We start from the raw sequence: 144,179 nt of genomic DNA on the forward strand, positions 1-144,179 counted from the left end.
CAATTATACTTCAAGTTTAATTAAAATTGCCTATATAATACTCCTTAAAAATTGTCACTGACTCGATATTTTAAATATTATGAGCGGACTACAATGAATGTATTGGATTTACAATGTTTTTTAATTATTTTATTGTGTCAATAACCACTTTTAGGAACAATAAAAATACTTCAAACTTCAACTTTTAACGTGGTTTCTGGTACCTAATCGGATCAAGTTACGTACGTTGGGTAATAAATTCCTAAAACTTTTCAAAATAATCGAGAAAAAACGGTGTGCAATGTTAATCATTCTACTGTACATTAGGGTTCGTGTGAGTCACTGTTGTGAATGTGTTAAATATGAATTCAATGATATAAAATCATTGTAAAGGCAGGTACGAAAAACGATTCTGAGCGAAGACTGGTCTGTAGCCTACAATTATACTACTTTAGTTATGATATTATTTCTATAAAAGTAATTAAAGTAATTAATTTTACTATTAGGAGGTACCTAATAAGGTAGGTTGAATTAATTTTTAAAACGTTTTATTTAAAAATGTCATTGTGTGTATATGTTAAGGTGAATGACGACATTTGGTGAATGTTGACATTCACCGGTGAATGTTGACATTCACTGCTGTTTTTGGTGAATGTCAACATTTTGAATGAATATTAAAAATTTGCCAACAGTCACCGGTGAATGTCAACATTCGCAACGATTATCGGTGAGTGTTGACATTCACAATTGAGTTTTGGTGAATGTTAGACATTTTTAGTTAAAATTGGAGTATAGACGTTATCGTGTCATACGTTAAGATAGTAAATGTTTATATATAGATATGATATTGTTCACACAATATTTAATCGAACGGTGTTTAATGATCTATATAATATTATCATAGACATTTAGGCATTTAACGTTACGGTATCTGTCTGTCTGCCTGTACCCACTACCTATCTCTCTCTCTCACACACACTAAGCTTTTGCTTAATCGCATAATTGGCGATACGTCAGTCATCGTACCTAATTTAGTAGTGATGGAAAATACGTTTATATCGACCAGTGTCGACGTATTTCATTTACCTTGCTTACACGAACGAAAAGGTAGACTGTTGTGACTGATTGCATTTGTGATACGTTCGAGTTACCTACTAATTGTTCACGTGTATAATGGAGAACATACGAGAAGTTTTTTACGAAAAATTTAACGCTATATTAAGTACAAAAAGAGAAGACAACAATTTTTATTTGAGTACTGAAAAATATAACAAATGTGTTGAAGACGTTCTCAAGTTTAAGGGGAAAGAAAGTAAGCAACGCGCCGTGTGCAAGTTATTGAAAAGATATGATGTTGTTAAAATAATGTCTCTCAACCAACTTATTGTTCCATTGAAACCTGGTGAAACAAAAATAATTTACTTCGTGAAAAATGAAGATTTATTCGATATTATCCATGATGCCCATATCAAAACAGGCCACGGAGGACGAACCCGTGTAATTAGTGAATTACAAACAAAATATAAAAATATAACATATGAATCAGTTACATTATTTTTGAGCTTGTGTGTTCAATGTCAAAGGAAACAAAAAGTCCCGAGAAAAGGGATCGTCGTAAAGCCCATTATAAGTCGTGAACTCAACTCTCGATGTCAAGTTGATTTAGTCGATATGCAAACGTGTAAAGATGGTGAGTACAAATTTATTCTCAATTTCTCAAAAGACCATCTCACTAAATTTATACAGCTTAGACCATTAAAGAGCAAGACAGCAGAGGAAGTAGCCCTCACGTTGCTGCCAATTTTCCTCACTTTTGGTGCACCAAATATTCTGCATTCCGATAATGGGAGAGAGTTTTCCAATAAAATTATTATTATTATTATTATTAGTTTATCTTGTTGCAACAAATAATTTTTATAATATAAAATAAAATAACTTATGGTTAATTAATTTGTAAAAATTATTTTATCACTAGGTATTCATCTTTTTTTACAACATGTTAACATTCACCAAAAACAGATGGTGCATGTCAACATTCACCAGTGAATGTCTACATCTAAGAAGAAATTGACATTCACCAGAAATTTCGGTGAATGTGACATTCACCGGTGAATGTCAACATTCACCAAATGTCGTCATTCACCTTAACATATATACAATATAATGATATACTTTTTAACACTGTAATGTTATTTATACTGTACACAATACATTTTCAAAGTTATTTATACCAAGAACCTAATCACACCGTTTTAGTGTACGTTAGTATTTACTTACAGGTTTAAAGCTGTTATAATATTATTATTATTTTTTTTTTTTTGGGCTGAGGCTTCGACAATAACTGAGGTCATTAGCCTGTGGAACTGTGGTGGAGAGTACTGTAGGAATATTATAATATTATATGAAATAATTTTACAATTATTACTGATTAGGTACTATTTAATATATGATTTTGACATAAACAAGTTTAACCTACTGTATTATTAATAAGGGGGAGGGGGGGGGGGGGGTTCTGAAAGCAAAATGAATCTAGTTGGTATATTTAAAATGTAAAAATTGAAAATCCATAGTATTTTTTAAAATTTTTGGGATAAACATAAATAAATCAAGGAAAAATGAGAATTTTTACGCAAAACCAGTTTTTTAAATCACGAAAATTTTCAAACTATTCTGAGTTAGAAATGTATAAAAAATATATCTTTTTAAATCAAAGATTTAAAAATTTAATACAATATTCTCGATATAGTGATATGTTTTCTACCGTTCACAAAAAAAAAATTAATTTTTGGTACTGGTAAATCACGTCATTTTTTTTATGAGCGTTTGAAGTTCAAATTTTACGGCATTGAATATTCCGTAAATTAATGATTTCTCATCCATCGGTTATTACAGTACTTGGTTCAAAAATGAATAATAGGTATTTGCGTTTTACCATTATAGTATTACTATTTTTATCAATATTATGCCTACCTGCACGTATATTTGAGATTTTTGTTATTACATTATTAACCATCAGCTGATATTCAGGGCTATGAACTTGCAATAACTTTTAACCCTTTATTATATTAGGCTTTTTTAATAATAATATTAACTATAGTACTAGAAACTGCAGTTGTAGGTGCTGTATAACAAAAATATATACATTATATTAATATTTATAGTATTATAATGGTAATTTGAGAACTTGGATAATTCCTACCTACTATTTGCTGCTAACTGTCTTTCAGAAGTTGTTATAATTCGTGTTTGAAAATTTCGGTATTTTAATAAATTTTGTTTTATTTTTAAATAAGTTTTATATTTACATATAATTGTCATAAATCACCTTCATAATTGTATGGTACCTAAATATTTATACCTAACCTTTGGTATTCAAAATTTTTAAATATTTTAATGTTAAAATGATACAAGTAGGTATACAATAGTATACCTACATGTATATTGTATACCTACTGAATTCTTAAATTAGAATTTAGAACACTGAACACTGTGTTAAAAAAAATTTCAATGTTTCACGTTTTTGTGAAATATTTCATACATCAAACACTAGTTATAATGTTATATATCATAATATTATCATATCTATAACTAAAAAAAATTCTATTGTATTGATGTGGTTGTTTATGGAAGTTTCACTGTTCTACTATTGAATTATGGTGTTACTATAGCGTAGTAGCGTATACATATAACTAAAAAACACAACTATACTACAAGTTATATTTTTTTAACACATCATTTTTGAACAAACAATTTTCGAAAACAAAGTTTTCAAACACATGACTTTTTGAACAAAGATTTTAAAATAATATGTAACTTTTGAACACGCGACCTTCAAAAAAGTGACTGGCCCTTTATTTTGTTATTTCCTCAAATACATAAGGGAAAGTTTGAAAACTAATAAGTTTGAGTGTAGTTAATATAGTTGTATAGTAGGTAGCTACATTGTTACAAATAAAAGGGATATACAAAGTAGCTCATTTAATGCTATAAAAACATAGTTGACTTGACTGGTAAGTACTATTATTATTACACTAATTAAATTAGTTTATGTCTACATTCGTCAAAAATAAAGTCGAACACAATGCAAGCCTAAATTAGTTGATATATATAGGTAAGTACCTACATAGTTAGACGTTTTCATTTGTTTCTGTAATATTTTTGTTATGAACGTTTTTATATTCTTTTCTGGTAGTTCACTGAAGCAGACCGAACTGTCTTGGCACGTCGTCAAAAAACCAATGGAAGTAGAAAAAAAATAAGAAAACCGTCTATTTATACGTGGCAAAATGTATTAATAACCTACCACCGCCATAGCCCTGCCTTTCCTCCCCGGAGTGTCACATCACGGCTCATTGATAGTAAAAGTGAATATTGACGCTCTTTGAATATTGTCCACTTGCGTCCTCCGAGAGGGTATTTTTTCTCGATTTTTTTACTTGTTTAATCTTTAATAATCTGTTTTTTATTTCTCATTGAAATGCACGTAACATTTTTGCCCGGGGATTCAGTTTACACATACGACATTTGAAAATTATAATTGCGAATTCATAGCTAAAAATACGTATAGTTGTATTGAATTACATGGATTGGGACGTGGAATGTTGCCAATTTTCGGTGAGTTAGCCATATTTGTGTAACATATAGTAACATTTATGTTATCGGTTAGTGACATTATTCTATGGATTTGTTAAAAAAAAATTTGAACAATATTTCAGTCAGCTTGTTATACACATTGGAATTTATAACGATCGTTTATTATTGCGGAGCGGTTAGGTATTGTAATTTTTCTACTCAGTACTCGAGCCAATTACTTTGTACATTTTCATCTTACAATTAATTGAAACATTGATATCAATCGTAATTTGCAGCTTACCTACTTATCTACTTTCATTCATAGCGTTTTTCTCTTCCTAAAGTTGTTTTTTTATGTTAATAAATATATGAAATAATATAGAAAATTCTACGAAAAATAATATAATTATGATAGTATACCTACCTACATACCATCTAATTATTAGTTATATAATATACACACACATCTTATATTTAAAAAGTAATTTTTAACATTCACAAGTACTTATATCGTATTCTAACCATAATTTATTTAATATTTTATAGTTTAATCATTATTATAATTATAGAGCGTAATATATAACTTGATTGAATTTGTACGTAAATGGTAAATGTATTTTAGAATACATTTTATTTTATTATAACATTATCCGATCCTGAGGCAGAAAATAATGTGTTAGAATTATTAATAGTTATTGAAGTGCACTGTAGTGTAGAGAGAGTAATAGTGATTTTATTCTAGTTTAAAGTACCTACCACAGCTCGGTAGATACTATGTTATATATTGTCTATATATACATCTCAGAGAGAGGAATAGAGAGCGAGAGGGAGTGAGAAAAAGAGAGACTGCGTGTGCGCGTGAGAGAGAACACGAATTCGAATGAATAATACTTCAAAACACTGTATTTAAATTTAAAAAAACTATTTAAAGTATAATATTGTTTTAAAATTAATAACGTATTGAATAATTACCAACAAATAATTGACAAAAATTAACCAAACAACTTTTAACAAATCGAAAAATAATTGGACTCCATGCTCCATATTGTCACGTTTTATGTTATCCAACAGTATTATTAATATACACAAGATATCAAATTTTAATCCATGACAAAATAAATTAATAATATGGACGTGCCGTTTTATAATATTGTGTTTTTTTCTTTTCGTGTATTTTTAGATCTTCAGAAATACTACTTATTTTTGTCACCGTACATATATGTTACGTATATATGTATAATACAAAAGTATTTGATAAATGTGTAAATAAAAAGTTAAAAGAGTGAATAAAATATATTACAATTTTATAAACTGTGTAAGCTGTAAGTAATAAAAGCAAACAGTTTTTTTCTTACGATTATTGCTTAGGATTTTAATTAGATTTTTTTTATGTACCAACATGTCAATTAAAATTTAAAATAGAATAGTAATATTGCATGGTAGTTAAAAATGTGAGAATATCTAGGTTGCTAATATATAGTTAAACAATAATTTTAATAATAACTTCAGACAGTTATTTATTTGATAGTCATCTTATAAAACAGATATTATAAACATTTATAATCTATTGGTAGATACTTATTTAGTTACCTAATTATATTACAATATTTCATACATTGTATTGTGATTAACTGCATATATTTTATGAGGAGGAAACAAATTTATACGTTACACAAACTACAAAGCTATAAATGCATTCTATAAAAATCGTTAAAGTATTAAGTTAAAATAATAATATATTATGCATGCGTCTGTATTATATTCATATGAACATCTATGTGATTCATTTAATGAAAGCTAGTACGACACTGATTGTATATTATCTTGATTATCTTGTATTTTATGTATAAGAATCACTGTGTTATGTATATAGGTACCGGTTTTGTATATTTTTACATTTTTAATTATTAAAAGAAATGATTAAATATAGGTACGTAAATATATTATCTTTAAATTAACTTTAGTTTTTTTATTTATTGATTTAATTTTAAAATATCTTATGACTGGTTTTATACAACAATTGAATTGGATGCTAAAATAGTTTTAGGAATCACCGTCCTAAAAATAAAAAAGCCAGACTGTAGACCGATACCTAGCTGGTGGCACAGAGTAGTGGGCACTCATCTCATCTCGGCGCAACAGAATTTGTCGCGGTATTAAATTTGAAAGCAATAATACAATCATCGTATTTGAAAAACGATTCCTAGTGCTAAAACCATACTTGCTGACATTTTCGTTGCCATTTTTTTAGCACTTTGGACACTAGTGATAAAATAAAAAAAACTACTGCTTATTTTAACAACTTTGAATAGGTACCTAATAGATTCGATTTATAAGTGAAATATTATGTAATATTACTACATATTATAAGAATATAATATGTTCAGTTGAACTTTAGTAACACATCTTATTTTAATCTCAATATAACAATTCAATTCTCAAAATCTAAAAAAAAATTTCGATAAACTACTATTTTATGCATAATACCTATCTATAGGTACGTCAAAAATTTAAAATTCTAAGGTTAATTTTAGAATTTTTATAACCTTACTATTGTATGATGAGGTATCATAGAGGCTTATATTTAATCGAACTCATATTTTAATTTTAGCTTCATTTTCAACGGTCAACTCTTCGCGTATATTAATAGATGGGATTAATTTAAAAATTCTATAAGGTTGCCGTTCAATAATACCCACTATTTCAGGTATATTATACGTTTTAAGGCATCGAGTAAGTTCTGGTTCGAAATTTGAATCCCTGTAATGTATTTATACCACGAATCGTTATCATAAATTTCAACGAATATAATATATAGATTATAATAATATAATATGGTATTATTTTTTAGATGTATTTCAATAAAATTCAAAATTTAGATAGATGTTAGAATAAAAGCTAGCTCAATCAAATTTGATTTTTTAAGCAATATTCATTTTGTACAAATTTTAAAATGTAATTCATTTTTAACAAATATAGTTAGAGCGAAGTGGATTGACTTAATGCATATTTTTTTTAAATATATGCAAGTAATAATAAAATATTTTTCAGTTATAACAATAATTAATTTACTTACTTAAAAAAAAAAATGTAATGAATATAAATAAGAATAATATACTTTATTATATCCGACCTCGTCCCACCAATAAAATATAATTTGGTGTACATATATCGATGTACCTACATATTTAGAGGTATGACATAATATTGCGTAAGTTATATATTGTATGTAATGCAAATATAATCACAAATTCACATCTCACTATAATATTAAGTTGTAGTGATACCTTGGTGGCTAGGTATCATATTTCTTGAAAATTTTACTTTAACACTTCATCTTTTATACGCCCACGCCGCCTGTCTTAATATGTCATGTCAACACGTCTATCTGAATCAGTTATTAGTAGGATGACCGCTCTTTTATAATATCATATAATATTATGATTCAGGTTTTTAAGTTTATACCGTTTGTAAATATTTCAAAAAATATAAAAATAAGGAAAACTTTAAATTTTATTTTAATATTAAAATTAAACCTTTAATTATATTCTTGATATTCTTTTAAATATTTTCAAATATTTTTCAGTTTAACGAACATTTCACCACGATGTACAATATACTAATTTATATAGTTATCTATTTTAGTTTATCCTATATATGAGGTAATTGAACAAATATAAAAACGAATGCCTAGTTGTATTCAAATAATCAAATACCTTTGTTGTCTCAAATTAAAATATATGATACGAAGATTCTCATTAAAAACTATATAGTCTATATACATTGCTTTAATGTACTTAGAACTATAACCCATGCAATTTTAATTGGCCAACTTTAAGACTTGCAGTTATATTTATAGTTGATTCTAGTATGAAGACGGCAAAGTTTTTTTTAAATGCCATTTTGATTGTATTTAAATAACTTAAAATGTAAGCTTTTGATTAATGTAGTTACAATTTTTCTGTTTATACCATATTTTTCTAATACGAATAAATATATAATATGAATGAAATAAAAACTAAAATTATATAATATAAATAATTTGGAGGTAATTAATGTATTATATAGTTATTATTTTACCGTATTAGCTTTGCACCTTAACATAGGTACGCTTATAGATACTGGCACATCCGCAGTTAACCGCATACTGTTTATAATACAAGCCGAGAAATGATTGATCTTCTTTTACGTAGGTACATATTTATCTGTCCTATTAATTATGTCATTTAATTTATGACTATACTAATTTATGAGATTAATTAGTAAACAAAGCATATAGGTATTATACTATTATGTATAATACATAATATATAAACAATGGTATATTACATATTTTTATATAGTTAAAATATTTATTTAAATTCTGGAATTCATTGTAATATAATTTTTAATTAAAATTTATAATGTGGATTTGTTGACTACCTGTTACTAAGCCGAAGTTTTAAGACATATAAGCTGTTTGGCTACCTTAAAGCAAGCCATTAATATTATTGCATTATTATTTTTAAATTTAATTTTAAATATAATTTGTCATTATTGCATTGAAATAACGAATTTGTTAAAATATTTCCCTAATGTTCAAGAATAATTATTTCTTCAATTGAAGAAGGGTTCAGTGCAACAACTAGACAAGTCCACTTTTATCAATTGTTCAGGAGAAGCAAAACAAAATTCTTAATCTCATTCACCTTTATGGGCGGGAAATAATTCTTTTTGGAAATAATAAAGCGATTTGTCTGATTGTTCTACCAAAATATAAATATTTCTTCCATGAATAATATTCCATGACAAACTCATTTTTGTTAAAAATGGACTTGTCTGGTTGTTGCACTGAACCCATCTTTATTTTTCTTAATTTTAGATTCTGAGAGGGGAAATGAGTGTATTGATTTTATAATGTGTTTTTTTTATTATTTATATTTTATTTTGTGTGTCTGTGCACACGATAAGTATAGTCGAATAAATGTTTCGTTTGGCTTCGAATTTCAACTTCAGTATCTTTTCTGCTGGGAAAGTGAATCTAATTGGTACATTTACGAGGTAAAAACAGAAAATTCCCTTAAGTTGTCAAAGGGGCTAAGAAAAAAATACAGTACATTTGACGCATACCTAACACTATATTTAATAAAATCCATTATTATGTTTTTTTGACACTACTCAAAAATTAAAAAACGTAGGATTTAGGTAGGTACTTGATATGTTTGCATTAGCATTATCTGTAAGTACTATGATTTTGTGTTTATTCAATTATTTTATTTTATTATTACCTACTATTTATTTTTTGCTTGTTTGAAAAACTTGAAAATTTAATACAAGATTTCTCATAAATAGTTCATATTGTAGTCAAAAAATCTAAAAAAAATATATTAATACAATTTTTTTTTAATAGTTAGGTACATATAAATAGATTTTAAGTTTAAATTATTTAAGCATTAAAAATTAGATATTTAATCGAAGAATATTAGTTTAAGATATTTTTCTATAGTTAAAAAATATTATTTATTAGTACCTATATTGTATTTTATACGCACAATGATATTTTCAAATGCAATGTTTTCCGTAAAAATTAATTCAATATACTATATTACTAATATTAAAATAAATTAGTTCAATATCAATAATATATTAATAAAATAAAATATATACTTAGTGATTTAGCCGTCTTCCCTCAGAATCGTTTTTCGTATACATTGATTGAGTTAAAATTTAACACATTCATTGCTGAATAACACCTAATGTTGGTAATTCGTTTGTTTACCAACTTTTACAAATCTTAAAGATCTTTTCTAAATCTTTATCGTTAAAATATAAATTTTTTTGAACTGCTCAGAAGCCAAAACAAAATTTATTCATTTGGAATATACATAATACCCATATAAGAAAAGTTAAATCGTGATAATATGATACACTATATTACCAGTATACCGTATGTTAAAAATTTTAATAAAAGTTCGATTACGTACTAATATCTAAAAGTAAAAATAATTGTTTTGAATCATATTATGGATATTGGAAATACCTTTAACATTTCTAAGAAATACTCAAAAATGACTTCTTAAGTGTTTAGAGTAGGTTTCGCTTTTATAAAAGGACTGATCATTAAGTTTCATTATAGGTTACATTTTTTAGGTTCCCAGTTATTCTCGAGACAATTTTGAAAGACTATACTGAATGCGACAGTAATTTTGATGTTAGAATCTAAAACTAATTTTTTTTAATGGACTTTTAAACGTTGACTAATAGTATTTTTTTAAATTTACAACGATAATAATTTATTTTAATAAAATGTATTCTTTTAAATGTTGAGCCCTGAAATTATAATAATACAAGGTTAGTTTTAACGTTACTCTCACTACAGTCACTAATCTTTATTTAATTTATTTTGAAATTTTAAAATTAAAATTTGTTTTTGAGTCAGGATAATATACTTACATTAAATTAAAAGAAGACATATAGAACCTACACAATAGAAAAATGGGTAAGTGGGTTCGCTCTGTTGTACATTAGATGTCTAGAGTGCCATTGTAATTAATATGTTAAATTTAAATTCAATTATATAATAATATCATTGTATACGAAAAACGATTCTGAGCGAAGACGGTCTGTCAGCCTATCATATTACTAGGTACCTATTAATTTAATGATATTATTGCGTGATTAATGTTATTAATTTAATTTAATATCAAGTTTTAGTACTACAGTAGTATATATTAATTTTTGTTGAAAAAATTGCTTTTGAAAATATCATCGTGTGTATAAAATACACAAAAATAAGTAAAATCGTTATTCTTAATTTTAATAATATGTAATTTCGTTCACATATGAACTTAAAATAAATATTTTAAAAAACTGTGTTTATATATTATATTTTAGATTAATTGGTTACAGAATGAACTACTTACGTGAAACCTTGTTTTAAATTTTCAATCTTAAGCTATACAAATTGTTTATTTTACAAATGTTTAACTACAAAATATTTTCAAATTGACAAATTTTGTCACACTTTTAACTTTAAATGCTTATAAAAAATCTTGCCAATAATATATTTTTAATATTTTTAAATCGATATTGTAACAACGTGTGAAGAGCCTTGAGTTAAATTGTAAAGTATTTTTGACACAACAAATAAAATTGTTCTGACATTTAAAAAAAAAATTAAAAATTGAAAATGTCTATAAACAGCTCAAACTGAGTCAAAATATTTTGGACATGTTATCAAGTATAGAAAATGATAAAATAAACATTTGGAGTAGATTTAAAATTATCTTTGGTTATTCGTTGAATTAAGTACAACAAAATAAGAAAACCGTTCCTAAGAAATCGAGTGAATATCAAAAGTTTGTAAAAAATTAAAATTCAAACGCTCATAAAAATTTGACTTTCCGGTAGAATTTTTTTTTGATAAAGGTTAGATAAAGGCACAATATGAGGAATCTTTTATTACATTTTCAAATCTTAGTTACAAAACGAAAAATATTTATATATTTCTAACTCAATATAATTTGCAAATTTTCGTGATTTTTACGAATTTTGTCATTTGCACCTCCCAAAAGAACCAACTAGATTCACTTTCCCATCGAAAAAGATACTGATGTTTAAAATCGATGCATTATTTCTACTAGTTATCATTTACACAGACACGTGTGTACACATAAGACACACATCGTGGTAAATCAATACACTCAGAATCTAAAACCTAAAATGTTTAAAAATAGGTAGCTTAAAAAAAAGTCAAACTATGTATAGGTTTAAGCCATAGGCGCAAATAGGGTGGGGCTTTGGGGGGCTAAGCCCCACTAATGGTTCATTGCATATTATAAAGTTATATATACCTAACTAGCCATTAAAAGATAAATATCTCCCTAATTTGATATAGTTATGTCTAGAAGTCTAGACCATAACATGTCCACTATTAAGAGGTTTCGTTAATCGTTATTGTATTTCACGTTTGTTTGATAAGAAAAAAAGAAAGTTATCTATAGGATATTCAATTTACCAGTATGGTTACTATTGTGTTTTTGGCTCGCCGTTATCATTCATTGATGGAAAATTGCCGATTAATTATTTCTTGTTCTCAATCCAAAAGCTGTCTATCAAATCCTATTGTTTACGTTAGTTGGTCATTGCGCCTATGTAAATTTGGCTCATCTGATTTATATATAATTTTATATATAATTATATTTACAAATATATATAAGCCAATCAACATATGATTGAAAAAATACTATTATTGTGTACGGGTTGTCAAATCCAAAATGCTGTCGTCTTAACTATTTAGTTAATACTTCTGACGTCAGAAATATGTGTTCTATTCTTTTTTTTCTTTTAATATTTGTGGCCGCATCACGTTTCTCTCGATAGATTCACATGCTAAAAATATCTCTCGAGGAAGAACTAAGGAATGGACGTTGTTAGTGCTCGCTGAGTTGTGGTCATGTGCTGTGTTAAGTGATTTTTTTTTATAATGGAGCAACTTATTCGTAGGTGAGTTTATACTATTTTATATTTATTTAAGTATTGATTAAAACATTATTAGTTTGTTATATTATTTAAAACGCTGGTTATTATTTACATTTATTAAAATATAATTTTAATTAAAACAATATAACTTATGTAAGTAATAATAAGTTTGAAAATAAATCATATTTTATTAATGAGAAGACTTGTAGTCTATGGTATATTTTTTATACTAGAAATAAAATCACATTTTCTTTTTTAATTAATATTTTATAATTTAAATTGTTTTACCTAAGCATGCAGTTTGAAGAATAGAATGAATTATTTATTTTACACTTATTTGATTGCGAATATTGACTACCTACCTAATTTTATTTTGTTAGTACCTTCCTATACTATACAAATTATTTTTTTTCGTGGACAAAATATCGGAATTTAAAAATCAAAAATTGGCTTTATTAGTTATTAAATATTTGTATGCCTAGTTTTTTAAAATTAATTTTTAGATACGCGATTAAGGGGTTTATTAAATAATTTACCCAATGTATTTTCCGATTGCTTACCTACCTATATAAGAATGTTATACTGTAAGTCTATAACATTCAATATTTAAAAATAATAAATTTAGACAAAAACAATATTAAATTACCATGATAAATGTTTGAATAAGTTACCCATAATACATTTATTTTTTCAATACCACATGATAAATAACCACAGTAATTAAATGATAACTATTGTATTTTGTGACACATACATTTAAACCAAAACCAAAAGCAAGATGTTCATTGATTATTTTTTATTATGTTATAATACTTTTCTTATAAGTAGCAATTCTTATTTTAGAATTTTTTTTAAAAATGATATAGGTAATACAATTAAAAGCAAGTATAATATCAAACAAATTTCTTTAAATGTTGAAGTGAGCTTTCGCAAGTAGGTACCTATTCAGTTTATTAGTGATGGAGTCCGATCCAATCATAAAATATGTTTGGGATTTTAATGGCGATATGATCAATTTTAATTAATAGCGTAATCACATTGAGTATACGATTGCATAAAATAAGATATTTTGGACAGTGTCCACGCCCTAAATTAGTGTAAATATTATTAGTCATCTTTATTTTTATGTCCACTCGCGCCATATTGGTTTTGGTCCAATTCCCACAAGTAGACGTTCTATTTTAAATAAATCTAGTGACACTCAACAAATTCAAATATTTTATTTCAAAAATCCACACCAGTGCTTAAAATATTATGTATTAAATAGTCTGATTACCATCATGATTTTCCAAGGACCTTGTTAAATAGGTAAAAATCCATTACTAAAATCAATGTTATATTTATTTTTCTAATGTTAAATGATTATTTTTGTGTATTTCAAGTATTTTCATTAGACTTGATTTGCATTTGAAATGCATGAAAAAACATAATATATTGATAATATTCTGATAAGATAGTTTTATTTAATTATTATATAATTGACATACATTTATTAGATACATACTGCACACATGAACACACATAACAATATGTAATACTTGTGTAGGTATAAGTAAAACGTATTATCAATATTACACTGTACTTATACATAATTAGTTGCCTATATATTTTTATAAAACAAATATTTTGGAAACTTCAAAAACAACATTTATTAAATTTGTTACAGTTTACATAATTTTTGATTACTTATAATTTTTCTTCTGTAACTATAAGCTTTCTCGCAGTTGCTTATGTATTAATTATTAATTATTTTGTTATCCATCTAACCTATTGAAGATAATAAATATTAATTTTTTAATAACAGTTTGAATACATGGTATAGGTAATATAGATTTCAAAAATTGAATTGTTCATGCATAAGAACATCGAGAAACTCAAAATAGAATAAACAGTGTTTTATTTTATATAAAATATATAAATAAAAATATAGGTTTTTTTAATTTGATAGAAATTTAGGTAAAATGTTATGTAAATAGTACCTACCTAAAAATTGAATATAATTTGCGAAGATTCTATAAATGTTTCAAAAGAATATATTTTTTGTTACATTTTTTTGACATAAATAAATCGAATCTACAAAAATGATTTAAGTTGTTCCTTTTTTAAAAATAATATTATTTAATAGGCACTTATCTATTTTAAAAAATATAACATTATAATTCATTAGTTAGCTTTAAAATCATTGTTTTATTAGTTCATGTAAAACTTATGTTAGTCTAACTTTTCATTAGTAAACAATCATTATTATAATATTATTATGTTGAATAATATTATATATTATACACATTTTATACAATATATTTAGGTACAAATGCGCACCAAATAATGCACAGCCATAATCGTAAAAAATAATTTCAAAAACCGTTCGATGTATTTAGTCCGAATATTTATTCAAAATTACGGTATTCTTAACAATATTATTTTGTTTTAAATTATCCAAACATAGATTATATTTTACTTATTTTAATAGGTTTTGAAAATAAAACTGTATGATTATTTTTAAATTATATTGCCTAACATATTTTTAACGCGACCATAATTGTTTATAGATATAATTTATAATTTATAATCAATAAACAATAAACTTATTATTTGAGTTTTATTTTATGCAATTTTAATTATTGTGTATAATGAAAAAACTATGGAACAAAATAATTTATGCATTTCATGCGTTAAGTAATTTTAAATTCTTAAATTTATTTTACTTATAAGATAATTATAATAAAAATTTAAAAATCATCATTACGTATTTCTATTAATAGAATATAGAAAACAAATATTTATATTAAATAATTAAATTTTTATTTCATACAAAAAAAGATAATATACAATTTTTTTTTTAATATAATAAACATTACCTAGTTAATATTTTTAAATTCAGTAAAGAGTAGGTAGGTTATGATTGTAATGATAAGGTTCTCATTTCATTATTAATAAACCCGTGATTGTATTCATTATGAATATAGATCTGCAGTGGGTAGGTACTTACTAAATCTTAAACAACGCTAAAAATATCTTATTATTTATTCATATTTAATTTCTACATTTATGTGTATTCATGAATACATTAGATACCACATGTATCTGTAATTTTAAATCTTCAGATAATTATTTTGTTAAAATGTTTCTAAATAGTTGTACAAAAACATTGGTATAGCTAGGTGCTTAACAAGTTTCAGCAAGTACCCAGACGTATAGTATTGTATTTTGGTGTTTAAGTTTAACTGACCTGATACTTACGTTAAATTAATTAGTCACGCTCATATACACACCGACTTAAACTAGTATATAATAATAATGCCACATTTTTTTTTAACATTACGTTTAGAATTTATTCGATGTGTATTTTAAATGAAAGACTTTGTACAAGCACCACTCAGAATAAATTATACTACAAATATTTATTGACATTTGTTATACTGTTCAGTATATTGTATATTGTAGTATTGTACAGCTTGTCCGAAATGCTAATTATAGTGTACATATTTTCTAATATTAACCTTTACTCTGAGCCAGCTTAAATGAATGCTAGAGTGAATGGTATACATAAAATATTTGAAGCTCTTCTATATTGTTCTTCATAGTCTAGTATCGACCAATAAAACAAAATACATTTCGAAACCCACTGAATTATTATAATATACCTATGTAATTTAACTATTTAAGCTTGAAACCATAATGATATGTTGATACCATTTCCAACGTACAAATTATATCAATGTATTTCTAATAAAACTATTCTTAGTTTTGACTATAGGTAGGTATTTTCAAACACGATTTGTATCTTTGAATACTATTTTGAGACTAAGTTTTGTTTTTCAAACAAATAGGTCCTAAGTCGATGTGTAATAAGTTATAGAGTTCAATCAAAAGTTACAGAAAATCGTAAAATATAGTCTTATTCTATAAAATTAATCAATCAGCCATGTGATTTTACATGTTATGAATTTTTTACGAGTATATTAGTTTTAATCACCTTTTGTAGCAATGTTTATAATAGGTATTTGATTACATAGGAAATATAGGAAACACGTATGAATAGGATAAAATATACCATTAGTATTATTTTAATATATTATATTATAATCCACATTTTTAATGAAGGTAAGAAACTGTATATTTACCAGCATAATAAATAATAATGATTATGGTCTACGGCTAACGAGCCAGATAATTTTTGGAATGAAATCGAAATATAGGTACCTACATATTTTAACAAATATAAATTTCACCTATTTGTTAAAATAAAATCTTCGTAAATGTATTTATTAAATAGGTTAGTATAGTTATATTTGGACAGTGTTCTATTTAATGTACTGGTACACCTATCTAAAATTCATGTTTTTGCTGTGTTATACTTACACATTTATATTAATTTCTTTTAAACATACAAACGAGTTATTTATCTTCCCCATTGGCCATTTTCCCACTTTATTTACTAGTTTTCGCTAATTATTATCGTTAGATGTTTTATCTAAATAAAACATACTTTTTACAAGCCATGTAGATTGTAGGTATCGTGTATATTGTATATGTTACACATAAACATAACAAAATCTGATAAATATCATTCCAAACTAAAATTTATTTTAATTTAGAACTACGGTTGTCATAAATATATTAGAATGTACTAACCTATTGCGCCAATAATAGCTTCGCATTCAAAAATATTAAGTTTGTGACGGGGCAAGCCGAATAAAAAGAGTAGTTTTGTAGAGGTATTTGGTACTCAAAACTATTTTTTTTAAGCACTAGAAATAAATATTTCAGTATATTAATTAAGTGTGAACATTTTTATTTTTAGAAACTTAAAATGTTATAGTTTTTTTATACATCAGTTAGGTACCCCTCCTACTCGTCTTTCTTCGATCAAATTTCGATTGTTGTACCGTAATCAACTATATCATTATGTTCGAGAACAAAATATATTTCTCAATAGTAAATACCTATGAGACTATGTGATTCCCAAACATAAAGTTGTGCAAAAATAGTTAACTAGCCATATTTATTTTACGTTTAAAAAGAGAAATATATAATATATACACGTAAAGAAAAATAAACATTTGTATATGTTAAAAGATTGTATATAATATTATACTATATATTATAGTAGACGGTATCAAACATCATTGCACCATAATGTTATACACTGTACACTGTGCAACATGTTAACTTCCATCGAAGTATATACGGAGATGTATGAGTTACGAGTAAAATTATTACGCAATACTGCGAGTAGGTACCTATATAAATATTTTATTTAACACAATTTTGTGTAAACTTCACCGGTTGTACATTCGTAATAACAATTTCTGATTGAATCGTGTGTATGTTTTTGGTTTCACGCATAAATTAATTTTAGATTGAAATCAAGGATTACATTTCCATATACTTTATTTTCTGGCACAAAATTTAATAATTAAAATTTTTTCTCATTAAACTATACATAAAATTTATAATATGTCTTAATGTTGTGTAACATAATTTTTCACTTGCAGTGTTGATATTTCATACAACTAAATATTTCAGACTTACAAAATTACAATACAATATCATACGTGACTTATTTAATGGTACCAATATAGTGTATATTTTATACCTTCTACACACATATTATACATGATAGATTATAATAATTATTAATTTAAATATTATATTCCTATATAAATAAATAAATTAAAAATTATATTATGTTTTTTACTTTACTGTACTATTAACTAAAGCAATTTATTTGTGTTTAATCAATACGTTTTTAAAGACTATTATACTATATAAGGAATGCTTTTATTTTTTACGAACATTGAGAATCATTCCAGAAAAAAAAGTTATTTTACCTATATAATCAGTACCTATGTTATTGACTTTTTAAAATTGTTTAAATATATGACCGATTTAACCTTAAAAGTTATGAAAACTTTAATTCCATCAATGAATCGTACAGAACTCTGAACTTGCATTTGTGTTTGAAATACTTGATAATATTATATAAATACTAAATACACACCTCCTATTAGGTTAACCATGTGTTAGCTATTCCAACTGTGTTTAGTATAATAATGGATTAGAACACCATAATATAATATTTTGTAGTTTTCAGTTCAAATGTCTTATAATGATAAGTTATAGTTAAATTATGCGTAGGCATATAATGTACATTATAATGTCTATACACATTTACACGACATGATGCAATATACAATTTACACATTCACTTCTAATTATAAATAACAGTAGGTACCTACTAAGTAGGTACCTATTAGGTAATTATTTTATTTATAATTAACGATGATACTTAATAAAAATAAAAATATTTCATTACGGTTTATAATTATATATTATCTACTAAGCTTTTAATTTAAAAATAATTTCGTTACCTACAAGATGTGCGAGTATCAATTGCCAATTTATGCAAATTCTTCATGAGTTTATTATAATGAAATACCTGCACATAACATTACCTATAAAAAATATCGATTTATCTGTTGCATTTTTTCAGAATGATATTATGCAGAATTCCTTATAAAGGACGAAGGATGTTATTGAATTGTTAAATTGGCAAGTAAAGTCCCTCCACACTAGAGCACACAGGACTACAGTATTATTTTTCGCCATTGAGCACCAATCGGCTTGCACATTATAACGATGGGTGTAGCCGAAGACTTCGCTCCTAGCTTCACGCAGAAGCCACAATTGCGACAGGAAGACGAAGGCAACCGATTGATATTTGAATGCCGACTGTTGGGATGTCCCAAACCAGAAATCACATGGTTCCGGGGCGAGACTCAGCTGTCCGAAGACCACAGGACCGTAATGAAAATCCAGGCAGTGGCTACCAACACGTATGTTGTTATCCTCGAGCTGGATGATGTGGTCGAAATGGATGCTGGCCTTTATAAGGTTAAAGCAAAAAATAAAATGGGAGAAGTGGCAGCATCGATCAATTTGAATTTCAGCCGTGAGTAACGAAACAATGTTGTTATAATTTGTTTTTTTAATATTGACTTAAGTAGGTACCTTTTTAGTATTTGAGCATAAAAACATACAATTTTAATTACGATATACTTAGGAGTTTGTATTTTCTCGTGTAAAAGGATAAGTCATTATGGTTAAATCAGTGGAGTAGGAACATTTTGGCATGAACTCATTTTTTTTCTAAATGTGTGAAATTTTCACACGGGTCCTCTTATATTATAAATAAGTATTATTTTTAATTTGATAAAGAAAATTAAATGCCTAAGTAATTTATGTATTTAAACTAGAAATAAAAGTTTTTTTTTAATATTATAGACATTTCGTATTTTACTATTTTATTTTAAGATTTTCATAGTTCTTATTTAGATTCTATTTTATTATAAAATAGTAATAATACAACTAAAATAATGTATAATAATTATATTTTTAAAAGTAGATATACACATTTACATTATACATATCTAGGTACTAAGTCCTATCTCATATTTATAATAATATATAAATGTATGTAATATGTAGGTAACCATATAAATTAATAGAAGGTATTATAGTTATATTATTTATCATATTTGGTAGAATGTATACAATAATTAATAATATGACAGTTATATCATACTCAAGCTCGAAAAACAATAAACTATTCAATATGATTTATGTTTATGTGGTGGTTACTCTAGGGTTTGAAAAAATAACTACGTAAGTGTAGATATTTCAAGTTTATATTCATACTGTTTTTAGATTATAGACATTTCAAATTTGGGTTTATTTTAAAAAGGTATTGAGTAATACTTTTAAAAATTCGTAAGTCTGTATAATAATATAAAATATTATAGTAGGGATATAATTTTTAATACTATGTGTTACGAACACAGTTGTTTTTTATTAAAATTTTAACTATTGTAATAAATTTCTCTAATACTTATACGTAGTTATAACAAATCTCTTTTTAAAAAAAAATATTTAAGTATTTAAATTTTTTTAATATTTTTGATTGGGTAAATTTTTTTTTAAATATTTTCTTAGCATTTTATTTAAAAATTGATTTTTAAAATCAATTCTTATAATTATCTCAATTTATATTAAATTGTATAATGAAAATAATAACTCATGTCTGTACACTTTTTTTTTTTGGGGGGGGGGGGGGTGGGGTGATGTTAAAAGTTCTACAAATACTTTATAAAATAACAATTAAACAAAAAAAATAAAATATATTCTGATATTATAAATGTTTAAATGAGTCACTTGTGGTACATAATTAATAAATAATATATAAATTCCCAAAGTCAATTTGCGTCATTATAGTTAATACGCAAACATAACAATTGATTATATTTTATAAAAAAAATTGCCTTTCTATCTTCTCGAGTTCGTTAACATTTATGATGTTGGCACTATGTCTATGTAAAAATACACAGTGATCCAGTGAGAACAGTTGAGTGGGTTAAATTTGGCAATAAACTCGCATTCCCCTAAATATAGATAAAGAGTTCTGTCACCAAATGTTTCTACTAATGAGACTTGCATTTAAAATTACATTGCTAAAAAATATGTATAGAAACACCTAACAATACGAATACTTTAGTTTCAATGCTTTATGAATAGGTACGTTAACAATTTACGGAATACCTACCAAATTAAATTATTTATTTATAATATCATGGTTATGCATAGTATGAAAAATACCATGATTTAACCATGGTAATTGGTAATAAATAATTTTTAGATGTTTTCATTTAATTTGTAAGTTGTAAAAATAATTGTTTAAAATCGTCTTCATTTAGGTACATATACAAAATTAAAAGACTTAATTTTGGCATATTATCATAAAATATCTATTTGACATTGTATGGTTTTATCATCCGACAAAAGAGGATATTATGAATTGAAAAAAATTAAATTTGAAACCGTGAACATTCTTATTCATATTACTACAATATTACCGATAAGGCATTGAGATAATCCCTCCAGAATATTTATGCCATAGGGTTATGTTTAATAATTAATCGGTTGGTCTACCTACCTAATATAACGTATCTACATTGAAAAGAACATTTTATCGGGTTTTAAATTTTCAATTGGTTCCTATGACGTATTGAATAAGTAACTAACCTATACCTGCCACTATGCCTATTATTTATATATTATGTGCATTCTATTTTAATAATTATATTCATTATTTAACGTTCAATATAATATTTGTAATGCACGGTAAATTCAAAGTCATAGGTAAAACAACATTATTAAAATAAAATTAATTTATACTATGTACGATATACGATGGGTAGTTAAGATTTGACGAAATTGGAGACTGAAGAATGAATTATAAAAATGTCTTTCAGTATTATACATTGATGCAAATATTAATTGATTATTTTTGAAAAATATTTGGCTCGATAAAATATAAAAGTTTCATAAAATGTTCTGTGATAAAATAATTATATAAACAGAAAAAGTCGTAATATATTATTTGATGGTAATTTCTCCCGTTGTTGACAATATTTTTAGGTAATATTAAGCAATATATAAAATTATTTTAATTCAACGACATTGGCTCTGCTGGGGGGTTGTACCACCCCCCTCTTTGAATATTTTTGAGGGAGTCCTTCTTCAACGAGATTCTCCGAAAACTAATGATATTCTATTTGAGAATCAATGCATAATAAAAAGTAGATAGGTATCTAAGTACCTACGCGTGCAGTTATTTATTTATTTGAATTTTAAAATAATGAATTAGGCACTCAATAATAAAATAGGAACTTAGGTTTGATTTATATTCATATAATCATAATAATATGTCAATTTTGTAAAATTTTTTTTACTTATTATAGTTAATTGTTAATAAAATTAATTTTTTTTTTTTTTTGTAGCGGTTGACGAACCGCATGAAAAGTAAGTTATCTTTTTATTATAACCTATAAATTATACAATAAATATAAAAATGAATATTTTTACCTTAGACAAATTGATGGATTGGCCCCAACATTTTCAAAAAAGCCATCTATCAAACAAGAAGATGATGGTAAGAGACTTTTATTCGAGTGCATTATTCAAGCTGATCCAAAACCAACAATTGCATGGATTCACGCTGGAAAACCAGTGATTGATTCTCCTAGACATAAGGTGTGAATAATAATTATTGTTTGAAAAAATATTTATTTTTTAAGATATCTAAGTACATTGGAAATAAAATGAACCATTTTCGCTAGAAAATATTTCTATTTATAATATTAATTTACGAATGTGTTACTAATTACTATAATATTAGGTATTTATGGAGAAATTATTAATGGCCAATTTAGGTATCCTTTGTGAAAATTGTACATTAGAATATTCAATAAATAACAATAGAAAAAAAGAGTAGGTACTTCCAATAATTTAGCTTTATAATTACTAACTCCAAAGCAATAGCTCATAAATCATAATGCATTAATTCCAATTTATCAGGGTCACATTTTCATCTTTGTAGGTACATATATAATTTTATTTATATTTAAATTGAAAGTCGTGACTTCTAAACCACTTGAATCTTCATGATTTATATAATAAGAAAAATGTCTATCTCTTTTAACTAATGAGAAAAATAACAATTTTGGTTTACCGAAATTACAGTTTTTAATTTAACACACAATTATAAGCTTCTAAGAGCCGTTTTTCATTTTTCTTTATTCATTTTTTACAGCAATATGTAGATAAAGATGGACATTCCTATTTAGCAACTCTAGAAATAAGAAACGTCACTGTTGAAGATGCTGGAAAATATAAAGTTACAGCGAAAAATGAATTGGGTGAAAGTAATGCAACAATTAGTCTTAATTTTGACAGTAAGTATCAACAATGTTTAACTATGTATTACTCGTATTATAATATATTATGTACCTAAACTTATACTTATATATTAAGTATTTTGATTGACCATAATTACACTTTAAAGGATTTGGCTTTATTGCTTGTTTATTGTAGAGCTAATCATATTTATAAAAATTAAATTCAAACAATAAATTTTAAATTAAATTAACTTAACTTAACCATTAAAATACAGACTTTAATTTGTAGTAATAAAAATATTTTGTATGGGCGATGCAATAAAGAACTAGATTATCCAAATGTAATTGGGCCAATAGTCTATTGCAAAACTGTGTGGTATGAATGAATTTTTCAGTGACTTTAGTTGAAACTTGTAAATATATTGTACTATACAACTATTAAGATTGGTTTTTGTGCGTCTGTTTGTGTGATATACATATTGCTATGTGAAAGGAATTGTTCTTTTTTAAAATATGAAATCATGAATTATGTATACAAATATGATAATTTTGCATTTTGATGGGTTCATTTCAAAACTCAAACAAGGTATTTTTGTTTTTAATTTATTTAAAACTTTTAGGACAAGCTAAATAATTAGGCATATATACTTTTTACTTAGTTAGACAAATTAATAATTGTCATGAAGTTAATTTTATAGGTACCTAACTACCTAAGTACCTACTACAATAAAATTATACATTAAGTAGGTATATGAGTATTTGTAGGCACAAAAATTTATGTTTATTGAGTATACTTAACTAATAAATATGATAATACACGATGAATATCACAATGAATCGTCTTTTTATTAAGTGAACTTTCATGTGATGTTCAAACTTGCTGGATGCGAGTTAAATCATAATAAAGGTAGGTAGGTAGATTTTTAAAATGTATTATTTGCACACAACATTTTATAACATCTTGCTACGAGAGGTATTTGATATAAAGGTTATGAAAAGTTATTTATCTTTTGATACTTCGGGAATCAGTAGTTAAGAAGATAATTTTTGCTATTGTTTTTGGATTTAATGAACTTAATAACTATTAAATGAATGTATTGAATATTGATTACATACCTATGAAATACAGATATGATAAGAATAATATTTAACGTCATAGACAAATTTCTAGCCGTGTAGGTTACAATTTAAAAATTTAAGTTCATAAGGTTAACTTCAATTAGCAGGTACCTGAAAAGCTTCTAAATCGAAAATATTATTACAATATTATGTTTTCTTCTCAAGTAGTCATATACCTACATGTTGTTATACTTCTAAATCTAGTTTTGCCTTTATTTCTCGTGTCTTAAATGATTAAAATTGTTGTTCCCTTATTGAATCTCAAATTATTTAGAATCCACTCTGACATTATAGCGATACTTAAAGTTTTAATTATAAAATAATTTATTAAAACAAAAAAAAAATGTACGTTTAATATCAAAAATACGGTAGGTATTTCAAATTTTAAAACAATAGCAATTTACAGTTTAAGTGTGTAAAAAAAACAAATACAAACAAACAATTTGCAGTAAGTACCTACTTAAAAAAATATTTCTTGGTGTTTTATTTTTTGGGTTTTGAATTGAATGCTTATCAAAATGAGAACTGTAATTAAATTATATTATTACTCTAATACATTAGCTTTGTAACATACGCAGTAGTATTTAATAACGTGTGAGTTCACTATTTTCAACAATCTAAAATTAATAATATGTAAATTACGTATGAAAATATACATAAGTATAAAATATATTTATTGGTAAATAGTTTATTTTTTTTTTGAAAAAATGCGCGGTTAATGATCCCAAACATCACCCACATACAATTATATAAATATTTATAAGCTAAATAGGTAATCAATTTTAAGGTGGTCTCATACAGTATAGTGTAAGTGCAATTATGTATACCATAAGATTATTATTGTGTAAATGTTATGGTTGTGTGTTATACATATAAAATATGACATACAGTTATTATGAATACCTACACTGTGGTAAACGGTGGTGAACTGTAGGTTTTCAGTAAGTTTTCACTTTAGGTGACGAAGCACCTGTACCTGAAGATGGGATAAAGCCCACATTTACCGAAAGGCCCATAATTACACAGACTGAAGATAGTAGAAACATTATTATAGAATGTCGTCTAGTGGGAGATCCAAAACCAACGGTCCAGTGGTAAGTACAAATACATTTTTGTTTTTGTTCACTACCGCATTAATAATAATTATATTATTTGATTTGTCGTATTTCTACTATAGGTACCATGGTAAAAATATTGTGAAGGGTAGTAAGTATTCCTCGTCATTAAATATAGATCAAAAACTGTATTACTTGGCAAAACTGGAAATAGCCAATACAGAAGAAGCGGATAGTGGAGAATACAGAGCCGAGGCAATGAATGTCCACGGCAAATGTGTCGCTAATGTAAATTTGAATTTGAATGATGACCATAAGGGCCACCTTAAGTAAGTAAAATATCTTAAGAAATATAATTATTTGATAGAAATAAGTTTAAGAAATTTTAAATAAAAATAACAAATTATAAATTATAACCACAGAATTATGCATTTATAATCATATCATGTACTACTTTAATTTTTAGAAAGCATTAAATATTCCTTTAGGATAAATGTTTGATCAATATTTTTTTGCCATTGATTATTTTATTTTTATGACAATTTCAGTAATACCCATTATCCATATTACATTACAATACAATTCCATAAGAAGACATTTTTGTTTTTTATTTTTATATGAAATATAAAATCTATGCTTAAGGACGTACCTAATAAATATATTTTTATGGGCAAGGTATTATAGTAAAACAATTCGTATTAGAATAAATAAAATAAAATATATTTTTTACTATAAATTTAATTCCATCAATAAATGTTTAGTATAATATAAGTGGCAAAAACTATTTTAAGCTAAAACTATTTTTTATAAAATATTTTAAGTCGTAATTATACTTATTTATTTTAGATATAATTATCATTAAAAGTTATAAAAACATATTTTTTGCGAAAACTTTAAAATCCACATTACTTCACTCGGATGTTTTTTTAACCGATCTAACTTTGAAATAACTGAACTTTCATATTTATACTATAGTATTATTTAACTATAAGTATTAAGTAATTGTTTAGTAATGTATGACGCCTGACCTCAGTATTTCTATGAACCTATATAATATATCTACGTCCTACATAATACAAGTAAAATGTAGGGTAAATAATTGTATTTAAATTACGTACAAAATTCGATTTAAAAATGATAAAATGTTTGTTTTATAGATGTATAGTGTATCATTGTCTATAGTCATTAAATTACCTGTATATATTTTACAAATCAAGATTTCAACTGTATTGTAGGTAATCAGGAATGTTGGAAATATCTGACAAAAACATAAAATGTCATTCGAATGATCTTAAATATAATATACATATTCAAAATTTATTTACGATTAAAAATAAAAATAACAACATAATATTGGTTTATGTTTCAAAACAAAATCATATTATTAGCTTATTTAAGGTACTCATTTTTAGTTCATATCAAATGCCTGATCGTAAATTAATTATCATCAGTATGATTTGTGCATATATTTGTCTTCAGTCAGCCTTAAAATCTCATGTTGTTTTCAAAATCATCCGTTGCCTACGAAAATTATTGTCCTTGCAAAATAATAATAATGCAAAATGTATGCATATGATGGAGTATCAATTATTCCCAATTTATGAATCCTGTTCACATCTTCTTGTTATTGTTTTATATTTAAACATTCCAAAAGATTGGTATTAGGGTATTAAGTTTAAATTGTATTAGGTACTCAATATGACAAAAAAATATTTTTTCATTTTGGTAGTAGGTATCTGCATTCCGAATATAAACTCCTAATTGTCAAACTTTAAGACCACAGTCGAAGGGCTTAAACAGTTACTATAACGCTCAAAAAAATATTATGTCCAATTGAATAGGTAATAAATAACCGCTGGAATAAGTATTAATTGTGTTTGAATTTTTCATATATTCCAATGTGGTGCAAAATGATATTTTAGGGGGGGGGGTATAATAGAACAGTTAGGGGGCTTAGCTCTCAGTCCCACGCTATTTGTGCCTATGACTGTTGGCAAAATAAATATGTTTAAAATATTAGTGTTTTGGCAACACTTGATGATATTTTATTTTATATTCAATTTTCCGTTTTTAATCAAATAAGTAAGAAATTATTTCCACCATTATGTTTATTAAACAATTTCCTTTATTATATACAAACGTATAATGCTTATTAAATAAATATTTAACATTATTTTCATCGGTTTTATATTTTTAGAATACCAGAAGGAAAGCAACCCAGGTTTCCTAAGAAGCCAGTGATACACCAAGAAGGGGATGTTTTGGTTATGGAGTGTGAGCTGGAAGCTAATCCTATGCCAGAAATAAACTGGTATCAAGCATCTAAACTCATATTAGATACAGGACGGATTAGAATGTCCAAAAAGACAACTGGAAAAGACATGTATTTACTTAGATTAGAAATCACAAATCCCACCAAAGAAGATGGTGGAAATTATCGTTGTAATGCTTGTAATATATTTGGTGAAAGCAATGCAAACATATCATTGAATTTCCAAGGTATACCCAAACAAAAATATTAATATAATACAACCTTGTACACAATTGTACCCTATACTTCCATTACAACCGCGCATGTTAAATACCAGTAATAAATTAATGTGAATAATAATAATTTTGTAACATATAAAATTAAGGTGTGGGTATTAATATTAATAAATATATTTATATACATACATATGTATATTTTTAATTTTTAAAATACGTGAATATTGTGAAATATTTAAATGAAAAAATCCTATTTTGATTTCAGGTGGTGATAGTAGTTCTGGATTTGCACCATCGTTTATCGAGAAACCTCGAATAATTCCAAACGAATCCGGCACACTAATTACACTCCGGTGCAATTGCACAGCTAATCCTAAGCCAGAAGTCACGTGGTATAAAGGTACGAAGCTTGTCACGGAGACATCAAAAATTTCTATGAAAGTTACCGGACAAGAAAATACGTACGAAATACTGTTATTGATACAGGTAATATTTATGTTTTTTTCAGTTGGTATAATACTATCAATATAAAGATTATGCGATTAGGAGGAATAATAATAATAATAATAATAATATTTAATTATAGGACCCAATTGGTCCGGACAGTGGCACATATAGATGTCACGTGCAAAACGAACACGGTGAGAGCAATGCGAACTTAAATCTAAACATCGAAACTGATCCTGAACCAGAAGGCGAGCCTCCTACATTCTTAATTAAACCAAGAATACAGTCCAAAAATAACGGTAAACTAGTTGTAATGGATTGCACTGTGAAGGCAAGTCCCAAACCAGAAGTGGTCTGGTACCTTGATGGTAAGATATTGGCCCAAACTTCCAAACTTTCTTGGAGAGTCGAGGAAAAAGGCGATTCTTACTATATATGCCTGGAATTGAAGGTATTATTTATAATTAATTGTAAATCTCAAAGTAATTGTAAATACATTTCTGTATTATCATAATACAATATACGGTATGACCAGTTACTAATTTATTTTAAATATAACATCATTAGAACCCAGGTAAAGATGACACGGGGTTGTATAAATGCAGTATAAAAAACGGGAATGGTGAACTGAATGCAAATCTGACACTCAATATTGAAAGTAAATATAAAAAACACATCCCCATTAAATATAAATTATCAACTTTTATATTTATCCGTGATTACAGTAATACCGGTGATCAAAGAAGTCCCACGTGTTGTCACGATATCAAGAACTAAAAACGTTGTCATTGAGTGTCGCATCCAGTCCATTTTCGAACCCCAGTGCATATGGAAAAAAGACAACACTGTGATCAAAGACAACGTTACAAGACAAACAAAAATCGAACGCGTTAATGATGTAACAATTTAATTATAATAATAATATTATTAGTAATTCCAAACATGTACCAAGCTAACTGTATTGTTCTTTAAGGGAGAGTATGTGATAAAATTAGAAGTGAAAAATGCAACTTCCAACGATAAGGGTATTTACAATTTAATTGCTAAAAACGAAAAAGGTGAAGTAGTATCAAGTCCTATTGAAGTAAAAGAAGTTGCAGAAGAAAAAGTAGAAAAACCATCTATTGATGAGAAACTAAAATCAATCGTGAGTACTAAGGACAAACGTAGTGTTCGTGTGATTTTTTTTCATTTTCCATACTAATTAAACTAACAAATGAAACTTATAAAGTATTATCATGTATAGGTACATACTCTTAAAATATTTACATTTTTTTATTAAAACGATTCCATAGAGATGAAAATATGAATATTTATTCGAAATGATCAGGTAAACATTGTGTTATAAATTAATTTTATAAAGATATGCATGTTTTAGACTGAGGTATATACCAGGTATTCCGTGTGTCCGCGAAAACAGGGTAGACTGTAATATTGTATAATTAAATTACCCATAATCCTCAGTACCCTATAGTCTAAACATATTTTTGAATTCTGTTTGTGGGACATGGAACTAGACTATTGTGTCATCAATCTCCCGCAGACAGAATCTTAAAACTGAATTATTGAGTGTACCTATCCAGTTTTCACGGACACACGGTATATACCTAATATTTTTTTTTACTATTAAGTAAATAGTCAATATGATAATTATTAAAGTATAACATTCTATCAAGTAGTTACACAAAATTGCATACCATGTGCAAGTGTTTTATTGTTACTATTTGATTTGATTAAATATATTATTATGTTTTGTCAGTCATATCTTCATTTGATGGGTCTTTTTTTTTATTATTATTGTTAAATATTATTGGTCCCAATCGAGGATACTGACCATCATGCATTGACCAATCATTGACTTCTAGGTTTTTATTTTGTTCCTTCTCTAGCTCATCTTCCCACATTTTCATTTTAAATTCATTATCTTTGTTGGGGACTTGCCTGATATACTGCACATCTTTGCGTACCTTTTCCTTAAATTCGGCAGGAGTAGAATATCTATGACTATCAAAGTCATCTTTTTCCATGCTTTTTCAATCAATTATTATTTTGTATTTTCTAGTGAAATTAAACTTCAGTTTATTTGTACAGCTCAATTTTGATTATTATTACCACGTGACATTTTTAAAATAAAAACAAATTATTGTATCTAATTAAAATATGTTTAATTGCAGCCAAAATATAATAAAATGGTTCGATGATATTGTGCAAAAATTAAAACACATTTAGTTAATATTTATAATATTTTTATGAATGAACATAAATAACTATATGTTTATATGTTTATTATAGAATATTATATCACATCCATATCCAAAACAACTACTATTCATTTGATGCAATCCACAACCCACATTGCCAAAAAAACCCCCCGAGAAGTCACTTTCATATTATACCTATTATTAATTTTTATAATATTAAGTATATTATATATTACTCCTATTAACTTATAAATCAAACCGCATACCGTAAACTAGTATAAAACGGTCCGTGGTATAAATGGCTTGAAATTGATCTAAACACTTTTTAAAATCAATTATAAATCAATGTAAAATTACATACTGCATTACTACATACGACTATCGACATAGAAAATGAAAAAATTCAATTTTTTTTCTTATAAAATTCAATTTGAATTTTGACAAAAATGTGATCAAAATATTATACCAAATGGATGTGATGTACAATGTACATAGTTGTATTATATTATGTTTTATTTGTTGTTAATAATTTGCTTTTTGTAGGTGGTTATTTAATTAATCATGTTACAATGCAAATAATGCAAATAATTCTAATTTATTATGCTTTATTTTATTTTACAATTTGCAAGTTTAAAAAATGTATTAATGCTTCATGTGCCAGTTTTTTTATGCAATTCAAAATATACGCAAATTTATAATATAACATCATCCTCGAAAAGATGTTAAGAATTGGTGATTAATAAAACTTAGTGAGTATTTTTCAAGCAACATAATATTTTTAGAGCTATATCTTTTAAGTAACATAATATATAAAATAAATGTTTATATATTACCTATCTTTATTGGGTAAGGTTAATAACATATTTAAATGTAATATTTTATTATTATAGCGTGCTAATGAAGGTGAACAAATAGAGTTCGTTTCTAGTTTATCCAAAATTGATAAGCAAGTCACAGTCATATGGTACAGGTAAGGAATTAAATATTAAGTAAAAATGTTAAATCTTTATGAACAATTACGAATCATTCATAAAATACATTATTTAGAAATACAACACAAATTACGGAAACATCAGAAACAATTATTAAATTTGATGGAAAACGTGCAAGTTTAATAATCACAAAAACTAAAACATCACACAGTGGTACCTATAAAATTGTGTTTAAAAATTCTGCTGGCAGCGATGAATCATCTGCAGAACTTAACATCCTTGGTGAGTGTACTAACATGCATTAGTAGATATCTAAATAAAAGTACTAAATATAATAATAATTTTGTTTGTCTTTAAAATAGAAAAAATGGAAGTTGATGAGAAACAAGAGGTAAGATATAAGATAAGATTAGGAAAATAATATTTTTTTTAAAAGTGTTTAAAGTTGTTAGTATAAGAAATTGTACTCGACCACCGGGCGGCATTTTTCTCCGTGCAAGTCACGGTGTCCGGAGAACAAGTGCCGCCATCTCCCACCCAGGCATGGCAGATACCTACGGGTGCTCAATCAAAAATTCTGCCAAACCCAACACACACGTGTTCCTTCCCCTACCAACACTAACAACCCACAAACAAACCACTACAGCTAATGGCCATAGTTGCCGAAGCTTAAGATCAATAAAAAAAAAGAAATTGTAAACAAAATATAATACATTTCAGGAGGAAGTTAAAGAAACGAAAGAAAAAACTGTAAAACGAAAATCTTCTATAACAACAAAGGTATAAATTAAATAACAAAACATTTTATTTACTATCGTGTATCATGAAATTTATGATCTATCTAAATTTTACGTTTTATTTAAATTAGAAGACTACGGAGAACGAAACTAACGAGAATGCTCCACCAGAAGTAAAACGAAAATCTTCAATACTTAAGGTAAGATATTAACATTTTATTGGACAATTATAGAGTAGGTATATTATAATATTAAATTGTAACCCCACTCTTCGTTGAAACTGTCAAACTATTAATATAATCAAATATGAAATAGAACCATAAAACAACATATTTTTTAAAAAAATGGAGCACTTATTATATAATTTTTTTTCATAATACTGTCAAATGGTGGGCTATACCCCTGGCTATACCACAGCTGCTCACTATAATGGTTTTTATATTTCAAGTTCAAAGCTTACAATTGTAGTATAAATAAATAAGTGATTCACATTTAACGTTTTTATATTTAGATCTGAATAAATAAATTGTTGATCTTACAACAATGTGTTAATTGTATTCATATTTTTTTATACCATAATGTTTTCAAACTAAAACATCGTTTATAAGTTTAGAATAACCGTTTAACAAAAATATTGAACAGAATTCTCACAGTTAGAATATAAAAAATGATAACTGTGTTCATTTGGAATAATTTACTCTGTATTTTTCAATCTGTTATTTATATAAAAGCAATGTATAGACAAAATCCCTTTTTAAAAAATTGCGTTAGTAAGATATCTGAAACAAATTGTTTTTTTTATTCAATACATTTTTTGAAATACGTGCATACATTTAACATTTTTATTCCAGGTCATTCAATTTTTAATTATAGCTACCGTTGTAGTTTATATTCCGTAAAAATGTAATAATCAAACAATAAATAATTGAAATCATAATTGATTATAATATCCTATTATATTTGCACATTAAATCTCACATTATAATGATCGTTCAGTGTTCTATATACATCTGAAACACTAGTTAGTTAAATTTTTTATCGTATAAATTGTACTTATAATATTTATATTTAGAATAGTGTTGGTTAATATTGTGCAATATGTTTCAAATATTTTTAAATAATAATATTATGATTTAATAAATGTACTTTGTATAGACCACTAATGAAAGTGAGCAAAAGGAAGATGGACAACCTGAAGTAAAGAGGAGATCATCTATATTAAAAGTAATCAATTTAAAATTATATGATACAATTAATAGAGTAAAATTCTATTAAATGGTTCAATATTTTAGAAATCATCAGAGAGCACTACAACTACTAAAGTAGAAGAGCAGAAAGATCAAGAAAAAAGAAGATCTTCAATATTGAAGGTAATAATTTTTAAACTGAGAATACTAAGTTGGTCAATAAATTCCATTATAATATACAAAATCAAATTTTCACTGATACAATGAATCAAAATATATCGATTTTTATTAAAACGGATGGCACAATATAAATTGTATAAATTTATCACAATTAATAAAAAAAAAAAACTGAAATAAGAATTAAAATTATATATTTTATATACCTTTGTACCTATTTTACCTAATGTCCAAAATTAAATTGTTATTATAATTGGAATTAATTCATAATAATAATAGTTGAGGTATAGGTTAATCTGAGAAAGAGCTATAAATATTTTTTTTCTTCTGAACAATTTAAGATTTCATAATAAAGCCTGACATTGTTTTGCCTAGATACCAACCTATTATCCTTGATAACTGATAACTAAATACAATCTTACATTTAAAATCATTTTTTCTTCAATTGTTAATATATATTATCAAATATATTATACAATACCTACCATGCTTGCATTGTTATGTGAAAAATATCGAAAATATTCGAGGTTCCAATCACTATTTTGCTTCACAGTGTAGTGTCTGGTTTTTTAAACCTTTAAAGTTTAATGTGATGTATTATCAAAATATACGAATAAAATAATTTTTTTTAGAATTCTTCTAATGAAAAAACTGAAGTTAAAGATGAGGAAATTAAGAAACCATTGATAAAAGTATGCATAAATTATTAAAAATAATGTACGATCAATATTTAACCTAGTTATAAAATGTATATCTTGAGTATAAAAATAATTATTAAATATTAATGTCTTTTGTAATTGTGATTGAAGCAAAAAGTGTGTCCCATTGCTTAATCTATCCGTATTGTCCATGTGTATTTAATTTGATGTTAAAAATTTGAATATAATATAATTTAAAAAAATGTAATAAAACTGTTTAAATTGTATAGAAAACTTCAGACGAAAAAGTAGAAGTTAAAGATGAAGTCAAAGAAGAAAAAATTAAGAAACCATCGGTAAAAGTATGTATAAATTATTAAAAAATGTAAAATTACGTGTTTAGTTATTTTCGAAATAATAACGAATTTTGTTCAATATCATGATTACATTCTATATGATACGGCAACGATGTTTGATAAAGTAATTAAAGTATAATGGACGGATGTCCTATTATCCAATCCCTTCATCGTGTTCTTTTTTTTTTTTAAATCAAACATTTGAAAATATTATCAACATATTTTATAAATCTTGTTATTATTTGTATAGAAGTTGTCCAATGAGAAAACCGAAGTTAAAAATGAGGAAACTAAGAAAACATTGACAAAAGTATGTATTTTCATAAATAATAAATAAATAAATATTGTTACATACTTAGTAGATACCTATACATTTAATAATATGTGTAATTTATTTATCTTAATAATATGATGTAAGGTTATTATTTATATTTATATTACTTACATCATATATTTAATTTCAAATTTCCTCAGTTGTTCTATATTTTATGTTTTTTAAATTTAAATTTGTATACCTATTCAAAACTTAAATATGTTATTTTAATTTGAATAGAAAACTTCTGAAGTTAAAGATGAGGAAATCAAGAAACCATTGATTAAAGTATGTATACCTAATAAATATTTATTGATACATAATAAAAACCACATTTTGTTGAAAAGTTAGCAGTAAAACATTAGACTATTCACCATTCCTGCTCGACTTTTTTTTTAGTTTTTAGTTGAAAATATTTTTAAAATGCGTTAATCATAATTTAATTTTTTTAGAAATCAACTATTGAAAAAACAGAAGTTACAGATGAGGAAATTAAGAAACCATTGTTAAAAGTATGCAATTATAAAAATATTAATTTAATATTATAGTGTAGAATGAAATGGTTTTTACTTAAGTAGGTAATAGTTTCGTCTTTGTTGCATCATTAAATCTACACACATCTAAATATCGTATGGTCGGTAAATGCCAAACCTTTTGAAAAAAAAAATATAAATAAATAATTAACATTTTTATTAGGTTCTATAAGAACCTTTTTAATACCTATATAGTTATTTTTCAAATTTAATACTGAACTTAGGCACTGTCACGATCAAAATAAATTGGTGAAATTCGAGTATCTAATTCTCAGGTCGTTCTGTCCACTTTTTATGACTTTTATACTTATACAAATCGGCAAAATGTATTGTTTTTTAATTTTTTTAGAAAATTCCAATCGAAAAAATAGAAGTTAAAACTGAAGAATTTAAGAAACCATTATTAAAAGTATGTATGCATGTAGGTTTTTGGACAAATAATGTAGAGTTATTTTGTTCATTGTGTAATAACTAAGTATTTAAGTAATTTGTTTAGTTGTATACCAATATTAGATGTATATACTTAGTATATACTTATGTATATATTTTATTTACTGTTTAGAGTGATAGAGTTTTATTTTTTTTTGTGCTTTGCGTGTTTTATTTAGACAACGACTGAAAATGATAATTTGTTACCGACAGAAGAAGAAAAAGTAATTGAATCCCCTCGATCAATTAAAGTAATTATTACTTAGATGTTACAAGTATTATTTTTAGTTTTTCTATTTACTTTTATGAAATAACTTCAATGAACAAAGTACATGCTGTAGTATTCCAAAAAAAAACATTTCTTGCCGTGTTTTTAGTCAATATTATGTACCTTATTTAAATAAAAAGAAATATTAACGTACAGTTGGATACTTGTGTATTAATCAGGAACAGGAGATAATAAATTAAAATAACATGTAACATCGCATTGGAAATTTTTTAACTTAATATAATATGATAAATAATAATTAATTATCGATTATTGTACTTAAAAAGTCATCATAAAAATATATACAGATTATAAATTTTTTAACGTAATCGTTATAATAATATCATGAGTTGAACTTGTTTAATATAATTTTTATTTTAAACTTGAAGTTTGACAGTTTTGTTGGTAAATTATATGTAATGAAAATTCAAATGCTATAACTAAAGTAAATATTAAAAAAAAATCTAGCGTTTATTCGATTTTTTATTATCAACCGTCACTAAATAATTAAATTTAAAATTTAAAAATTTAAAATATGTAAAAAGAAGATAGAATAAAATGTTAGGTACTTTTATCATATATAAATATAAATTCTAAATTCCTGTTATTATTCAGAAAACCACTGATGAAAATAAAATTAATAATCATATTGAAACTCAAGTGGTTCAAGAAATTGTCGAAGAAAAACAAAAGCCACCAACGTTAAAAGTAAGGATACATTATTATGATATAATTTATAGTAGATTGTACATACAAATCGCATGCCTGTAATATACAATACCTATTTGTTAAAAGATGGAAACTGAAGATAATAACGGTTATACATCCCCACCTGAAAAAACTATTCAGGATAGTCCCATAAAAAGGAGAGGTTCTTCGATAAAAGTATGTTTTGTAAATAAATGTTATTCAGTAGTCAATAGTTTTTATATGTATTTAGAAAACCAGCGATTCGTTGGAAACAGTTGAAGACAACAAAACTGAGGTTAAACGACGACCATCAGTAAAAGTAAGTTGATTCTGCGACTTAAAGTATTATAAATACTATATTTGATTACAATTTTAAATACCTGCAATTTCGGTATCATTATGCGAATGGTCAAATAAATTAACGCCAGAGAGTTTCACTAAATTTTGATTCGTTCATATATGTACTGAATATTATACACTAGAATGATTGGTAGAAAATTGAGACGTATACGTTTTCCGAGCAATTGTGAACTTGTGAACAGAGTTAGGGGAAGTTTAACTTACCTACTATAAATGTTCTTACGTTAACATAGCTCTTTCATTGCGACGGGGAATATTAGTGAATGTTCATGATTTAAATTAACTTATTTAGAATCTTTCGGTTTATCTTCATTATTCACATTCCGTTTTATTATTTACCATATTTATTTCTTACTGCCATACGTTTCACATTAAAATCTGAAATAGTTTAAATTTAATTTAAATTAAAGTAATTCATAGCTCGCTATGAAATTCTTCAATTTTGCCACGGTTATAATACGGCCATTAGACATTTATTTTGTAACTCGATGATTGGTTTATACAATAAATTGATTAAATTCATAAATTTGCTCATTTAAAATCTGTGGAACGTATTCCTTTATTTTTTCTAATAATACACATATTTAAATAAAATATATAGTTAGGTACCTAGTTTGAATTTCCTAAGTTCGGCATAATATTAGAGACGTGAGCAAAATCAAAGTTGATAAATTTATCATTTATTTTAATCAGTATAAAAACTATAAACACGTTGATACCCAAATTATAGTTTATCGTTACGTGAATTCCATTTTATTTTTCTGAGATCACTTAAAACGTACAAGGTTATAATCGTATGAATATATATATTTAGAAAACTGTTGAAAATAAAATAGCAGTAGAAGAAGAAAAATTAGAAGTGAGACGCCGCCCTTCAGTAAAAGTAAGTGTCGAACGTGTATATACATATAGAAACTATATACTTACTAACTTGTATATAAAGCGTAGTTATACTATAGAATTGTTTTTTAAAAAGTAGCATATTTTTATGAAGATAACTATAGTTTGAATTGTACATATGTATTTAGAAAAATGACGACGACAGTGCTCCTATGGAAGATAATAAAATTGATGACAGTCGACAACCGTCGATGTTGAGTGTAAGTGTGAGTGTACAGTGTATATATTTTATTATTAATATAAATATGTTTTAATGTATATAAGAAAAAACTTCATAATTCATTTCTCTCCTTAATAATAATACAAAATAAAAATATGTTCATATTCATAATATGCATGTTTGCAGTGTACCTACCTAAAATATTAAACTTAAGTTATTATTTTTATAATATAGCCCATACCGTCAGAAAGTAAAACACTTATGCCGGAAGAAAAGCCAGCTACGAAAAAACGGCTTTCTGTGAAAGTAATAAAAAAAAATTACAATAAATAAATATTTTATAAATACTCTACTTAACACATTTACTTGGTTATGTTATGTACTTTAGAAGAAAAAAGACACCATTGAGCCAGAACAGCCAGAGAAAAAAATGCGACCAACCATATCGAATGTACGTTAATTTCCCAATTATTGGTTATAACTTATACTAAGCAACTATAAAATATCGTTGATACTTGATATGATCATAAAACATTTTTTTTTCAATTTTACCTAAATATTATTTTTACAGGGAACTAAAGTTGATAATTCACAAGATTCATTTGACGATAAATCAATTGATGAACGGACACCGGTACGAGAAAAAAAAATCAAAATAATAAATAATTTGAATGAATATATAACTGACTTTTATGCATTTACTTATTATTCAGGAAACAAGTGTAGATTATTCTATGATGTCAGAAGATGAAAACTCTATACAAGAACCAAGTATAAAGATGGACTCTTCTGATGAGAAAGCGCCGACAGGCAGGGTGAGCATAAGGGATATTTGTTGTACTAAATCATTATAATAATAATAATAATGTTGAAATAGTTTTTATGACAATTATGTAAGATTTTTATTCTTTTATAATGTTGTTATTTTAATTATGTACCTATATTATATTAATATCTACGCCTCAGGAAAAATATGAAAGTTGTGTATGAAATATGATAAAAAAAAAATATTAGACCTAATCTTATACTTAATTTGATCAAATGTTATGTCAAGACATATAATTATCCAGGTAAAATGCACGGTTTTCGTCAAGAGATAAATGACAATATAGTTTATAACGATACCAGTTGATTTCATTACGCATGCCCACACTCCTGTCCAAATTCATAACCAACGTCACATAACTCATCCCGTCCGGACTATCGACAGACATCCGATCACTTGCTTTTACATAATTATTGTTAATTGTAGCCAAGTCGAGTACCAGAAATCAAAGCGCCTGAAATGCCCAAAATCGAGGTTATCCGCGAAACAACGCCAACCGGAGATAGCAGGAAGAACTCACTGGGTCCAAGTCCAAATTCTGGACAATCGAGCCGTAGAGGTTCGCTAATACCTCCACCAGAGGACAACAAGGGCCGCCGTCCGAGTTTGATAATCAGCGACGAGGTAAATTATCACTGTAAATTCAACTGTCGGATGGCATTAATGCCGTCTTCATTTGTAATTATCTAAATTCTCTTTCATTCGTTCTACCTTCTTTTAAAGCTCATTTCTACAAAAAGTATATTATTATTTCTTCAGTAATTTTTTTTTTGTTCTTATACGCATTCTCTTAACGGTGCTCAGTATGTAAAGAGCGCCAAATTAGTAAGCATGATGACAAATTATCAACTGCTTTTATATTTTTTTTTATACAATAGATTTTACAATAACCATTTTTAGTGTTGAACATATTGTAGATGAAACGTAGATAAAATAGAATAGACAACAGTAAATTATTATAACCACATATTATACATATATAAATACATGTACAGCGGGTTTTGAAGCCTTTAATTTAGCATTTGATTAAACATATTCACTTCGAATTGTTTGCAATACTGATATTTTACGCCGATCTTGCGTTTATAGATATATATATTGTCAACTCATACACATACTCTTGTTCGAGGATTTCTTAGTTCTGTCTTTACAATGGAGTAGGAAAGGAAATAATGTCGGATTTTCAAATACATTTTAAATTGTCTATTTTAGGAAAATAGAAAATTACGGCCCGGAGAGGTCCTGGAAGAAAAAAAGGTGAGGGTGTTAAAAATCCAATGTGAACAGCGTCTCTTTGGTGAAATGAATTAATAAACTGAAAAATAACAATGGTTTTTTTACCCTCATCGGCTGTTGTGACTTTCAAAGTGGACGTACCTTGGCGATGGCGAAATAAAAAATATCAATATTATTCATAATATTATACTTAATACTTGAATATTTTTTAAATTTAAATTAATTACAATAATTTTCTTATCCAATACCTCGATAATTCCGTATACAAATTCGTCATCGCCATCTATCAAAATTTCCAAACGTTTGTGTTTCTGTCTTTGTGTCGTCTCCCTCGGTTACTTCTGGTTAACCGCAACTTGTTTAACGTGCTTTCAATTAAATTATGTTTATGCAGGTTGGAAAATTGCGGCCTGGTCAGGTTATTGATGCAAAGGTGAGGTTTCATTCATAGTGTTTCCTCGTCACAATAGTCACTGTTCCGATATGATTGCGTTTTTTCTTGTGTAACCTATATTGTGATGTCAAGTTTTATATTTTTATTTATTGATCGTCATTTTTTACGTGTTAGTCCTGTGATCGTTCGCTTGAAGATTGCTGAATGGACTGTGGATAAATATTTTGACATTTACATCACTAACGGAACTAACGGAACAATCAATTCTAATTTTTTTTACAGGAGTATTTTTTGCAATATATAAATTTGTTAAAAATAATATGATTCAATCACAGAAGTCTTATAAATTAAAAACTGTAAAACAATGTGCTTGAAATATTTATTTTTATTTGTTTGTATAGGTATTTATAAATAAAAATAAAAATTATTTTTTAAATAAAATTTCTGAGACATTTTTAAAATCAAACTTAAAACTATAATATCAATTGAGATTATATATTCATAATATTATGGAAAGCATAAAAAAGGTTGGACAGTTATTATAGTTTGAGTTTGATACGTATACAAACATAAAATATTTAAATGCAATTGTTAATGTTACAACCAAATGTATTACAGATATAAATTGCAGTTGTTAAATTTCGTTGTTTGATTATATTAATTATAAATGTAATCTGGAAATTAGTACTTAAGTGTTTTTAAATGTCATACGACGTGATATATACACAATAAAGTAAAATAATAAGTATTTAAGTCCCAAAGAGGTCAGTTTTAAACAAGAAAAGGATATCAATACATTTGTTTCCTACAAACAAGATTATATTTATCATATCTTGCATACACGAATAACAAAGTGAAGTAACAGAAAATGTAAAGCTGTGAAAGATAAAATTTTATAACAAAATATTAATTATACAGTTCAAAAATCAAATTGGTTATGGTATGCGGATGAATGCTCGAATCAAAATAATATTATAATCTACTATCGCAATCACAGCAATTAAAATAAAATGAAAAAAATTGTAGGTAATGTATCAGGGCAGATTTCGGTTATCTAGTAACCGCGCATTATCCATTATTAGGTATATACAAGATGAATGAGTAGTGTCTAAGGCTGTTTTATAAATGTTAGAATTAAGTAGTTTCCTATCACTTTTAACCATAGGCGTATCTAGGAATAATTTAATGGCGATGTTTTCAATGTAATATAGATTTCCCCCCACCCCCATCAAAATTATAAAGTCAAACAAAATCAGTTATTTTATTTAAAATGTTATTTCAGCATACCTACACATAAATTATGACAAAACTTAACTTATTATGTAGGTATTATTATTGGTGTATGAACAATATTTATACCAAACAGCTTTCAATCCGTAAATTCATATTTTAAATATTGTAAAAAGTGATAACAAAAATTGTTATTGTTATGATGTTACCTATAGCGGAAAGATATTTATTTTACGGTGCCAAGTTTGTATTATGTTTAAATTATTGAAATATGCGATCACAGATTACGCTAATATTCTTATTTTTTTTATTCGTAGGTAGTATAAAAATATGATCACATGTTTGTTATTTTCATAAAATATCTAATATAAATAATTAATTATATGTTGAAAATTTAGCATTCTGTAATCCATTTTAGAGAAACTTTAACATTTTTACTTGGGTAAAAAAAGACACGGTCATTCGAGAGTGTTTTAATACTTACAACAGCCCCATCCTAAATACGCCTATGGCTTTGACATTAAAATATGTTTTATAACATCACATTCTATTTTTAGTTCCAGTTAACTATCGATTTTTTTATAATCTTAGTCAAAAGTTTATTTATTTTGAAAGAGACTTGTGTTTAAAACTAAGAAAATGTGGTAAATGATGTTCAAAACCAGTATTATTTAAAGGAAATTCAACTGGCTAAATCAAAAGTCTGTTGACTAAACAGTTTTATTTTGAGATATCCCAACCCACTGTTAATGTTTTTTATTATATACCTTATGTCCACTCAATAATTTGTAACTTTACCGAATTAATTTTTTAACTTATTGTACATAAATACTAACATAAGTAATTTATTTTACGTATTATAATAGCTAATGTATATATATATATATATATATATATATTTGTACATATTTTTTATTTTAAAAGAAGCATTTTTTTTTATATATTAATAACTATGTTTTCTAGAAAATTATTTATTTATGGTTTTAAAAATAATTTATCATATTTTTTTTTTTAGAAAACAGCAGTATGTAATACGCATCACGTTTTTTTATATTTTTATATTTTATATTTTTAATATATTTTCACTGCAACTTTCAGTTTCCATTTTACTTTAAATCAGCTTTTAAATTATTACAAAACCTCAAATAATCATATACTTAATTAAAATATGAAAGAAACATAAATAATTTGCTTGATGTTTCATAATATATTCAAAGCTAAACTCATATTTTAATAACATTATGATTATTTATAAATATTTTAATACAGGTAGTTTATTTTTTACTTGCATTAAATATGTTTTATAACATAATAGTATCCTTGTACATATATTATTCCCTCTAGATTTAAGAATGTTTGAACTACCTTTTCCGTTTTATACAGTTATAGTTACAGTTATATAATTTTTTTTGTTACGTGCTTTGATTCAATTAGTTAGTACAATTTATTAACATCATTCTATTGCATAGAAATAAGTAGCAATATACTTATATACATTGTACATATTAGTATTACACAAATTATATTAGTCTTTTTAAGTCATTGTAGTTATTATTTTATCAGCTTAATGTTAGTCATTGGAGGTGCGTTTAAACTATACCGAGGAATGGATGTAGTGGGAGTTGAACGTGAAAGTCGTCTGAAAAAAAAAATAATAATTTCTGTAAATATATTGTTCTAAATTTTTAACTTGGGCTTTACAGCGTCGTCGACCAAGCACGGAGATGAGAAGACCTAGCATAGCAGAACTTGAAGAAAAAATTGATAAACCCTCAACGCCGTTAAAAGATTTCGGTGCACCAGGACCACCGAGCATCGTAGATGTTGCTGAAAGTTACTCGGCTATTGAAGACCAGACTGGGTATATAACTATACAAGTTGAAGGCACGCCAGCTCCTACATTTAAATTTTTCAAAGTAATTATTTTTTAATAACATAACAATATAATATAATATGAGTACTGTTTTATTTTGGATATTATAAGACAACTATAATAAAATTATAAATATTCAGCCTGATAGATGTTCATTATACGCAATGTACAAACTATTCTAGCAGCGTCAAGAAACTGATTAAAGATTGCTTTATGTCTTTAGAGGTCGTTAAATGCTTAATTATATAAACCATAATAGTAACTGTATAAATTGTTTATTTTTAAGAAAAAGTAAAGATGTTTTCTTCAATCATATTATATATAAAAACGTCATATTATAACGATGGTTTGATGTTTGGCCTATTGAATAGCTGGTTCATTTAATAAGTTAAAATTTAACCGTTTACAAAGTATTATCATTTAATTAAGATTAGAAGATTTACTCTTAATACCTACGTCTGACGTCATAATAATTAAACAAAAATATTACTTGATAAACTGGCATCCAAGATTTTAAAAGGGAGCTTTAAATAAATCGCACTCATAAACCATCGTTCTTAAAACATTTGATGTTTTTTAATTACAATTTAAGCAGGTGCAAGTAGTAATACGGTTTTCACTAACAAGCTTTGAAATAAATTATTAATTTAGGGAATAACTGAGCTTATTGAAGGAGGACGATTCAAATTCATAACTGATGGAGAAACAAATACTATTACATTGTGTATGCGTAAAGTGAAGCCAAATGATGAAGGAAAGTACCAAGTAATTGTAACCAACATCCACGGGTCAGACACTGCAGAGATGCAACTATACGTATCAGGTAATGTATATCATTTTTAAAATTTAAAATTTAGTTTCCAATTACTAAACGTACATTTATTATATCTAATTATATGTTCATTCCAAGCATGCCACACTTTATTCTGTGGCCATACTATATCATACACAGTTAAAAAATAATTAATGTTTATTGTGTTCAATTTTGTATCCATAATAAATTTAATAATTTTGTTCATAATATCTACCTACTTTTAATGAAAAAGTATTGGTGTCTAAATCAATAAAAACTAATTAAACGATAATTTTAATTAGATTAAATAGCATATCCCCAAAACTAATTTTTATAATTAATTTAAACAATAGATTCCAGTGGTATGGACTTCAGAGCTATGTTAAAGAAAAGAAAATATGCTAAATGGGGAAAAGACAAGGATGATCCAGAATGGGGAGATTTAAAAGAAACAGAAATACCTGTACCCGCGCTAAAAAAAGTGGAAAAGGTAAATACAATATTTGATTCTATTATATTGTCTATAATTATTTTACTTATTAATTCTTGATAGAAACCAGAGTCATTTTTGAAACCATTGGTTGATCAATATGCCAAAGAAGGAAAAGACAAAAAAGTCACATTTGAAGGAGTATTTTCAAAACCTAATTCTAAGCCAAAATGGTTTCTCCGAAAAGACGTATGTAACAATAATAACTATTATTTAAAATACAAGATACGAAATTTTTGTTGTACTGGAGATAATAAAATAATTGTAAAATTATAATTAGTAGTAGAGTATTTATGAACATTTTTACTCACCAGGAATTATTTACTGGATCTAAGTACAAATTCAAAAATGAGGGCGACGTGTATCAATTGATTATAATGACACCAAAAGTAGAAGATACTGGAAAATATACAATTGAAATAGGTGGCGTTAGTTCAACAGCTTATCTTAATGTTGAAGGTATGAATGTTATATTATTAATCGTGAAAAATGTGCATATTGTTATGTATTAAGCTTTAAATAACATAAACTGAATTTCAAAATTGTCATTTTTAGATGATTAATATAATTATCACTTACTAAATATCTATGTATACCTACTATTTAATTATTTAGGTATAATGTAATAATGTATGTAATAGTAAGTATTAGCAGATCAAACCAGTGCAGTTGTGTAATTATACTGAGGGGGGAGGGGGTTGGCTAGAAGTGGCAATCTGTACCTACCTGTATTAACCAAATTGTTTAATTTCTACAATTGTTGTAATATTTTGCATAAGATATATTTATTATTTTTATAATTAAATGTTTTGATGTTTATTTTATAATGAATATTTAAAATGTACCTACTATAAAGTCGAATTAATTGTTCTTTTTTGTTAGTATACGTTGAACCAAAATATTAAAATGGATATAACGTATCAAGAAATTAGATAAAACCTCATTATTTAATTTTTTATTATCTAATATAGCCACATAGGTATTCAATTATATAAAATTGCTTGTAATATAATATTGTATAAGTAATAATCAGGGCCGGATTGGGTAGTCTCTGTCCTTTAAGAAATATTTTTCTACCGTCCCATATTTGCTATAGTGCCCAAATCGGCCAAATATTAATATTAATAAATAATAATGATCGTATCAAATTTGTTGACTATTATGTAGCTGTCATAAAGATTGTAATGTGGCATTGCGGCCATTTTATCCTACTAGCACATAATGTTAGTGGCCTTTCGAGATTTTCTCAAATGCTCGACTGGCCTATTCGGCCTTGGTAATAATCAGTTTTTTCCCATTTAAATATGGCTGAATTGTATTTGATGATTCACTAAAATATATGAGGGGAATAATTTGAATAGCAAACCTATTGTTAGGGCTGTATGAAAAAGGTTAGTTAATTTTGGTTCTTTTTCTTTGAAATTAAAAAAAAATCTTGCTTAAGGGAGGGTTCGAGGTATTTACTATATTTTTCCCACCATGTATTTCACCATGTATTTCCTCAATCACACTACTGCTTATGAAACACATAAGTCAAATACTATGATAAAGCTATGTTTTATTTTCTTTAAAAGGTATATCTAATACCTAATATAATAATAAAGTATATCGTATTCAAAAAGTTAAAACATTATTTTTTTTTATATTTATAGAACCAGCACCAGTTTACACGTTTTTGCGACCGCTTGAATCTACCACAGATGGTTTCACAAAGCACGAAACCAGCATGGAATGTACAGTCAGCAGTAGTATGGCTATTATAGGCTGGTATAAAGAAAAAACTAAATTAGCGGATGGTGATAAGTACAGTATATCAAAAGATATGAGTGGAATTTGTCGATTATCAATAAAAAGTTGTGAGTTGAATGACAGTGGAAAATATTATTGTCGAATTGAAAAGCAAGATGAAAAAACGTCATCGACTCTTAAAGTAGTTGGTATGTCGTATAAAATTGTCCAATAATAATTTGAAAAAATATAATGGTAAATTATGTTATGTGTAGAATATCCATATAAGTTCGTAAAAGTACTAAAACATCAACAAATGACTGAAAAAGATACCGTAACATTAATATGTGAGTTAGACGACGCGACAGGCGATGTTAAGTGGTCTAAAAATGGTACAGAGCTTAAAGCTGATAAAAGGTACAATCCGTTTATTGTTTGGTATCCGTAGAATAAGTTAATTTGATAATGTTTGTATATATTATTTCAGAATTCGAATTGTAAAAGAAGGTAGGAAAAGAAAATTGATAATTAACGATGCTAAAGTTACTGATGGTGGTATGTTCTCATGTACAACAAATGCTGATAAAACTGAAGCAGAACTAATTATAAAATGTGAGTAAATGTTTAGAAATTAAATTAAATTTCTTGATATAAGTTAACTATTTAATAACAAGTCCCCGATAAATAAATTAAGAAAATTGTTCAATTAATTAAAAAATTGCAATAAATATTTTTTTCTAAAATAAAATGTACCTAGATATAAAAAATGTTTAAATTTTTTTGAATAACATTTAATATAATAAAAATAATTTTTTTTTTTAAGATCTAAATAAGTTTAACAAAAAACTTAAGGACACTACTGGCATCGAAAGAGAAAAGGTTATATTAGAAGTAGAGTTACAGGATCAAACAGCTCCTACTGAATGGTTCTTCGATGACCAACCAATCACATCCTCAGAAAGGTATATGTTAAAAAAAAATATACAGAAACTATTTAATTCACAGTAAATGTTTATAGAATCGAAATCAAAAATTTGGGTGGTGGTAAACATCAATTAATATTTAACAAATTGGAACTGAAAGACGCTGGTACAATTACGTGTAAATCAAACGAACTAACATCTATTTGCCTATTGGAGGTAAAAAAAGGAGAAGAAAAGCCTGTAATTATGTTTGATGAAAATGTAGAAGGCCCTGTATCACGTACAATTAGCTTTGAAGTTCCTTATAAAAGTAATGTAGTTTTCAATAAAATTATATAATATATAAATCGAATTAATATCAAACGTCTTTGGTTATTAGTAAATGGAACGAGACAATCAGCTATTGATGCAAAAATATTGAAAGATGGAAAGCCATTAACAGCAAAAGATGTAGAGGCTATTGTTCACGATGATAAAGTTATATTTAATATAAAAAAACCAGCGCACGCTCATTCTGGAAATTACCAAATTAAATTGAAAAACGACCAAGGAGAAGACATCAAGGATGTTCATATTAACATGCAAGGTAATGTTTTATTGAAAATCTATTCACATTTTTTTTTTAATTGTAGATACTCTCTTAGCGTAAGCCACTATTAATATGAGAATAAATAAATTCAAATATAAAAATGGTAATAAAAAATGGGGAAAGTAGGTAGCCACTCAGATTTTTTTCAATTTAATTAAATTGTCTTTAAGGTTTATTATTTACATAATTACATACTTTTAATCCTATTAGTTTTAAATTATAAGAACTATTTTCAAATAATAATCTAAATGTTATATACCTATTAATTCAAAAATATATACCTAATACTCATAACTTCTAAGTTATATTGTATAAATTACATTATTTATTTTAGATTCTGAGCGAAGCGATGAATGTATTGATTTTACAGTGATGTGTGTTTTTTTTTATTTTTTATTTTTTTTATTTTTGTGTCTGTCATCACCTTTTAGGACAGTAAAAGTGCTTGGATTTCCTTCAACAGTAACTTTTCTGATAGGAAAGTGAGTCTAGTTGGTACTTTGGGAGGTCAAAGTAAAAATTTCCCAGTAGTTTTCAAAAGCGACGTGAAAAACAAAAGAAAAATTAAGAAAAAACGGGAATTTTTACGCAAAATCTGTTTTCGAGAAAATCGATTTTGGTTTTTGGTGTAACTCTAAAACAAATGACCGTAGGGACATGAAATTTTGACTGAATGTTTATATTAGCATTTCCTATACACCATAAAATTTTGAAAATATTTTGACTCTTTTTGAGCTGTTTACGGACATTGTCAGTCTTCAATTTTTTTAGTTTTTTTTTCTATAAATATCAATAAAATTTTATCTGTTGAGTAAAAAAGCTTGAAAATTTAATAGAAGGCTCCTAGGTTATTGTTTCAAAGGCAGATGAAAAAAATTAAAAATCCTTAGTCACAGTTTTTATTTATAAGCATTTGAAGTTAAAATTTTGACAAAATACGGAAAAATCACGAAAAATAGCAAATTATTTTGAGTTGAGAGTTCATAAAAATTTTTCTTTTTAAATCTAAGATTTGAAAATGTAATATAAGATTACTCATAAGTTTGTCTACCTTTATCAAAAAAAAAATGTCTAGAAGAAACTTAAATTAAATTTTTATGAGCGTCTGAAATTTATATTTTTACAACATTTGATATTTACTCAATTTCTCATGTAACAATTTTCTTATTTTATTGTAATTAAAAAACGAATGACTGTAGATACTTGAAAATTTCACTGAATGTTTATATTAGCATTTTCTATACACCATAAAATGTTGAAAATATTTTAAATCTTTTTGAGCTGTTTACGGACATTGTCAGTTTTCAATTTTTTTAGTTTTTTTTTCTATAAATATCAATAAAAATTTTTTGTTGGGTAAAAAAGTGTGAAAATTTAATGCAAGGCTCCTGATATAATGTTACAATTGCAGTTGAAAAATATTAAAAATACATAGGCACAATTTTGTTTTATAAGCATTTAAAGTTCAAATTTTGACAACATTTATCAAATTAATAATTTATTAATTATTTTGTAGTTAAAAATGTATAAAATGTTTAACTTTTGTGGCTAAGGATTGAAAATTTAAAACAAGGCTCCACGTAAATAGGTTATATATAAATTACTTTATTCACAATAATATCATCAATTAATATACTTGGTAATATCATAGGCTGACTGACCGTTTTCGCTCAGAATCGTTTTTCTTATACAATGATATTATATCATTGAATTCAAATTTAACACCATCCATTACAGTGACCCACTTGTAACCTACTGTACAGCAGAGCGACATCCACTTATCCACCTTTTTTATTATAATTTTAGATGTTCCGTCATCACCACGTAATTTGGAAGTATCTGATATTTTTAAAACCAGTTGTAAAATTAAATGGGAATCTTCGGAAGATAACGGAGGAGCTCCTATTCTTCATTACATTGTGGAAAGACAGGATTTAACTGTGAAAGGTATGTTTTTGTATTATTTAGTTATGTGCATTTACATAATTTGTATTTTTTATTTATTGCGATAACTAGGAGGATGGACAAATGTTGGAGAAGTAAAAGCAGATGCTCCCTTATTTTTGGATGTAACAGATTTAACTACGAAAAAAGAATATAAATTCCGCGTAAAAGCTGTATCAAAAATTGGAGCATCTGAACCTACACCACTCGCTAAAACTGTTTTAGCTAAGGATCCATGGGGTATTATTTCTAAAATTGAATTAAACATTCTATAATACCATGCATTTATTAATTATTATTTTTTGGTATTAGACGAACCTAGTAAACCAAAAGATGTAGAAGTAGTTGACTGGGATAAGGACCACGCTGATTTGAAATGGACTAAACCTGAAAATGACGGAGGAGCGCCGATTACAGGATATGTTATTGAGTACAAAGTAATATTTTGAAACATTGATTTTAGCAAAAATACAAATTACTGATATTTTCTTGGTTTTAATAGGAAAAGTTCGGAAAAGATTGGGTAAAAGGTAAAGTTTTTGAAGGAGATATTACTTCGGCTACAATTGATGGTCTAAAAGAAGGAACCCAATACGAATTCCGTATACGAGCAATAAATAAAGCTGGTCCGGGTGAACCTAGTGAAGCAACAAAACCAATTATTGCCAAATCAAGATTCGGTAAACATTTTGAATCCATAGATTATGAATATATTATGGATAACTTACATTAATCATTACAGTTAAGCCATGGATTATCGGAGACGATTTGAAAAATATAATTGTTAAAAAAGGACAAGTGATTAAATACGATATAAAATATGGAGGTGAGCCAGAACCTGAAGTTATCTGGAAAATAAATGAAACTGAAATCATACATGACGGTGACAGGTAAAAAAATCATAATCATTTAAATTTTTTTAAGAAGAATTGTATTATTTATTAATAGCATAACTCATATATGATACTAACTAAATGTATTATGTAATATGTATTTATAATAATGTGTGAATTTTTTTTAGAATCACTATTGATAAATATGAACGTAATACATTATTAACAATTCGAAGAGCTACAAGGATTGACAGTGGAAAATATACTTTAATATTAAAAAATAGTTCTGGAACTGCCGAAAAAGATGCTGAAGTTATTGTTTTAGGTAATGGATTATATCTATTATATATATTTATGCATTTAGATGTACATATATAAATTATTTTTTTGTTTTAGACAAACCGCTCAGACCTACCGGACCTTTGATAGCTCAAGAAGTAAGAGCTGATCATATAACGGTTGCTTGGAAAAAACCACAAGATAATGGTGGTTCAGAAATAACTGGTTATATTCTTGAGAAAATGGACATGGACTCTGGTCGTTGGGTTGCAGCTGGCGAGGTAAAAGATAATATATATTTTACATATTTATGTTTAGTTGAATAAATTCAAGTTTTTTTCATTATTATGATTAATATTATTTTTAGTGTGGTCCAGGAAAAGAAGAGTTTACACTCACTAATTTAACTCCGAAAAAGAAATATAAGATTCGAGTTAAGGCTGTAAATAAAGAAGGGGAATCAGAACCACTTGAGACAACTGAGGAAATTTTAGCTAAAAACCCATACGGTATAAATTTGAGTCATTATATTGAAAGACATATAATAATTGTATTTTTATGATTCAGATGAGCCAGGTGAACCAGGAAAACCAGAAATCATTGATTATGACAATAAGAGTGTTACTTTAAAATGGAAAAAGCCAGAATCTGACGGTGGAAGGCCTATTACACACTATATAGTTGAAATGAAAGATAAGTTTACATTGGAATGGACTGAAGTCACAAAAACACTAGATAATGGTCCCGAAGTTAAAATAGAGGGCTTAAAAGAAAAAATGGTTTATGAGTTCCGCGTAAAAGCTGTGAATAAAGCTGGAGTGGGAGCTCCGAGTAAACCTACAGACCCACACACTTGCAAACACAGAAACTGTAAGTTATGGTGGTGTGTTAGTAGATTGTTAAAATGGGGATATTCATATAGTTGTTTGCTTTGTTTATTTTAGTAAAACCAAGAATTGACAAAGAAGGTATGAAGAATATTACAATCAAAGCAGGTAGAAACCAAAAGTGGGTAGTTGATGTGACTGGAGAACCAGCGCCAACACTTACGTGGGTATTGAAGAACGAAACAGTGGTAAATAATGATAGAATAAAAATCGAAAACATCGATTATCAGACAACATTGACAATAACTGGCGCTATTCGTAAAGATACGGGCGTCTACACACTAGTAGCTGAAAATGTTTCTGGTAAAGATGAAGCCACTCTTGAGTTTACGGTTTTGGGTAAACCCGATGCTCCGAAAGGACCACTTGAAGTAACTGATATCACCAAAAAAAGTTGTAAACTAAAATGGAAGAAACCGGAAGATGACGGTGGATGTCCAATCACGGAATACGAAGTAGAAAAAATGGATGTGACAACAGGAAAATGGGTGAGAGTATGTAAAGTACCAGCTAAAGATAGTATCAAAGAACCTGAAGTTGAAATATCCAATTTGGAACCGGGTAGTGAGTACAAGTTCAGAGTGACAGCTGTAAATAAAGAAGGAGATTCTGAACCACTCACAACGACCAAATCCATAATTGCCAAAAATCCATTTGGTAAGATATACAAAAATATCACGGTCGGTATTTTATTTGATTAATGTTTAAATGTTTTCTTAGATGAACCATCCAAGCCTAATACACCTGAAATTATTGATTACGACAACCAAAGTGTTACTTTGAAATGGACCGCTCCAGAAAAAGATGGCGGTGCTCCTATTGAAAAATATTTCATAGAAAAAAAAGACAGGTATCTATTATTATGATTATTATTTTTTTTTTATTATTATAATAAAATATACGCATCTTCGAGTTTTAAAGTACCTACATATTATATATATTAATTTTTGGAATTTGTTATAGGTATTCAATTTTAAACTAGATGTTAACATATTGATAAATTTATATCGTGATAGATTTTAGTTATACTATATATCTAATATCTAGTATAAAAATTAATAATTAACTTTTTCAAAAAGAAATATAAGTTACTTTTATTAATATTAATAAATTATATTATAATAAACTATGTTTAAGAATAAAAACTGACCCATCATTTCCGCAAAGAGTCATTTCTAGGAAATATTAATTATTGATTTAAATTTAACACATATAGTCATCCTCGTAGATTATAGTGATCCACGAAAAGCAGCAACACTTGAAACCTTCTATACTGCACAGAACCTTTTTATTTTAAATAACATACTTTTTTTAAACAATTTTTTATAATTTACACAACTTCAAAACATTAAACGCCAATATACGTTTTTATGGCTGGTTTACTAGGTATTTCAGTACCTACTCAGTAGTCATTAGCAATAGGAATAATAATTCACTGAATCATAGAATCTTATTATTTACGAATTGAAGTTAAATAAGAATTTCATTTTCTACTACAAAGAAATTCAATCTCGACTATATAACTACTTGAATTTCTTTTATGAAAAATAATTTTCGCATATTAGTTTTATAAGATTTTTTTTTCAACTTAAAGTTGATTTTTTTTTTACTTTTACAATCCCAGTATTATACTATTATATATTATATATATTAGCAAACAAAATCTATTATTTACTGTATTTTTAGGTTCAGTCAAGAATGGGAGTTTGCTATTGAAGTCCCAGCTACTGAATTAAAAGCCAAAGTACCTGAGTTGAAAGAAAAATCAGAATTACAGTTCCGGATTACTGCCGTGAATAAAGCTGGACCGTCACCTGCATCAGACCCTACGAAAATTCATATTGTTAAACATAAATCACGTACGTTAAATGATATGCACGTCCATAACTGAATATTTCTAAATGTACTAACTAATTATTTTCAGTGAAACCAAGGATTGATCGCACCAATTTAAAAAGTATTGTAGTCAGAGGCGGAAAAACAGTCAAATACGATGTAAACATCAAAGGTGAACCAGCACCAACTGTCAAGTGGCAGCTCGTTAACAAAGAGGTTTGTATGATGATTATTAATTTACAATATATATTTATACTATATATAATATATTTATATCAAATTGTATTCAAGTTGTATTATTAGTGATTCGTAGTTCGAAAACCCAAGAAAACACAAGAAATATATTTTCTGTTTAAGTAAATTATTTAAAACTGTCCCTACCTACCTCATAGCTAGCACCTATCCTATTATTTGTATGTTCTTTCATCACTCATAACGATGTGGATATTGAATTATTACATACTTGATAAATACATTTGCTTCAGTATAATATACTATATTCGTATACTTGACATAAATAATAAATATCTTATGTACTTAATTATTCTATTACATATGTAATATTAATTTATAAAAATATATTTTATCATCAAGCAATTTTCATAAGTATGTAACAATTGAAGTACCTATTAAAAATGTAGTATTCTTAAATTTTAATGTTTCAACTAATTACAGAATTTCAATATTTAATTAATATTTCTCAAAATTAAAATCAAAAATTCAATTTGTTTGTGATTATATATACAAATTTATATATATTCTAATTCATAAAAAGAATTTTGAGAGAATAATCAGTAATCACTCATCACTGGTTCATTTTACTATAAAGATTCACCAATATAATAATTATTATTCTTGTAGCTGTTAAAAGTTATTCATTGGCATAAATTCCTTATTTTAAATTAATTCTATACTTAGAGGATCATTTTAATATTACTCATATTAGTTATTATAAATTTACGAATAGTATTATTATATACCTACCTCTGCAGCTTTCATTGCATAATTTTTTTTAAAAAAGTATTTTGTTATTAGAATTTCAGTTATTAAAATATTATGGTTTTCTTATCTCTTTCTATTTTGTCTTGAAAATAAGCTTAAATTTTACAAATTTTACATTTCAGACTGACGAAGTTATAAAAGATGTGAGTAAAATGAAAAGCGATTACTACGTATATGTAGAAATCGTTTAGTAGAATTGAGATTCATTGTAGTTATTATTGTAGTTATTATTGGTTTTCTTATTTCACCAAAGTAGTTATTTTAATATCACTACTGAGTAGACTATTATAAATTATAAATAAATTTAAAGATATTATTTGATGATTTAGAGTTGTAGATTTGAATTTAATTTATAAACATATTTAAGTATTATTGTGTTTTGTACAGTAGTTTTGATTGGTGTGCGTACATATTACTATAAAATCACATTATATTTGTTTTTATACACATTAGATTATTGTAGTTCGTAAATAATTGAATTTATTAGATAGAAAGTTGACAAGTAGAATTTGACTAATGATGCTTATTTCAGAATAATAATAGATACAGGTAATCGTTGAAGAAGACGTGTCTACTGTCCATGCAAAACTAATAGACTCATAATTATACTAAATAAAATAGTTTAAATAAAATGTTTTGTGACATATTATTTTAAATAACTAGGTTATATCGGAAGGCAATGTTCAAATCGTAAATATACCATACAACTCAAAAATTACTTTATCAGATACGGGACGCAAAGATTCCGGTTTGTATAAAATTATTGCTGAAAACGAATTTGGCAAGGATGAAGCTACTGTTGAAGTGACCGTTCTATGTATGTACAATATCATTGATAAATATTATCCGTGTACGATGTGTTAACCATTTTATCATTCAAATAGGTCCTCCAACAAGACCTCAAGGTCCTCTTAAAGTGAAAGATGTAACAAGCAGTGGGGCTAAAGTCAAATGGGACAAACCAACGGATGATGGTGGAAAACCTGTAACGGCTTACGTGGTTGAAAAAATGGATGCTCAAACTGGACGCTGGATTCCAGTTGGTCGCACACAAGAACCAGAAATGGACATTAAAGGCTTACAAGAAGGTCACGAGTATACGTTTAGGGTTAAAGCTTTGAACGAGGAAGGTGAATCTGAGCCATTAGAAAGCGATGGTAGTATTGTTTCCAAGAACCCATATGGTAAATAAAAGTGACAGTAAAAAAATAAATGTATCCAGATTCTATAAATAAACTTTTTTTTTAGAAACTCCTGGTAAACCTGGAACACCAAAAATCATCGACTGGGATTTAGATAAGGTAGACTTATCGTGGTCAGAGCCAAAACACGATGGCGGGGCACCAATAACTGGATATGTTATTGAGAAAAAAGAAAAACTTTCTACTGTATGGGAGGAGATTTTGACTACAAAAGTGAGTAGAAAATTATTAATGTACATTTATTAAGGCAATTTTTTATTATGAAATCAATTTTAGACACCGGCTTGTCATACTACCGTAAAAAATCTTAAAGAAGGCAACCAGTATCAGTTTAGGGTACGTGCAGTAAATAAAGCAGGGCCTTCTGAACCAAGCGATGCAACCAAAATGCATACTGCTAAAGCTAAAAATCGTAAGTATTTTGCTTCTTATAAATGATAAAAAAATATTTTGAACTAAACATCGATATCATATTATACGGTAGACCATAACTGTTTACCCAGTTGACGATGTTTGTTGTACATTATACTATTTTACAGTTTATAGTACCTAACCAATGGTTTTTATTTATTATTATTTCAGTAAAACCACTAATCAATCGTGAAAAACTACAAAAGGTTGTCGTAAGAGTAGGTCAAATTGTGAAATTTGACGTAGACGTACGTGGTGAACCTCCACCAACCATGATATGGTCTTTTGGCAATAAACCATTGATAAATGGACGTTCAGTGAAAATGGAAAATGAAGATTATAATACAAAACTAAATTTATCTGAAAATACTAGAAAAAATACAGGAGTCTATAGTTTACGAGCAGAGAATGCTTCTGGATTTGATGAAGCTACTGTAGAAGTCGTTATTTTAGGTAATTTAGTTTTACAATTTTTCTTATGATTATTTACTTGTTTTATACTAGGACTTAGATACTTAAGTTTTGAATAAATAATGTTAATAATACTCATTAGTTAATAAAATTAGGATGTAAAGTTTCTAAAAACAAAAATACTCATTAGTAATATAAATGTATGTATAGACTAAATGTATATTATATTACTATTACACCAGAAATCATTATTTTATCTAAATTTTTACAATTAACTTAAAAAACCAATCTTTTCAATTTTTTTCAGATAAACCTGGACCCCCAGTTGGGCCACTTGAAGTCACAGACGTACATAAAGAAGGATGTACGCTACACTGGAATAAACCTAAGGATGATGGTGGATTGCCCATTACTGGGTATTTAGTTGAGAAAATGGATACCACAACTGGAAAATGGGTACCTGCAGGTTTCGTCGATCCAACAAAATTAGAACACAAAATAAACGGTCTGGAACCGAATAGAAAGTATCATTTCAGAGTGAAAGCATTAAACGAGGAAGGAGAATCCGAACCATTAGATTCTGATAATACGATAGTTGCTAAAAATCCTTATGGTAATTATTTGTCTTATGTTAACATAACTTATCTTAATAACTACTAGTTATTGGTAATAGTTTTTTTCAGGAGAAATTCAAAAAAATCTAATCACTAATTTCTTTTGAATTATCTTATAGTTATCCCAATTCGTCTTCCCATAATATTATATTTGGTTTAAACACGAAATAGTGTCCTAGACACTTAATTACCTGCAAAGTAGATGATACAAGTTAATATAAACAATATTTAGCTATTCATCATTATCTTTGCTTTTTTTTATTAGATACGCCTGGTCCTCCGGGATTACCAGAAGTTATTGACTATGACGAAAATATGGTAGAATTAAAATGGGATGCACCGTTTAGGGATGGTGGAGCTCCAATAACAGGTTAGTGGAATAAAATTGTTGAAATAAGATACACTAGACTTATAAAGAATACTATTATTTTGTATATATTCGTACATATTCGAATATATATGTTAAAAGGTATTCAGAATAAGAATTTAAATACTTTTTAAAAAATATATTCAGAATATTTATTTTTCTCTAATAATATATTATGCTAGTTTATATCAGTTTTAGAATGGTTGGAACATAACGTTTATAGTTGATACATAATAAACAATACATAATACTTATCACAATTATTACTTGGTTATAAAAATGTTTAATAATATTTCTTCGCCACTAACCTATAGTTTTACTTTTTAGGATATATAATCGAAATGAAGAGCAAATATGATAGTTCATTCGTAAAAGCTGCTGAAGTTACGGGAAATGTCTGCAAAGGCAAAATTCCAAAATTAGAAAACGGACAACAATACCAATTTCGAGTACGTGCTGTTAACAAAGCTGGACTCGGTGAACCTAGTGAAGAGTCTCTTCCTCATATTGTCAAAGCTAAATTCAGTAAGATATATTTACATGTTAGTTTAACAACATACATTTAACATAAACCATTTTATTTTTTAGTGAAACCAAGAATAGATAGAACAAACTTACAAAACCTGATCATGAAAGTAGGACATACAAAATTAATTGACGTGAACATAAGTGGAGAACCTGTACCTGAAGTGACATGGTCATTTAAAGACACTGTAAGATTTGTAATTTGTATACAAGTTTATGTTATCTATTTTATAATTAGTACTTCAGATATATTTAATTGTCCTAATAAAGATTATAATATATATAAACATAATTAATGATGTGTAAAATATTTTTTTTTCATAAAATTATTAACATTTATTCAGAAACTTTACTATTGTAATTTTAATTTTTTTAGGAACTTACTACAGGAAATTCACTTGAAATCAATAACATGGAATACAATACAAAATTAATGATCATTAAGGCTTTGCGGGCTCATAGTGGTTTATACACAATTAAAGCTAAAAACTCAGTCGGCGAAGACACGGCCACTTTTGATATTACTATCTTAGGTAAAAAAATAAAAATAATTATATTTATATAACATAACAGTCTATAACATTATAAACATTAAAACTATTTCAGTACGAACATTGAAACATTTAAATATTTATTATGCATAGTTGGTATGCTAACTTTTATCACTTTTAAACTTTTTAATCAAACGAATTGATACAAACTCATATTTTTTTCTAAAAATATCTTTTTTTAAACTTATTAATTTAGAATGAAAAATTAAATTTCTTAACTTTTTTTATATAATATAAACTTAATCATTTATATTTATTTTAGGAAAACCAACTAAGCCAGGTGGTCCGCTCGAAGTAACTGATGTGACGAAAAATGGTTGCAAATTAAAATGGAAGAAGCCAGAGGATGACGGTGGCACGCCTATAGAGTATTATGAAATAGAAAAACTTGATCCATTAACTGGTCAATGGATACCATGTGGTAAATCAAGCGAACCAGAAGCAAACATAACTGGTTTACAGGAAGGTAAACAATATAAATTCCGTGTGAGGGCAGTCAACAAAGAAGGAGAATCAGATGATCTAGAAGCTGATAAATTCATAGTAGCAAAGAATCCATTTGGTAAGATCCTTTTTTAGTTTTAACTATACAAACAAATATTTCAATCAAGTTGTACGCAGATGAACCAAGTAAACCAGGAAAGCCAAATCCAACAAATTGGGATAAGTCATTTATTGACCTTGAATGGGAAGCCCCTGATTCTGACGGAGGTGCGCCGATTGAAAGTTATATTGTCGAAATGAGAGATAAAGACGAGAGGAACTGGGTTAAAGCTCTTGTAGTTCCAAATAAGTAAGTTTTTTTATAAACTTTAAAGTTTTTAAATAAAATAAAATATTTTTTTTAATTTATTAGACGCTCTGGTCGAGTGACGGATGTTGTAGAGGGTCATGAATATGAGTTCAGAGTAATTGCAGTTAATAAAGTTGGGCCTAGTCAACCAAGTGACATTTCGAAATCTGTTGTTGCTAAACCACGATTCAGTAAGTAAATCTATTTCACAAATAAAAATGGGGTTATGTAATATATTTTCTAATATATTTTATTATACAGTGGCACCTAAAATTGACCGAAAGAATTTGGGAAAGAAAGAAATTCGCAAAGGAAAATTCTTGAAATTTGAAGCAGATGTTGAAGGGGAACCTTCACCCACTATATTGTGGACATTTAATGGACAGACTATATTATTTAATGACAGGTAACAATTTTTTTTAATGCAAATATTGTTTTGATACCTACTTATTTTTATAAAAGTGTTTGACATAAAATATTAAATTAATTTTTTTAAGTCTATTGTATTGAAAACACCAATATAATTTAGTTATACTTTTACTATATACATTTTATATTTTTATTTCAATTTAGATTAACTATAGAAAGTGAAGATTATAAAACTACATTTATACTGCAAAAAGCAAAACGCTCTGATTCAGGAATTTATACAGTTACTGCAAAGAATGACTCTGGGACTGATAAAGCAGAAGTTGAGATTGTTGTTCTCAGTGAGTTTAGAATATTAGGATATCAAACTATTTAAATAAATATATTATTTTCTTTTTTATCATTTTAGCTGCTCCTACCAAACCTAAAGGTCCACTGAAAGTGTCGGAAGTCACAGCAGATGGATGTGAACTTAAGTGGCAAAAGCCTGAAGATGACGGAGGTGTTCCGATTGATCATTATATTGTAGAACGTATGGATACTGAAATGGGACGATGGGTACCTGTTACCATTTCTAAGCTTCCTGAAGCCGAAGTTACTGGTTTACATGAGGGTAAAGAATATTTGTTCCGGGTAAAAGCAGTAAATGCAGAAGGAGAATCAGAACCACTGGAAACAGATTTCGGAATCGTAGCAAAGAACCCGTATAGTAAGTATTGCTATTATTTTCATATTAAAAAATATTAATTTTTTCGCGAAAAATAGATGAACCTGACCGTCCTGGAAAACCATATGCTAAGGACTGGGATAAGAGTAGCGTACATTTGAAATGGACACCTCCAGCAAACGAAAATGGTGCTCCAGTTACATCATACATTATTGAAAAAAAAGATCAATATAGGTAAAATTTTATCTATTATTTAAAAAATTCACCAAAAGTATTTTTTTCTTTCAATTTATAATTGATGTTACATAACAAGAACTAATTTTCAATCGTTTTGTAGTGCGATTAATTAACTTACCAGTTGATAATATAATGTATATTATATGTTAAAAGTGTTTAATCGAGTATTTTAGAACTATAGTTAATATGGTAAACGATATACTTTGTATAAAGCATTGTGCAAAATCACTAAAACACAGTGGACAGTTAAAACTACAGTTAAATAAAACAGTTATTGTTTCCAGTTTATGATTTAAAAATGATAAGTTTACCTATACTAAATTCTAAATAATGAAGAAAGAAAAGTAATTTACATAAATATTGAAATTTTACTATTATTATACAATTTAGAGACTAGGGACTAGTGTAATGAGATGTTGGTACTTCTCCTACTTTTTATATATATTTTCATTTTACCTTATCATTTACAGTTTTGTCATGCTTTTGAGTTTATATATCACTATTTCTTTATGACTATAGATCCCTTAGTAATAACTTAATTCCTTGTTAGAAATGCCACAAATTTATATTCCCCGCAAATAATTTAACATTTTAATGCAAAGTTCGTGTAACAAATTTGTACAACACATTTAGCTTTGTCTGAATATGACAAAAATTATTGACCGTGCCATAAGCATTTGAATACACTTATAAGTCATACCAATAAAACATTAATCAAACATCAACTTAATCATTATAATTAATTAACAATCAAACTGTTTTTAGCTCTAAATGGCAAAAGGCTGTAGAGTTAATTGGAAACAAATGCGAAGGAAGAATACCGGATCTTGCTGAAAATATGAAATACACATTCCGTGTAATTGCAGTCAACAAAGGTGGATTTAGTAAGCCGAGTGAACCCAGTGACCCTGTGATTACAAAAGATAGAAATGGTATTATATTTGTATAAGTTCTCATCTAAAAATTAAACTTATAATATTTTTTTTAACAATACGCCAGTTGCTCCGGTAATTGACAGAAGCACGCTCAAGAATTTGACTTTAAAAGCGGGACAACATGTTAAAATTGATGTAAAGATCAGTGGAGAACCACCACCAACAAAAATATGGTATCATAACAAAGCACGTCTAGAAAGTAAAGAAAACTTTAATGTGGAATACGAAGATTATAGAACTAAAATTTCAATATCTATTGCTGAAAGATCACATACTGGAGTATATATAATTAAAGCCGAAAACGACTCTGGCAAAGATGAAGCAACATTTGACATCACTGTACTAGGTATGGCCAAGTGTATGAAATATTAAATGTATGAATAAATGCATCAAATATTTTTATTTTTATTTTAGATAAGCCCGGAAAACCTGAGGGACCAATAAAAATATCTGATGTACACAAAGAAGGTGCTTCATTAAAATGGAATCCACCAGAAGATGATGGTGGTGTTCCTTTGAGCCATTATTTGGTCGAAAAAATGGACGCTGAAACAGGTAAATAAAGTAACATAGTAAACAATCTGAATAACCGAAAAACTTATTGTTTTTTAATTTTGTGTTGTAGGACGTTGGGTACCAGCAGGAAGATGCAAGGAGCCAAACTTAACTGTATCTAACTTGATACCGGGTCAAGAATATACGTTCCGTGTATCTGCTGTAAACTCTGAAGGAGAATCTGAACCGCTGGTAGCCGACCATTCAATTATAGCTAAAAATCCATTTGGTATGATAATATAAAACAATTTAATATCAAAATGTAAATTATAATTGTATACCTTGTGTTTTTAGATGAACCGAGTGCAACAACTGCACCTAAGATCGTTGATTGGGATAAAGATTTTGTTGATTTAGAATGGGAACCTCCTATTAATGACGGAGGATCTCCAATCACAGGTTACGTAATTGAAAAACGTGAAAAGGGTACTTCACGGTGGATTAAAGCTGGAGAAATGAAAGAACCAGTAACCAAAGGCCGAGCTGAAGATTTGGAAGAAGGAATCGAATATGAATTTAGAATTCGAGCAGTAAACAAAGCTGGTCAAGGTGATCCAAGTCCACCAAGTGAATCAATAATTCCAAAACCAAGAAAGTGTATGTATTTTTTTATTAATATTTCACAAAAAATGAACGTTCATTGATTATTCCATTTATTTTTTCATAGTGGCACCAAAAATAGACCGTCGTAATCTCAAATCTATAACAATCCGGGAAGGTGAACCAATTTTATACGACGTAAAAGTATCGGGAGAACCAGCACCAGATGTAACTTGGTCATTCAATAATGTTATTATTTCTACTAATAGCATGTACCAAATTGATAATATTCCGTATAATAGCCGATTTTATCACTCAAACCCAATGCGTAGTGATACAGGAATTTATAAAATAGTAGCCTCTAATAAATATGGTGAAGACGAGGAAGAAGTTGAAGTGACGGTTATTTGTAAGTCAAATATTATTTAGAAACATTTCTTTTGATACAAAAAAATTAATATTAATTTATATAATTCTACAGCCAAACCAACCAAACCTGAGGGACCATTAGAAGTCTCAGATATACACAAAGACGGATGTACTTTGAAATGGAAAAAACCGAAAGATGATGGTGGTGAACCACTAGAGGGATACCTGGTAGAAAAGTTCGATCCAGATAATGGAGTTTGGCTACCAGTAGGACGTACTAAAGATCCAGAAATGCAAGTCACTGGTTTAATACCAGGACATGAGTACAATTTCCGTGTTAAGGCATTAAATAGTCAAGGCGAATCGGAACCTCTTGAAACATTATCTTCAATTGTCGCCAAAGATCCATTCAGTAAGGATTAGGCTAAAATATAATTAATAATTAAAATTACGATTGTAATCAAATAAAATATAATCTTAATTTAAATTATAATTATGTTAATATAAAATTAATATTTTTAATCCAGCAAACCCCGAAGCACCTGGTGCCCCTGATATTAACGATTGGAGTCAAAATCATGCTGACTTAGTATGGAAAAAACCATTTAGTGATGGTGGTACACCAATTACACATTATATCATCGAAAAAAAAGATAAATATAGGTAACTAATTGAAATTATATTAATATTATTCAGAACATAATATATTCATATATTTTTTAAATTATTTATTAGTGGCGTGTGGGAAAGAGCTGGTGAAACCATCAATGAACAACCTCAAGGAATTGTCAATGGTTTGGTCGAAGGTAACGAATATCAATTCCGCGTTATTGCCGTAAACAAAGCTGGCCAAAGTGAGCCTAGTAGGCCATGCGCTAGTTTTATAGCCAAACCACGTTACTGTAAGTACATATATAATATGTTTAATAATAAATACACTGTACATTAAAATTATTCATCTAGTTAAATAATTATAAATTATGTTAAATTTTAATTTTAGTGGCTCCTCATATTGATAGACGTAATCTTATGGATGTAAAGCTATCAGCTGGATCGTCATTAAAATTAGATGCAGTGATTACGGGTGAACCAGCCCCTCACGTTGATTGGAGATGTGGTGCTATGCCATTAAAGTAAATTTTTTAAATATTAAACTAATTACGTAAACCATTATTGATAATTATTTTATAATTTGTATTTTGTAGATCCGAACCTCATGTTAATATTGAAATCGTAGACTATTATACGAAATTAGTTATTAGACCAGTTGGCCGTAATAACAGTGGTCAATACACCGTTAGTGCTGTAAATAGTTCTGGAAAAGATACTGCTATTATAAATGTCACAGTTACAGACAAGCCAACGCCACCGGTTGGACCACTTCAAGTAATAAATCAAATCAATACACAAATATTTGAATCGAAATGTTTTATTTTTTTTTACAATCTTATTTAAGGTTTCTGATATACACAAAGAAGGTTGTAAATTAAATTGGAAAAGACCAGAAGATGATGGAGGAACTCCTATTGAATATTATTTAGTGGAAAAGTTCGATACTCAAAAAGGCAGTTGGATACCATGTGGACGATCACCAGAAACTGGTTTGATTGGAATACATATTAAAATATTAAACAATTTTGTTTTAACAATTATCTTTTTACAGCTTTGACGGTAACTGGTCTGACACCGGGTAAAGAATATAAATTCCGCGTTACAGCTGTAAATGCAGAAGGCGAATCTGAACCACTCCAAACTGTAGAATCGATTGTCGCTAAAAATCCTTTTGGTAATACAGTCATAAAAATATTATATTTTATAATTTTAAACATATTTTATTGAGTATCAATTTTTTAGATGAGCCAGGTAAACCAGGTAACTTGGAAGTGACAGATTGGGACAAGAATTTCGTAGACTTAAAATGGATACCACCAAAGGAGGATGGCGGATCTCCCATTACAGGATATTTAATTGAGGTCAAGGATAAATCAGGAACATGGGAAAAAGCATTGACAGTACCTGCTGATAAAACAACAGCAACAGTACCAAATCTAGTTGAAGGTGAATCATATGTATTCCAAGTAAAAGCAATAAATGCAGCAGGTCCGGGTGAAGCAAGTGATCCAACTAACACCATTGTAACTAAGCCACGTAATATGGCACCACATATTGATCGTACAAACTTGATTGACATCAAAATAAAAGCTGGACAAACTATTAGTTTTGACATAAAAGTAAGTTGTTTGTTTATAAATATAGTTTTTCTAAGCAAATTAAACTATAAATGAACGCTGTCTTATCCTTAAATCAAATTTGATATATTTATTTTTATATTTAACTAAATGCAATTATAATATGTTTAAATATCCATAGGTAACAGGTGAACCGGTACCAAAAACAAATTGGTTGAAAAATCACAAAGATATACGAGTAGGTGATGGTGTAAAACAAACACACGTTGATTATAATACAAAACTAATTATTCGTATGGCAACAAGAGAAGATTCAGGAACCTATACTTTAACAGCTGAAAATATAAATGGCAAAGACACAGCGTACGCTGAAGTAACCGTTTTAGGTAAACATTTTAAGATATTAAACATTAAAAAAATATCACCAAAACTATAATCTAAATAAAATTCACGCTAAAATTTGTCTTTTATTTGTAAATATTCTAAAATGTAGAAAGTAAATTTTAAAATTCTAATTATATGGGTTTTCTTATTATAGATAAACCAAGTGCACCAGAAGGACCACTTAAAGTGTCCGATGTACATGGTGAAGGATGCAAATTAAGTTGGAAACCACCAGAAGATAACGGAGGTCAACCAATCGAAAATTATATCATAGAAAAGTTAGACGAAGCTTTGGGTCGCTGGGTACCTGCTGGAGAAACTGATGGTCCGGTTACTAACTTTGATGTTAATGACCTGATACCCGGACATAAATATAAATTCAGAGTAAAGGCAGTAAATAAGCAAGGCAAATCAGACCCACTAACAGCTAACCAAAGCATTGAAGCTAAGAATCCATTTGGTAATTTCTTGATGACTTAGTTAAATTAGCTAAATATTATAATTTTAATCCATTTTTTTTATTTATTTTAGATACTCCCAGTAGACCATCCAATCCAATTATTAAAGATTTTGACAGCGATTTCGTTGAACTTGGTTGGGATAGACCCAAGATTGACGGGGGATCACCAATAACTGGATATATAATTGAAAAAAAAGATAAATTCAGGTAAAATATTTCTAAGCATTTCTTTGAAGTGAAAATATTAAAATAATTTTAATACAATATAAATAAGATTAAAATAATGTAAGTATATTTCTTATCAACATAAATCATAAGTATAATTATTATTAAAATATTAATGTATCTATGAATGTTATATAAGTACAATTCTTGAAATTTTTTTGAGAATAATAATGAATTCCCAATCAACAACCAATTTAATAAAATATGAAATTATCATAATAACAATACTAAATTAAACTTACTTTTCTATGAATAAAAATATAAATCAGCTACCTTAATAATATTTCAGTGTAATCATATTACATTTTTAATTGATCAATTTTAGTTACTTATAACATTATTGTAATTTTATTTGAAAGTTAATAATAATTAAATTTTTCATAAACTTTTTTATTTATTTTATAATCAATAAATATAATAATTAATATACATAAAAAACACTAGGTATTTCATAATTTTAAAACAAATTGTCGTTATTTAGATTTTGTCATAAATAATATATAGGTATACGTGTATATTGTAGATATCTTACAATGTATCAAATGTTACAAGCAATTCTATTTTTTGAATATAATGTTTTTTTACAGTCCAACATGGGTTAAGGCTGCTGAAGTAGTTGGAGATGTAAACAGTGGAACTGTTCCCGGTTTAACTGAAGGTAATCAGTATGAGTTTAGAGTGCGCGCAGTAAATAAAGCTGGACCAGGTGAAGCAAGTGAACCAACATTACCTCACCTTGCTAGACTCAAAAAGTGTAAGTGACATATGATATTACAAAATTATGCATACTTTAATCCTCATAATGTATATTACTAACCACTGTGTGACGGGGAGTTATAAGACCATTCCCTCGGGGGTTTTTACACCTTTAGCCATATGTCGCGAGGGCGGCTCCTTCACGCCTTTGGGTGACGCGGAAACATCCCTCCGACGGGTTACGTCAGGGCGCCCTGGCGCCCGGCTGCTCTCGTTCGAGATAGATCGGTGGGTTTCGTATAACCGCGTCGGCCGGACGCCCGCCACAAAGCTCGATGGGCACTGATACCGTTTGGGCGTTAGCTAAGTCGGGTTTTCAGTAGGGCTTTCCCATCGACCCGCGTAATGAGATTTAAGGATCCGTTATCCAGAGTACTCACAACGACTCTTTTCCCACTAGCATCGGCATCGGGACAGTTGTTTACGCTGCCGCGGTGCGACCTTTTACCTCATAATGTATATATAAAATATTTTGTATTTATTAAACAAATTTATTTCAGTGGCCCCACATATTGATAGGAACACTCTCTCAGACATCAAAGTTCGGGCTGGAAACATGTTTGAATTTGATGTTAAAGTGTCTGGAGAACCTCCTCCAACTAAAGAATGGTCTCTTAGAGGAGATGTGCTAATAAAAACTGAGAGCATTAATATAATAAATCAAGATCACTCGACAAAACTGAAAGTTATTGATGCCAAGCGTTCTGATGACGGAATTTATTACTTGGTAGCAAAAAATATTCATGGAATGGACAAAGCTGCAGTCAAAGTTACAGTTATAGGTACTTTATAATTGTTATATGTTTTAAATTTTATAACATTGATTAAATTTATAATATGTTTAAATGTTATAGATGTACCACAACCACCTGAGGGGCCTTTACATCCAACTGATGTAACAAAAAGTTCATGTGTGTTAAAATGGAATCCACCAAAAGATGATGGTGGATCAGAAGTCACACACTACATAGTTGAAAAAATGGATACTGATACATTAAGATGGGTTCCAGTTGGTGACGCTGCTGGTACAACAATGAGGTATAGTTTCATTTATAATATTTAACATTGTGTTATATCAACATAAAAACATGTTTGTCTTCATTGCCTATTTTTTTAGGATTGATCATTTGATCGAAGGTCACAACTATAACTTCAGAGTTAAAGCTGTGAACAAAATCGGTGAGTCTTTGCCGTTAACTACATTTGATAGTATAACAGCCAAAGACCCGTACGGAAAGCCAGATAAACCAGGCACACCTCAAGCAACTGGTAAAACTAGAAATATTTTGTTTACAATATTAATATAATACTACTAATTAAATACATTTAATAAAATATAGATTGGGGAAGAAACTTTGTTGATCTCCAATGGACTCCACCAAAGAAGGATGGTGGGTCTGAAATATTATCTTACGTTATCGAAAAACGAGAAAAATATGGGTAAATATAGTTTTGCACGTGTGCACTGAAAATTAATGTGTATTAATTTTTTTTGTTCATAAATATTTGAAATTTATTTTGTTTAAATTTAGTCCTTGGGAGAAAGCTGCGACAGTAAATGGAAATAAAACCAAGGCTTCAGTCCCGGATCTTACTGAAGGCCATGAATATGAATTCCGAGTTATAGCTGTAAATAAAGGTGGCCCAGGAGACCCCAGTGATGCATCTGAAGTAATAACATGTAAACCGAAATTCCGTAAGTAATTTGTTTTTATTCTTAATAGATATAGGCAATATTCAATTCATTCATATTTTCTTAACTATAATCTTAATATTTTCTTGATTTTAGTTGAACCAGTAATAGATACTACATTCTTGCCTGATCTGATTGTACGTGCTGGTAATAAGATAAATTACACTGTTCCAATTGAGGCAGCTCCTAGACCAACAGTGAAATGGAGTGTTAATGAATCACCAATTGATAGTGGATCTAGAGTGGATATACAAATTTATAACAGTCAAGTTATATTTGAAATACCATTTTCAGTACGGAATGACACTGGCCGTTACACACTAACATTAGAAAATAACTTGGGAAAATGTTCAGCTTCTGCCCATGTTACCGTATTAGGTAAAATAAATATAGCTTTTCAGTATATACAAACCTTTTTTATACTTATTTACGATTTTTGTAATAATCCACTTATGTGTATTTATTTGTGTAGATCGTCCATCACCTCCTGAAGGTCCATTAGACGTTTCTAATGTCAGAAAAGATGGATGTCGATTAACATGGAAAATACCTCTTGACGACGGTGGTGCTCCAATTTTACATTACGTTATTGAAAAAATGGACATTTCCAGAGGAACGTGGTCCGATGCTGGAATGACAACATCATTATATCATGATGTTATACGATTGATTCACAAACGCGAATATTTGTTTAGAGTCAAAGCTGTAAACAGTATTGGTGAATCAGACGTTTTGGAAACTGATAAATCGATAATAGCTAGAAACGAATTCGGTATGGTACATAAATATAATTTTCTACGATCATGTTTTAATGAAAATGTATTGATACAGATGAACCTGATGCACCCGAGAAACCAGTGGTTACGGATTGGGATGAAAACTTTGTTGAGCTACAATGGGAGCAACCAAAAACCGATGGTGGATCACCAGTCACTGAATTCTCAATACAAAAGAAAGAAAGAGGAAGCCCGTATTGGGTAAATGCCGTAACGGTGCCAGGCAAAGAAACTAAGGTAAGAAGTCAAAAATTCAAAAATAAAATTGTATATGAATATATATCTTAACGAAATTTTGGAATTTTAGGCAATCATTCCAGATTTAACCAAAGGACAGGAATATGAATTTAGAGTTATTGCAACTAATAAAGCTGGACCTAGTCCTCCTAGTGATCCTTCAGATCCAATTGTCGTGAATAACAGATATTGTAAGATACTCTATGAAATAGTTCAATAAAAAAAAAAAAAAACATAAATTGAATAATAAATATATTTATGCATGTTTATTTTTTTAGTGAAACCAAAAATAAAGACTCCATTAAAAGACATTTTCATAAGAGCTGGAACAGTTCTACACGTAGATATAGATTTTATTGGGGAACCACCACCAGAAGTAACATGGACGGTAAATGGATCAGAACTTAAACCAGATAACAGAACAACTATAACTTCTATTGGATACCACACAATCATGAACAGAGTAAATTCAAAACGAGTGGACTCTGGAACGTATAATTTAATGCTCAAAAACAGTTCTGGAACTGACGAAGGATCGTTTAATGTTACCGTATTAGGTATGAAAATGATATTTTTCTATAATATAATAATGTTATGTTAATTTGATTTTCATATATTTTCTGGTATTCTAATTCTGATTTAATTAAATTTAACAATTGCAGACAGACCTGGGCCACCAGATGGACCACTTACATACGAAGATATTACTGCCGGTTCGGTAACGCTATCTTGGAAAGCACCAAAAGATAACGGTGGAAGTGAAATTACGTAAGTTCAGAAATCAAATTATTTATACCATAGATCTAAAAACTAATGGACTGCGCCGGGTCCGTATAGTGAGGATATAGCGGGTTGTTGCCCTAAGCGGAGGCTAATTTTTTTTAAATGTTCAGTGTCTTAACTTTTCACTTATTTTCTACAGTTAATATTATACTTTTAGATTTTAGATTCTGAGTGTAGGGATAAATGTATTTTTTTACATTGAGATGTGTTTTTTTTTGTCTGTCATCAACATTTGAGGTAGTAAGAATGCTCTGATTATTGACATCAGAATCTTTTCAAATAGAAAAGTGAATCTAGTTGAATAAACATTTTTAAATACAATTGCGTCTATCGTTCTTTTTTTAGGCAATTATTACGGTAAAAAAATATAGTATATACCTAATGATCATCATCATCCATGATGTTTTCTCTTATCTTCTTTTCCTCTTGCTCTATTCTGTTCTTAAGCATTGATATAGTAGGACGGAGTGAAAATTAGCTTAGAGGTCAATAATGTGTAATATGTATAGATCGTGTATATATTAGTATATCAATTATCATTATGACTTCCTAAGTTCAATATTCATGTTATTTTTCAGAGCTTATGTTATTGAAAAACGAGATTTAACTCATGGAGGAGGCTGGGTACCAGCAGTAACATATATAAACCCAGCGTTTACTTATGCTACAGTTCCAAGACTTATTGAAGGAACTAGATACGAGTTCCGTGTCCGGGCTGAAAATTTACAAGGATTATCCGAGCCTTTAACTACAGCTGAACCAATAATTGCCAAAAATCAATTCGGTAAGATATATATTATATACATATTTATATATATGTATAAATCATATTTGAATAATTTTTGAAACAATCACATTGTCATTAGATGTTCCTGGAAGGCCGGGTAAACCTGAAGCCATGGAAGTGGACCAAGAGCATATTAAACTAATGTGGACTCCACCTATGAGTAATGGAGGATCACCGATTGTTGGGTACGACATTGAAAGGAGAGAGAGGTCTTCAGCTGGTCGGTGGGCTAAAATTACTAGATCACCAATTAAGGTAAATGGTTTAGAGAAATCAGATTATATAATTCATTAAATTATTATAATATTCCATTTCAGACAACCGAGTATGATGATACTCACGTGCATGAAGGCAAACAGTATGAATATCGTATAAGTGCAGTCAATGCTGCTGGTTCTAGTAAACCTAGTGATGCATCAGAAGTATACACAGCAAAATTAACGAGAGAAAAACCAAAACTACATTTAGATGGCCTAATGGGAGGCCGGATAAAGGTTAGAGCTGGGGAGCCAATCAACATAAGCATACCGATTTCTGGCGCGCCAACTCCTCGCATCGAGTGGGTCATAAACGGCGAAAAGCCTCCAGAAACTAACCGTATACTTGTAAGATAATTTACATTTCAATCGTTCAATTAAAATTATTTTTAAGCACACAATAATGATTAATTTACCATACGTTTATATTCTATTTATAGTCTGTTACTGGAAGTAACTTGACTAAACTACGAGTTGATAATTCTACTCGTAAAGACGCCGGAAAGTACACTATCACCGCATCAAATACATCTGGAAAAGATTCTGCGGATATATACGTATCAGTGGTGAGTTGTCCAAGTGCACCGACGGGACCTTTGCAGTACCCAGGCGCCACACATGATACTGTTACACTTGCTTGGAGACCTCCTGAAGATGACGGAGGAAACGACATAACGGGTATATTGTTATTTGTTAAAATTGTTTAAATATCTTAAATTACGTTCATATAATTTAATGTCGTAGGATATATCATTGAAATGTCCGAGTTTGGAATGGATAGTTGGAAGGTTGTTCCTGGTTTCTGTCCAAACACTACATTTACAGTTAAAGGTCTGAGTGAAGGAAAACGATATGTGTTCAAAGTAAAGGCTGAAAACATGTACGGTGTTTCGGAACCTTTGGAAGGAAGTCCAATTACAGCCAAGAGTCCATTCGATCCACCCGATGCTCCGGGACAACCTGAAGTAACCAATTACAGTCCAAACAGCTGTAGTCTCAGCTGGACTCCACCAATTAACACCGGTGGAAGACCAATCACTGGTAAAATAGCATCCGATATTTATTTGTATTTATTGTACTAAGTTTTTTTTTTAATTTGGTTAGGTTATATTGTTCAGAAGAGAGAAAGGGGCGGTGATTGGGTGAAATGTAATAATTTCCCAACTTCTAATACCAATTTCACTGCTCAAGACCTTAGGGAAGGTAACCGTTATGAGTTCCGCGTACTTGCGGTAAACGAAGCCGGCACAGGTAAACCTAGTAAGCCTAGTAATCCAGTTACGGCTAAAGAACAAAAGAGTAAGTACAAATATATATACGCCTATCGTCATATGTTTTATTTTATTAATGCATTGTTTATCATTGTAGAAGTACCAGAAGCTCCAGAAGCACCAAAACCAGATAGAATTACCAAAGATAGTGTAGTATTATCTTGGAGACCACCAAGGTTTGACGGTGGTGCAAAAATAAAAGAATATGTTTTAGAACAAAAGAAGAAGGGTGAATCCGATTGGTCGGAAGTAATATGCTCAACTATTTATTCTACATTATGCACGGTAACATTAATTTTTCATTTATTTCTAAAACAAATACCATGATAAAATGTCCAATTTGAATACAACAGGTTGGAAACTTAAAAGAAGGTGATGAATATCAATGGCGAGTTATGGCTGTAAATGAGGCAGGAAGATCAAAACCCAGTCGACCAAGTGTAAATGTTTTAGTCGAAGAACAACCTAATAAGCCCTGTTTGGATTTGTCCGGTGTAAGGGATATTACAGTGAAAGCTGGTGATGATTTTTCTATTCATATACCATACATTGGATTCCCCTTACCCACAGCCACTTGGTTCAATAATGATCAAATTATAAATGATACAGATCCTAGAGTACATATACAGGTAATATATGTATATAATATAATATTTATAATTTACTACTATACATAATACATAAATGCATTCTAATGATTGAAATTGGTATTGATTCCAGTTGACGAGCAATTCTGTAAGCTTGGTTATTAAAAACTCAAGACGAACAGATGCAGGTCAATACAGATTACAGCTACGAAACCAGTCTGGATTTGATACGGCTACGTTACACGTGAGAGTTTTAGACCGACCTATGCCTCCGGAACACTTTTATGCTGATGAATTAAACGGAGATTCATTGACACTGTTCTGGCATCCACCATTGGATAACGGTGGAGCTCCAGTTACCAACTACATAGTAGAAAAGAAAGAGTTTAACTCAACAACCTGGCAAAAGGTTAATATTATTTTTATTTATAATTTAATAGCAAAATGTAAATTTTCTATGCTACCTTAATTTTTCAAAAACCAAACAAACCAAAAAATAATAATATTTTTAACGTTGTGGTTTAACAGTAGTAATGGAGTCTAAGCATCTTACTTTAAACCTAATTAACTAAAATTGACACAGCGCTCACCTCTAGTTGGCTTTTTCTGAGGATTTAGAGCGAGAATAAATGGATGGTCTAAAATAATGCACCAAAAAATAAAGAAAAAATAACGAATTATGTGGGATTTTAACCGATGACCCAACGCGTCTTATATTTTCATACCATCTTCTGTTTTGCTTTAGGAGAAAATTTACTGTGTTATAATTAAAATTCTCTTAATAACCATATTATAATGACATTTATTTTTAATTTAATAATCAAAAATTGTGTATATATTATTTTATTATTTAAATATTGAATATAACTTAGTTATCATTTAGGATTTTTATTTCAACCTTTTGTACTTATTTTCAGGTCAGCAACTATGTTGCCTCACAGCAATGTAAAGCTCGTAATCTTATTGTTGGAAAAACATACCAGTTCCGTGTTATGGCTGAAAATAAATATGGTGTATCTGACCCGGCTATTACCGTTGATCCAATTACTGCAAGACATCCATTTGGTATTTTCAATTTATTTACATTATATTTATACACAATATAAGTAGATAATATATTTAATGGTGTATATTATTACAGACGTACCTGGCGCACCAGGAATTCCAAAGGGTGTGGACACATCAGAAGACTCAATTACAATTACTTGGACCAAGCCTAGAAACGATGGTGGATCACCAATCACTGGCTACATGATAGAAAAACGATTGATAAGTGAAGACAAGTGGACAAAAGCATCGCATGCCATAATAATCGATACTACATTTAGGTAGAAGAGAAACCAAATGTTTTACTTAAAATGAAAAATATCATGGTTACGATATGTTTTAATTTTAATTTTTAGAATTCATAATTTGATTGAAAATCATGAGTACGAGTTTAGGGTTTCTGCATTAAACGCAGCTGGACAAGGTCCATGGAGTTCTTCTTCTGATGCCATTAGGTGTTGTGCACCTGCATGTAAATATTTATTTTAATACTTTAACAATCAATACACATACAGTCATTAACGTGGATTCGTATCGTAGGTGCACCAAAAATAACGAGCGATCTAAGTATAAGGGACATGACTGTGATTGCTGGTGAAGAATTCACTATTACAGTTCCATTCACTGGAAGTCCTATACCAAAACCTGTATGGAGCATAAACGGAGAAGAAGTTATACCTGATTCGAGAATTAAATTTGAGACATCAGCAAATGAAACAGTGTTTAAAAATAAATGTGCGAAACGCAAAACTGATACTGGAAGTTACACCATTCACTTAGTCAACAATATTGGTGCTGATTCTGCATCTTGTAAAGTTCTTGTTGTTGGTGAGTTTTTAAACAGCAACACTTGTAATTTATTCATTTATTAAAATTATAAAATATTTATTATAATTAACATAACGTAAATTATCTTATTTAAAGACAAACCATTACCGCCACATGGACCATTGGAAGTTACAGATTTAACTCCAGAATCCTGTTTATTATCTTGGAAGCCACCTTTAGATGATGGTGGTTCACCAATCACAAACTACATCATTGAAAAATATGAAATATCAAGTGGTGTATGTATTTTTAATACCTACCTTCTATAATAGTACATATATTTATATTTAATTAATTGAATTGAATTAATTTTTTTACTGTAGTTGTGGTCAAAACTAAGTAGTTTTGTTCGTCCATGTCATTATGATGTCATTGGCTTGGAACCAAACAAAAAATATAATTTCCGTGTCCGAGCTGAAAATCAATATGGACTATCAGAACCAATTGAAATGGATTCTATTATTACAGCCAAATTCCCATTCACGGTACCCGATCCACCAGGTCACCCGCAAATTTTAGAATGGGACGAAATAAAAGCAACATTATTATGGGAAAGACCCGTACACGATGGAGGAGCGAAAATTCAAGGATACAAAGTCGAGTTCAAAGATATTACCGAAGGCGGAAATTGGCGTACAGCCAATGATTACGTTGTAAAAGAACCACTTTACGTCATTCATAATCTGTTGAATGAACATGATTATGAATTCCGTGTACTTGCTAAGAACGCTGCCGGCTTCAGTAAACCATCTACTCCTACACCTAACTTCCGATTGAAAGGCAAAGCTAAGCCTCCGTCGAAACCAGGTACTCCGACGGTACTTAAAGTGGGTAGGACATATGCTGATTTGAAATGGGAACCACCAATATCTGATGGTGGTAGCAAAATAACCGGATACTCTATAGAAAAGAGGCAAGTAGGAAATGCGGTCTGGGTGAAGTGCAATGATTACTCTGTATTCGACTGTAAATTCACTGCTATGAATTTGATTGAGGGCGCTGACTATGAGTTTAGAGTGTTCGCTTTAAATATAGTTGGTAAAAGTGAACCTAGCACGTGTACCACACCAGTTAAAATATGCGAGTTTGAAGGGGGAGAAAAACCCGAATTTATTGTACCACTCACCAATAAAGTCGTTCAATTTGGCAAAACGATCACGTTACGTTGTGAAGCTATTGGCAAACCTATGCCAAATGCTAAATGGCTAAAGAATGGACGTGAAATTATTTCGGGTGGACGATACAAATGCGAGTCTGCCAACGGAGTTTTCCAATTACATTTCCCTGAAGTATCAGAAATCGATGATGGTGATTATACTTGCGAGTCATATAATCCTGTTGGATTCGTTACAACATCATCACGAGTTAAAATTGGACGTAAGTACAAAAATATATTTTAAAATTGTCTGCTTATTTATTGATATATCATAAACACCTATTGTATTTATGATCAATATTTAGATCCACCCAAAATTGAACGCATGCCAAACTCAATCAACGTTCCTGAAGGAGAAAATAGTAAAATTAAAATATTCTACAGTGGCGATCCATTAGAAGACATTGTTTTAGAGAAAAATGGAACGCCGATTCCCCAAAGTGATCACTTTAAATTCACTATATTTGACGATTATGTAATCATATTTTTGAAAGAAGCAAAGAAGAACGATGCTTCCGATTACACAGTGACTCTTAGGAATCCCAGTGGAAATACATCTGGATCCTTTACCATAAATATATCTGGTAATAATACAAAATCTAATAAAAAAAAATAAAAAAAATACTCAATTTACTAATTTAAACACAGGCTATCCTGGACCACCAATCGGACCTTTGGGAGTTTCAGAAATAACCAAACATACATGTTCACTTTCGTGGAATCCACCTAAATACGACGGAGGTCTTAAAATTACTCATTATATTGTTGAGCGCAGAGATATTACCTCAAACCATTGGATATGTATTTCTACCACGTGCAAGGATACACATTTCCTTGTACAAGGACTAACTGAAGGAAACGAATACGTTTTTAGAATTATTGCTGTTAATGACAATGGACTTAGTCCTCCGTTAGAAGGAGTTAATCCAATTAAAGCTAAATCACCTTATGGTAAGATAAAATATATTTTTAAACATTTTAGAAATACTAAACGATGTTTAATCATATACAGATAAACCCTCACCACCTGGAATTCCCACTGTAACTGAGATTGGAGGAGACTTTGTGAACCTCAGTTGGGAAAAACCAATCGATGATGGTGGCTCAAGAATTCAAGGATATTTGATTGACAAACGTGAAATTGACTCAGACACGTGGCAGAGAGTAAATGCCGCCATTTGTGTTACTACACAAATAAACATTTCAAATCTCATTGAAGGACGCCAATATGTGTTCCGAGTTTTTGCACAAAATGAAGCTGGCTTAAGTTTACCTAGCCAAGCATCAAATACAGTCACCATAAAAGATCCATTAAGTAAATACACATACCAATAATCTTTATACGTAATACGTATTATTTTTATGTAAACAGTAAAAAATATAATTTATTTATGTTTTTACAGCTGCTCAACCTCCTGAAATAATCAAACCTCTCGGTAAAGTCCAAGCAATTCAGAACCAAAATGCTCAATTCCAATGCGTTATTACTGGTGTTCCTAAGCCCACAATTACTTGGTTAGTATTTGTTTGTAAATAACTTAATACATTACATAATATTATATTACGGTATAATGTTATACTTAATTTAGGTACAAGGGAGCTCGGGAAATCACACCGAGTGCCAGACATCATATGTTTAATGAAGGAGACTCGCACACCCTTATTATAAATGGAGTATACGGTGCAGATTCAGACGAATATGTATGTAGAGCTAGCAATAAGGGTGGAATTAAGTCAACTAGAGGAGAACTTTTAATAATGAGTATGTTCTAATTCGTTTATATTTATATTTTTTTTCTTTATAAAATTATGTTAAATTTAATTTATTTAGCACCTCCAAAATTGAACGTGCCACCTCGGTTTAGAGATACAGCGTTCTTTGATAAAGGCGAAAATGTTGTTATTAAAATTCCATTCACTGGTTTCCCTAAGCCAAAGATTAAGTGGTACCGTGAAAATGAAGTAATCGAGTCTGGAAGTCATTTCGCTGTAGAAGTTTCTGTAAGATTTGTTTACCAAATTGTAATCAAACTTATAACGAAGATCTCATATTGAACAAAAATATTTTATTTTACAGGAAAGACATGCTGTTCTAACAATAAGAGATGTTAGTAAGTACGATAGTTCTCCATACAGAGTTCTAGCAGAAAACGATTTGGGAGTGGATAGCGCAATTATCAAAATTCAAATTAGTGGTAAGAATACAAAGCTCTTATCAATCTATAATTTCTGCAACTAAATTACAATTTTTTTCATAATCAAAGATCATCCCGATCCACCGTTCAGCTTATCAATTGAAGATATTGGTCAAGATTCACTCATTCTGAACTGGAATGCACCTACATGGGATGGTGGGTCTAATATTACCAACTATCTTATTGAAAAGAGAGAAATACCTATGAGCAGTTGGATTCGTGTTGGGAATACTCGGTAATTAATTTGAATAACATCCATAGGAATATTATTTTATAGTAAAATATAACCAATTTAATTCCTTCTTTTTAAAGATTTACTTCAACAGCAGTAACTGGCCTTAGTCCAGGACATGAATACGAGTTTAGAGTATACGCTGAAAATGTGTATGGTAGAAGTAAACCAAGTGAAGTATCACCTGTTGTTAAGACAAAGGAGTTGTTGAAAAAACCACCAAAGACTAAACGTTACGAAGGTAAAAATATTTCTATTTTTCAATAATTTAAAAAAATTCAAATTATTTTTAACCCGGTATATAAATTATATAGTTGATGAAACTGGCAAAAAAATAAGAGGAAAAGCAGATGGTAATATTAAAGATTATGACCATTACGGTAAGCAATAAACAATTAATAAAATAATTTCTTTAATTAAAGCAAAAACCCATAGTAATTTAATAATAATATGTTATAGTTTTCGACATTTATTCAAAATATATACCACAACCGGTAGATATAAAAACACAGTCCGTATATGATTATTACGACATATTAGAAGAAATCGGAACAGGTGCATTTGGAGTAGTACACCGCTGTCGGGAACGTAAAACTGGAAACATTTTTGCTGCCAAATTCATACCAGTTGCACATAATGTCGAAAAGGAATTAATTAAAAAAGAAATTGACATAATGAACCAACTTCATCATCCGAAACTGATCAATTTGCACGACGCTTTCGAAGATGAAGATGAAATGGTTTTAATATTCGAATTGTACTATGCAAATCGTAAAGCTTTAATAAGCATCAACTAACTCATTCAAATATTTTTTAGTTTATCCGGAGGAGAACTATTCGAAAGGATCACGTCAGAAGGATATTCAATGTCTGAAGCAGAAGTAATTAACTATATGCGACAGATATGTGAAGCTATTAAACATATGCATGAAAGAAATATCATTCATTTGGATATCAAACCAGAAAATATAATGTGCCAGACAAAGAAGAGTTCAAATGTGAAACTCATCGACTTTGGATTGGCAACTAAGTTGGATCCTAACGAAATCGTTAAAATATCGACGGGAACTGCTGAGTTTGCAGCTCCGGAAATAGTTGAAAGAGAACCAGTTGGTTTCTATACAGACATGTGGGCTGTTGGTGTTCTAGCATATGTCCTGTAAGTTTTTACAAAATATTTTTTCAATGACCAACTAAATCTTATAAATCTATGTTTTCATATTAATGTAATATTTTGTACATGTTTGATTTTTTTTTTCATAATAATTTTCTTTTCGTTATAGTTTGAGTGGGCTGTCACCATTCGCAGGAGAAAACGACGTCGAAACACTTAAAAATGTGAAAGCTTGTGACTGGGACTTCGATGAAGATACATTTAACATAGTTTCAGACGAAGGAAAAGATTTTATCAGACGACTTCTAATTAAAAACAAAGAGTAAGTAAAATATAGTGTAATTTTACCTAGTAAAAATAATTTTGTGTCTTTTCTTTATTTAAGAAAACGAATGACAGCTCATGAATGTTTAATACATCCATGGTTGATGGGAGATCACTCTGATCGTACAGCTGTACTCAACTCGTCCAATTACACGAAAATCCGAGACCAAATTCGCAAGAAATACAGCGACTGGGATTCGTTTGCTCTACCACTTGGAAGAATATCAGAATACAGTGCTCTCAGAAAGCTTATGGTAGAGAAATATAAAATATACGAAAGCTCGTTTGGTAAGTTTTTTAAATGTCTGTTCCGACAATGTATGGAATAAGACTAACGTATCGAAATCTATAGATCGACGACAAGCGGCTCCACGATTCGTCATCAAGCCTCAAAGTGCATTCTGTTATGAAGGACAAAGTGTCAAGTTCTACTGCCGTGTTATTGCTGTAGCACAACCGACATTGTCATGGTTCCACAATAATGAAGAGTTAAGACAAAGTGTTAAATTCATGAAGCGATATGCTGGAGAAGATTACACATTCATCATCAACAGAGCTAAACTTGATGACAGAGGAGAATATATAATAAGAGCGGAAAATACCTATGGCTATAGGGAAGAAGTTGTATTCCTCAACGTACAACGTATGCAAACCATTTAAATAAATAACTTTGGTGTCTAAAAAATGTTCTCCAATTTAACTATTGATTTGTAAATTTTGACATCTGCATAACTATACCTTCTCAAAAATAATATTAATACCCATTGTTGATTTAATATTTATTCTAAACTGACTTTGGCCTACCTATTATATTTTGAATTTATTTTATATAGCTTTGCCAAAAGCAGCGCCGGTATACAGACCTGAAGTCGCACAAGTCAGAAGACGAGAACCGCTCGCCAATACATATTACATTGAAGAGAAGGAGAGTGCGCCAAATTTCACCTTCTTGTTACGACCCCGTGTCATACAAATACATCAAACTTGCAAGTTGCTGTGCTGTTTGAGTGGCACACCAATACCAACTGTATGTACTTATACTTGATTTAATTTCATAAGACCTGTGAGAATCCGTGACTTTATAAATTTGTTTGTTGTATTTGAACTAGATACAATGGTTCAGAGGAACTAAAGAGCTATCTAAACGTGATTACACCATAACCCATACGGATGGTGTGATTACATTGGAAATTATTGACTGCAAGCCTGAAGACTCAGGCAAATATCGCTGTGTCGCCACCAATGTGCATGGCACAGATGAAACCAGCTGCGTAGTGATTGTAGAAGGTAATAAGCACTAACAATTAAGTTATATTAACATTAAATATCTACTGATAATGATTTAAATTAATATTTTTCTTCATTAGGTAAAAATTGGTATTAAAGTAAATTATATTGTTTTGCCAAAAATTATGACAATTCCTTACATCTTAAAATACCAAAACAATAACATTAATAATAATAATTTATTTAAAAAATATATATTTAAGTAAACTGTTCTGCAATAACAATACCAATTCCAGGGATTTCAAATATTTCCATATAATTTATTAAAAGATTTTATACGATCAATAGAATTAGACATTTTAAAGTTTTTAAAATTTTTTTTCTTAGTATAAAGTTTTTAGATATCAGGTTTTGATATCTAAACTAGATATCAAAACCAATTGTAATTGTTATACACAAATAACCATAATATTCTAATTATACAAACTAAATGTCATGAAAAATGTACTAACTATATTTGTTTATAAGTATATAAAATAGTTATGATAATGTAAACTAGAATATGATCCAAGCCTTTTTTTTTAAATGCAATGGATAGGTTTTACGCATGGATGTGTGTCTACCTAAACCGTTGTCCACAACACAAAACTGTGACCTACTAATAAGCATGTAAAGAATAATGTCTGTAATTGTTAAAATGTTACTTTAACGTTTGGAAAAAAAATTCAACATTTAAATAAATAACTATAATAGTACTTTTGTAAAGCTTGTCTAAAAATAATTGAATAGTTTAATTTTATTACTCAAAGATATTTATTTTGTTTTTAAGAAATTGTACTGTATGGTAATTAGTTTAACTGAGATATTATTTATTGTATGTACCTAATTAATATAATATTTATAAACATTTTAAGTAAGAAAAGAGTACCTAGTGATTCTACTTGCACTACAAATAACATATAGTAATACTATTTAATAGTTTAAGCAATTAAAATAATTATTACCTATCAAAGATGATTCGACCTGGCATTATTATTTAACTGCAAGGCCAGTACGGCAGTACTTAACTAATCGTAGTCTTGTAATTTGTTGTTAACGTATCAAATCATTACATAACTATACGATTCCTAATCACAATATATAGGTGCAGTGTATGCCTAGTTAAGTAATTAACGGATAGTAGTACATTGTTTAAAAGTATGTACCTACCTATATGACTTACCAGTTTCCAGCATAACTGTTACGACTATTAGAATAAATAATAAGTCAGTAACATTTAGCGGGAACCTACGTTTTGACTAGGTAGTATTTGCTCGTTGTGTAATTTTTTTTCTTCTTGCCGCTTTACGTAATTTTTCTGCTTCCATTAACCGATGCTCATCCCGAACACTATCAAACTATAGCTGTTTAGGGTTGACGATATTATATTGAAATCGCATACCGGTATTACGGTATTAAAACCGGTAAACCAAAAACCCGTCAATGGCGTTATACTGGTATTACTTCGGTATTGAACGGTACGTCGGTATACTTTGGTATTACGGTATACCGTTCAAGTTGAATTTGAACAGTAATTGGTATACCGATATAAGACGGTACCTATACCAAACAAACCGTCCACCTTACAGTTGTTTGATCTAACCTGCATGTGGGTACCTACTGTGGTAGGTACCTGGAACGAAAGTGTTTTTGGTAAAAGAGAAAGAACCTAACCTAGAAGACACGTACATACAACACGGCGAATCAACTAACACCTATTTAATGTACCAACATACCGCACACCCGTCTTGTGACATTACAGTCACATTCCCATCGATCTTCCGCTTATATCACCATCGCAATATTATCGCATTAACAATACAAACCTATTACGCCGTTCGTCTAATACACTTCTATTTCTGCTGTTCTTTCAATATAGGTATCGAACAAAGCCAAGAGCAGGCAGAGTTATCGCATAATTTACTTCACGCAGGTACAGTATTTTACAGCTTAATCAGTATATTTATATCTATATTATTAATATAATATTATAAGTTATAATGTATAAAATAGTACTTATACCTATATACCTAATAAAATGATTGTGATGTACTGATATCGGTGATAAATATTATGAACACGACGTGCGGACAACACTCGGAGTTCGGTGGAAGCACTGGCCGAGATTATAACAATGATATTCTACAGTTTTTAATTCTTTTTTCCCCTCCCGATTGTATAGATCGCAGGTACGTCGATCAGCATCATTTCAGACCCGCACCGACGGTCATCACCAAGCGCACCGCCATCACGTCCAACGTGCACGGAAGCAGTTCGGTGTCTTCAAACCAATCCATCACCACTAACACATCCACGAAGATCAGCGACACGGTAATTAGCTCTCGAGTTTTACGGCCAACATTTGGTTAAAAAACGAATAATGGAAAACTATTAATAATTGTTCTACTAACCGAAATAAAATTATAAGCCGATCGTAATCGTTTGAGAATAAAATATACATTACCTATACGTGTAGTGAAATCGGTTCTACCTATACGCGTTGCCACTTATATTGTTTTGAGTAAAGTCACGAGAGAAGACTTACTATTGATATAAACTACTATTTTAAACTTCACATATTACTCGTCTGCTTTCTTATATAAATGGTTTTTTATATTAATTATTATTACATTTTGACTTTAATATCGTGTATTGTTTTCATTATTTTCAGACCGTTACCTCTACCGACAGGAAGAGCGTTAAGAAATACGGAAATAAACTGAACGCGGTTGGAAGTCCGTCAAGATCCCGTAGTTCCACAAAGGAATTGAGATGTAATTTTTAAATTTTTAGTTGATTCGAATAAGTGAACCGTTTCCTTTACCTAATCTCTCCAATTTCAATTACAATTGTTATTTTTATTATTTTTAGTATCACCGGACGAAGCCATGTGCCCTCCAGACTTTTCTACTCGCTTACTTGATACCTCTGTCAATGACGGACAGTCATTAGAACTTAGTTGTAAAGTAACCGGTGACCCTGAGCCACAAATCACTTGGCTAAAGAATGGAAAGGTAAGTCCAAAATAAAACAATAATAGGTTATCTACTACGGTAGACACTTATAATAAATGTCTAATTCCAGTAGATAATATAATAATATTAATTATATTATTTTATACTGAAAATAATAAAACAATAAGTAAATAAATATTTTACTGGAATGTAAGAGTATAGGTATTATAAAGTCATAATAATTATGGGACTGAGCAAATACAATGTGCGTTTTTTGGAGGTAGGCATATTATTAAAATGTAGATACCTAATTTATTTTTTTCATTTTTGCATTTTAAAATTTTCATTAAATTCTTATATCAGCTTAAATTATTAAAAACCAATTACGGCTTTAAGTGATTTAACGAAAAGAAACAAACTCGAGATAAATTCTATATGATTTATGTTATAATTTGAAAACGATATAATAATATTATGATGACAATATAGAATGAAATATAAATTAATGAAGTATATAAAATATTTATGCTTGTTTTAAAAAGCAATATATTATATACATAATATTATATGAAATAATTAGAAATTAAGAAATGTAATATTATAATTATTTGCTTTTGCTTTTTTAAAGTCTATACCCGATATATTATACATATATCTATAATACATTAATGCAGTATACACTCAAATCGACTAATTGTAAGAATTAATTTTGAAATGTGGAATATTCAATGAGGGAACAAACATAATATTATATCATTTTAATTTTATTTTAAAATAAACTTTCTATGTGAACCAAAATACTATTTTTTTTTAAATACTAAATCTACTGTTATTTTTTAGGCTATCAGTTCGTCCAACGTCTTGGATCTGAAATATAAAAACCGATTGGCCACGTTGAAGATCAATGAAGTATTCCCTGAAGATGCTGGAGAATATATCTGTAAAGCTACCAACTCGTTGGGAACTAAGGAATCAAGTTGCAAACTCACAGTAAAAGGTGCAAAATCGCATATTAATATTAAACACTATTTACATATTCCCACCTGAAGTGTCTGTTGAACGAATGATTACTTTACACTAACTCGAGTTTTCAATAAACCGTGCTGAAAATATGAAATAACTATTATTCGTTTAGATAAAGTACCTACCCTATATACTTGCCAGCTGTCGTCTTGCTCAAAAATAAAATACGTCATCGTATTGTATTGTGCATCTTCACGTTGAATTTTTAAAAAAAAAAAATACTATAAAATTAAAATAGGTAGGTACCAATAATTTTCCTGGTAGTTTGAAAATCGTCCTCGATGAAATCTCCAATGCTACAAAAATTATTTGTATATCCCAAAAATATAATCGAAATATTACATATGTTGCATTAAATTAGTATAAATAGAAAAAATACTAGAATTATTCGTTGGTACCGATTTTTTTGTATTATTTCCAAAATGTATTTGTTGAGAATCGACTGTAAACAAATTATTAGATTATTTTAGCATGTACAAGGTTGTCTAAAGTAAGTAATTAAATACCTGAACTACAAAATAAATCAATAACTTCCTGCTGTTTATAATGATATTATTATTTAGATACAACATGTTTGTGTTTTATCCAATCATTAAGTATATATATGTCAATTTAATAATTTATTTTAATTTGATGCATTCTACAAATATAAAACCATCAAAACAAAATAATATTGCTTATGTTAGTACCCGTAGACTAACACAATGAACGCATTATGCATTCTGTACCGTGATTCACAGAAATAATTAACTGAACACACCTAAAACATAATAATATTATGACAACGATTTTTCACTTCGTTCTTTCGTGGATAATTACAGCTGTAGACGTATCCAAAAACAAAAGCCGAAACGACTCGCCTCCAGTAATTGCCAGCCATCTCACATCGGCTACAGTGACCGACGGCGATGCAGTGACGCTCCAATGCCAAATCATCGGTAAATATGAACACCCACTTGACCTAGCAGTAAAATGATACCAATTTAAATAATTGATTTTGGTGAAATATTTACATACAAAATATTAAACAATTAAGTAACTTTGACTTTATGTCTCCCAATGTACCTACTTTTTCTGTATACTACCTAAATATTTATAATTTAAATATTATTATTATCGCTTACACGTCCGTATATTATATCTGATTTTTGGTACAGGAGCCAATAAATTCGATGTAGTATGGCTACACAACCACAAGGAAATAAAACCCAGTAAAGATTTTGACTATGCCAACGTGGCCAACGTTTACACCTTGAAAATTGCTGAAATTTTCCCTGAAGATTCCGGCACATACACTTGCGAAGCGTTTAACGACGCCGGCGAAGCGTTCAGCAGTTGTTCGATCTTCGTTCTAGGCAAGTACCTTTACCACGTACTACGAAAATAATATTAAAATATCGTTAAATAACGGTGTTACTCTACGAAAGATCATGGCGTGGCAAAAGCACCTAATAGATTATTATTTTACCACTCAATTATGATTGAGATCGTATGGTGAGAAACGATAGTTTCTCTTTCGATACCAAAAACGCTCAGTTTGTATAATACAATATTTTTGCCGTGGATGATATTGGACACATTTTTTACCAATAATAAATTTGTTTTATTATAATTTATAATATTTATTTTAGACTCAAACAATAAATGTGTAACAATTTCGTAATAACATAAGTATGAAAATACAGGCAAACAAATTTGTAAAAACTAGTAACTCTATAACACGTTTATCTACACTACGGTTATCGAAATCACAGCGGCGGTCGTCGTGCAACTGGTTATCAAATATATTGTTATTTCTTCGTAAAACGATTTCCACCTAAAGAAATTTTAAACCCCCATTTACACAGATAATCGATTACACACCTAAAAATAAACGTAAAAAGGCGCACTCGTAATGTACGTTGAGGAAACAACTATCTCGTATACCAAAATATAAATCATAAAAAGCACAGGAAAAAAGTTGAACCACTGATGATTCCATAACATATCTTGACCATCAGTAACCCGGCAGTACTAAACCCCAAATTTCGTTGGCCGTATACTGTAAATGCATCTTTATAAGAAAATAACTGAATTCCTTACTTTTTTGACGTCTGTAATTATTATTTGTCAGTAATATAATACAATATTAGTTAGTATATAACATAAAATATATACTTAGTATTATATTTTATTGTAGTTCCTATGTATATATAAAAATCGAGGGATCTCGTCGATAACCGGTCGCTAACCTGTACCTTTTATGACTTTATATTGCATAGACTAACTTGTGTTTATAATCTATTCATATATATTCTAGGTGCAAAAGAAAAGCCTAAGGGCATGACGTTCCAAAGTTTCCCCAAGTCGGTGACCATACAAGACAAAGAAAGCGTCGAAATAGAATGCGAAATCCTCGGAAAACCGACAAACGGTAAGCGTAAAATACTACACTTGATGACATGTCCAAAGCTGTATAATATTACATTAGCGGTATCCAACTGCTTCGTGAAGGAGGTGCCTGAAAATAAGTCGCACCTGACGACATATGGATGTGGTTTGGTTCGCTTTGAACGAAATCGCATTCATAGCCATAGAGCTTCACGTGGTTGCTATTACAATTGGACCATTAGTTTGACATGCAATTGCTAAGCCTCATAGGCGCAACTAAGCCTTAAGAAAATAATAATTTTGTAGAGAGGAAGTGGAGAAACAACTCACTATTTTTTTAAAAAAAATTAACTACCAGAAACCGATAGGTATCAGGGTATTCTACATCCGGTTATAATGCCTACATCGTAAACACATTTCGTTTAATATTCTACCCTCAAGGCTACAAATGTTAATAATACGATAATGACATCTTATCATGTAAATTATTTTCAGAAAATTATAATTACTTCCTATAAATTAATTTAATATTGCAAGTTTTTTTTTAAAACTGCAAATCCTTTTAAAATGTCCAAATACGCATTACTCCTTTTCTTTCTCTAACATATGGATCCTGTGTTGGTAATAAATCCCATTTTTCTATACATGAGTATAGGACCATATTTTATGTAGTTTAAGTTTTATTTATCTGTACTTACCTATTAAATGATTTATATGTGGACAGTTAGGCTGCCTGTGACTAATTGATGCGAAACCTAATCAAAATTACTATTTACAACCCTCTACAATGACATATTATATTTATTTATCAATAGTTCCAAACTTCCAAGCCAGACACAACCTACCCTAATTATGTATATCAAACTATATCAACTTGTGTAGGTAGCATACTTAACTAGATAACGATATCCATTTATTTTATGACGATGTTTCATGGTGTCTTGAGGACTTATAGCTCACCCCCCTCCCTCCTTCCAACTACGACTATTTTGGATAGACAATTGGTATCGTGTTATTGTCCTGAACGTTAAAGATACTAAATATTTTCGTGTTTATGTAATACTATAGTTACCTGGATTAAAGACAACGTTCCTATTGGCGAGGATTCGAGTATTTACCAATTTATGAAAGTTGACAATAAATACCGAATGAAAATACTTAGAGCCGGTCATGACGACATTGGTCAGTACGTGGTCGAAGCAAAGGATTCCAGTGGCGTACAAGTCGCAGCCGCGTTTTCAGTCAATTTGTCATTCTTATCCGAATAAAGTGAGTGTATCGACAGTCAAGACATTATTAGCCAAACCGAATATTCATACCAATCATTTACCATTTACATTTTCTAAAAGTTTTGAGATCGGGACTACTCCTTTAATTGTTTGTCAGTTAGACTTAAGGTAATATAATGTTATAACATTATTAAGTGTATGGCCCAATGACAGAAAATGGAATAAAATATGTTCAGAAGATATCTATACTTTCTCCATATTTTATACAATAATCCACATTTACATTATACTTATTATATTTTGGTATTAAATCTCAGTACCTATATTTATCTCCGATATTCGATTTTTAAAAGACAAATATATTTATAGTTTTAGTTTGTAGTTTCACTTTTAATAGATTGCGCTAACCTTGTTTGGCCCTTAATTTACCTAAGTATAATCTACCAATATATAAATTAATATAACAACCGATTACGATTTCGTTTACATTTGGATCATGAAATAATATGTAATCGTGTTGCAATTCGTATTAATTAAAACCAATTCATTTTCAGATTTCACATCATAATCAACGATCAAGATAATGAAACTACAGACCGTTGTAAAATAATATACAACAAAAAATAAAATTAAAAATATCAAAAATGTATCGTTTTATCGAAGTTGTAAATTTCCATTATTTATGTACAGCAAATATTATTTTACAATTTTTTTTTTTTTTTATCAAATAATATTAAAAATCATTATTAACATTCACAATATACCTAATGCGTACAACTGCAGACGTGCAATTTTACTCATTTAGGTTTTATTAATTTAATAATATTATAACTATGATAAAATAATATATGATGTATTATCATTTAGTGCCCCAAACGCTATTTATGTAATTTTTGTTTGCATAAAAAAAAATAAATACCACTTGTGTTTAAAAAGTCCCTAATAATTTGTAAATCGTATGTTATCGTTTGTTAAAATATGTACTTTATTGTTCGCGAGGACGTTTGAAATATATCCAAAGAAAAATATATTCGCGGAGGACACAACAATCGTGATAACAATACATTTAGATCATGCGAATATTAGAGAACCGTACTGTTTGTTTTGAAGATATATTTATTTTTTCGAATGCTAAATTGGCAACTCGTACGCTTTCATATAAAATTATTATTACATTATTATCGTTTAAGTATATGTTGTTTATTTTTATCCCATAGATTTGAGCTTTGATAGACACTCATATTATCAGCTATTAACTACCTATTAAATATTACGATGTTATAACATAAGTGTTTTATTTTAGTGTTTAATAATTTATTGTGTTATATTTATTTTAGGTTATAATATTGTTTTAATTAAAAATAACGTGTTTATCAATATCAATCAGGATTTCATTTATTTTTTCTCCAAATAATATAATCACAAATTATGGAACGGGACCCATAAAAATGTGTATTTTATTTGAATTATTTTTATGTCAGATACGGCGAGTAGGTATATAACTAATAGGTTACTATATAGCTTGTCAATTATCAGCTCATCCAAAAACTGCAGTTTTAAAAATATATTTTAAAATATTATATTAATGTATATTTTTATCTTTACGACTATTTAATTATACATATAAGTAATATCATATTCGTATTCGTAAATATAATATTATCTTATACCTACTACTGAAATATGGCAAACACCATTTTAGAACCAAAAAAAAAATAAAATGAGAATCCAAATGACATAGTTTATTTAAACGTTTCAAAAATAAAGTTGATTCTCCGTTTAAATAACGTTAATCCGTTAATATTTTATTATAATGATTAATGGTTGCAGACTCATTATACATTTAACATTTTAAACTGATTATAATAGATTTTATAGATAGAATCCTATACTAATATAACACTATTCAACTGTAATAGTACCTATATAATGGCAGTGCAGGTCAATTATTAATTAAACGGTATTGGAGTAGGTAATGTAGACAAGTCTAAATCGAGAATGGTAGGTAATATTACTCGGAACACAAATTTAAATCTTTGTAGAAGACGCTTATGTATATTGGATAACTTTATTTTTTTATTTTATTGTGGTCCCGTCACATGAGGACTGAACCGTTTGCCTTTGCACACTGCTTGGCCGCCATGCACCATCGTTCATTTAATTAATCAATATCAAATATTTACAACATTGATTGGCCATTTGCCCCAATGAAAGCCTGAACTTGAGCAAACTAGTTACGCAGCTTCAAAACTTTCTATGGTAGAAGTAGGGACGAATATAAGTTCCTACATGAGATCTAGCCGGTTAAAAAAATACATAATATGTACCTATGTTTCTATGCGGCGGAAAAATGATATTTTATGTAAATTTCCACACTATGTAATCGTTCATCTGTCATTATTGGAATATGGTGGTATGTATAATATGTATTAGGTTTTTAAATCTTATTTTTATAATAAATGCCTAATCAATACATTTTATATATATTATTAAATTGTCTATTTGAATTATTATTTTAAATAAACTTTTAATTATGTCTTATAATATACTAGCTGATCCCGTGCACTTCGTTGCCCGTTAAATGTACCAACTGTATATGACTCAAACTTTGTTAAATTCGTTATCTAATACTCGGTCTACGGTGTTCAAAATGTATCTTAACTTTTCTGTTGCCCGGAATAAAAATTCTGATTCGCAGCAGTATACTATCAGGTAGGCAATCTTTACCTGCGGTAGTTCGCGGACCCCGTGCTGTTTGTACGAAAGTGTATGATTTAACTCTAAAGTATCAAATTTATACCAAGTTTGTCGTTTTTACTTAATTCCACCTACTGTGGATTAATATAATCAATTAACCTAACCTAACCATACTAAAATCCGATGAATAAAAAAAATCAAATTTAACCCTTTTTAAATTAGCCTATTTTCTTCCCAGAGGTCTAATTTACACACAAATATTCATTTATATATGTATTGACAAAAAATAATAATACAAATCAACAAACATGTCTGATTAACCAATAGCAACCAATTTATATACACTATTATTATTTTAATCTGCAACAATAAACTACATTTTTATTTTATTATTTAGTTGATTTTTTTCTGGACAGATGGCGCCACTATTGTAATTTTTACATCCAGATATCCTACTTTTCTGGTGGCTTTTCCTAAAATTTTCTTTCATAAGAACCTTCTCCGTGATATATTCTTTCGTTTAAAAAAAAATCATGAAGACCTGATAAGTAGTTCCAGAGTTAAGCCTGTAGAGAGATTTTCATTTCACATTCATATAGTTAGAAAGATAGATAAATTAAATGTACCTAATCAAACTAATGATAAATGTCTAAATTACAGAAAATAATAACAGAAATAGCATAATACATTTCATAAATAAATAATCGTAAAAAAAATATACTATATTTTATATAATATTAAATGTAATCAAACTTATGAAAATGTCTTAAAAAAATAATAAAAATATCATAATACATTACATAAATCAATAAGTAATAATAATAATATTTATTTTTACAGTTATTGTAAATATGTATTATTACACCTACTACGCACTATGTAAGATTAGTGTACGATTGGTGTAGGAACTAATATAAGTAGTTTTTTACCACGTTATACGTACCTTTTTTTACTGTATAAGGAACTTACTACACATCTCATTTTTATTTATGTGTAGGAATTAACTTATGTCATTTTTTACCTGGTATTTACTCTCATGTTGGAACTTACTATTCCTTAGGCATAGTCAGTGGCGAAACTAGGGGGGCTTGGGGGCTTAGCTATCTGACTACGATATAGCCCCCGAAAATATACCTTATTGATTTAGATATACCTAAGCTCTATATGGGTTATTTTAAATTAATAAGTTTGTTAATTGGGTTGTAGGCCCGTAAACATTTTAACCCAAGTTACGCCTATGGCGGCTAGTACAGTGTTATAACGTTATCTGAAGTAGAAGGTTGACGGAACAGGCCCCGACTAATCCCCTTTACATGTTTGTCTAAAACTGAAGGCCCGGTCTGAATCATCTGCTTCTCAAGCTGCCCTAAGAAAGGGTAAATAAGTGTATTAGGTACCTACTGAATAGAAGGTTCAATAGTGGTGAACAAGGAAATTAATTATTACGATACCGTTGACGTGATGTGAAATACCATTTTGCTTCAAATGTAGGGGGATCAATAGTTGGTTAATATAAACTAGATAATACTATCCCGGTAATAGTCGATTAAACGCCAAGTGGAGAATAGTTTTCCATTCAATCAGTATTAGAAATTCGCCCAATTCGTCGTTGGACAATTAATATGTACAAATTTGAATATTACTGTATGTATAATATAGTGACTAAATTGTTGAACTACTGAAGGAATTCCTTAGGTAGTCCTCAAGGGTATTATAGGTATACCGTCTGTGCTAAATTATAAATTAGATATTACCCGGGTGATTTCGCCTTTACTCGTGACTTATAATAATATTTATTATAACGGCCCATCACACCAATATAATACAATACAAACATTCAGATGAATCTCGCCCGTTAATTATACAACGGGATATTGGTATAATAATAGTAGTGATGACCAACCTATACTAAAATAGTTATTATTTAGATGCGTTATTTCTTAGTCTTCAGATTTGCCGTGGTCTGGGTTTCTCCGCATATGAAAATCATCAATAATATCACTGCTGCAAGGTCCAGTACTCCAGTCAATTGTCTGATGGTAAAGTATTTATAAGCCAATTGATCGAGTCATTAGTTCGTATATTAAACAAAAATGTACATAATAAAAATGAATGTTATATAAATAAATAAAAAAAAAATAGGACAGATAATCTTTTAAATAAAAATAAGCCACAGGTGTAATTTGACATGAGTCTTTTAAAAAAAATGCGAAACTATACGTTTGAGGCGCATATTTTAACAAAATTATAATATAACGTTGTTTGCGTAAAAGTATAACTGTCATGATAAAAAAAAAAAAAAAAAAATGAACAAATAAACATAATATTAATAATAATTTCGGAGATTCACTACCGCCGATGATGATGACGACCGTTTTTTATTAACAGTGTGAAACATTTTGAAATTGTGCTCGGATCATTTTGTGTAGGTTTTATATTGTTATATTTTGAAGATAACGGTAAAAGGTCAATTTTTTTTTTTTTGTAAAAATGCATAAAACGACGTTTGTATTATAGGTGTGTTGTATTGTACAACAAAATTATTGTAGTCTCTCGCTCCGTTATCTAAATTTTTCTAACTCGTTTACACACACGTAAACGCACTATGTACACACTACGCACTCACTCTCACTTTCTATCTTTGTCTGTCTCTCTCCCCCAAACACCCGTCCCCATACAATCTCTCCTATACTTTCACCCCCCCCCCCCCACCTATCACCCACCAACTCCCCCCGCGCTAATATACTTGGATTTCATAACGTATCTGCTTCATATACGTCTCATCCAGAATCCGGCGCTGGTTCAACCGTTCCACGCTGTTCCGGAGTCCGTAGAACAGGTAAACCAGTAAGCCGATGAACAGCCAGACGGTGAATCGTATCCAGGTGGACGTGTCCAGTTGCGTCATTAGGTAGATGTTGAGGACGACGCTCAGGCACGGCACGAACGGGACGCAAGGCACCTGAAATGGAGACGAAACGCGTTGGCGATCAAACGTTAAGACGAGGGGACGAAGGGGCTAATAATAATAATAATAATAATAATAATTAAACTAACAAGCCGTCAGTATTTTAACCGAAAAATATCTCATCCGAAAATAATTTAACTAATGATATCTAGGCTGGATATTAATTTGACTGAATGTCTATAATATCAGCCAATAAATATTCGAACAGACAAATATATTAGGCTTCATTATGCGCTTGATTTAGCTATGCCAGGTTGTTAATTTCAATGTAAATTTTAATAAATGATAACATATCATTTATAATGTAGGTACTTTTTATATATTTTTAAGTAAAACTTCGAAATTTAAATTACGGTGTTAAATTAGATAGCCAAACATTTTTGTCGAAAGTTGAATAATAATACATATTGTATAATACCTATATTAATCGTTCCCTACTAACCTAACCTACTGTTAGTACTTCGCATTAAAATTATATCACACGTTTTAGACACACAATAAAACTTTTTTTTTACTTAGTGCCTACTTCTGTTTTGGATACCACTATTTATACTTAAGTAATAATATTTAAAAATGCTAAGGTTTTTTTTTTAAAAATAGAAAACATTCAATATATTTATTCTATTTTATGTTTTAACTATATTATAATTTTGATTGATTGCTATACCGATACATTTGATGTACCATGCATGAATATATATTAGATTGTGTCTACGTAGTATTGTATTAAATATTTATGACTTACCTACTTAGCGATTCAAATAATAATTTTTAATAAAAAATAAAAGCAATTAATAAAACGCAAAATATTAGTACCAAACTATTTGCTTACCCACTTATATAAACTATTTGAGTTTACATTGTACATTTGTACCTATAAATATTTAACCACTAAGGGAATTTCGTGTACGCGTACTGATTATGTTACTATATTACTATCCAACACCACTCAGTACCTACACAATATTTTTTTAATACAATTGTAAAATATTAATGTTAATCATAATTCATTAGATAACTTTATCTTTGATGTGGCGTTTTTATTTTTACCACAGCGAAAATAACTTTTAAAATCATGATTAATTTGTAAACATTCGTTAATGTTTAAGAATTGTATTAATAATTAAACTAATACAGAATTATTAAATCGAAAAGAACATGGTTATATGTTGTTATTAATATATTAAAAAATATATTATATACTTAGTTCTCATCTATATCTACAAGGATATATTGCGAATAATCCAGTACCATCTATATTCTCAATTGTTTGCTGTGTTAGGTACCTACTAATAAGTCCATATCATATACATATAAATATTACACCTTTTAAACCACCTACTTAGAGCGTGGGTAGTTATCGCTGATGTTTTATTTCTATTTTGTTTTATTTTATTTCTATAACTTATTTATATTTGTCACTATTTGATATGTTTTCTCCAATAAATAACTATATTATGTACGTTGTACTGAATATAGCAAACTGTGTCTAATTGGTGGTGAGCAGTCCGCTTCATAATATTTTATTCAATAAAGCTGGTTATATAATACAAATTTGGCATTTCTATAGTGTATGTTCGTGGATTCATTAGTTCGGGACAACAGTTCCACGTGCCATGTTTCATTTTATTATGGACATTTCTAAGAAAATGTAGATACCTAGTTAAAAGATAAATCGCATAAAACGACCCTTAAAAACGAAATTATACAAATGTATTATCTAGGTACCTACATCCATGACTCCGGCACGTGGCACGTGGTTTTTATTTCAATATTCTCTATAGTTATAAAATAGCACTGTGAACCAGTGGACGTCTAGTTATGTGTATTATATACAATATATATACCTACGTAGGTACTATAGAATATAAACACAATACTGTTCGTTAAAATGACGATTCGTTTGCAACCATAATATTATTATAGAACATGACAACCATCATGGATTAAAAATAATAAAATAAAAATTATTATAATTATTATAATATATAATTACGTGGAATGTAGGCCGGTTTGTAGACTGTGGTTGTCGCGATAACGAATAGCAAAGCACCAACAAAAGCACGCCGGAAACGACGCATGCCGCATACGTGATCATGTTGAACTTTCCTTCGGTTTGGGCAATAGAGACAGACGAGCAGAAACATATGGCCACGACGACTGACATAAAAAAAAAAATAAACGTTTGATTATAGATATAACAATATTATTACCATATTATAGACATATTTTACAAACAAGAGAAAATCATATTTTTCCCATAATTATATACATAAATCAGTTTTAAACTATAAAAACTGAAGCCGTCTGCACTTTTACGTAAGTATAAGTATCATTAAATTGACTAATGAAAATTTAAAAGTGACTTTGGAGCAGATTATAGTGTTATTATTTTAAATGTACATAATATTATAATGATTATTGCGTTTAAAAATCACATTACGCTTTACGAGTAGATCTCGACTTAATAATATTCTTATAGGACGCACTAGATCACAACCAATTAAACGTTCGTTCGATAAATTTAAAAAAAAAACAGCATCTCGGATATCAACTGCTTGGATGTCCGTCGTGATAACCTCATAAATGTAGACTTTGAAAATTCGAACAATTATTAGGCACGTTTTTAGAAGTCAATGCCCAATTACTGTTCTAATCTGTGGATTTTCGGCGTAAAATATTTTGTGATTTTTATGTTCACTGGAAAAACGCATTGAAAAAATAAAATTGATTAATCTAAAACAAGGAAATACGTGTAATTACGTTTTGTAAACATAATAATATTATGATATCACGCAAAGGAGAAACATGTTGGAGGAGACGGTCGTTCCGGGCATTACCCCTCGACCACCCACTGCATTTTATCACAAGATTTTATCTTCGGGTGGATAAATATGACACACGTGATTAGTTTTAAGTCAAAACGTTTATGTGTGATGTTAATTCCGGGAATTCACATTTACTTCGTCAGGAGGTCAATCGCGTGATTTTGACGTGAAACACGTTGGCGGACAAACCAATAGAATTTTTTTAAACATTTTTCTAATCGACTCGTGGATTGACATTAACATTGTGTCAAGTTATGTGTAGGTTTCATTACTTTATTTACGACTATTAATTATAATTTAAATTCCAGGCGTGGCAAGTGTGTTGGATATGCAACGAAACCGCAAAAAAAATGTAATAATTATAATTATATTGTAAAGGATATTAAATTAACAAATGCAACAATTAAACCATCCCACACAAAACTAATTTGCCGATTATTCGGAATTATTTTTAATCACTATATATAATGGTAAATGATTCCTAAATGTAAAAATATATTTAAGAATAAATGTATAATAATATGTACCTACAGTTAAAAGTAGTTTTTTAAATATATTTGTACCTAATTATAAGGAGTGCTTGAAACGGTTGATAATCAAATACTTAGTGTTTTAATTTTGACGAGCAATGATTTCGTGACCCTAAAATAAATTTGAACTCAATTCGACCGAATGATACTTACGGTAAACCAGAATAATTTTGACCGAGGTACGACCAGTGTTTTTTGTTGTAATCTGCGAATTTGGGAGATTGAAACTGGATGATAACAGTCTCATGAGAGATACGCGAAACCGTCCGTTGTCTCTGACCTTACACTCTTCGGAATCATCGTTAGTGTACCGCAAAATCAAAACACAAATACACACGAGCGAGTACGCCATCAACGTACCGATCGACATCATGTTCATTAACTGTTGGAGATCGAAAAGACTGGACAAAACCGCTAAACACATAAATACATATACATATACACAAATTGTTTATCACTAATTGATTTCGTATTACTTATGCAATATTATTATATTATGTCGAATATGTTATGATATTATAGGTATCTAGGTACAGATATAGGTAGCGAAAGTATACAGAAAAGATTGATGTTATACGAACAGACGAACATTATCAGATGTATTTATTCAAATTATGATGATGTTATTTTATTTGCGGAGCTATTAAATTATATTTCAATAAGATATTAAAGTTAAAAGTTTTTAATTTTTTTTGAAAAAAAAAATAGCCTCATTAGTTGGAATTCAATAGAGTTCATATCGTGCAATCAAACTTATAACATTAACATTATATAATAAATCGCATTGACCAATAGTGTTAGTGAGTTTAATATGAAAAAATATAAAATCAAAATGTTTGGAAGATGGGTAACAAATTATTTGAATGTTTAGGTATCTCGTTTTGATTATTATGAAATACCTATAATATTATATATTATATAACAAATCGCATATACATTTTACTTGTACTCGTACTTACCAGCAAATGCTCCACATATCAATGTACCCCAAAATGGAGTTTTTGTCTTGGAATCAACTTTGGAAAAAATGTGAAACAATAACCCGTCGGATGCCATGGAGTACAATATTCTGGGTAACGGAAACAGCGTACCGATCATGCTAAAAACAAGATTTATTTACATATTGCGTACGAAATTTCAATTTTATTATCTACCGTTTGCAGGTATAATAATATAATATAACATTAATATATGGCACGTGGAATGATTGATAATATACGTATTCACTATTCAGGTATAAAGCAAAAAAAAAAGGCGCCAGTCCACACCGATGAGTGGGTTTATCTTTTTTTTTTATTGGAAGTATTCCATACAAGTTTCAACCACGCTAAATGTTGACATGTGCGCATATACGAATCAACGACCACCTGAGGTTTTTGCAATCAGCGCCACGGTCTCTTCTCCCACGCACATGCTATGTTTAGTGCGAACAGTTTTAAGACCCTAATATTATATCGAATATACCATTGTACCCACTTATTATATGCATGCGTGTCGTATAATAAAACATATTAATAAATGGTACATTCATTTATTATAATTTATAATATATTATACTACCGGGTGGTTTTGATGGATGTTTATGGTTAGTTAACGTGTACCTAGGTATATCGTATATCAAACAGATACCTAGTTATTACGTGGCGAACTGGTCATAATGTTACAACTTACAAATCGTGTAGGCGAAAATTTGAAATGGCACATAACATAATATTAATAACTACTTGTTAGAAAAAAAAATAGATATTACTTTTGATTAACGTAAATAGATTTTGTACATACTTTGTGCATAGAGCAAACACTGCTCCGATTGTAACGATCCATTCGAGAGCTTGCCATCCCAACTCTTGGTATATATGTGGGAAAGGAGCTTCTGGATCCTTGTATAAAAAAACAGTAATACAAATATTGAAACGTTATAATTAATCAAGGACAAAATGTCCAACGGTTAAAAAATCCCATTGTTAAAGCCCGACAAATTGGACAAAGAATCCAAAATTAAAAAAAAAAAAAAATTAATATATTTTGACTCGGATATTTTAGCAAATAATATTTTTTCCTTGGATATTTTTTCCCAACTCTCGTTATGATTTTATGACTTGAGTAAGTTTAGTAAATTTGATAGAAAAAAAGTAAAAGTTCAATCTCCCGTATTGTTTAATTATGTACGTCCAGACAGTTATTTTATTTATTATTTTCCGACGGTAAACATTAACAATGTTCTAAAAATAAAACTACAATAGTAATATATCTTAATTGGATATATTATTTGTAAACATAATATAACTACTAATTTGAAAAAAAAACCATACAAAATCAATTACTGAAATTGTAATTTGTTTATTTAAATTCAAACTTTCCGTCTGTCAAATTTTAAAATTGTTTTTATATACCTTGACAAATTAACTCTATTTGTATAAAAAAAATAAAACTATAAAATAACTATACTAAAATTGCATTGATAATTGATTAAATACCTATAAGGTTCATAAACAAATTACTTGTTGATAAAAACAACGCATTCAATTACAATTAAATGTGTATTTTCTAGAGCATAGAATAAATATAGAATTACATCAAAATACTGTTTTGCTTGATATTTTCAAAAAAAAAATAATAACTCATATTTAATAAATCTAATTATTAAGTAGGTACAGTGAAACCTTGATAACTCGAATCGGTTGGGGGTGAAAAAAAATTCGCGTTATAGAAAAAATTGTGTATACTCATTGAATTGCAGGGGCGAAGATCTTCGAGTCATCGAAAATTCGACTTATAGACGTTCGAGTTATCGAGGTTACACTGTAGTTTTACTCCAAAAGTCAAAACTCTTTAGGAAATTTAGGCCGTTTCGTTCGAATAAAGTCCCATCAGAACCATGATGAGAACCAATCAAGTTAATCAAATGACAATGAAATTCAAGTATTACAGATTATTTAAACGTTGAACAAGTAAAACATGCAAACAGCAGTAACCTTCATGTTTTTTTCATTCTGTAACTTCTTGAAATTTCAAACTGGTCTATGAAATAAATACAATATCTAGGCACATAGGTACCTTATGACCTAATGAAGTAAAAATTAATACTGTATCGAATCGAATTGGGCTCACCTCAAAATTGCCTATAGAAGCATCGATAAAATGCCACTGATCGTCCGAACGTCAACTTCAATAACATGTTTGGGTCAGTGTATAAATTCAATTCGACACAATGCTGAATCGGAAGAAAATTCCTACGGTTTTCGTTTTATTTTCTAGAATCTTCAGTTGAACTAACAAAATGCATAAATTGGAAAAAATAACATCAAAGTCACAATATTCTAACATCATTCAACCGTATTTTGAATTTTGATATCAAATGTCCAAGTACAATTTTAAGAAGCAGCCACGCATAAAGATTTCCTCTGGTCTATTATAATTTATCAACAAAATAAACATAATCAGATTTATGAAAACTACAGAGACCACTAGATTCCCAAACTAAATATATCGTAATAAATCCATTCAGAGTCGATAAATTATTTTATTTTCTCCAAAAACTTAATAGGTAACAATACAGTACCTATTATAGTTTTATTTTCCATTTTATAACAACAAATAAATTGAACTAACTTGTTTGCAACATAAACAAAATAATAGATACACCACTAATCGATGGCAAAAATAAATTTAATTTATACGTATAAAATAAATAAATTACAACTATCCGACAAACAGACATTTTATTTATTAATTTAATATTTTAAAATGCTGTCACTTTATTATCTATAGACTATATATTATTTACTTTAAAAAAATAAATAATCGATTTTATTGTATGTAGGTATCAGGACTATACACGGGTGGATTGCCCCACTGGGAATTCGGGAGTTTTCCCGATGGACTGTGCAGTACAAAATAAGCTGTTTTATTTTTTTTTCTAATTATTTTTAGATGAATTTAATCACTCAAAAATAAGATTTTTGATAAAGAAATAGAAAATAAAAATAACAACTATCTTAAATGCGTTCTAATTGTTGGACGCAACTTACCTATCAATTATAATTTTGGATTCAAATATATAGTAAGCACAGTAATATTATTAATATGTATACTATAATATTATATACCTAATTGTATCATATAATTGATTAATAAATTATAATATTAATTTTAATAATTTTTAAATAATATTAAATATTTTTTTCATGTGATTTCATATCTATTTAATGCGTTTGATGCTCAGAGTATGCAGATTAGTGTGATTAGAAACTCAATTGCGAATAGTGAAGAAAAAAAATTTTTAAATATTACTGTATCGGTTTCTAATTGTTGGAATAAAAATCGGGTTGAATAATATATTATGTACGACTGTATTTGAACACACTTATGAACATATTATTTGTCAAGTAAAAATTAAGTTAAATTAAGTTCCCTTATTGAAACTATTATATATTTTAGTCTTTAGACCATTTCTAAAGTTGTGGAATGTATTGAATATTGATTATAATGATATTTTATTAAATAAATAATTTCTTAAGTAAATAATTTAATACAAATACAAATGAGTTAATATAAAAAAAGTGTCCATCAAGAGTTATAACAACGTCTATCTATTTACAATATATTTCCCGCAACGAAATATTTTACCAATCCACCCCTAGGTATGTAATCTTAGGGTAGGATGCATTAATTAGATGTCTCACACTCTCGACACCTCAAGTTGATCAACATATTTTATGAATTAGAGCACATTCAATCCGTTAAGAGTTATCGGGTAGGTATCTTCGCTTTAAATTGTAACTATATATAAATGCACAGCAATATAATACTACACACAGTCTTAAAAACAATTATACAAATCTGTCATAGGTATTATATTGTATAAGTATTGATTAACTGTAGTAGGTACCTATATTAATAAGGAGTTGATTGTTAAACAATAACGGTAATGGCGAACTTAACTATTTATTTTATGTACCTACCGATGATGACATGCAAAACTAAATAATATTATTTCAATTTATTATGGTTATCGTAAAATTCAACGGTAGGTACATTCTACTTTTTTTTGTTTTGATTTTTGGCAAACAGAACATGTTTTATCATGCTTAATGGACGTTATTGATTTATTGTAATTCAAAAATAGTGAACGCGTGAGAAAATGTAAACGTAGATATTGAATTATGCAAACACTGTGATTTGTCAACTATGGGTAAAACTGCTCCATGCCCAAAATAATTCTTGTTGCTAATTTAAGACATACCTTTAAATAATGTACTATAGTCACCGCGAATATTAATGATTATTGATATTTTAAATTGTATATTTCATAAAATCCAAACAGACCTTCTGATGATATTAATATAAATTATTATATCTACAGTTAAATCCTTGTTTTATCAATGTAATGATGTTACAAGACACGGCTTTTAATTTACTGACATTAGTTGTTGCATCGAAAAATTATTAATCCAAACTCTAACAAAAGAGGAGTCATTTTTCAATAAGTTTACCTATTGAGGAATTTATTTTTTACAAGACTAGAAAACATGAGTGATTGACTCCGCCGACTATAATTAACAAATTAGACGAGTCTCACTGACAATTCAAAAAATTGACTCAATTAAACAACCAGTACCTACGGAAGTTCAGACAAATACAAACTGAATCGTATCTATACTGATTCAATTTATATTGTAATGCAGAATCCTATAAAACAAAAATAAAATGACGTGAACATAACACTTTAATTTACATATAATACACAGACACAGACATTCAACATTTAGTTCAATGAGCATGCGTATATTTTCGCAAGTGCACACTGCACAAATAAATTAACGTAACAAAGTGTGTAGGTAGGCAAACTGTGCGTCTGTGCATAAATAAATTCTAAAGTAATGATGCATTCGTGAAAACCTTAACATTGCCATTTCTTCTTAAATATATTTGTACTATACAGGGTATAGATTCATCAAGCGCGCTAATTTTTTTTTTCAATAATAATTTATTCAAACTCTGATTTTTGGAATTATATATATAAGTAACTATTATTAAATACCATATTTTAAACTTTTTAAAAAAAATGTTTACTTTTTAAAGAGTGTCCTGTGACTATACAAACTTTTGTTTTTCATATATAAATTCCCCTTTATTATTGTAAATTATCTAGTGGATAATTTTTTTTTAAATTTACTTGTAGGTAGGCACCAAATTAAAATTTTTTTGTTTTACAAAAACATAAAATACATATTGTAATGTTGGATCTACTTCGACCATTTGTACACATTATCTATAAATGTTGATAGATTTATATTAATTACTAAAATATGCAAATTACTGTTGTCCCTATATCTTCTCAAGCCCATAGACCTATTAATTATTCTTAGTAACTACTCGTTCAAATTGTTCAGAAAAACTAAATCATTTACAGTAGAAAAGAGGTTCTCGTTGTCAATTCAGAAGTTTGTATATTTACAGGACACTCCTTAAGTAGTACAAAAAAATCTCAAGAATTTGAAAATATGGTCTTAAAGTATATTTAAGAATTTCAAAAATAATATTTTGAATAACTACACTATTAATGAAAAAAAGGGTGAACATGCTTGATGAATCACCCTGTATATAAATTATGATTAGTAATTTTAACATATTTTAAAGTAGGTAGGTATAAGCTAAAAAACAGTTGTACCTGTTTATAGTATGGCCATATGAGTGTCAATATGATAGCTACGCTGCAATACGATAACGTGATGATGGATAACGATATAACTATTGCCAAAGGTATGTCTCTTGTAGGTCGTTTGGCTTCTTCTCCTAGAATAATTTAAAAAAAAAAACAAATTTTGTATTAGTTGTCTGACAAATGTGAAAACTCATAAAATGTCAAGTTGTCATTAAATGTAGGTACGCGACATAAAGTTCAATTAATAAATCCTCAAAACCATTTTGTCTGCCCTATGTCTAACGCTTAAGTTTCAAATGTTTACCAGTAGTGGCTATGGCATCGAATCCTACAAATCCGTAAAAACACGTTGCTGCTCCTACAAACACTCCAGACCATCCAAATGGCAAAAATCCGCCTTCTCCGCCTTTAACGTCCAGTGGTATATCCTCTTTTGGTATGTTCCAATTGTAAGTATCGACTGCAATTATTCACAAAATCTATATAATATTAGGTATAACAATAGATTCGGTATGAATCCAAACCAACGTGTAGTAAATTGTATCGCAGTTCTAAACGAACGCATCGTATTTAAGCGTTTAGCATTATTACATTTGTTAAATTATTTTAAAACTATTTAATCTATACATATTGAACAAATATATTTGCTATAAATATTATGTGACTTTAATATTTTTATTAGATCTTATACTCTTATAGATTCCTGAATATAATTATTATCATGTACCTTTGATTAGGCCAGTGAGGACGACTGTGATAACTGTAAGCAGGTTGACAACAGTAAATATTTTGTTAAGAAAAGACGATTCTCTCATTCCCCATGCGATCAACACTAAACAAAAATAGTTAAATAAACAATCACTTCAGTAGTATATTAATATAATATAATAAATATTATTTAGGTACCTATAATAAACTACCTAAAAAATATACTGTTACAGTGACAGATATAGCACCTAGCACTCAATCGCCCAATTCATAGTTTGAAGCAGATACACAGATTAAGATAGATTTAATAGAAGTATTTTAATGTTCAATTTAACGTTCCTAATACGAACTAAATGTAATAAAGTTGATATTATTTTTGATATCATCATAGTATGAAAAGAAAAACAAATTATGTGATTGAGAAACGATTAAATAGTAAATACCAATATTATAATACAAACCTACTATGGAAAACAATAAATGGAGAATATAATAAAAATGTTGGAAAAGTATATATACTGTCATGCAGATCCATTTAACAATCAATAAAAATTGTGAATCGGTGGTATGTGTTAAAATCTATATTTTTAATATTGAAAACAAGTATAATATTTAAAATATAAAATATATCACATCAATCGATAATTTTGAAATTATTTTTTTAATAACGTAAATTAAATCTAACTTTTACATCAATAAGTAATAACTGAAATTCGAAAAATTCGAAACCCTTCAGCTATAGTTTTTTTTTCAATACATACAATTTTAATTAAATAACTCGACAAAATTAGTTTTTGTAGTTGCGGTAATTATGTTGTCGTTGCAGGGAAAATTAAGCTGTCTAATCCATGTTCTGGCGAGATCGAATTGAACACATTTGATAAAATAATAAACTTAGTAAAGGAAAAAAATATATCATTATAAGAAAATATAGCTCGACCTTTACAACTTGTAAAATATACTTTACTGGGAATTTAATTATAAATATTTGAAAACCATCCAACCTTAATAACTGTTTTCATGGCATTTGTTTTTAATAGATTGTTAGCAATAGCTTTATAATTTACTATTACGTGTCAAAAAATTACAGGAAGATAAATCCAAAGACATAATTTTATAACTAGAAATCCTATTAACTCTCAAAAACTATTTTCACTTACCGATTTCTATATACCTACTATATTATACCATCTGAATTCAAAATATTAATGTTTTCATTATAATTTCGTAAATTATTCGTTTTAAAATTTTAATACTTACAAGTTAACATAAGTATAGATGTGAATGAAAAAAGATCCGGATATGGTGCCAAGAAATCCACATGCATTGGAAACGTTTGTTGAAGATATTCTCTCATTGGATGACCAAAGGGTTTATCAATATGCCCACTTAAAGCTCTCGCAATGCTGGCACATCCTAAAATATTTATCATACAATAGTATGTTAAAAATACCAATAATAACGCCTTTAAAATTCAATTTTTTTTTAATGTTACATAATTCATTTTTTTCATGATTTCATTAAAAAACAAATTATTATGTAATAAATATTTAGATATTAGACATCGTAAACATATAATTATAATTGTACTCTAATAATTTTAATTCAATGGTAGGTACCTATTTAATTAGATGTATAGTAATTTCTAAATTAAATCATTATTTCAAAACAAGAAAATTGATTTTAAATATTCTCAACGAATTCGCGATAAGGCAATTTTTACGTTTATACTTACCAATACTATATTCTAATATTAAATCCCAACCAATGAGGAATGCCACTATTTCACCAATACCCACATAGCTGAACGCATATGCCGACCCGGCTTTTGGTACACGACTAGCAAACTCGGCATAACATAATCCTGGATAAAATACAATTTTTCCGAATTAGTTTTTTTTTGTAAATATTATTTTTAAAAAGCTTACAATCTATTATTAGAAATTAAACAATTATGTACAGTAATTATTGTACACCAAATTGCATTTTAATATAATTATCAATGATTAGGTATGTGTGTCTTCAACCTTTAACACCTAATTATAATACCTAATTATAAATACTCCACAATTTTAAATTTAAAATGATAGCTAAATTATATCTATAGTAAAAAAGTAGGTAAGTCAATTTTGTTCAAATTGATCTGTCTTAATATACCTACCAACTGCAGTGTTATTGACAACGCCAACCATTTCTTCATATTATGTACTATGTTTGTAAATAAATATTAAATAATAATGAAAATCAAATCACTTAATAATTAAATTTAACAATTATTAATAGCCATTAAATTTTTTTTTTTAACGTTACCTAGTGGTTAACAATTATATTCATATTTGAAAACTTGTTATTTTCATACCAATAGTATCGATAATAATAAAGCAGAAAATACAAACAAATTGGATTGATAAATGCAAAAATGTTATTAAATTGAGAAGCCAGTGTTGTGAAAAAATTTAATTATAATGGTAATTATAGGAGAGTGATGATAAACAGAAATCTTACATTGGTAACCATTATAAGAAAAACGAAGAAGAAAAAAAAATTAAAAAAAGAAAATTGAAATTGAAAAAGTGAAAAAAAAGTATGAATCTTTCAGGTGAGAGGAATGGGCAATCAAAAACTAGACGCTAAATATCGGAAACTGTAATAATTGGTAGTTGAAGTGCAAGTGGAAAGAATGACCAAATGTATTAAAATATTTGAAATTCTCGCTGCCCAAACCAACTCAAAAATAAAAATAACGTTCATATTGCTTATGCCCTTCGGATAAAAATAATAAGTACCTATTAAATTTAATTGTTCATATTTTTAACAGGGGAATCGTTGTATAATTAGGTGCAATTCATAACATCATCTTAAGAGTCGAATGATTTAATATTAAATTTTAGTCAATATTATAATATATTTTATCCCCTCCCTACTTGTAGCCAGTAGGGTTCACAATTATCCCTATAAACAGTCATAGATATTCAATACTAGCTGACCCGTTGTCCGTGACAAATTAAATACCATTGAATTTATCCCTTCTTAAAGTCCACTAAATGTAAACTGCAAAGATTTGTAACACAGCAGTTTGAGTGGTGTTCAGGTCTAAAATTCGATGTCTCCGGCTTGTCCGCTTCATTTCCCTCCTTTCACTTGAAGGTGGCCGTATCGGCTCCAACCCGATGCCTACTTGAGGAGATGTTGCATTAAGGGATATTTTCGTTTTCTTGTCCGAATGAGTGGCCACGTGAGCATCTTTGTACCCAACTCATGGGACGCAATACAGCCACTTAATCGACGGCAAGGACCCGGATCCGATACGAACTCATTAACTTCTAGAGGGAGCTGTTACGGTATCATCCCTAAAATTATCGTATGATTCTAATATCTATTTTATTTTCTGTAACCCGTGGAAACTCTAAAAATATTCTATTTTCGAGAGCTAGCAAATCCTTGTGTGAGCACCTCTTTAAAAATCAAAATTTAAAAATTGACTTTGAGGTGCACTTTATCGGGTATAGGGTTACCTAAGTACCAAATTTCAGAACTACGAGTGCGATAGACTTGGCTGTGGATCACTAACGCATACACACACACAAATATTACCGTTTATTAAATATAGATAGATATACAAATGTATGTTTTACTCATAAACCTACTATTATAATATGACTATTTTAAATGGCAATTAATATACAAATATAATTTTTTCAATAATAATATTAACTATAAATATTGTGTTCCAAAACAAATTGCATTAATCTATAATTACCTGACAGCGCCGATGCAACAGCTGCAAAAGCAAATGACAAAACGACTGCGGGCCCAGTAAATTTAACCGCCACTTCTCCAGCTAGTACATAAGCGCCAAGTCCAAGAGTTGAACCAACGCCAAGGGAAATCAAGTCTACTAGTCCTAATACACGGCTAAGTTGATTTTTCGTTGGCTCAGTGCTCAAATCGGATTCCTTTTTCCTTCTTAACATCGTCTTTATAAGCGATTGATCATTCTAAAGCCAAAATTATTATTATATTATTATTATTATTATTATATTTACATATTATCATGTATATACTATATTGATTATTGCAGAGTTAAAAAAGGTAGGTGGATATTGTACCATTAAAATCATAGTCGCTTATGTTCAAACAGTTATTTATAGTAGGTGCATGTTTAATACTATAAAGGTACATAATATATTATAAATAAAATAAATATCTATAGATAGGATTTATCTAAAATTATTAAATTGTACGTCATTACACAATCATTAAATATTTTGTGTTCGTTGAACTTATAGAGCCCTTTTAGATTAATAATACAATTAATAATTATGCTTTAATATTGTCTCACTTAAAAAAACGAAGACAATTATTTTTGTAACACTTGATATAGGTACAATATTTATGACGTGTATGTATACTATCATATACCTATTAATTATACTCGTACATCTGTGCATTTACTATAGCATAGTATAGTATAGGTACTAATATACCTACCTACTATATACATTAATACGAACATTAAGAACGCATTGTTAAATAACTATAGTTAATTACATGAGAAGTAGAGAATTTCTAACATGTTTTGAATTCCAATCTATGTAAAGAAGGTATTGGTTTTGAATTCATATTATTTTCCTAGGCCTCAATTAGTCAACACGTATAATCGATGGATTCAAAACTACATAGTAGGTGTGAATACCTTTATAAAAAAGCCCTGTGGGACAGTTAATATTATCAAAAAACTATTTCAAAAACAATCTATGACGCAATAATTTTATATAAGTATACCAAAAAATAATAACATAAACATTTTATGATATCACATACCTAGTTGTATATTAATATTATCAATTTAAGTAGGTATTCATTTTTTCATTATTCACTCCTTAACGTAAATTACAAATAAAAAATCAAGTATCTAAATCATAGTAAAATTATTTCAATAGTTTCCTGTATTTCTCAAATAGGTATAGGACAAAATATCTGTTATGAGTATTGTATTGTTAGATATTATAATCTAACTTCAAAAGTATTTTAGTATTTAAATTGGTTATTTATAAGTTGTAACTAATAAATTGTATTCGAAGTAATTATTGTTTCTGTTTACTCATCAAAATGTATAATAAATATTGCATCACTTGCACATTTAATTAACTATATCTATAGTATCACGTTAATATAAGTGGTTTACTATTTTAGTTATGGTTTCAGGTCGGCGTTAAATTTGTTTGATCAGTATTTCTTACTTTATGATTTCATGAAGTTAGTTTAATAAACTTAAAACTAATAACATATATAACTACCTACTAGAATAATTTTCAATATATTTCGATCAGTAAAATTACATTAACCACACATTTTAATATAATTTTTTTTTAAATTAAACATAATCATTCATGTATGAAAATGGGATATTAAAGGCCATTCTTACAATGTCTGGTTTAAGTTAACCGACACTAAACCGGCCAAATTCTGCCGGTAATAAAATCTGTTATCAGTCGGTTAGCGTTTACCGACACTTTACCGGACATTGTAAGAACAACCCTTAAGTAATGTATAAATTATATTACATACCTGCGGCCAAATTAAAAAAAAAAATATTTAAATTAATATGAATTTAGTTGAAATCAAACAATACTAAATACAAATAAATGATAATTTATAATACGTTATTACTAATTCAAATACAAATTAATTTGTACATTTAAGTTTTAAATAATATAAAACTACACACTACTAGTCCACATAGACAACAAATCAAACATCCCGTCAATGTAACACTGAAGCGGGAGTGTTGAGAATGCAATGTTTTAATTATTTGACTTACAAGCAATTAAATGGACATCGTTTAAAGCATACACTTATTATACAACTCGCATCACATAATTAAATTATTCTTTATACGTTATTATCAATGATTAAAACAATTAAATTGTAAAACCACAATCAAAAAATATTATGTACTTTAAAATTATAATAAATACAATTAATTAAAAAGATTGAAATGTTAAATAAATTTTTTTTTTTTTTGAAAACTAAGTATAGTAAAATAGTTAAAACCATTATTGTTTTAACCGATGTTGTAACATCCATATAATTATTATTTTAAATATAATATTTTTTTAACATTTACATTATTTTATCTAACCATTTTAAATATAATCTCCATTCTAAATTATATTTTAAGTCTTAAGATAATGATTTTAAATTCCTAAGCATATTTACATAAGCACTTATTTTAATTTTAAATTAAAAGTCTTATCAGATGCATATTAGCAATCGTTCAAATTATCAGGAGTGGACTCAGAGATGATAATAATATGTCCTTACTTAGATATTCGTATCTATTGCTTATTGGTCTGTAGGTAGGTGATATATATAGGTAACAAAGAAAACATAGTTTTGGACTTAGCTATTTTTGCAGATGAATAATTTTTTTTAAATTGTGAATTTGCTTTTACCTTAATAGTAGATATATAGCTACTGTTCAATTAATTCGGTCTTGATCCGCTTCTGGGAATAGGGTGTTAGCTTAACAGTTTTTAAGGGTGGACAAATACTGATTTCACTAGGAAATATTATTTCTGTAAGACAATACTCAATTATGACAATCAGTCTTCAACTACATATGAAAAAAAAAACCCTTTAAGCGAACGCACCAAACAGCCAACTGATATCTTGTAATTAGTTATTATTAATTTTTATTGACGTTTCACGTTTATCAATGGATATAATATATCATTTTCATTGTTATTATCTTAAGTTAAAATCTGTGAGCGTATGTTCAATTTATTGGCATGAATTGGGATTATCGTTGTCGTATGTAATAGACACATTTATTTTAAATATTTTACAATAATTTCAATAGTTGCTCAAAACGAAATGTCTAAAACTAAATTATGAAAAATTGAAAGATTTTATAAATGTTCTCAACATTAGACATCTAAAATATAGTTTCAAATGTTAATACTGAAGTGTTAAAGAAAAAGAAGGTTCCAAAAATTTAACTGAAAATATTCTATAATCCAATACGAAAGATCAATTTGTTACAAAATTATTACGTGATTGCATTATTAATGAAATATATAAATTATTAAAATTAAAATTTTTTATTTGATGCGTATCCGATAAAAATAATTGTGAATAATCGAATAATCTAATTTCAAAATGGTTAACGAAACCTAATAAAGTCTTTGAACACAGTAATTGGTCTGAATATCAAGTTACAAAAATTTAAAATTCATTGAGTTTGACTAAAATTCGATGACCTTGTGCAAAATTAAACAATGTCATTATAAGAAATTGGTTGAGTTAAATGTTTTGTTTTAGTTTATTGCGTCTTACATTCTTTATATACCTATATTTTATGGATGATAAAAATATATCAGATTGTGTATATTTTACAAAATTTGAATATTGATTTTTAAAAGTGTATTGGCACTTCAATTGACAGAACTACAATTGGAGATGCAAGGTCGATAAATATTCTTTAGTTAGTGTTTAAACAATGAAGCATGTGGCAATATAATATCATATATAAGTATGTATGATATTATGTACTCTAATATAGAACCTTGTGACCAAAAATAATCATTTTTCAACTACCTACCTACCTATTTAATTTGAAACACTTGTAATCGGTTTTTTTTTAAGTATTTTATTGTTTGGATGTAGCTACATACTTCTGTTTAATTTAAATTAATATTTATTTGATAAATGGGTATTTCGTATGAATGAAAAAAATAACTAACTATAGGTAGTAAAAAAATGTATACAATATTATAGATAGTGTACTCTGTTAATGAAGTGTACACTTAACTGTTTTAGTTGTGCCTTAATTCATTAAATTATGCACGTTTTGACAATATGTATTATTTGTTTTTAAATTTTTTCTTTGTATTTTCTATTAATTGAATTTATCTTATCAAATTATAATTGCATGCGTTAATACAATCGTTGCACACAGTGAGCAAAATAACTGCCGTTCACAAGATTAACAGCAAACATCAATTGATAATCTAATATGACAACTCCGCCAATAAAAAACCCGTTTCAATTGCTTTATGAAGTTTTGCTCACTCTTTAACAATATTGTAAAATACAATAGAGTAATAATATGTCACCAACTAAAATATTTAACTGTTCTAAAAAATTTTTTTTTGTAAAATCATATGCAGTTTAATACCAACTTACACAGTTTTTAAAGTTTAATGTTATTTATTAGATAATTTTGCTCTAACGCTATCAATTTCACAGTTTGTAATCAAACTATCCGTAATACTTGTTTACCCAACTCGTGATAACTTGTTTGTTCCATATACAGAAAACAAAAAAGTGACAATTTTATGCATTGGACAATTACCCATCTAGGATTATCATAGGAACATCATGCATCATAACATAGATATAACGTATAAATTATAAATGTATAAAATTGCGGTATATTATCTCTCAGCACGGATAGAGCTCATATTACTTTTTGATCTCATATACATATTATAATAATGCCTTAATCAACTTAAAGAATATATCACAATAACACATAATTATATCAATCATATTATATTCATATCATTATAAATATATTGTTGTTTTTTTTCAATTATTTATTTATTTATTTTGTAAGCACATAATATTTTTGTATACATGTTATATTATATAATAATATGAAAATATTTTTGAATTGCAGGTCTAGTAAATTCTATCATCCGCAATAAGTTTTAAGTTTTAAGAAATGCGTGAATTTCACAGACCAAATTTATCATTTATACATGAAACTTTTTCGGAGATGGTGTATACCAGAGCTATAGGCGTATTTAGTAGGTCACTGACCTGTATTTACGGGGAGGGGGTATATCAGGTTCCCAGCAATTTTAAACACTATTAATAATATGTCAAAATAGTACCTACATAGAATTTTTTGTCATAAACTCATAACATTATAGTAAACACTAAACATACATTATTACGATTATGAGTATATTTTGTATAAATAATATATTTATTAAGATATGCAAATTATTTTGTAAAATTTAGGTTTCATTTTATCCTAATAATATTATTGTCATAGTCCGTATTTATGTCTAAGTCATTCTCAACGACCGCGTAGTATGTAAGTGCGTCAGGAAAATTATGCAATGCAATTAGTTAAGTGCAAGAAAATTAAAATTTAAAACAATAATATGATGTTTATTTTAGTGCTATAGTAACTATTTTAAACCTATGTTTTGTTGTATACTTAATTTTTAATAATATGTATCTATATGATTTAAAAAATGTTTATGATTATATATTTTATGAAACAGGGGCTAATCCCTCTGCGGCTTGGTTAATGAAAAACTATCTCACTCCCACACCATAAAATATTCCTAAATACGCCCCTCCAGTGTGGACCGTTCCTACGATGAAAACATAATTGATTGTCCCTAGTTACTACCTACCTACTTTGAAATATTTATAAAATTACATAAAAAAACTCCAAGGTAAAAACTATACGTCATAAGAAATATTTAATTTTTGTAAATATATAGCAGGTGTAATATAAGGATATCTGATGACGGATTATTATTATTAAACGTTATGCAAAACATTTTCTACCTCCGCATTTTAACAGTCAAAATTCATCTTTTTAAAATATGTAGTTATAAAACCTAATGACCACATTAATTTTAATTTTAAAACACTAATCAAATTTATAAAATGATTCTAAATGAAACCAAATTTACCATAGAGAATGTTTCATAGAATTATAGAAAACAATAAGTAATGCATAATAATTTAAGGTAAATACGTAACTGTACGTTTAAATGTTTGATCATAACAACCATATCTACAAATCTGTTTATATTTTAAGTTTTATTTCACTGTATTAAAATATCAAATATTTAAAATGTTTAAGATAATATTATGTTGTAATCAATCTTATATTAATTATATTTAAATCGCTAAACCAAAATAATTAAAATTATTTCATCGTCATTTGTGAAGTAAATACTAAATACATGCATTATGAATTATAATAAAAGTGTAAAATACTAATCAGTTCGTACTTAACTGTTGAGATTTCGAAATTATGATTGCAGTTTTCATAAAATTTAAGAAACCGAAAAAAATAGAAATTACTATTTCCAAAAATAGTCAATTTGCAATAAGTCTTTTCTCAACAAAAAAAAAACTTCTACATTACCTGTATTGTAAAAATAATTGTTAGTTTTATGTTTAGTCTCTATACTCTATATAAGATTATAATGTTCTTAATTACAACAAAATAAACAAAATTGGATTTAAAACTTAGTATACCTATATTTAGGCAATATGAAAATTGAAAACTAAGTAACCATATTCAGATACAAATGTATTACCTACCTACCTATATTGATTGATTACTTACAAACATATCATAAAACACTAACAAGCCTACTACCTGCAGTAAAAAAATAGGTGGGTTAAAAAAAAAACATCCATTCAGTAAAAATACCTGCATGTTACTTAAAATAATATGCGAAAAAAACTTCATTATGAAACTAGTACACTCACGATTAATAACTTTGCACACCATCCGAAATATTATACATACAAATCATCTTGAATACACATTTTCAATAATAGTTACAACTCGAACACGATATAATGGAGTATAATCTTATCTGTTTACAAATTTCTCTCAAGATTTTAATATTTATAATATGAAACGTGGGCAAATATAATGTACTATAGAAACTGAGATAATATTTGTTTTTAAGTTTAATCGATAGCTTTTATTCTTCAGTTACCCGCCCAAAATAATAACTTATTAAACGTGCAGAAAATTAAATAAAATCTCAAAACATTATAGGTTAGCACAACATTATTTTACAACAATACAGACTGAACGCCTAAGCCAAATAACATAGTTTTAATAGTTTTATAAACATGTTTATTAATCATTAATAACAACGGTTTTTAAAAATGTAATACTACTATAAATCGTTGTGGTTCCCTTTGCGGCACAATCCCCACTCATTCACTGCATTCGATACAGTATGGGTGGGTATTCACACGGGTACACGACAGAGCGTAAGCCTATTGCATCATGCAGTAATACACACGATTTTTCAATTCTATCTCCTACCTAAATCGACTAAAATGTATTAGTTATAAACTAATACTTGTATGAACTTACGACTAATTAAATCTATTCAGAACTTCTAATTGTAGCTGGATACTATATAGGTAGTAGCACTATAATATAGGTACCGAAGGTAATTATAGGTAGAGGTACCTACTTATAACATGTATAATATAATTAAAACATATTACTCGTTTTTTTAAGTGGCTTAAACATAAGCAAAAATGCATAAGAATTCTGTAGAAGATTATGACAGCTGACAGGTATAATAACATGTAATATAATATGCTACATTGCTATATACTCATTGTTATTTAAATAAATGCTTAAAGTAAAATATTAATTTAAATTACAATAATAGCTATAATCACCATTAATGTCAAAATTCTGACACATTATAAAATACTTAAAACAAATTAATGTTTCTAAAAAATCATTTAAAAATATTATAGGTAGGTACTGCCCAGGTATAGTTGTCACATTATTTTTACATACAAATAATTATTAACAGTACATATAAAGATTATCATTTAATGAAAACGGGAGCTCCAAATTTCAGAAAAAAATCTACACAAATCGATTAACATAAAAAAAAAAAATTTGCTATAGTCATTAGATATAGTTATATAATATATTCACAATAAATTAAATTTCAATAACATTTTCAATTATTGTTAACGACCCCCAAGCGCAAAAAACCAGATCTAAAATCTTACGAGACATACCTACAACATCATTATTAATCTAATTTGATATGTATGTAGGTAAACGGGATTGACGCCATTGACTATATATTCAATAAATCGTATACCTAATCTAAAGAAGTCTGCATACGATAACAGCTCAAGTATATGTTTTATATAATTACCTATGTATTATTATTTTCCATATTACTTAGATATAATTGTCTTCCTCTTTAGGCCACATTTTTATACATAGGTATCTACTAAAACTTAGATAAAATATTTTTTTTTTTTTTGACGTTGGTATATATTGCTGTCTTAGGCAGTTAAGCGGTCATATTATAAAATTATTATTTTACATAAATAGGTAGTAATAGGCACGATCATCATCATTGTCATGAATGATTGAAATTATGTTACGTCTAATATTTTGATTAATATTACATAAATATGTTTATTACAATACACTATACACAGAGAGATTTCAAAAAATACAAACATGTTCTAATGAAATAAAGTGTTTTTAAAATATAGATATAGCTATCTTCTGAAAAGTATCCCCAGAGGAACATTATAAAAAAAAATGAATCTAGTTTTTTTCACTACACTCTTGATTTACTAATGATTCTCTTATGATCGGATTTTTATGAAAGCGAGACATTTTAGTGGTCCGACCGTGCTTTTTTTTAATTACGCCCTTAATTATAACATACTTACCTATTCCTCTGGCCTACATGTGAAATATGTAGGTACTACAATGAGTATACTTTTAAATTCAAGCAATTTTTTTTAACAGTAGGTAATATTTTCAGAAATAAATTATAGATAAAATAACCAAAGACAAAATTTTAGTTATTTAAAGTAAAAACACCCCCAAAAAATACAGCAATATGTTTACCACTATTGACTGTTGAGTACCTATTATTGGATATACAGATATCCACTGTAAATTCCGTTCAAAATTTACTTCAAATATCTTTAAATACAATGATTTATAAGTATATTTTAATTATATAATAGTTAGTTGCTCTTAATTAGTTAAAGTTGTTTATTCGTATTTTAACTTTAATTTTGTACCAACTACCATTAAAATGAATAATAATAGAATATTAGGTATTTTTTTTTAATATTCTAAGTATAAACTGATGGTGAGTGAAGCAGATATAAGAATGGTAAGATGGGTGTGTGGGGTGACTATCAACGGTAGAATAATAAATTAATTCATTAGAGGTAGTGTAGTAGTATGACAACAATTATTTTGAACAAAACAGACAAAGTACTTAAGTTGATAAGTTATGAGGAATGGTGACACGGAGGCACTGAGAGTGGCAGTGGTATAGAAAGAAAAATGAAATGATGAGAGAGGAGAACAGAATGATTGGTAAATAACTGGTGTGAGTAAAGGAAAGGTGGTGGACAGAGCCCTATGGACCTGTAGGACGTCAAGATGGTGGCCGACCCGGACAGTTGAGAGCAACAGGCGAAGAAAAGGAAGAAGAAGAAAATATATAAACTAATATATCATAATAAATAAAAATATTGAATAGCTCTCTTGATTCCAATTATATGTATATACTAACTTTTCCAAATCATACATACATAACTGTTTCAAATATTTTTTATATACAATTAGCGCAGTTAAAGATTCACTAAATTAACTCAGAATCCAGAAAATGAAACTGTCAAAATAATTGTTTATAGGTAAATTACGAATTAAGAGTATTGTAATTTTATATATTCAGACTCTTACCTTATAATTTCGAAATTCAGCCATCTTAAAATTGCACTGTCAAACAAACAATATAATTTGAACAAATTATGATTCCTTGTTCAACCTAGAATAAATAGAAATAATATATTATTAATTGAAAATTAGTTATACTAGTTAATAAAATATGTTTTTAGAGATATAAATTCACATATAGTATAGTATAATATCAAATATATTTTATAACTATGGCATATGGGAATGAATTATATATAAATTAAAATATATTATTATTATAATGTTATAACCATCTAATCATTTGAGTCTAAAATTTACTGTTTAACTGGAAACAATGCGTGTAGTGTTTTCAAATATTATCTTTTCACCCAACATTATCTACAAATGCATGATGACCGTGAATTTGTAGGCTGCCGTAGCCTTATAAGTTATAAATCCATTTTAACAAAAATTTTCAATTTTATTACGACTGTATTCATAGGTAGACAAATGGTTGAAGGAGCTTTTGAGGCCTCAGCCCTTCAGAAATTTCAATAGATATTCCTCCCTGATGTATTTGTATGTACATCCATGGACTATGTAAATAGTAATTGGACTAAAAAACACTTAACTTTTGATAATGCTAGTCGTCCCACCCTACCCCGATAAAAAAAATTAATTCAACCCAATATCTATCTAAATGATTGTATCAACAAAATAATGAAACTTGTACTTATTTGTAAATATTACCTATATAGGCTATAAAGTTCAAAAGAAATAAAAATGTAATTGGTTTACCGAAATATTTAAGAAAATGCGAAAATATATAAGAGATAATATAACAGAACATAATACATTTCACATTGTATATAAACAAAACAGAATACTAAGTATTTTACCATGGTAATAATTAATATGTTACTGTATTTAATTTTATGTTAAAAAATAATAATTATGCAAAACACTTTTCGATGGGCTTAAGTCATAATGACTTATAATGATTCTATGTTCTTACCGCCGTGGAATGTATGGTCAAATGATTTCATTAACACTGAAAATTGGGACGAATACAACAATGTATGTATTAACAATTAATTAAGTGTTAAAAAATAATATTCATACAATCAAATACGATTATATAGCAACTTGTCTTTAAACACCCCGGTGGCCATGAATGCCTACCAACAGAAATTGCCCAGAGCGTCAAACTATGGAAAAGACCTGGTGAAATATTTAGCATTGATGGACTTGTCGTCCAGTCTAAAGGAAATACAAACGATATAGATAATTTATTGGCCATCAATGAACGACTAATGAATGTTAAAGTAATAACAACATTTTTATTTTAGTTTAAATTTAAGATTACAGTAACATTTTAGGGGGGACGGAGTGGCCGAGCGGACTAAGGTGGTTCGATACCTCGGCCGCGGGCGGCATTTTTCTTCGAGCAAGTCGCGGTGTCCGGAGAACAAGTGCCGCCATCCCCCCACCCGGGGCATGGCAGAAACCTACGGGTGCCACATTAGAAGTTCTGCCAAAACACAACACACACGTGTACCGACCTATCCAATCTAAGAACCTACAGTTCCCTCCCCACACCCAATGGCCTATGTTGCCACGGGTAATCCAATAAAAAAAAAAAAGTACTATTTTATTTTGTTTTACCTGTCACGATTATATTTTATATACGTGGTAATAATAAGGTATCTAGTTGGTAGGTAATAGGTATATTAAAAAAAAAAAAAAAAAAAACAGTTGTTCTCAAAAGTAATAATTATTAATTATTATAACATGACTTATAACTGTTTATGTTTAACTGCGATTGTATTATAATATAATTTGGCGGTAACCTATACAATAATTATACAATAATACCTATGTATTTACGTACTTTAAATAACAATGAAAAATTACTTTCTGTAAAATTCAAGGCTTTACGAAATACTTAAATTTTTTAAAGAAATATCCATGTATTCAAAATATTATTAGTTTAAATTGTTTTGATGTTATTCGATATTTAATTCGGAACAAGACTCCACTTCAAATATACGCCTACTTTAATAAAATTCCGTTTCTATATGATTTCTCAAAATGGCAAACTATAAGACTTGTGTAAGATTACCTATACCAATAATGAAAACATAATTGTATTCCCGGTTCGCTCGATATTATAATTAGGTACAATATTACCAGTACAAATGGCCATTATACATAGTACAGAATACTACAGATTGGTGTAACAATAATTATAGTGTTGTATTTCACAACGTACATATACCTAACAACCTGGCAATCAACGTAGTATAGGTGTGCATTGTACATAATTTGAATATCGTCGTATCAATATTTTTAATAATTATATACCTAAATTTAGATAATAGTCATTTTTAATAATATTACACATGAATATTATTTATTAACAAATAGGTAAATAAATAAATTCCAGGTTTCCACTTTAATACACTACTTAACTAAAATAATATACTATATATAGTATGTTACTGTAGGTAGTTAAACTGTATATTTTCATATATTTTAGTAGGTAGGTACCTACGTTTGAGGATTTTCTGAAATACTGTCAATACGTTCATGGATTATCTATCCTAATTTTATTGTTATGGCTTGTTAGCGAAACTATATTAATTTAATCTAATTTAGCTCATAGGAATTATGAAAAATAAATTGGTACTCAACTATCTTACAAAAAAAATCTCCCATTATCTCTTATTCTCGAGGTGTTCAAGATGTTCGTTGTATTGTTCAACTCGGGACATGGTGATCAGGTGATGGGTACCTTGGTTTAACCTACCCACGGTTCAAACCAAGTAGGTATACGTCCTAAATATATGGCGATATACACACTCGCAGTCGTCCATAAAAAAAGGGCGAAATGAACAATAGCGATGCTCAAACGACTTATGGCTCTACCAACCTACCTATGTCGTCTTACATATGTACCTGGCCACCTGTTGCTACCGTTTTAAATTAACATCGCGTACGATGGATGAAAAGTGCACGATTTTGCGTACCCAACCGTCAGCGACCGATTTGCAAAAAAAAAACCGCACCCTTTTTATTTTTACTCAAAGACGGTTGTTTGACAAAAACCTCACCCTTTTTAAGTTCATACCCTGCATACCATATAACAATAACTGTTTTAATCTACAGACGACACGCCATTTTGTCAGATAACACATTATACAATAAATAATAATCATATATATAAATATAAAATCATTGAGGGGTGTTTGAGTAGTATATTAGTACTAGTGAATACCTATACTGTATACCAATAGCTGTCTTATACGTATCCGTGGTTTATACCTCTAGGTGCAATATAAGTGTGTATGGTATATCAATACAAAGTGTTTTAAGCACAAATTTTATCAAGTATTTTTCTTGGTACTATATTATGTTGAAATCGGAGCACTCCCCTGGTAGAAATTTTGTATACAGGATATAAAAAAAAAAAAACACCATTGTAATACCACTAGCTTCCTCGCTCCGCTCAGAATCTAAAAAACTTCGGACATCGTATACTAGCCAATACAATTAATGTATTTTGTATTAAAATTTTTAGAATAAACACAAATTAGGTATAAATATCTAATGATTATTACATTTTAAAAATATATCAATTTGGACCAATGAGCAATCAATTAAAAATAAAAACCTAATAAATGAACCTAAAGTGCGCGCAGTTTTTGGATAGGTGCTAATAAATATAATAAAATTGAAGAATAAAAATGTGCGGTTTACATGATCGAACGAAATTATTAATAAGCAACAATCATCTATAACAATAATATAATTAAAACATAATACAATATTGAAAATGAGGGTCTTACCAATTTGCCGTTGAGACGGTCGAGTCCTCGCCCGCTTGGCCCTCTTCTTGTAACCGTGTCGGACGTTCACACACGTGCTCGGGCGATTGCGTGTGTGCGGCGACTGGCGCGTGTCTGTTAGACCGCTGCAGATTGTGGTGACGAGCGGCGACGACAGCGACGGCGACGGCGACGATGCGACGGCGACGACTGAAGCGGCGGCGGCGGCGCTCGACGACGAAACGATGAAATAAAAATTCGGTTCGTCTCGCACCCGATAGGTCACTGGCCCTGGCTACGGTTCTTGTGACGCCCCCCACCCCGATATCGGTCATCGGGCGGCGTTGTCGTCGGCTCGCTCCGGTCGTCTCGCTCACGTCGCGGGTGGTTCGGGGACGCGGCTAAACTGCCCCCCGGATCACGGTGAACGCGCGCGCGCGCTTGCTAACTCGCAGACCTTGAACTTGGCGACCGGAGCGACCGACACCACTTCCTCGCTGACCTCTTACTCTTCCTCGTACACCACCTCCTCACAGCTCCACCGTCTTTGGATCTCGTGTGGTGCGACAGCAGAAGTACTGTAGCCGCCGTTGCAATAGCATATAGGGTAGAGCTATGTCGAATAAAATAAACAAATCAAATGTAATAATTGTAATAATTATTATTATAATGATCTGCTATCCGTCAGCTAAATATTATTCGGGAGTAGGTATCTTATTTGTACTACCAAAATATCTACACGTTAAAAAAGTGACGATAAACTCGTGCAATGTAAGACAATAATATTTTGTTAAATTTATGACTTTATGGGTTATGGCCTTATGGGCCATATAGCCTTATAGCTATAAGTCATATAACATTATAGCCTACATTGAATAAATTCTATTAGAAAACTGTACATTGCACTGTTGTATCGCATGTAGCGTACCGTGTCACCAGAAAAAAATTGTTGATAAATGTTGTATATACCTGCGAATAACTTATTTATATCCACTGAACGATGTTTCAACTTCAACCAGTTCGGCCGATGTGATTGGAGATTATTTGATAGTAGTAATAACTACTTATGTCCGAAGGAGAAAGTTCTACATCAAACAAAAACCTGAATTTTTTTCAAATAATTTATCATTCACAATTTCGTCAAATGTCTCTCGGGAATATATACTTTATATTATTTATATTATTTTTTCGTGCTTTCATCCGTAATCGATTGTCAAGACGTATACTTTTCTAAAAATGATTTTATGGCGACCGGTGTCAATGTCATTTTTTCCACAGAAATACGCTCTACGGATGGTGATCCTGTTCTCTAGAATCAACCGAATTTTTATATTTTTTTTTTTCTAACTTATAGTGGGAAATATTTTATACAGAACGCATTGAACTTCGTTTTACAATATTTTAATCTCAAACTTTATAAAATGTCTTCAAAAATAATACAATGTTAAGCAAATTTATTACAAATTATAATATCATACTATTATTAGAAATAAAATAAAAATCAGAGTTCAATGTGGCCTGTAGGAAGTCTTCTTCTTTACAGTTATCAAAATCTGACAATTCTACAAAGCCTAAGAATTAGTTCTTTGACGTAATTTTTTTTTTATATTCTACACTAGCAGTAGATTAGTGAAAAAGTAGTATTATAATTAAGGTGGCAACTAAAATATAAAATATAATTTTCAAATTTTATAGAATTGGGCAAAATTTGAAAAACCAGAACTGGGCCCCTAAACTAGAACTTTGAAGTTTTTAAATGGCATACTATCAGCGTTGATAAAAGCTTGATAAAACTCGTTGCTAAATCATAAATGTATGAATAACTGAAGAAGACAAAGAAATAGAATTAATTTTTGTTTGAATTCCGTTTTCTATTTTAGTTCTATTTTTGCTTATTGGTTTGTAAATATTGTGTTTGCTGAAATCGATATTCAATAAATTTTTCTATGGATTTTTCACAAACAGTACAATATTTAAAATTTGGACATAGTTCTGTACATAATATGTTCGTTTGGAAATTCAGAACAACAATAACATTGCAAAATTTATAGAAAATTATAATATAATTAATAGTAGAAGTTTTACTATACGATAATTATTTTTTTAATGATACAAAAATAAAAAAAATCTTTCTAGGATAAATAATTCGTTATTATACTTTTAAATAATAAATATCCAATGTCGTCAACAATTGAATTTCAAACACTAAAAAAATTCACTTGACAAATGCTAAACTTTTAGATTCTGAGCGGAGCGATGAATGTATTGATTTTACAATGATGTGTGTTTTATTTTATTTATTTTTTTTTTGTGTCTGTCATTACTTTTTAGGACAGTAAAAATGCTTAGATTTATTTCAACAGTATTTTTTCTGATAGGAAAGTGAATCTAATTGGTACTTTAGGGGGTCAAAAGCAAAATTTCCCAGTAGTTTTCAAAAGCGCCGTGAAAAACAAAAGAAAAATTAAGTAAAAACGGGAATTTTTACGCAAATTCTGTTTTTGAGAAAATCGATTTTGGTTTTTGTTGTAACTCTAAAACAAATAAACGTATACATGACATTTTCACTGGTAGTTCATATTTGCATTTTCTATACACCATAAAATTTTAAAAATATTTCGATTTGTTTTGGACTATTTAAGAACATTTTCAGTTTCCAAATTTATTAGTATTTTTTTCTATGGATGTCAATAAAACTTTATTTGTTGGGTAAAAAACCTTGAAAATTTAATACGAGGCTCCTACTATATTGTTAGTTGTTACAATGATATTTGAAAAATATTAAAAATCCTTAGTCACAGTTTTTATTTATAAGCACTTAAAGTTCAAATCTTGACAAAATACGGAAAAGTAACGAAAATTAGCAAATTATTTTGACTTGAAAATTCATAAAATTTTTTCTTTTTAATCTAAGATTTGAAAATGTAATACAAGATTATCCATAAGTTTGCCTACCTTTATCAAAAAAAAAAATGTCTACAAGAAAGTCAAATTAAATTTTTGTGAGAGTTTGAAATTCATATTTTAGATTCTGAGCGAAGCGATGAATGTATTGATTTTACAATGATGTGTGTTTTTTTTTTTTAATTTTTTAATTTTTTTTTATTTTTGTGTCTGTCATCACCTTTTAGGACAGTAAAAGTGCTTGGATTTTCTTCAACAGTAACTTTTCTGATAGGAAAGTGAATCTAGTTGGTACTTTGAGGGGTCAAATTTCTCAGTAGTTTTCAAACGCGACGTGAAAAACAAAAGAAAAATTAAGGAAAAACGGGAATTTTTACGCAAAATCTGTTTTCGAGAAAATCGATTTTGGTTTTTGGTGTAACTCTAAAACAAATGACCGTAGGGACATGAAATTTTGACTGAATTAACATTTTCTATACACCATAAAATTTACAAAATATTTTGACTCTTTTTGAGCTGTTTACGGCCATTGTCAGTTTTCAATTTTTTTAGTTTTTTTTTCTATAAATATCAATAAAATTTTATCTCTTGAGTAAAAAAGCTTGAAAATTTAATAGAAGGCTCCTAGGTTATTGTTTCAAAGGCAGATGAAAAAAATTAAAAATCCTTAGTCACAGTTTTTATTTATAAGCATTTGAAGTTCAAATTTTGACAAAATACGGAAAAATCACGAAAAATAGCAAATTATTTTGAGTTGAGAATTCATAAAAATTTTTCTTTTTAAATCTAAGATTTGAAAATGTAATATAAGATTACTCATAAGTTTGTCTACCTTTATCAAAAAAAAAAATGTCTAGAAGAAACTTAAATTAAATTTTTATGAGCGTCTGAAATTTATATTTTTACAACATTTGATATTTACTCAATTTCTCATGTAACAATTTTCTTATTTTATTGTAATTAAAAAACGAATGACTGTAGATACTTGAAAATTTCACTGAATGTTTATATTAGCATTTTCTATACACCATAAAATGTTGAAAATATTTTAAATCTTTTTGAGCTGTTTACGGACATTGTCAGTTTTCAATTTTTTTAGTTTTTTTTTTCTATAAATATCAATACATTTTTATTTGTTTGGTAAAAAAGCGTGAAAATTTAATATAAGGCTCTTGATATATCGTTCTAATAGCAGTTGAAAAATATTAAAAATACATAGGCACAATTTTTTTTTTATAAGCATTTAAAGTTCAAATGTTGACAAAATTTATCAAATTTAAAATTTAATAATTATTTTGTAGTTAAAAATTTATAAAATGTTCAACTTTTATATCAAAGGATTGACAATTCAAAACAAGACTCCCCGTAAATAGGTTGTATATAAATTACTTTATTTACAATAATATCATCAAATATACTTGGTAATATCATAGGCTGACTGACCGTTTTCGCTCAGAATCGTTTTTCTTATACAATGATATTATATCATTGAATTCAAATTTAACACCATCCATTACAGTGACCCACTTGTAACCTGTACAGCAGAGCGACATCCACTGTGATAAATTGATTTTGCATAAGACTTCCAGTTTTTCTATAATTTTTTTAGTTTTTCCCAACAATTTTGAAAATGTTAAGTTTATTTTTACGTTTGACCTCTCCAAAGTCTCAACTAGATCCAATTTTTTACCAAGAACCACTCTAAAATTGAAGCACTCTTTCTGCACCTTGACTTCTCTAAGCGACGTCCGACACACAAAAAAATATCAGTGTAAAATCAATACCTACATTTATCACTCCCCGCTTAGAATCTGATAAAATATTATATGTAAATAACTAAGGGCCCGTATTACACTATAGTCGATTACACTTCGATTACGCTTAACCCACTGATTTTACTGGTCGAATTCCGCGATTTAACCTTAGATCAACTATTGTAATACGGGTCCTAATACATTCCCCACTCATAAATAATCTGAAAGATCTAATAAATGGAAGATTCCGTAGTTTATTCCCACAACCGCATTTATTATTATAGGAGTAAATTAATCCAATCAACATATAATTAAATCTTTTTAACGATACTTAAAAATGTTTTATTTTAATTAAATGTAACTATCAATAAATTAAAATCTCAACACTTCTATGCATTATTTATTAATTCAACGGATAAGAACTTGTAAATTAATTAATTATCATAACCACTACAATTATTTATCAATGAAATGTAATTTACTCGCGCCTCGTCAATTTTATTTAATATAAACATTATTTTAATTTTTCCAACCCAAGGACAATATTTTATATCAAAAATTAAAAATGTATGAAGAATTGGTTTTGTATTTTTGATAGTTAGCTTATAATTATTGACATTCATTACAAGGTACCTAACCTTAATCGTATTGACCCACCTCCAACATATATTTTAAATAGCACGTGAGACTCGGATATTGTACATACTTTTTCTTTTTCTTTAAGTACCTTCAATCTTCATCTTATATCATTTTTACTCGAATATTTGAAATATACGAATTACGAGTATACTACATCAGTACTTTCTGAGACAAAAAATGATGAACCTAACCAAATGTTCTTAAGGTCGCTAGAAAAATTAACGGGAATGTAGACTATATGTTATTCCTTGTTGTGTGTTTATATTAGAATTTAATATACCGATACAATGACTATTTCCCCACCATTTGTTGGTTGTTCTATAATGGACAACTTTTTTGTGAGCAATAATCGCAGTCATGAAAATAGACATAATATGTTCATGTATACTATGTATATATTATAATTTATACTAAAACTTATAAGGTTTCCAAATAACTAACCGGTTACCAATTATAAGACGTTTGACATAAACCAGCTATAGTGAATTCGACAAAATCCTACCAGTTTGCTAAGTTCGCAGTTTAAAGAGCATGAAACTAAAAATTTATTTTTTGAGTTGTTATGATAGCTAATTTTTAACCAAAAGTGGAGCATTAAAATCTATTAATAACGGTGTAAATGTTTAAAAGAAAATGTTATGCAGAAATTTCATTATTAATTTAATAATCTATATAAATTACTTAACAAATTTTATTTCAACATTTTGACAAATGTCCTAATAAAATTTACGAAAAAAAAATTCTTGATAATTTAAAGTTTTTAATAATGTTATAAGTAGCATAACAAATATTGAAATAACCATAAAAAAAACTAAATACCATACATAAATATAAGTTTCTTCACGGTTTACTTGAGACATTTTATTATTCCAATAATATTGTTAGGGACAATAGTTTAGGATAGTTTACGTAACATTTCTAATAATCTATCGATAAATAACTTTATCGTATTGGTAGTTAGGTACCTATATAAATTTATATTTAAAATTTTTTTAAATCGTTCAACTAGGTAACAGTCAAGTGGTTAAAAATGATGAAAAACTATTACGTTTTAATAAACTACGATTTTTTTATTGTATAAAATACGTATAAATATAAAGTGGCATTAATATCTGATTGATAATATTAAAGGAGAGGATCGTATAACATAACATACATAGTGTCTCATAATATTCCGATAGTTTGTATGATGTACTAATATTATAATGTACACATCTCAGAACTCCGACACTCTGTAGAGTGTGTAGTGTATATAGTGTAATGAAAAATAATAATTATCATCATTGTCATCGAATTTAAAAATATGCACCGTAGGTATAATACTATACAATAAGTGTAATCTATACACGTTTTTTTTTGTACTCGGTAATTATTTTCTATACATTTTTGAAAATATAATATTTATTAGTTGTGTATATTAGAGGTACTCAGGTACTCCACGAGTAATAGTATAAATGTTTTTTTTTATTATACTTGTACTTACACGTTATGTTATTTTAAATATGTCATCGGTATGTTTCTAAGGAATAAAACATACATTCAACTACGTCAACTTTAAATACAATTTTCAATTTTTACGTTCCACGTGATTCAGGTTTATCGGTGGATTCTGTATCACATTGTGTTGTATACAACTAGATTTAAAAATAAGTGGCCACAACCATGGCATCCGTCTAGCTTGGTTTTTTCACGTTGCAAAGCTGAAGTAGCGTGGAATAAAAAATCAAAACCAGAGTACAATCCATATGGAAAATATTGGCTTAAATTATTTTACATGGTTAGTATGGATGAGTTCATATTATCATTTGGACAACAGTTATAAAATAATTTAAATTATCCGAATAAAAAATAAAATAATATAGTACCTTCAATATTTACAACATTAATGTATTATTTAAGGGAAAGTTTCGTATGATATGCGTCAGCGATCATTTACCAATAAGTGCCGAAGGACACATTTTATTGCCTCTATGCGAAGACAGCAAAGTTCTTTGGTTACCATTACTTGTCAAAGGACTGTTACGTATTTACTCTCTGGCCGACAATTTTGATCAATTTAATACAATAACATGTCTTACTGGATGGTCTTGTATTCAAAAAAATTGCCAGTAAGTTTACATTTTAAGTTACTTACCTATTATTTTTATTGTGTGTCTATATTTTAAAACAACAGGTTTTTTGAAACGAAATTACGCAAATAATTAGATTCAACACTTAGCTCTATATTTCTACACATAAACAGGTGTGACTTATATTCATGATTATTAAATTATTCTACTCTATAGACTCATTTCAAAAGAAAATATATGGTCATCGATTGTATCTCACTCGTCAAATGCGGTTTTGGATAATATTGGACACTTAGATCCAGACAGCAAATCGAAAAATAAAAAAAACTCTAAACATAAAGATTGTTATGAGGTAACGACTGCCACGGGTACTCAATGCCACCACGACGAATTTATGTCAATGTATGGATCAAATCCCCCGAACTCAATAGTTGTTGGATTTATATTGTCACCAACTATTTATAAAGTAAAATATAATAATTATAGATAATTAACCTAACCATAGATATAGATAGGACAGCTTTCGGCCAAAAACACCACATTAAAATTAGAGCGCCACTACGCTTAGGACAAAACCACTCACAGATTTTAAAACACTGGATATCCTATCAGCGCACACAAATTTAATCATATATTTTCACTTTGAAAAAAAAAGCGTTATCTTTGAGTTCGGACACTCGGAGAAATACTTTGAAACTGTTGGAAAATTTTTTATTTTGTAATTTTTTAAAAAATAACCTTCCATACGTATATAACTGAAAAACTCTTTCGAAAGCAAGTATTAGTGAAAGCCATCTTTTAATGTAGGTTTAACAGTATACCAGGAATTTCTGGTGCTCGGTTCCAGTCGTCATGATTTTTTCAGTGCTTCGATTTGCTATCTTGTAAATAATACTTTTATTATGTATTCGGAAATTAAAATACGTATTAAAATATATTTAATTTAATTATATACCTATCATGAATAGAATATGATAATAATTAGGTGCCTACTTAGAGTTTTTTTTACCATCACAATAAAATTTATTTTTCGCCTCCTATAGAGTTCTATATAATGCTTAAAAATATCAATTTATATATTTAATTTTATATAGGTAGTCCTTAAGAATTGGAGACGACAGTTTTATTCCTTTTATATAAATTGAGGGGGGTGTTGAAACTCTTATTACAATATTACGTCTATATTCTAGGCCAGAGGTCACTAATTAATATTTTTGAAAGGCCACATTAAGAACTTGGAAATTGTTCACGGTCTATAAAAATTACTGACGTCGGTAAAAACAGATGAACAAAATGATAAATTACTTTTTTTCTTATTTGCGGGCCGGTTTCCATATAACTTTCAACTTACCTGAGTTTAAAAAAAATTAGGATAACTATTAACTTTAAACTTTTTCAAACGTTGTATATCAACTAAATTTAACTTATTAAAACATTTTCATTAATTTATCCGACTTAGGTTTTAGAATCCCTTATTTATATACCTGTTATTAATATTAAACTATTTATTTAGGATAATAAATCTAATCCATTAAGCCGATACTCACAACCACTGTTTTTGAATCACGCCAAGGTGATAAAGAATAAATCATTACCAACTTGGAAAAAATATCGATGGGCGAAATGGGCAACTGACAATAATTTAATCAAAAAACATGGTATACCTATGTAATTAATTGTATAATTGTTAGTAGCTTAAATGTTATAGTAGGTAACTTAAATTAGTATTATTGTATACTGTAATAATACTGCTGCCTACTTAATGTTGTATGATATAGTATTAGTTAATTTAGTATTCATTAATTAATAACAATTTACAGTCTTAAATAAACTTTAGTTGTATAAATACTTAATACTTTAATAAAAACCGCTTGTTATAGGATGACTTTGAAATTAATTTCTACCTACGTACCTATATAAATAACACCGTGGATTAAAATAAAAGTACTCTAGAGTCTAGATAGTCTATACATATATTACATAATTCTACCGAGAGTACCTACACGGAACAAATACGTATAGAACAAAGAAAAAATGTTTAATTCAATCATTTATTTGTTTAATTTGTATAATTATTGATTTGTAAGCAATCTACAAATATGTGATTATTTTTTTTATTTTTTTTTTTTGTACTTACATTATAAATTAATTACCAAAGATAATATAAAATCCAAATTTATGTTTTAATAAATGAGTACATTTAAAAAAATATCAAAACGAGTGCTTATCAAACTATATTCAACCTATCATTTTTTTAAATGAAGAAAATATTATTTTAAAAGTACATATAAAAATAACTTCTTGGAATATTAGATAAACGGAATATTAGATAATCTGTATATTAGATAAACGGGTGCAGAGATAATTATAGATTATTTTTTTTTGTATAAATCCAAAAACTTTTTACCGTAAATACTTTCGATTTTCACTAAATGTTTATAAGACCATTTTCCATACGAGATAAAATGTTCAAAACATATTGACACTTTTTGAGCTATTTATAAAAACTTGAAATTTTTTTTTTTTAAATGTCGATTACAAATATTTGCTTGGTCATAAAGTTTTAAAATTGTATACACGGTACCTCATAACTTGATAATATACTAATCATAAAATATCAAAAAGACATTGTCACATTTTTTTTATACGCATTTAAAATTACAACATTTGTCAAAATCACGAAAATTTGCAAACTTTTTTGAGTTAGAAATTCATAAAAAATTGTCTTTTTATATCAGAGATTTGAAAATATAATACAAGATTCCTCATAAGTTTTTACCATTGATAATGAAAAAAAAGTAGTAATGGGTAAGTAGTTTATACTGAAACCAAAAAATCTAGGACATATTTTATAAGCACAGTTTTTTTATAAATATTTAAATTTAAAATACGGACGAAATTATAATATATTGAAAAGAATATTTGTTGTAATTTAAAAATATTATTTGTGGGTACTTGAAACTTTTAAGGTACATTAATATAATATTAAATACACACTATGACATTTTCAAATGAATGTTATCAGATAAAAATTAAGGCAACCTTGATACCTATACTGTATTACTAATGGTAAAATTAAATTACTTTAATAGCAATACTATCATAAAATATAGGTATATGGGCTGACTCTCAAAATCGTTTTTTGTAATATTTTATATTATTGTTGAATTCTAATTTAACACATTAAAGTGACCCACTCGACACCTACTGAACAGCAAAGTGGTACCCACTGCTCACCTTTTTGTTTGTTTATTTTGTAGTTGTCTGATGATAATATTCTATTATAATGCATTAATGCCATTATTTCAATTTTCATATGCATAATAAATAGTTTAAGTACCTATCTAGGTAACATATTTAAATAGCCTATCATAAATAGGGTCGGTATAACTCTGATTCTGTCCGACATGTGCGTTTACTATTTGTTAAGGTTACAGAAGATTTATTTATATTATGATATAAAAATAATGAGATATGATGATAACGTGATTGGAATTTAAATAAAAATATTTCAAAGATTTTAAGGTCGTTGACCGATTATTCTCGTTAATATTGAATGCAATTGATTATTATTGATGTTAAATGTAATTAGTATTACAATAGGTATACAACTTATTGTTATTATATTATTTATAGTATTATTAGCTTAGGTAATTATAATATAATATATGTAAATTTAAATGTAGACGTGAACGTTTAATCATATTTACTGCGTATTTCGTTAGTAAAGATTAAATTTTTAAACCTTAACAAAAAAAAGATGGATAAGTGAATGTCGCTCTGCTGTACAGTAGGTTACAAGTGGGTCACTGTAATGGATGGTGTTAAATTTGAATTCAATGATATAATATCATTGTATAAGAAAAACGATTCTGAGCGAAAACGGTCAGTCAGCCTGTGATATTACCAAGTATATTTGATGATATTATTGTGAATAAAGTAATTTATATATAACCTATTTACGTGGAGCCTTGTTTTAAATTTTCAATCCTTAGCCATAAAAGTTAAACATTTTATACATTTTTAACTACAAAAAAATTAATAAATTATAAATTTGATAAATGTTGTCAACATTTTAACTTTAAATGCTTATAAAAATAAATTGTGCCTATGTATTTTTAATATTTTTCAACTGCTATTAGAACGATATATCAGGAGCCTTATATTAAATTTTCACGCTTTTTTACCAAACAAATAAAATTTTATTGATATTTATAGAAAAAAAAACTAAAAAATTGAAAACTGACAATGTCCGTAAACAGCTCAAAAATAGTCAAAATATTTTCAAAATTTTATGGTGTATAGAAATTTTGATATAAACATTCAGTGAAATTTTCAAGTATCTACAGTCATTCGTTTTTTAATTACAATAAAATAAGAAAATTGTTACATGAGAAATTGAGTGAATATCAAAAGTTGTAAAAATATAAATTTCAGACGCTCATAAAAATTTAATTTAAGTTTCTTGTAGACATTTTTTTTTTGATAAAGGTAGACAAACTTATGAGTAATCTTATAATACATTTTAAAATCTTAGATTTAAAAAGAAAAATTTTTATGAATTCTCAACTCATAATAATTTGCTAATTTTCGTGATTTTTCCGTATTTTGTCAACATTTGAACTTTAAATGCTTATAAATAAAAACTGTGACTAAGGATTTTAATTTTTTTCATCTGCCTTTGAAACAATAACCTAGGAGCCTTTTATTAAATTTTCAAGCTTTTTTACTCAAAAGATAAAATTGTATTGATATTTATAGAAAAAAAATCTAAAATAAATGGAAACTGACAATGTCCATAAACAGCTCAAGATAAGTCAAATTATTTTGTAAATTTTATGGTGTATAGGAAATGCAATTATAAACATTCAGTCAAAATTTCATGTCCTTACGGTCATTTGTTTTAGAGTTACACCAAAAACCAGAATCGATTTTCTCAAAAACAGATTTTGCGTAAAAATTTCCCTTTTTCTTTTGTTTTTCCGCTTTTGAAATCTACTAGGACATTTTTACTTTTGACCCCCCAAAGTACCAACCAGATTCACTTTCCTATCAGAAAAGTTACTGTTGAAGAAAATCCAAGCACTTTTACTGTCCTAAAAGGTGATGACAGGCACAAAAATGAAAAAAAAATAAAAAAAAAAACACACATCATTGTAAAATCAATACATTCATTGCTTCGCTCGGAATCTAAAACTTACCTAAGTTTAAGAATACAAGTTATTTATTTTTTAATCCACTTAAAAGAATAACTAAATTTTGTTTTTATACTGCCTCTTACATTTCATAATATACGGGGAAAATAAAATGTTCCAACCAGCACATCATTAACATATGAAAAATTCAGCTAATCACATATACCCAAATTTATGGTATTTTCAAAGTCGAATAAAAAACTTAGTGTCTGGTGTAATAAAACGAAAATTAGTTATTTCAATATTTAACAGTAGAACAAAATATGTTCATGTAATTTTACATTTCTCACTAAATATTAAATAATTACCTAAAAATATCCCGCTTTTTTAAACAAATAAAAGTAAGATAAGATCTAATATGCTGCTATTAAATATCATTTAAAGTTGGAAAGTATATCATTAGAAAAAAAAATTTGCATCGAAATACTAATCATGCTCAAACACTGAACGTTATCAACAAAATAATAGTAACATCCGTCGAGGGTATGTCAGTAGCGATCACAATAATATTATCGAATAATCGCGACTTCGATTCTAGCTTCTACAACTATGCATGGCAAATTACAATAATAAGTAAATTATTAACTTTTAATTGGTAGCCATTAATTATATAATCACAAATTAAATGTGTAACTTAATTTAATTTAATAGCTATATAAATAACAAAATTAATTCGTTATTATTTATTTGTGTTGTATGGTAAAATTGACATTATACTTACTTTCGTAGGTATAATTAGTCATTGTACCCGTTACAATATAATAAAATTAAACAAATTTAATAGGATTGAAAACCTACATTAATGTTATGACAATTATCAATTAATTTGAGTACCGGTATTGTTGCTTTTTACTAAGAAACGACCTCTTTTTTTTATAACATCTTCAGCATTTATCACCCAACACCTTCCTATACATAGTAAAAAATATATTATTGTAGGCATTTGTATAGCCCGTTTTCAGTGTAATAAATCACGGAAAATTGTATTTTTATAATAACAATTTCTGAAATTTGATTGTTTTCTTGTTTAGAACTGAATGATTTTATGAAATTGGTAAATGTATATGCACCAATCGCCACCACACTGAACCAATCGTCTCCACTGATGAAAGTCCTAAATAAATATAAATCCACTGGACACGACAATCAATACGAGCTGGATTTTTCATACCTAAAACCTTTTACTACGTATACAATGGAAATGGCATTACAAATACATTACTATACATAATATCGTATCATTTATTATTTAAGATATGTGCAATTTTACATCAAAAAATACCAATCGTTTCGATTTTTTAAGCCGGTCATCTTTCAAAACGAAGATATCCGATCCGAAGATATTGATCTGTCCACGCACAATATCTGCTGTGCCTATTTACGTATCCTTTTACTGTGCAATGAAAAGAGATTTTAAGCTCAAGTACACAACTTTACATACTTGAGCACTGCACATAACCATAGTTGGATGTATTTATCAGTGTAATATTCCTTAAAAAAATAAATAAATAGATTTCGAGTCACCTTATTGTCAGGCTATGCTGATCACATTATCAGTTTGCAAAAACTATACAATCCATAACGGTAATATTGAACTATACGCGCCTTCAAATCGTTTTGTAATTGATTATCCATATATTAACGTGGAACAATTTCTCTGGTACGAGACGAAACTTCCGACACCGCTGTCTGCCCTTCGCACAAGAGGAGTGTCAAACGTCGTGATAAATTTTAAACCTGGGTGAGTATATGCATACCGTCTGCAGCGTACATGCGTCACATTTGCATATACGTGTAAGGCGTAATAATACCTACTCGTATAATATATTGTTATTGTCATTATTATAATTATTATTATTATATATTGACATCGCGTTTCTATATAAAAACAAACAGAGTAAACGTGTTGAAAATATGGGGTGGACTGCCGGCCAAGTATTCGCTGACAATCGAATCGACCGTAGACTTCTCCCTCTTACATACGGTGCAAGCCGTTTACGAAAAACTTAACGATCAACCCAAATCGTTGACGGCCTTACTCAGTGAGTTTGTTCTGTTGAATGTTTGACTATATAAGATAGAATTAATTTTAGTTGAACACTTGAGGTAATTCGGTACTCGTACCTACTAATAAAATATAAAATAAATTAACGACGCGTGGTATTTCACAATTCCCGATGTCTTGTTTTGTGTTGAGAAGATGACTATTTTAACAACAAGGAGTTACTTAATATTCTACATGTAAACGTCCAACGCCTGCAGACGGCGCTGTACGTTCTTAGAGTAATTTTCTCACCGTACGTAGTACACCTACTTGAATAGAGCCAAATAAAAATGTTGAATATTCATTATTCATATACATGATATTACATATTTTTAGTGTCTTTAAAGCAAACGTTTTCAAATCTATGTTCTACGGAGCCAAATACAGGCGACCGTGGACAAAACTTACTAAAGTTTTACTCTTCGTTTATGCCACCGTCCGCCAACAACGAAACCGAATTGAAGAAAATTGAAAGATTATCGAATATTTCGAAAGTACATTAACGATATTAAATAAATTATTAATAGGAAATAACTAATATTGTCTAATATAAATTCGTAGCAAGTTCAAAGAGCCATGGTAAGCTGTTTAGAGAGTAAATCCCTTAATGATGTAAACGCTACGACAGAAGTATACACGGAATTACAAGAATTATTACAAAACAAAACATTGGGACTAAAACAGATTTCCGCATTTGTATCAAAACAAAAAATAATACAAAAACCAAAACCTGCTCAAAGTAGTAAAAAATTGAAAAACGATAGGTCTATAGTGATAAAAAAATCTCTTATCAAATCTAAAATAACACATGGTAAAAGTACCCCCACGTAAGCATTAAAAACAGTTCAATAATCGTAAGACGTGATTTTATAAATGATTATTTATATTAGGACAATTTTGTCCAAAGTGCATACTAAACCAACGGCATCAAAAATTATTTATGCAAATATGTTTGAAGTATTATGGTAAGATCATTTTTTTTCTCTTAGATTTACATTTCATAATAATATGTATGTGACTTGTAGCAATGTATTTCATTCTGACGAAATTGACTTGAATGAATATAATTTTAAAAATGATTTATTTAACTATATGATTACTATTAATTTTGATGAGAACACTACAAAACCTATTGATGCGTTGTTATTATTTCGTCTAGAACTCAACACACATTCGACATCAGTAAGTTTAATTAATTTATCGAAAAATCAACAATATTGTAAAAATATAAATAACTAGCTGAGTTACGCGACTTAAAACACTCACTCGAGTGATAAATATATAATAATAATTGTTGTTTCTATTTACTATTTAATTTAACCAACTATCTAAAAGTAGGCACGTACAAAATATATCTTTACATAAATTTTTTTTAAAAACCTACCAACTTTTATTGTTTGAACTTGTCTGCGGTCAGCAGTATCCAATTCATGCCCAGAACTTTGCTAGGTAGGTACCTACTTCATGGTAAAAAAAAGCAAAGTGGTGAATCTTGGGGACTATTAGGAGGTATGTGGAATACATCTGCTAAAAAAATTAATTTTCTCACTGGTTGAGTACAACATTCAAATGCAATGTGGGCGAGATGATCACTTCCTCCACCAAAATTATGGTAGTGGTAGCACACAAAAGAGGGGGTGGTATTTAGTATTATTTATTAACATTTTCAATCATATATAATAATTTATATATTATAGTATACGCATTTATATTGATATTGAAACTACTACACGCCAGCATCTGGCTCTAAAAATGTCATCAATTTTGCTATTATTTATACAAATTCATAACTTAATTGCTTATAAATTACTGAATTGAAACTATTCTTAAACCCTGATCCGTGATGTGTTCTGTAAATTAAAGAAAAAATAAGTAAGGATTGGGTAAGTACCTAGGTCCAGAGCCCACCTGTTACAAAAATAATAGCAATAATTTCAGTGTTATATTACATATATTATATGTTGACATTTTGTTATTATTTGTTAGTAAATATATTAAACTATTAAATAAACCTATTTCAAGACTATATAATGAGAACAATATTAAAATTTAATTTTTTTTTAAACCCCGATTATAGCTACATTTAATAATATCATTCGAGGAGCTGATATTTTTATTATTACATTTTCATAATCGATTTGAAGCAATATACCTATTCAAAATTCGTAAAAATATGTATTAAGTACCTATGATAAGTGCTAATAAATCTTATCTATAGAACCGTATAACGAACCAATGAAACTTGAAAGCTATGTTTATTGGACCAGAAAAAAAGGCTTAAATCAATTGTTTTATTGTTTTAGGAATTGGCACCTACAATTTTGAAATTTTCATACAAAAATAACAACAATTATTGCAATACTAACTTAACGTTGATCGACAACGATACTCAAATGGAAGTGATACCAGCGAACATTGAAATGAATATGTATATGGTTCGTAATACCACTAAAGGATACTCGCTAACAGCGTGGACTTCGGAAAAAATCTCAGATTTGAAAAACTTTACTTATAAACTGGAATTATTTGGACGTCCGTACGAGATATTACACTCGTGCGGAACGCAAAAGGATTATAGTTCACAGAAATACAACACAACTGTATGTGATAATATTTACACGCCCGATTTTGTTAATAAGCATGTGAAAAATAGGTTTTACAAGCCCAATGCTGAGAACCTATTGGCTAGGTAAGTAAACAACTAATATGTAATACTTACCGAAAACGTAAGATACATTGATTTTCTTTTGCTTTTCTACCCACTGCTCAGGGCGATACTGAACATCGAAAAAGCAGCTTTATACACAATATACTGTTATCTAGAACACTTTGATGATGTAATGATGGAAATTCGAGTAGTAGACATAAATCTTACTGCTGGTAGTCCTACAGTATTTGCATCGTATCGTACACGCGGAAAAACAGCAATGATTCCAGCTATATTTTTAGATCCAAATTTTAACAACAATTCACAAACCCTGCACTCTAATCATTCACGTGCGTAAAATAAATTGTTTATTTATGTATATTATATCCTCATTACAATAAGTTAGGAAATTCTCAGTTTATGAGTGTATTTTCATATTATGCAATACGCAAGAAATTACAATTCCATAATATACAATTAAACAACCTTTATATTTGTGTAGCCAAATTTTATATGTTGGCTAGTATGAATCTATATTAAACACTTGCATTTTGATATTTTTAGATTCTGAGCGTAACGAATGAATGTATTGTATTTACCGGTGTATCCGAATTGGTTCCCGGGTTGTTAAGAAGGCTATAGCCGAATCGGTTCCCGAATTCCTGGGTCAAAGCATTTTCAATTTTCCTTCCCATTTCATATAGACTTAGAACTGACTACATATTATGCAGGTATGGTTAAAAATTGTGGATTTTGTCATAAATGTCACTTTTATTTTTAATTAAATATCTTTTTTTTTAAATTCGACCATTTCTCTTTTTTAACCTATTAGTGTTCTGTTTCCTTATATTTTTAAACAGTCGTGATAGATAGTAGGTAATAATAACATTGGTACTGTACTACACCGACTAGTATATATATTTTTTCTAATTCTACATAAATCGTGATGTAATTACTATACGTACACTTTGCGGTTATTGTGTGGATTACTGAATTCCGTACCTACCTACTAGATATCTGTCCATATCGATAATATAACACCGGCTTTGTCACGAGTTTTATCCAAATGACAATTTATTTAATTTTATACACCAGTACTTATAAAGATTGAAAATATATTATAATAATATTGAATAAATTATTAGATTGTATTTTTCCTTTTTCGAAAGTCTTAATCGGGTGGTTCCCATATTTGAATGTGTTGCTTGGAATGTCGGGAACCAATTCGGATGTCAATTTTCAGATATGCGAACCAATTCGAATGTAGTCGTATTTACAATGACGTGTTTTTTTTTTCTGCTGTCATCAACATTGAAGGTAGGTACCTAGTAAAAATGTTCCAAATTTTCGATATCATCATCTTTCTGATGGAAAAGTGAACCTAGTTGGTTGGTACATTGTGTCAAAATTGAAAACTCCCAGTTCATTGAATAGAGTGTTTTTGAATGTTTGGATTTAAAATTGTTCACGATGATTGATATTTAGAGCAAAATTAAAGAATTAATCTATTTTTGGATATTTTTTTGTAATTCAACAACGAATAACCATAGACAGCAATTTTTTCCAAATATTTATATAAGTATTTTCCATACATGGTAAAATTTTCAAATTATTTTGACTCTTTTTGTGCTAGTTATAGTCATTGGAAATTTTTCAAATTTTGGAAATTATTTTTCAGTTAGTAATTCATAAAATTTTTTCTTTTCATTATTTAAGACTAAGACTAATAGTATGAATTTACTTTGAATAGAACCGTTATCAAACTATTCATTTGTTCATCTATATAGTATTAAAATATTTATATTACCTACCTACCTAGTAAGACTAATTAAGTGTATTACTAGTTTTTTGTTTTAAATTATGAATTTTAATATTAAAATGGAAAGATTGACATCAACAATCGTAAATATGTACCAACTGCAGGCTACTGATAACTAACAGAAGGTCACAGCGGGGTTATAAGGTACTCTAAACGTATGTTTAGACTTAAGAAACCTAAATTGGATGTTAGTAAATCTGTCGGTCTGTAATTACTAATAATTAATTTACTCAAAATGAGTCAAAAACTACTGGATTATTTTTAATAGTACCTAAACATTTACCGCCTATCAACCTAAAATACCTAGCATAACTTACTTTAATGGTGGTAAATACTAAATTGAACGTTTCACCTCTAAAAACAAATTGAAAATGATATGTTAATATGTACCTAATCAATTTTTATTCAGAACATAATTTTGTCTAGAATCTTGATTTCATTTATATTTCATAACACAAGTGTTTGATTTGATAACTATATATTAAATAAGTATTTTAATGTACATACCTGGGTTATTTTTAGCAATTCACTTTAAAGTAATTTGTTGTTAACAAGAACATTGTGTCTGTTTTCAGAATCAAAAGAATCTGTAACTGAAAACTCGACAAAATTAGTATTTGTAATAGAGGTTATTTTAATCAAGAATATTGAAATCGATTACATTAATATGAGAAATGATACAAACCAATATGATTGGACAATTTCGTGCACTTACGATAAAAAGGTAGATAGAAAATTAAATTACTGAAAATCTAAAATTTAAATTACCGAGTAAAACACGATCTTGAACAGCCCTATCAGCAAACAGAATTTTTCACATTTTCAGCAAACGTTTTGTACCTAAGACTTTAGTGCAATGTTGCCAGATTTCTATAAGGTTACGTAGGTATTTGACTATTGAACTTAGTTATAGCGTTTTATATTGTATACATCATTAAATTTATTTAAGTTGACAAAACTATTGGATACGCTGCTTTGCCAAACATATTGCAACTATGTTATCAAATATGTTAAAATGTATTAAGATTTGTTTTTAGTGTGTTTTATATATACTTTATTTATACTTGGCAAACATTTTACGTACCTAACTATTATAGTACAAC

At 28.4% G+C, this 144,179-nt stretch overlaps 3 protein-coding genes across 23 annotated transcripts in view; 2 read left to right on the top strand and 1 right to left on the bottom strand.

Annotated features, from left to right (window-relative positions):
* The first annotated feature begins 12,938 nt into the window (after window positions 1-12,938).
* On the top strand, window positions 12,939-91,671 carry LOC132937237 (twitchin). Of its 20 annotated transcripts, none has more exons than XM_061004053.1 (152): window positions 12,939-13,035; window positions 19,508-19,966; window positions 22,851-22,872; window positions 22,941-23,103; window positions 23,663-23,804; window positions 25,825-25,960; window positions 26,044-26,250; window positions 28,119-28,420; window positions 28,674-28,894; window positions 28,995-29,306; window positions 29,423-29,513; window positions 29,581-29,753; window positions 29,829-30,002; window positions 31,947-32,026; window positions 32,104-32,270; window positions 32,351-32,379; window positions 32,709-32,768; window positions 32,857-32,925; window positions 33,881-33,949; window positions 34,018-34,095; window positions 34,722-34,781; window positions 35,018-35,089; window positions 35,334-35,393; window positions 35,637-35,684; window positions 35,849-35,908; window positions 36,279-36,338; window positions 36,538-36,609; window positions 37,242-37,334; window positions 37,422-37,511; window positions 37,567-37,635; window positions 38,491-38,559; window positions 38,705-38,782; window positions 38,971-39,042; window positions 39,125-39,187; window positions 39,308-39,370; window positions 39,450-39,551; window positions 39,989-40,186; window positions 40,775-40,819; window positions 41,193-41,231; window positions 44,126-44,338; window positions 44,947-45,118; window positions 45,442-45,578; window positions 45,642-45,767; window positions 45,893-46,037; window positions 47,231-47,515; window positions 47,582-47,723; window positions 47,794-47,918; window positions 48,130-48,268; window positions 48,325-48,539; window positions 48,609-48,815; window positions 50,625-50,765; window positions 50,835-51,002; window positions 51,075-51,199; window positions 51,265-51,442; window positions 51,505-51,652; window positions 51,784-51,920; window positions 51,992-52,155; window positions 52,242-52,383; window positions 52,442-52,744; window positions 52,819-53,418; window positions 53,482-53,611; window positions 54,448-54,620; window positions 54,686-54,813; window positions 55,722-55,742; window positions 56,263-56,416; window positions 56,484-56,783; window positions 56,848-57,014; window positions 57,078-57,213; window positions 57,384-57,665; window positions 57,931-58,236; window positions 58,503-58,607; window positions 58,932-59,129; window positions 59,193-59,317; window positions 59,506-59,662; window positions 59,943-60,242; window positions 60,302-60,473; window positions 60,537-60,664; window positions 60,735-60,879; window positions 61,047-61,183; window positions 61,252-61,551; window positions 61,608-61,743; window positions 62,512-62,678; window positions 62,746-63,027; window positions 63,096-63,236; window positions 63,307-63,465; window positions 63,531-63,833; window positions 63,904-64,185; window positions 64,258-64,557; window positions 64,673-64,808; window positions 64,881-65,047; window positions 65,146-65,278; window positions 65,351-65,531; window positions 65,602-65,746; window positions 65,809-65,931; window positions 66,000-66,376; window positions 66,516-66,720; window positions 66,873-67,178; window positions 67,250-67,385; window positions 67,991-68,157; window positions 68,660-68,941; window positions 69,014-69,197; window positions 69,277-69,428; window positions 69,500-69,599; window positions 69,692-69,855; window positions 69,949-70,230; window positions 70,325-70,624; window positions 70,684-70,865; window positions 70,936-71,056; window positions 71,144-71,422; window positions 71,528-71,633; window positions 72,227-72,432; window positions 72,515-72,690; window positions 72,753-73,040; window positions 73,133-73,370; window positions 73,437-73,733; window positions 73,797-73,991; window positions 74,061-74,248; window positions 74,317-74,592; window positions 74,684-74,959; window positions 75,468-75,615; window positions 75,692-75,878; window positions 75,954-76,069; window positions 76,138-76,425; window positions 76,522-76,664; window positions 76,749-77,802; window positions 77,887-78,165; window positions 78,230-78,532; window positions 78,594-78,896; window positions 78,985-79,096; window positions 79,171-79,343; window positions 79,413-79,582; window positions 79,659-79,776; window positions 79,846-80,011; window positions 80,089-80,249; window positions 80,323-80,388; window positions 80,468-80,765; window positions 80,826-81,167; window positions 81,292-81,444; window positions 81,508-81,734; window positions 81,799-82,089; window positions 82,280-82,473; window positions 82,556-82,733; window positions 84,592-84,645; window positions 84,895-85,043; window positions 85,384-85,486; window positions 85,584-85,726; window positions 86,507-86,663; window positions 87,511-87,627; window positions 87,847-88,044; window positions 88,989-89,102; window positions 90,128-90,328; window positions 90,843-91,671. In XM_061004053.1, exons 2-151 carry the CDS (start codon window positions 19,654-19,656, stop codon window positions 90,325-90,327), a joined length of 26,640 nt encoding a protein of 8,879 aa, XP_060860036.1. In that variant the 5' UTR covers window positions 12,939-13,035; window positions 19,508-19,653; the 3' UTR covers window position 90,328; window positions 90,843-91,671. The 20 variants fall into 20 exon arrangements, with proteins under 20 accessions (XP_060860036.1, XP_060860037.1, XP_060860041.1 ...); XM_061004054.1 differs by having other exon boundaries at window positions 38,705-38,776; XM_061004058.1 differs by lacking the exon at window positions 84,592-84,645.
* A 3,373-nt stretch (window positions 91,672-95,044) lies between these two features.
* LOC132935590 (cationic amino acid transporter 2-like) lies at window positions 95,045-124,290 on the bottom strand. 2 transcript variants are annotated; one of them, XM_061002183.1, is made up of 13 exons: window positions 124,027-124,290; window positions 120,224-120,308; window positions 110,447-110,684; window positions 108,422-108,550; window positions 107,947-108,102; window positions 106,706-106,810; window positions 106,283-106,438; window positions 105,985-106,109; window positions 101,094-101,191; window positions 100,271-100,410; window positions 99,465-99,725; window positions 97,950-98,113; window positions 95,045-95,947 (listed from the first exon to the last, which is right to left on the bottom strand). In XM_061002183.1, exons 2-13 carry the CDS (start codon window positions 120,245-120,247, stop codon window positions 95,723-95,725), a joined length of 1,821 nt encoding a protein of 606 aa, XP_060858166.1. In that variant the 5' UTR covers window positions 120,248-120,308; window positions 124,027-124,290; the 3' UTR covers window positions 95,045-95,722. The 2 variants fall into 2 exon arrangements, with proteins under 2 accessions (XP_060858166.1, XP_060858167.1); XM_061002184.1 differs by lacking the exons at window positions 120,224-120,308; window positions 124,027-124,290 and adding an exon at window positions 112,258-112,463.
* Window positions 124,291-131,753: 7,463 nt separating this feature from the next.
* Window positions 131,754-144,179, top strand: part of LOC132952776 (uncharacterized) — a 14,861-nt gene continuing 2,435 nt past the window's right edge. Inside the window, exons 1-12 of the mRNA XM_061025205.1 lie at window positions 131,754-131,837; window positions 137,598-137,754; window positions 137,821-137,948; window positions 138,079-138,307; window positions 138,463-138,608; window positions 138,947-139,104; window positions 139,172-139,437; window positions 139,501-139,575; window positions 139,636-139,792; window positions 140,914-141,299; window positions 141,381-141,607; window positions 143,652-143,800. Coding sequence (XP_060881188.1) covers window positions 137,612-137,754; window positions 137,821-137,948; window positions 138,079-138,307; window positions 138,463-138,608; window positions 138,947-139,104; window positions 139,172-139,437; window positions 139,501-139,575; window positions 139,636-139,792; window positions 140,914-141,299; window positions 141,381-141,607; window positions 143,652-143,800 — 2,064 coding nt within the window. The 5' untranslated portion in view covers window positions 131,754-131,837; window positions 137,598-137,611. The remainder of the gene's footprint in view (window positions 131,838-137,597; window positions 137,755-137,820; window positions 137,949-138,078; window positions 138,308-138,462; window positions 138,609-138,946; window positions 139,105-139,171; window positions 139,438-139,500; window positions 139,576-139,635; window positions 139,793-140,913; window positions 141,300-141,380; window positions 141,608-143,651; window positions 143,801-144,179) is intronic.

The sequence above is a fragment of the Metopolophium dirhodum genome, chromosome 1, assembly GCF_019925205.1.
Source record: "Metopolophium dirhodum isolate CAU chromosome 1, ASM1992520v1, whole genome shotgun sequence".
In the NCBI taxonomy this organism is placed as follows: domain Eukaryota; kingdom Metazoa; phylum Arthropoda; class Insecta; order Hemiptera; family Aphididae; genus Metopolophium; species Metopolophium dirhodum.

Bases quoted from the DNA above. Each gene is read 5' to 3' on its own strand.
- LOC132937237 (XM_061004053.1), top strand. From the start codon at position 19,654: ATGGGTGTAGCCGAAGACTTCGCTCCTAGCTTCACGCAGAAGCCACAA. The intron at 45,119-45,441 runs GTAATGTATATC...TTTAAACAATAG, and splicing joins GATGCAACTATACGTATCAG to ATTCCAGTGGTATGGACTTC. The intron at 76,426-76,521 runs GTGAGTTTTTAA...TCTTATTTAAAG, and splicing joins TTGTAAAGTTCTTGTTGTTG to ACAAACCATTACCGCCACAT.
- LOC132935590 (XM_061002183.1), bottom strand. From the start codon at position 120,247: ATGGCTGAATTTCGAAATTATAAG. The intron at 100,411-101,093 runs GTATGTACAAAA...TCTTGTTTTTAG, and splicing joins GTGTTTGCTCTATGCACAAA to CATGATCGGTACGCTGTTTC. The intron at 95,948-97,949 runs GTAATTATATAT...TCTCCATTTCAG, and splicing joins CAAACCGGCCTACATTCCAC to GTGCCTTGCGTCCCGTTCGT.